This window comes from Phascolarctos cinereus, unplaced genomic scaffold (assembly GCF_003287225.1).
Source record: "Phascolarctos cinereus isolate Bilbo 61053 unplaced genomic scaffold, phaCin_HiC Scaffold_726;HRSCAF=1367, whole genome shotgun sequence".
NCBI classification, from domain to species: domain Eukaryota; kingdom Metazoa; phylum Chordata; class Mammalia; order Diprotodontia; family Phascolarctidae; genus Phascolarctos; species Phascolarctos cinereus.
Window position 1 is genome coordinate 388,911,367 of NW_027556098.1, and position 144,179 is coordinate 389,055,545.

Consider the following 144,179-nt stretch of genomic DNA (forward strand, 5'->3'; position numbering starts at 1 on the left):
TGTTACCTGGTCCAACTTCCTTATCTTACAAATGATGAAACTGAGGCTCACAGAGGTGATATGACTTGTCCAAGGTCACACAAGTAGTAAGTGACAAAGCCAGGATCCAAACCCTAGCGTCTCTATTCCAGATCCAGGATTCTTTCCATGACACCAAGCTGCCCTTTTGAGTCTCAGTTTCTTTATCTATAAAATGGTGAAAATAATGCCAGTACACCGTATATCATGGGGTCACTTTGATGAAGGGATTCCAATGAGCATGATATAAATACAAGTCATTATTATGTGCCATGGTATCACGGAAATACCCCTGGCTCTGAAGTCAGTAGAACTGGGCTCAAGTCCTACCTTACTTTTTTTTTCCTTAATAGTATTTTGTGTCCCCCCATCAATTACATGTAAAGATAGTTTTCAATATTCATATCTGTAAAATTTTGAGTTCCAAATTTTTCTCCCTCCCTCCTTCCCTTTCCTTCCCCAAGACACCAAGCAATCTGATATAGATGACACATGTACAATCATGTTAAACGTATTTCCACATGAGTCACGTTGTGAAAGAAGAATCAGAACAAAAGGGAAAAACCATGAAGAAGAAAAAACCAGAAAAGAGCAAATAGTATGCTTCAAACTGCATTCGGACTCCGTAGTTCTTTCTCTGGATATGGTCAGCATTTCCCATCATGAATCTTTTGGAATTGTCTTGGATCATTGTATTGCTGAGAAGAGCTAAGTCAGTTATAGTTAATCATCACACAATGTTGCTGTTACTGTGTACAATGTTCTCCTGGTTCCACTCACTTCACTCAGCATTGGTTCATGTAAGTCTTTCCTGGTTTTTTCTAAAATCTGCCTGCTCATCATTTCTTATTGCTATAATGGTAATAGTACATTGATAAACCACAACTTGCTCGGCCATTCCCCAACTGATGAGCATCCCCTCAATTTCCAGTTCTTTGCCACCACAAAAAGAGCTGCTATACATATTTTTGTACATGTAGGTTCTTTTCCCTTTTTTATGATCTCTTTGGGATACAGACCTAGTAGTGGTATTGCTGGATTAAAGGATGTGCACAGTTTGATTGCCCTTTGGACATAGTTACAAATCGCTCTCCAGAATGGTTGGATCAGTTCACAACTCCAACAATGCATTAATGTTTCAATTTCCCCACATCTCCAACATTTATTGTTTTCCTTTTCTGTCACATTAGCCAATCTGATGGGTTCGCACCCATTAAAGTTGTTTTAATTTGCATTTCTCTAATCAATAGTGATTTAGAGCATTTTTTTCATATGATCACAGATAGCTTTGATTTCTTCCTCTAAAAACTGCCTGTTCACATCCTTTGACCATTTGTCAATTGGGGAGTATCAAGCCCCACCTTTAACATTACCTGTGTGACTCTGGGCCTCAGTTTCCTCAACTGTAAAATGAAAGAGTGGCCTGCCTAGGATCTGAGGTCTCTTCCAGCTATGACCCCAGAATCCCATATAACCATATTTATTCCTGAAATGATTCAAACCTGAGTCTTCCTGTTTGGTTTCCAGAGAAGCTGAGAAACACTTGGTTCTTATCCTCTGTGGAAGAATTCTTCAGGCACGCACTTATAATAATTAGCTAGGTTTCCTGACTTTGTTCAGAGAGAATTTTTTTACTATAGATCCATTTCCGAGCCTGACCCTCTCTCCTCTCCTAAAAGCATCTAGGTAGTTCCATAGTGCATATAGCACTGGGCCTGGGGTCAGTGGGGCTCGAGTTCAAATCCAGCCTGATACTTAGCTGTGTGACCCTGGCTGTCACTTAACCCTTGTCTGCCTCAGTTTTCTTCAACTGTAAAATGGGGGTAATAATAGCACCAACCTTTCAGGGTTGTTGTGAGGATCAAATGAGATATTTGTAAAGCATTTATAAACTTTAAAGCGCTATATAAATGCTAGATATTGTTACTGTTGTTACCCTCTGGCCCCTTATTCCTTCCATTGTGCACAGAAGCACAGAATCTGAGTTGGTAGAGAGCTTGGAGTGTTTCTCCCAAGGCTTATCATATTGCCTCAACTCCAAAAAACTCTTGGATGGTTCCCCAATGTCGTTAAGATAAACAGAAAACTCTCTGCCTGAGAATGGCATCAAAGGCCCTGACTCCCTGGACTCCCACCTAATATCTCCCCTTCCCATACTCTCCCTTACAAGCATATTACCCTGGTAGGTATTCCCCATACATGATGGCCTCTGAGGTCCTTTCCTAATCTGCAGCCATCATCCTATGGAAAACAAAGGGATCCTGTAATATTCCACTTCCCTCCTCAGCTCCTATTCACCAGCACTAAACCCCCACCAGCCCATAGTTGCAATATGTACCCTTACTTCCAAATCCTAGCTTCCTTAGTTTCTTTCAAAGCACAGCTCAGGGGCCCCCTCCTATGTAAGGCTTTTCCACAATCCTACCCCCTCCCCAAATTATTAATGCTTTGTCCCTTTTGAAATGACTTTGTATTTGTAAGGAACATTGGCACAGGCCCATGTAGCTCCCTATGTAAAGAGTCTAGGGAGCCCGTTTCTGGGCGAATCACAGTGATGTGTGAAAGGGCCTTAGTGAGACCTTGGTGCACCATTCGACAGAGACACTCAGTAGCCGGTTCTGGTCAGTTGACCACACAGGGAAGAGGGGAGTCTTTAAGACTGCGGAGACATTCATCAAGGACTGGAAACCAGAGTGTCAGCCATCTTTCCGTTTGACTGGTTTCTTGGTGGATTTCTTGGACTCCACTGATGGAGTTCAGTGAGACAGCGTACTTGAAGGAGAGAGGTTCTGGGCAATTTCAGCTAAAGCCAGCTTGTGACCTGTCGGAGCATTTGCTTTTTTTTCGTTCTAGGTGAAGGCATTGGAGGCTGGACCATGTGAGTTTCAGAAGAGCAGGAGAACAACATTCCACCATCTAAGCCTTGCAGCCATGCCAGCATTGAATAGCAAGGAGTGACCTTCTGGAGTGACCTTTGGGACCCAGTCCAGCAGCAGCTGAGACAAGACTCATCCAATAGTCATGCGACTTCTGGAAGTGAGCTTGGTGGAACCCACCTGCTATTCCATTCTGCCTCTCCATCTGGCTCTTAAAAAAACAAAAAGGGAACAATACCTGCCCTCAAGGAGACCACATTTTCCAGAAAAGGAATCCTTTCAACCACATTCCCAACAATGGGCATCTGGCCCCCAACTCAACAACATCCAGTGAGGAGAGATAAGAAGGCGACCTCCTTCTACACAAAGGCGGGCACCTATGTCAGACTTTTTTATTACGTTGGTTAGTTTGGATGCACTACTGTGAAGCACTTGGCACAGCGCCTGGCACGTAAGTGCTGTAGAAACATTAGCCATTACTATTGTTATCACCCTTCTTTTGAATTCTTTGTCAATAATGTCAAAATTTGTCAATAAAAGAAGATATCATCTTCTTGGGAGAGGAAGGAGGAGTGAGGAAGGACACGTGGGCAACATAGGTCATGTAAAACTAAAGTTATCAATAAATTTTTTAAGGGAGGATACAAAGAAAAGTGAAGCAAATACCTGCCCTCAAGAAGCTTACATTCTATCAGTAGAGACATAGTGGCACCATAGTGCACAGAGTGCTGGTGCCACACTCATCTTCCTGAGTTCAAATCTGGCCTCAGAAACTTAATAGCTATGTGACCCTGGGCGAGTCACTTTGCCTTGTTTGCCTCGGTTTCCTCACCTGTAAAATGAGCTGGAGAAGGAAATGGCAAACCACTCCAGTATCTCTGCCAAGAAAATACCAGATGGGGTCAGGAAGAGTCATACACAACTGAAAATGATTGAACAACAAGAAACAAAATATGCATACATAGGCATAAACAAGAATAGATGTAAGATGTTCGGGATAGAAGGTAGAGAGCAATGGTGCTTTAAGGCTCACAGACTACTTTGTATAACTAAGATGCTTCCCCAAATTTTAAAACACCATATGAATATCATTTGAGAAGTAGCAAGATGTAGTGGATAGAGACTGCCTGGAAACCAGAGAGCTCTGGATTCAAGTACTACCTCAGACTGTGTATCTCTGAAAATAACTTCTCAGTGTTCTGAGCAACTCTCTAAGATTATAAATTGCAGAGAAGGTGGCACTCTGCATTGGTAGAGTTTTCCCACCTGGGAGTTCCTTATATCAATAAAATTACAGGTCCGGTTTCTCTCCCTATCCTTCTATAAATAATCACATTTGATCCTCACAAAGAGTCATACAGGCTTTGTTTGAAGACCTCCAGCAAGGGGGATCCCTACTGACACTGTCCCAGATTCGCACAAAAATATATACATACCCACAGAGACACATACCTTGAAATGCATACTAAGAAAAAACCAAGGTGGAGAGAAACAAACCTTCTGAGGTTCTCACAGCCAGCATTCTTCCCATGGCTCCCACTGTCTCCAAGGAGGATGGTACAATGGAGAGTACTGGATTGGGAGTGAGAGAACCTGGGTTTTAATCCACTGCCTTCTGTAAGCTATCTGTGTGGCCTTGGGTATGTCACCAAGCCTCTCAGCCTCATTTTCCTCATCTGTAACATAGTGGGGTTGGACTTCTAAACTTCCCTCCAGCTTCAGATCTATGACTCTCTGCTCTCTGAGGTGGCCCATTCCACTCTGGAATAGCATTCATTGTTAGGAAGTTCTTCCTGCCATTAAGACAATTCCACTCATTCCTCAGAGGTCCACCTGCTGGGGTTTTGAATCTAGATCACCAGGATGATGGTGTTGCCATTCCCAGAAAGCAGGAAAATCAGGAGGAGCTGCTTCCATAGGGGAAGGGGATCCCTTTTACCCTTCTTCCACATGACTTAAAAATAACAAATACCCTCCCCTTCTTCCTGCCTCTTGCACAGCAGGCCTCCTCTCAAGAACTCGAGAGCAGAGGCTTCCTCTCCTAGGGGTACAGCTCAAAAGTGCTTAGAGATCATCTAGTCTAACCTTTTCCTTTCAGAGGAAGTAAGTGAGACACGAAAAGGTCATAATTTGCCCAACATCACATGGGTGGCAAATAATTAAGCTGCTAGAATTTAAGCCCAGGCTTACCTAAAGGGTTGGCATTGGGAAATCACTGGGGTACTAGGAAGGGAAGTGACATGACAGAGGATGGATATAAATCAGCTTCTCTCTTCAATCTACATATGATAGAATTTGACCTATACCATACTCCTCTGCGTTTCCTAGGGCCAGGGAATGTTATTCGCATCTCAGAAATGAGGAAACTGAGGCACAGAAAAGTTATGTGACTTGGAGTCAGCCAGGATGGGTTAAATTGAAATGACTCTAAATATTATTTCAGTGATATAGTCTGCCTGGGGACCTAAGTGGGATAGGAGAAACCAGTTTCTTTTTCCCCTCTCACCCCTCCCCTTTAGGTGCTAATGACTAGCTGTTAACTTCCACTGGACCACCTAAATAGAAGACGGAGGAAGAACAGGAGTATAAACATTTCTTCCCAGAATCTTGGAGGACACACTCTCCCCTCTCCCACTTAGGTCTCTGGGGAGAGTGGGGGATGTAGGACGGTGAGACAGTCTCTGAAACAAAGAGACTGCCAATTCTGGCCAAGGGCTACTCAACTCAAGCAATGTTGTATCTGGTCAATTTTTCTGTCTTATAGATGGGGAGGAAACTGAGGCCAATAGCAAAGCTAACATTTAATTACATGGTACTTTAAAATTTGCAAAGTGCTTTATCTATTATCTCATTTTATCTTTACAACAACCCTAGGAAGAAGGTGTGATTATTGTCCACACTTTACAGATGAGGAAACTGAGGCTGAGAAAAGCTAAATGACTAGCTCAGAGTTACTCAGCTAGGAAGTATGTGAGGGAGGTTTCAAACTCAGGACAAACAACATACTGTCAAACATGTTCAGTGCATTGGCTAGCTCATCCTTCATTTTCAAACAGGACCAACGAGATCACAGGATGATGTCTTGACTCGTGAATGAATTGGATTTAAGTGAGGCAGAGTTGTACAAAGCCATCAGCCTCACTCTCTCTTTCAGAGTCATTGAAGTCCAGCAGCAAGATAAAAGTTAAGATGACTGGTGATGGCCTGCCAGTGGACGTCGTTGGCATCTTCCATGTCTGACCAAGCTCTAAGCGCCCGCTTCTATGACCTTCACAGACATTGGAACAAATTGTTCTCATTTCCCCATTCCGCTGGGGAAGTCTTCACACACTTGGGGTAGACACTCCCTTAACTTACCAACGGCTTGTCAGTTACCCTCACCCTGGTTTACCAGTCTGCCCGCATAGTTTTATAGGGCAGTTTATATATGGCCACTGCACATGCTACATTCTTGGAGCCACAGGTGAAAATTGGGTGGCAGGTGGACACCAAAGGTGGATGAGCAGCCCTGAAAAAGGCTCAGCAAGCCCTCGCGCCAGAGGGGATAGTCCCTCTTGTACACCCCATACACCCCATACTGGAAGTGAAAACCAAAGCTTTTCAGGTTTGGATTTTATTTTCACTTAATGAAAAATCTGTTTTCTCTCCTGTCCACTCACCTCGGAAAAAGAAGAGCCCTTGTGAAAATATGAAGAGTCAGGCAAAAAAATTTCCTTCATCGCCCATGTCCAAAAAGACTTGTTTCATTGTGCACGTTAGTCCATCCTAATGATCTCTCAGTCAGAAGATGGTCCATCTGCCATGATCAATCGTCTGGAACCATGGTTGATCATTGCATTGCTCAGGATTCTTAAGTTTTCCAAAATTATTCATTTTTACAGTGGGGTTGTAGTAAAAAATTGTTCCCCTGTTTCTGCTCACTTTACTCCGCATCATTTCAAATCTTCCCAGATTTCTCTGAAACCATCTCATCATTTCTTATGGCACAAATGTATCCCTATACATTAGTACCCCATAATTTGTTCAGCCATTCTCCAATGGATAAGTATTCCCTTAAGAGTTGCTATAAATATTATGGTGTGTATTGTTTTGTTCTTTTTGATCTCTTTGGGGTATGGGCCCAGTTGTCCTGCTGTGTAAGACCCTCCATCTCCTGACGCCACGCATTTTCCCTGGCTGTCCCACATGCTTGCAATACTCTTTGACTTCATTTCAGCCTCCTGGCTTCCCTGGCTTCCTTCAAATCTCAGCTAAATTCTATCATTTTACAAGAAGCCTTTCTTTCAACTCTGGTGCCTTCCTTCTGTTGATTATTTCCTATATATCCTGTCTATAACTTATTTCTACATATTTGTTTGCTTGAGGTGTCCCCCATTAGATGGTGAACTCCTTGAGAGTAAGAATTACCTTTTTCCCTTCTCTATATCTTAGCAAAATGCCTGGAACATAGAAGACATTTAATAAATGTTTATTGACTGACTAGTAAATGCTTGTTTGCCTGATTGCTTGGAGATACAAAGACTTGTGAAGGCATTTCCTCAGAGACCATCTCACTGAACCCCTTTATTTCACCGTCACAGAACCAAGACGTAGAAATGGAAAAATCACACCTTGCCCAAGGTGACAGAGTAAGTTCATAGCAGAGCTCAGTCATGATTCGTATCTCTGAGGCCCAGCCCAAACCTGTGGCCTCTACATCACCCCGAAGGGGCAATCGATGTTATCTTATGTCACGGGGAGGTCAGTGAAGAGTCATCAATTGAGTTACCTACGAGATCTTTGGAAGAAAGGTCTCCGTGGAGAGGTGTGTCAGAAGTCAGAATAAAAGAGCTTGAAGAGTGAATGGGTGGTGAGGAAGTAGAAAAAGAATGTAGACTTCTTTCAAAAACTTTGATGGTAAAAAGGAACGTAAGAGCATAGCAGTTCAAGAGTGTAGCAAGTCTGGAGAAGCTTTCTTTAGGATGGTGAATATCGTGGGATTAATCAGTATAGGATCACAGAGTTAGAGCTAGAAAGGACCTTAAAGGCCATCTAGTCCAAACCCTTCATCTTATAGAAAAGGAAACTGAGGTACAGAGAAGTTAAGTTACTTGTCCAGAGTCACACAAGTGTCTGGGGAAGGATTTGAACAGGGTATTCTTGACAGAAGTTCAACGCTCTACGTACTGTTCCGCATGAGTTATTGCTACTAAGTAACATTGGACAGCATGTAATAGATCTTATTCAGAGCCTTAAGCCTTGTTGAATCTTGTCAGTTTTTCAGGGCACAAAGTACTTTTTGAAACTGGTCCAAGGGAGTCTTGAGCCTCTCCTTGACTTCTAAATTGACTTTCTTCACTTCCAGGCCTCCTTGGCTACCACCTACTTAGGTGGTTTTGGAACTGGTTGAATAGCTAGAACCAAAGAATTGTCAGTAATGGTTCAAAATCAACAGAAAAGGTCTTGCTCCAGAGATCTATGCATATAGTTATGATGATAAATATTTTTGTGGGTGATCTGGAAAAATGCACAGAAAGCAAGCTTGTCAGATTTCTAGATGACAAAGTTTAGAAGGATAGTCAACACATTGGATGGCAGAATCAGGATAAACATGGTGTTGAATTCAGGAGTATTCTAGTAAATGTTTAACAACCATCTCCCCCCCCCAAAAGTACACATAACACATTTTAAAGTTTAATCTGTATTATTAACATTTTCTCCATCACTTCTTAAATCTGGAGAATCAAAAGACAATAAATCAAGTCCTGATTTTTAGCCTTTGCCAATGTCTGAGAAGTAAAAGTTCCCACTGAAAATTTAACAATCAGCTCTCCAAGCAGGTATGAGATGGTTACAACACTGGTTGAATCTAACATGATGGAATTTAACATATACTTGAGTTAAAGAACACATTTCACAGGTAGAAGAGAGAAGAGGCATAGAAAAAGGTTTGGGGGGTTTAATTGACTGTAAGTTCAATACGAGTCAACATTAGGATAAGGGAACCCAGAATACTGATATCGTCTTACACTGCATTAAAAGAGATGTGATGTCTAAGCCCAGGGAAGTAAGACGTCTCCTGTTCTCTGGCTCGTCCCACATTTGGAGATTTGAGTTCAGTTCTGGGATCCACAAGCTATCTGACATACTGGAAAGTAGCCAGAGGAGGGCCCCCAGGATGGTGGAGGAGAGCCTTGAGCTCACGCCATACAAAGATCAGCTGAGGTATCTTTGGATGTTCGATCTGGGGAAGAGAAGTCTTAGAGGGAACAAGAAAGCTGTCTTCAAAGATCTGAAGGGCAGCCATGTGCAGGAAGGAATAAATTCATTCTACTAAGCCCCAGAAAGCAGAACTAGAAGAAAGGTGTAGAAGAAGTACAGAGGCCGGTTTAGGCTGGAGGTCAGCAAAGTCTTCTTAACAATTGTAACTACCCAATTATGTCATTGCTGGTCTTGAAAGGTAGTGAGTGTCCAGTTCCTAGAGGTATTCATGAAAAAGGTCGATGACCCCTTTTCAAAGACAGTACCTAGGTGATTCTTATCAGGTGTAATTTTGGCTAGCTGGTCTCTGAGGTGTCTTCCAACTCTGCAACTACGCACAGATCTCTTCCTACGTGCCATATCATCTCTTTCCCCTGACAGTCCCTGGATGACAATAAGCACAACTCACATTTCTAACATTTTTTTCTCTCTAAAAATTACTTGGTCTTAAGATCAAGGGGTCATAGACCCAGAGGGGAAAGGAACTTCAGAAGCATCTGATCCAACCCCCTCATTTTACAGATAATGAAACCGAGACACAGAGAAATGAGATGACTTGCCCAAGGTGTGCATTGCATCACGAGGTCTTTATTCATATACACATCACGTCTCCCCAGGAACATATAAACTCCTCAAGGTCAGGGATTATTTCATTTTTCCTGTAGTACCTGACACATAGTAACAATTATTATTATTTTTGTTGTTGTCCAGTTGTTTCAGTTGTGTTCAACTCTAGATGACCCCTTTTGGGATTTTCTTGGCAGAAATATTAGAGTGGTTTGCCATTTCCTTCTCCAGCTCATTTTACAGATGGAGAAACTGAGGCAAACGGGGAAGTGACTTGCCCAGGGTCACCCAGCCAGTAAGTGTCTGAGGCCACATTTGAACTCAGACTCCAAACCCAGAAATCTATCCACTGTGCCACCTAGCTGTTCCAATAATGGGGAAGGAGATGATTATTTTCTTATTATATCAATAACCAATTTTATATATGGGACTCACTTCTCTTCATTCAAAGCCTAGCCTCTTAAGGACATTTTTGACCTTACCCAAAGAATTCACCCCACCCAGACCATCTTATCTAGGTGGAATTCTTATCCACCATTGTTCATTGCTCATTGTCTGGGTGGAAAACAGATTCTTTTATATAGATTGCTGGAGGCTGAATGATCTAAGAGTACTGACATGATCAGAGTCATGGTCCCCAGCTCCTCATTAGGATAAGCTCAACTCTCATTATAATATTCATTCTCTCATTAATTGTTAACTACCCACAGTTGATTTCTACCCATCAGAGATAACCGTTTTTCCAAAGGTATTTAACCATTTGATGGTCTTCAAGGTTCATCTTTGGTTTTCAAGAGAACCACGGACCTCAATTTATTGATTATTTGCCAGCCATAATTAATAACTTGATTATTAATTATCTAGAAACTCTGTCTCAGACTTTCCTTCCTCTCAATAGCTAACTTTATGTAGAACTTACTATGTGCCAGGCAATGTGCTAAGTAAGCACTTTATAATTGTTATCTCTGTGTGACCTGGGCAAGTCACTTAACCCCAATTGCCTAAAAAAAAAAAATTATCTCATTAAATCCTCACAAGAAGCCTGGGAGGTAGCTGCTGTTATTAACCCCATTTTACACATAAGGAAACTGAGGCAAACAGTGATTAAGCGGCCTGCCCAGAGTCACACAGCCAGTAAGTATCTGAGTAGGTACTTGATAAATGCCTGTCATTTATAGTACTCCTCTCCCAACCACCCAGTGAGCCAAGGTTTGCATAATTATCTGCATTTTACTGCTGAGAAAACTGAGGCACAGAGAGGTTAAAAAACTTCTCTGTCATAAATCAATAAGTCAATCAATCAGCAAACATTTACTAAGGGTCTATGAGGTATGGCTCTCCAGGAGTGACAAGGGGATGCTCTGATGATGTAAAAACCAGAAAATATCAATAATAAAAAAAAAAAAAGGTTAAGCTTCTATGCTGTCGCAGATACTTTGGAGCTTATGAGGACAAAAAGGAAACAATTTTCAAGTTGCTCCTCCCAGTTCCTGCTCCCCTCCCCCCAGCCACCCCAGTAGAATGTGAGCTACTTGAGGGCAGGGACTGAGTCATTTTCATCTCTAGATCCCTAGGTGCCCAGCACATAGCACTATATGGTAGACACTTAATAAAAGCTTATCAAATGGAGGAAATAGGCTAATAAAGCAGGCCCTGCCGGAAGAAGCAGCCAGCATTGCCGAGAAGCCAGCAGCCCTTCCTCTTCCTTTCCTCAGCTCAAGAATGTGCATAGGGCAGGCTCCTTTGGACTCGCTGAAAGTATGGGTGTTTCCTGAGCAACAGATGTGATCATTTTCACAGAAAAATAGGGTACTCAGGGTGACAGGCCTATCCTGCCCACAGCCTCCATGTGGCTAGCTTGATACTCACGCTACTTCCTGACCACAATCCTTCACAAGGCGGAGAAAGCTCCCCTGCCTGGGGAAGCTGCCCCAACAAGGCCAGAGCAATTCTGCCTTCTCCTCCTTGTTAATATGAATTATCTTGTAGAGGAGTTTCTTTTTTCAGGATGGGTTGGGCCACATGACCATAGAATCAGAGCTGGAAAAGACCCCAGAGGTCATCGAGTCCAATCCCTCATTTTACAGATTGGGAAACTGAGGCCCAGAGATGTTAAAGTGACTTGCCCAAGGTCACACAGCCAATATGTATCAGAAGCAGGATTCAAACTCCAGTCCCCTGACTCTGAACCCAGGGTCCCTTCCATTGTATCATTGAGTCCCTTCCAACTCTGAAAGTGTGGGATTCTGGGATCCAGCATGTAGCAAACCCATTATACCTTTAAAACAACAACAACCTCGGGTTAAGATGGGAAAAAAAAAATACCAGTTAATATCCTTCCTTGCCCACCTGGTATAAACAATTACCTGAGATGAGTTGATGGGCAGCTCTGGGAAGATCTGCATTCTAGTTCTGATTCCACTTCTCCAGATGGATAACCTTGGGGAAGTCCTCTCTCACATACTGGGACTCAGTTTTGCTACCTGCAAATAAGGAGAATAATTCCTCCCCTGACCTCTTCCATCATGAGGATAAGATGGTCCCCATTGTCAGAGTAAAAGTATTTTGGAATTTCAGGGCTGGGGAAAGAACCAAAGTGACCATATAGCCCAGCCCACTCCTTCTGTACCATATGGGTCAAGCGGTCAGCCAACATCCAATGATGGGAAAGGCAAGCCCTCTTGAGGTAGCCCAGCCCACACCTGGACAGCCCTGATTGTTAGGAATGTGAGGGCAAGAAGCCATCTTCATTTTTGTCTTGGTATCGCCAAACCTGCACACACTAAGTGCATAATAAATGCTTCTTTTTTCTCTTGATTCATTACGGCAAGCCTAGATCAGCTTTTTTTTGCTCCTTCTAGGCATTATTCCATGTTCTAATCCTTCTTCCAAGAACTACCCTATAAATACCAGAAGAAAGATCTCATCTCCCCCTGAATCATCTCCTTTCCAAGGTCAACATGCCCACTTCTTCAACTCATCTACATAGGTGTTAGACTCAAGGCCACTTACCAGCCCAGTTGCTTTCCTCTGGACAATGACCAGCCCCTCAATGTCCTTCTAAGCTATGGGATTCTAGAATGAACACGAGACAAGGCCGGCAAAGTAAATGCAAGGTAAATACTGTAGTAAATACCTGAATTATGGGCAAAGTACAGAAGTTTCAGTAAAAATTAGAACATGTATATTCCTTCCCCCAGTAATGAGGCTTAGTGTGGAATCTAGGCTCAAGACCTGACTTCTTAGTTCTAGTCTTAAAGGGAGGTGAGCCTGGGCCCAGTGGCCAGTATCCTGTAGTAATAATAATAACAATAATACCAACAACCAGAAACAGCAACAATAGCTATCATTTATATAGAATTTTAAAGTTTGCAAAGTGCTTTACAAATATCTTATTTTGTCCTCACAGAAATCCTGAGAGGTAAGTATTATTATTATTATCTCCATTTTATAGATGAGGAAACTGAGGCAGACAGAGGTTAAGTGAAAAGTCCAGTGTCATACAGCTAGCAAGTCTCTATAGCGGGAAGAAGTAAAAGTGGATGGTTAGGAGACTGTATACTGTTTCTGAGTCTGCCCTTAAGCTTGAAGTTGGAAGTGAAGGTAGGAAAGTTATTTGACTTTACTTGGGTACAATTCTCTCCTTGAGTAAATACATTGTTACTGTTGTTCAGTTGTTTTTCAATTGTATAACTCTTTATGACCCCATTTGGGGTTTTTTTGGCAAAGATCCTAGAGTGGTTTGCCATTTCCTCCTCCAGCTCATTTTACAGATGAGGAAACTGAGGCAAACAGGGTTAAGTGACTTGCCCAGGGTCACATAGCTAGTAAGTATCTGAGGCCAAATTTGAACTCACTCCAGGTCTGGCGCTCTATCCACTATGGCGCCACCTAGCTGCTCCAGAGTCAACACATTCAATCGTACAAACATTGATTAAGCAGCTGTTACATGCAAAGCAATCTTCTAGGTGTCAAGGATACAAAGATGAAGGCCTGCTCTCAGGAAACTTATATTCTAATGTCAAGCATGGAAAAGAATCTCTTTTGCTTCTTCCCCATCAGAGGGGGAATGACTCAAGGAATTGGAAGAATTAATTAAGAATATTGTAACAATGTGGAAGAATTAAGGAATTGAAAAAAAGATCAACAAACACAACCTCTCTGGGCCTCAGTTTCCTAATCTGAAAAATGAGGGAGCTGCATTGGTTGACTTCCAAAGTACCTTCCAATTTTAGAAGTATGATCTTATGTTACTGTTGGCTTGCCCTTATAGAGACTGTAGGCTTGCCAAGGAGAACTCCTACCCTCTCATGTATGCATAGCATCCTCTGAACCCGGTGGAGGAGATGCTGGATCCTATAGATGAAAGTGGGTGGTGGTGCAAAAGAACAGCAGGTGAGATAAGGTAAAAAGCAGACATCATCACTCATAAAACTTATGAGCTAAAAGGGACTGTGGCCATCCGTGTTGTTGGGGAAAGAGAGCCTGCTTGAATCTGAAGACTTGGCTTGAATTCTTGGTGTAGCATATGCAAGCTAGGAAAGTCACGTGATCTCTCTGAGTCTTGGGTTCCTCCTCCCAATTGGATAGCTCATTGAGAGCTGCCCAAAAGAACAGAAGGGGCTGTTTGGGGAGGTAGTGAGTTACCTGTTACTGGAGGTCTCCAATCAAAGGCTGGGTGAACCCTTGTTAGGGAAGTTGTAGAGAGGACAGTTGTTTGGGTTCTGGCAGCAAGGGATAGCATCTGAAGTCCCAACTCTGAGATTCCATGGGTCTGATTCTAGGAGCTAGAGAAGGAAGTGGCAAATCATTCCAGTATCTCTGCCAAGAAAATCCCAAATGGGGTCACGAAGAGTCAGACACAACTGAAAAACATTTAAAATGCTATGAAAATGTCAACTATTAATGTTGAATGTTAGAGCTGATGGGGCACTTAGAACCCAGAAGGTCAGAGTGGGGAGGAACCTTAGAACACAGAATGTCAGACCTGGGAGGGATCTTGGAACACAAAATGTCAGGGACCATTTGGAACTGGAAGGACTCTCAAAGTCAAAAGGATTAGCTTTGCTAGTTCAGCCCTCTTAATTGACAGATGAGGAAACTGAGGACCAGAGAAAGTGACTTTTTTTTGTTGTTGCTGTTGTTTTTTGGTTTGTTTTTTTGGCTAGGCAATGGGGTTAAGTGACTTGCCCAAGGTCACACAGCTAGTAAGGGTTATGTGTCTGAGGCTGGATTTGAACTCAGGTCCTCTTGAATCCAGGGCTGGTGCTCTATCCACTGTGCCACCTAGCTGCCTGGTGAAGTGACTTTTTAAAAAATTATGAACTTGACAAATATCAACAAAAATGTGATTATTTCCACATATATGGAACAGAAAGAGGATTGCATGTGAAACTGTGAATTTCTATTATGTATAGACTTTTTTTTGGGCATATATTAAACAAGCCATTAGTGCCAACAATGGTCTGTGTTCCTTTCTGCTCTCTTTTGTATAAATATGTGTGTAAACACATATATAATGCTTCTCTTTTGTTTTTATGTTTCATATATATGCATATATATATATATATATATAGTTTCATTGACTTTCTTTGCTTTCTTTTCTTCTTTTTTTTGCATCTCTATCACTCCTCAACCACTTCCTTCCACAATTCTTGCCCCACCTCTACCCCCAATCACGACCAAATAAAAGCACTTTTTTAATATATAACAAATAAGTCTGATCAAGCAAAAAAAAAAATTCACACATTGGTCCCCTCTGAAAAGGAGAGAAGCTTGAGTCAGCCTCATTCTTCCGGAGTGCAGTTCCATCCTTGGTTCCTAGGTTTTTAAATCTTTCCAAGTTGCCGAAGTGACTGTTCTAGTATCACAGAGTGGGGTGTCAGAGGCAGACCCCAGGTTTTGTCACTCCAGAGGCTGTGCTCCTTCCCTGGTTCAGAGGGAAATTGTCAGGATGCCTTCCACTCTCAGCATCCTCCTTGGTAAAAGGATGGGGTTGAACTAGATGTTCGCTAACCCTATGAGCTATGATGTTTCAGGAAAAAGAGAATTGGCCGACTGCCTCCCATGACCAGCTGCTGGGTGACATTTGGCTCCAGTCTGGTCCGTTACCTTGTTAAAAATGAACTTTCTCTTAGCGGTATAACCTTTATAGGAACAATAAAGCCCTCTGGTTCCCGGAGGCCAGTAACAATGAGCTCTCTCTCCTCCCACTTCCCCCCTTCTCTTGCAATAGATTAAATTGTCATTTCTCATTCCTCCTACTTTGAGCCCAAAGCTTGGATAATGCCAGATGCTACTGTTCTAGCACTTGAGCTGGCCAAATGAACTAGAACCATCTTTGATTTTTTTGTTAGAAAGCTTATACTGATTAGTAAAAGTTTACAGGTCTGAAATGATAAATAATTCTCTCCACTTTCTACCTCTTAAATGCCTTTGTTTTCTTTAAAACTCTGCTCTGTCCAAGTCCATGGTCATATATTTGTGTATTAACTAAAAATTTTAGCCATTAAATGGTCAAATAGAGAGGACATGTAATAGAAAGCTTTTCATATCAAGTATTGATCACCCATTTGCCATGTTAATATAGATTCTCTTTAAAGTACTTCTCATTCTGAAAAAATACAATTTGTGGCTACATGCTAATAGGTTTTAATTTGTATAATGTACTGCTTCTAGCCCAGCTTCCAAAGTCACCATCAGAAGAGGCAATTCCTGTGGAGGAGGGGTGAGCCATGCCCAGCAACTGGAGCATCTAAGCCATCCTAGATGAAGCAACAAGATACGGTGGGGGTGAGAGGAGACAGAAAAAGCTTGTACCAGCACAGTCAGACCAGCACCATCATCTCCCCTCAGCCCCTGATAGAGATAGCTCAGGATCCAGAATATAAGCACTTTGGGAGTAGCAGTACCCTTCAGACCACCAGTCCTGCCATCACTAAGGAAAGAAAGATGGTACAAGGATGGTTATCACCAGTGTTGCACAGGAGATTCTTGTGGAGAGCTGGCTCACATTCCTCAAACCACCAACATCAACTGTTGACCAAATGCCATCTGAGGACCAGATAAACCCAAGAGCCTTGGGGCAGCACACCCTAGACAACAGGCCCTGCTTCCTGCCCAGCCCCCACAGCCATCATTCCAGTAAACAACCTCTGTAAAGATGCAGCCTGGCAATTGCTGCTGCAATTGTGGGTACTGCAGCCACAGCTAATGAAGACCTAAAAAAGAAAGTTCTTGCCACCAAAATCCTTGGCCCTGTGAAATGATTCAACCTCAGAAACATATGATTTTATCAGTGGAAATGACATTAGAGACAATACATTGCCTTCTGCTTTGATGCCACTTCTTAAGGATCACTGGCTTTCCATCTGACTTGCACTGAAACCTAGTGGTGTTGTCTCCCTGATTAGGATGTTAGCTCCTAAGACAGTCCTGGGACTATCTTACTTTCCTATTTGTATCTTCAGCTCTTAGCAAAGTGCCTGGTACATAGTAGGCATTTAATAAATGTTTGTTATTTGGTTCCCTATAAGTCACCTTGTATTCATTTTTTAATATAATTTTATCTTCCCTCATAGAATGCCAACTCTTTGGAATTGGGACTGTGCTTTTTCCTTTCTTTTTTATCCTTAGCATAAGTGCCTGGTATGCAGTAAGTGTTGAATAAATGCTTGTTAATTGATTGATATGACAATGTACAGTTTATGAAGCTTTTTTTCATTCCAATAACACTGTGAGATAGAGAGTACAAGAATGGTAATCACCATTTGACAGACGTGAAAGCTGAGGTCCAGAAAGATAAAAGTGACATCTCTCTCCCTTCCCCACCTTTCCAATTCAAATTGAGCCCTGGCTTCTTGACTTTAAGCCCAGTATTCTGTCTAGAATGCCTCTCAGGCTGACTCTGAGGGGTGTCTTCAAGTATCTTCCTTTCTCTGAACCTGCTTTTTCCACCAGTAGAATGGAATGCATTGCAGAGGAGATTCTTATTCAGGTAAGGACTGGACTAAGTGGCCTCTGAGATCCTTTCCAGCTCTGAGATTGTATGATCCTGATCAATATGTGGGACCAGCTTTGTCTAATTTTATGGACTGTTGCCTGGGTTCAAGGCTCTGAGGGGTTTATATCCCAACAATACCCCAATAATTTATAGCCAAAGAAACTCGTTGAAAAGCCACAATTCTCTGGGGCAGCTAGGGGCGCAGTGGATATAGCTCCGACCTTGGAGTCAGGAGGACCTGAGTTCAAATCCCACCTCAGACCAAACAGTTGACAACTTACTAGCTGTGTGACCCTGGGTAAGTCACTTAACCCCAATTGCCAAAGAAAGAAAGAAAGAAAGAAAGAAAGAAAGAAAGAAAGAAAGAAAGAAAGAAAGAAAGAAAGAAAGAAAGAAAGAAGGAAAAAAGGAAAACCACAATTCTCCAAGCCAAATGGCTCCAATAATTGATGTCTGGCCCTATCTCATATTCCCAGCACTTGACTGCTAAATGTTAGGAAAAGAGAAAAAGATGGTTCCCGTGGAGAAGATTTCTAGTCTAGGGCTTACCTTCCTGAGCTACTGCTTCAGAAAGGAGACTATTGACACTCGCCTTTATGAACATTAGATTTGGAGTCAGTATGTTTCACTCTTGTCTCTGACATTTAAAGCCTGTAGCACTTCGGGCAAATCACTTCCCCTCTTTAGGTTTTCACAATTGTAAAAACCCCAGATCAGGGGTTCTTATTCTGTAGTTTCTAAACTTTCCTTTTTCAAATAGTTTTAAAAGTGTATTTCAATATCATTAGTTTCCTTTGTAATCTCATGAATGTTATGCATTGGGAAACATGATTCTAAAAAGTCATCACCAGACTGCCAAAGGGTTCCAGACACAGAGGTTAAGAACTTCTACATTAGATGGTTTCTCAGGTCTTGAGACTAGAAGGTTTCGGTTCTCAACTTAAGTCAAGAGGCATTTATTAAGTCCCTGCTATGTGCCAGGCACTGTGCTAAGTGCTAGAGATACACAAAAAAGGCAAAACAAAACAAAACCAACAGTCCCTGCCCTCAAGGAGCTTACAATCTAATGGAGGAGATAATATGCAAATGACTACGTACAAACAAGATAGATAAATAGATATAAATCTGTCTGTCTGTCTGTCTGTCTGTGATTCTCCGGAGATAATCAACAGAGGGAAGGCACTAGCATTGAGGAGGATCTGCACTTCTTACAGAGGGTGAGATTTTTAACTGGCACTTGAAGGAAGCCAGGGAAGCCAGCAGGTAGAGATGAGGAGGAGGAGTGCCTTCCAGGCTTGGAGGATAGCCACTGAAAATGCAGGGAGTCAGGAGATAGAATATCTTGTTTAAAGAAGAGCGAGGAGGTCAGTGTCACTGTATCACAGTATACCTAGAAGGGAATAAGATATAAGAAGACTGGAAGGATAGGAAAGGGTCAGGTTATGAAGATCTTCAAAAGTCAAAGGAGTTTTTATTTGATCCAGAGGCAATAGGGAGCCATTGGAGTTTATTGAATGGAGGGGTAGGGTGGGATATGATGTGGTTCTACCAACTTGTACCATGATTATGTCAAAGACCAATTTGATTACTGAGTAGAGGATGGACTGGAGGGGGGAGAGTTTTGATCAACCAAAAGTCTATTGCAATAAGCCAGGTATGAGATGGTAAAGGCCTACACCAGTATGTTGGCAGTGTCAGAGTGAAGGAACTAGAAGATTAGGGTGTTTGAGGGAGCATCAGTATGCATGCTGAAGTCCCCTAGAATGCGAGGTTGGTGGGGAGACAAAGACTGTGAGCCAGGCACTGAACTCAAGAAAGAAGGAAAGAGAGTGTCCTGGAAATCAGTAGACAACAGCTACTAGAATCTCGATTGGGTGATATAGATTGAATAAACCTCAAAGCAGTAGAGGTTATTGAGTGATGATGGTAGAGGGTGATCTTGAAAGTGGATTGGGAAGCAAGAAGGCTTTCAATTTCCCTACCATGACCAAGTGATCAAGGATAGGAGTGCAAGTACAGAAGCCAGGCCTCAGTGAGTGCCCAAAGGAGGTAGGAGTAAGAAAAGAAAAGATTTGAGATGAAAGTAGGTTTGTTATTGTCTTACTGCATACTTAGGAAGCTTCAGAATACCAAGGTCTAAGAAGAAAGCAAGATAGTAAAGCAAGCCAGCTCTAGTGAGGAGACAAAGGGCAGTCAGGAAAGAAGGTAGAAAGAGGTCAGGTCTGCTGGAACTGGTGTGGAATTGGGTGTATCCCACTGGAGTCCTGGAAGTAATGGGGCACCCTTTCACCCTAGACAAATACAATCTGATGGGTTTTTAATGGGTTCTTATCTAGGTCTAATAGGACCAGGCACTGGGGGAAAGGAGTAAGGAGCTTAGACCCAGACACTGGTGATGATTCATGCTATGGGGAGGGGGGAGGAAGACTTGGGAGAACTGGAAACTAGTTCATATTCAAACTCCCCACTGGTGGAAAAAGGGGTGTGGGCCATTCCTGCTGGTTTTCCTCTGAACAGGGTGACTCGGAGGTTTTGAGCTTCTCTGGAGTGGGGAGGCTATTTGTATCATTATAGCTATCTATGGAACAAGCCTTCCAAAGTTCAGTGGAAGCAGGGGGTAACTTCAGTGTTTGGGGTTGAGGGGATGGGAATAAGGGAACAGTCAGAAGGATAGACAATGGAATTTAAACAAAGACATTCTGTGTTCTAAGGCTTCATACCAGCTCTGACATTCTGTGCTCTAAAGATGCTCCCAGCTCTGACATTCTGTGTTCTGAGGACCCTCCCAGCTTTGATATTCCATGTTCTAGGGCCCCTGCCAGCTCTGTAATTCTGTGTTCTAAAGTTCCTCCCAGCTCCAATATTCTGTGGGCCTGTGAAGATATGCTTAGAAACCAATTTCTAGATGACTGAAGTACAAGAAGCCTGGGTAATTACCTGCCTCCACATCCACAGAGGGTTTGACCTTTTTGTGAGGAAGAGGTTCTTTTTGCTTCCCAAAAGCTTCCAGAACTGGGTGGGCTGAGAGGGAGAACAAGCAGTGAAGTCACCAAGCAGAATCAGAACTATTAAGAATCCTCCAAACATCAGAATGGAGACTTAGCTACTCAGCAGGCACTGTTTCATGACCTTATCAGTGGTGGAGAACTGACGCTGGAGTCAGAGGACCCAAGTTCAGATCCTGCCTCTGCTGGTTACCTCCTGTATGACCTTGGGCAATTCATTTGACCTCCCTGGATCTCAATTTTTCCACATACATACATATACACATGTATATGTGTGTACATGTGTACGTATGTGTGTGGCAGCTGTTGGGACAGTGCACAGAGTGCTGGGCTTGGACTCAAAAAGATCTTATTTCAAATTCAGCCTTAAACACTTCCTATCCATGTGACCCTAAGAAAGTCATTTAGCGTCTATCTGCCTCAGTTTCCTCAACTGTAAAATGAGGATAATAATAACACCTACCTCCCAGGGTTGTTATGAAGGCAAAATATTTGTTTATCTTTAAATTCCCATTTATTTATTTGTTTGTTTGTTTGTTTGTTTGTTTATTTGCTTGTTTATTTATTTATTTTTTAGGCAATTGGGGTTAAGTGACTTGCCCAGGGTCACACAGCTAGTAATTGTGAAGTGGACTTCAGGACCAGTACTCTATCCACTGCACCACCTAGCTGCCCCTGAAGGTAAAATATTTGTAAAAATCTATTAACACAGTGGCCGACATACACTAGGTGCTTAATAAATGTTAGCTGTTATACCAGTGATGATGATGTGAAGTGTTGATTGGAATGGGATTGGCCTCATTCTGCTTGGCTCCAGAGGGTAGAAGTAGAGTAGAAGGGGCAGAGAGATGGATATAGACTCAAGGAAAAACTTCCTAACAATGAGAGTGGTCCTAAACTGGAAAGCGGGTGGCCCTAGGGAGGTGAATTCCTCGTCAATGGAAGCCACCACACAAAAATCGGGATGTCCATTGGTTGGCTTGGATCTCTATTAAGAGGAGTCATTCTTGCACAGTTATGGGCTGCCCTGCATGGGATCTCATGTAGCTTCTTTCTCTGAGATTCTGTATGTATTGAATGAATGTATTCTAAAGACAGAACCTTAGAACTGCAAGAGAACCTTAGAGATCACATAGTCCAATCCCCTGGTTTTACAGTTCTAGAATCTGAGGCAGGGAGGGGGAGGCTCTTCCAGCTAAGTAGAACCTAGATTCAAACCCAGACCATCTGACTCCATTTTCCAGTAGTTAAATAGTCAAAGGATATGAAGAAGCAGCTTTCAAAAGAACAAACTGCAAAGTATTCACAACCATATGAAAAAAATGCTCTGAATTGCTAATAAGAAGAGAAATCCAAATCCAAAAATCCCTGGAGCTTCACCTCATACTCTGTATATTCGCAATGGCAATGACCAGATCTTCTTGGAGTCTGGGCCTATCTTTCTTTGTTATTTATTATATCCCCAGCACTTAGCCCAATGTCTGCACATAGTAGGTGCTTAATAAATGCTTATTGGATTGGATTGGAGGCAAAACAAACAAGTCTCAGCAAAAGGAAAATGGTATTTCAAATTTACACCAGTCTGGGACAGAGTTCTCAGCTTTAATGTTACCAGGTCTTCCAGTGTATCATTCTCTCAGAATTTCCAATTTGGGCAAAACATTGTGAGTGATTTCAAAAGAGTACTCGTGATCCAGACCCCAAGTTCCTCTAAAGAATGTGGTCTGATGAGTAAACAGGGTTTTTTTTTTTTAACAGCCTGAGACCTACCAGGGGTAGATCCAAACACCTCAAACTTGCCCATGACGAATGCGGGCTCCCAGCAACACTAAGGAAGGACAGCCGACACCATGACTTATTTCCGTAGGTTCTTTTATTCTCAAGGCTAATTATCTGTCGGAAGGAAAGCTCAGGGCTTTGAGTTTTAGTCTTATGGACTATCAGAGCAAGAGGGGACTTTCAGGATCCTTGTACCCAAGAGTTCGTAAACTTCTCTGTTTCTCGGACCCCTTGCAGAGGCAATCGGTTGGCTGTTGTCCTTGGTGCTGGAAGAGGACCAGAATGACAGCACTGTGTTGGAGTCAAGGAACAGTGCATCCAACTATGGCTGATCAGACCATTATGAGCTTGGAAGGCTCTACCACAGGTTGGGCACAAGTAGTCCACGTGAACATTTGGGGTGGAGACGTCATTAAATTTGCCCACCTCACATTTCTTTTGGGTAGGCAATATGGTGAAACTGATGGACCACTTCTCAGAATCATTATTTTAAATGGAAAAAAAAAGTACAGGCCTCACGTTAAGAATTCCCACGGAGTCCAATCCAGTCTTCTTATGTGGCAGAGGAGAAGGCTGAGAGGTTAACTGACTTGTTCAAAGATCACAAAAGTTCATGAATGAAAGAACCAGGCCTTGAATCTAGACCACAACTTGGTATTTTAGAGTAGGGCTTCCTTTTCGTTTATGAGTTGAATGAACTAGATGGTAGATGAGACCCCTCCAACTTATAGTCAATAAACACTTATTAAGTACCTACTATGCTCTAGGCACTATGTTAAATGCTGGGGATATAAAGAAAGGCTCAAGAAAATGTGAGGGAAATTTTTTTGTATCAAATTTCTCTTATAAGGGGTTAGTAATCTCTCTCTCTCTCTACATATATATATATATATATATGTATATATACATATACATATGTATATATACATATACATACACACACATACAATTCATAAATGTATAAGAATAATAGTCATTCTCCAGTAGCTAAATGGTCAGAGAATACAAACAAGCAGTTCCCAAAAGAACAATTGCAAAGTATTCACTACAACATGAAGAAATGCTCCAAATCCCTAGCAACAAGAACAAATCAAAACAACTCTGAAGTTTCACCTCATACTCTGCATATTGGTAAAAATGACCAAAAATGGCAATAGTCAATATTAGAGGGGTTGTGGAAAGATAGACCCACTAATACATTGTTGGAGGAGCTGAGAATTGGTAGAACCCATTTTGGAAAGCAATTTAGAATCATGCAAATAAGGCTACTAAAATGTTTATACCCTTTGAACCAGAGACTCAATTACTGGGCTTATATGCCAAGGAGGCCATTGACAAGAAAAAATGTTTCCATAGACTCCAAAATGTTTACAGTAGCATTTTTTTTTTGATAACTAAGAATTGGAAACAAAGTAGATTCCCATCAGTTGGGAAATGGTTAAATAAACTGTGGTCCATGAGTGTAACGGAAGATGATTGTGTTGTAAGAAATGATGTGTGTGATGAGTATAGAGGAGTATGGAAAAACTCCTATGAATTGATACAGAAGGAAGGAAGCGAAGCCAAGAAAACAAGATACATAGTAACTACAGTGAAAGAATGGTGATGTGCCAAAAACTAAAAATTAAATGCAACAAAACTATTAAAAGCAGGACTCAAATAAAGAGATAGGAGGAGACATTCCTCCAATCTACCTCTTTGTGGAGGTGGAAGGTCCACATATGTTATACATTGCACATGTTTTCAGAATTTTTCAATGTATCGAATAGTTGGGTTGCCTATTTTTCCCTCTAAAAATACTATTTGTCTTATGGGATCTGGGAAGTGGAGGAGGAGGAATACATGGGATACTATGATAATGCAAGAATAGAAAATATCAATAAAAACTTATTTTTAAAAAGTTAAAAAAAAAGACAATTCTTCTCCTCGAAGATCTCACAATCTGAAGGAAGCTACAACACCTGCGAATGGTGGGGGTGGGGTGGAGGGAAGGTTATGCAGAGCAGGCGTACATGACAAAGTCCTATGGATGGTGGGAACAGTTCTGAGGAGGTATGAGTTTATAAATTGGTTCCATCTTGTAGAATGATGAGTTTCTGGAGATGATGAAGTCCAGGAAAGTAGCTGGGTGGGAATTCTCTAGTCTGTGATTCTGCTACCAGTCTTCAATTCTATGATTCTGCTGTTATGGAAATATCCATGGAATCCCTGACAGCTACTGCTGCCAATCAAAATGACTGACATGCAGACAACTAGGAGGCTAAACCAAGGTTTATTAGAGATGCTTCAGCATTGATCCAGAGTTCATAATTAACTCTGAGCAAGGAAAAGAATCAGAAATGTTTACAATAACTGATGCCAATCTCTCCAGTTCTGTGATGTAGGGGGAAAGAGTTCCGGATTTGGATCCTGGATTTGCCACTTATTGCTTCTGTGATTTGGACACAATATGGGGCTTACCTTGTTGATCTGCAAAATGGGGAAGTTTTCATCAATTTGGAGCTTACAGGTCCTCAGAAGTCACCTAATCCATTGGTGTCAAATTCAAATAGAAATAGACCCTTGCCTGGGCATATGGACTTAGAAAACTACAAATGAACATTATTTGTGTTGTTTTGTATTTTTATTTATTTTCTTAAACATTTCTAAATTGCATTTTAATCTGGTTTGGGACTAGGGAGTCTTGCTGGTGACTTACAGCTGCTGACCTAGTTTGACACCTCAGACATAGTCCAACCTTTTCATTTTACAGATGAGGAAACTGAGGCCAGCAAAATTAAGTGACCTGTCCAAAGTCACATAAGTAGTGATCATCAGAACTGGGGCCTGAACCCCAAACTGAGGTTGGATTAGATGACCTCCGAGGTTCCTTCCAGCCATACATGTATGAAATGATATATTCAGTTTTCTCTTTGCTATGTACGCTAAACTAGAAATGTTATCAGCTCATGTGTATTGATTGGGCTCCAGTCCTAAAGGTGAAATGCAAATATGGAGAAATGCAAAGAAACCTGTGGAAATGCAAACACAAGGTGATTCATGGAGCAAGCAGTCCAAGCAGCATTTCCTCAGTCCACTGGATTTGGAAACAGAGATCTAGGCCCACACAAATGACAGATCACTTGCCATCTTTCTCTCCCTGTATACAGAGGTTCAAGATAAGCGCAGATCAAACACTAAAATTACAGTGCAAAGGTCCAAAGTCTCCCACTATGCCCGGGGCTTGCTGAGCCACTGGCCCCCAAGAGCGCGCCAGACCATTCTTCAAGCTCAGCAGTCCTTAGAAAAAGTTACTTCTCTATCATTCTGGGAGGGGCAATCAACCCTCTCAAAGAGAGGGGGGAGGCCGCATAAGGAAGAAGCAAAGACTCCAGGCAGGCCTAGCTCAATGTCTTTTATGGTTTTCCTGTTTTCTTTTTCCTACACTGCTTCCCTCCACTTCTCTAGGTGCAGAGTTAGAGATGATCACCTCTTATCTTACAAATGAGGAAGCTGAGGAAAACAGAAGTTAAGTGACTTTCCCAGGGTCATGCAGCTAAGTATCGGGTGAGACTTGAACCTGGATTTCCCTTACTCCAAGGTTCTCCTTCATGGTCTCTAGTTTAAGCCAGGGGAGAAGGAAGGTAGGGGGCTCAGGGTCTAGGAGGCCTCTACTCTAGATGACAGGTGAGCCCTGCCTGCTAGAAAATCTCATGTCCTAATTGGTGTTCTTATAGGGCAATACCAGGGAGATTGAGGAAGCAGTAGGTATGAAGGAAGATGTCACTCGACATGAGCACCTGTAACCACCCAGACCTCACTGGGGCTGGTGGGTAAGTGGGGCTCCATCAGTGGGAGTGGTCAGCAGCAGCTGCTTGCCAGGCAGGAGTGCCCCTGAACCTACAACCCACTGGTCTTTGCCCAGGGCTCACAAGATCTGAAGAGCAGGCACCATACTGGGAACACAAATCCCAGTTCAACTTCCCTTTTGAGTCAAGTCGTATAACCACAGGGGACTGGCTGAGAGCCTACTTCTGAGGCACCCACATTCTCCGAGGGGTATGTTTACAGTAAGGCATATGCCAGTTTGGCCCCAGGAAACATTTCAGGAAGGGGACTCCGGGGTGTTGGGTATCAGGAAAAGTAAGCAATGGCCTAGGGCCAAAGCTAGCCGCTTGGCTTCTGCCACTCTGGACAGAATGGATTCCAAGCTCCCTGATGGAGGCAGCCAAGTGTGCCTGGGTGGTCTAGGAATGGACTCCAGGGAAGCAACAGAGAGATGATGGGGAAGGAGAAACCTTTGTGTCTCCCCGAGCCAACTAAACCTCCTGTCCGACTCTTCAGCATCCCTCTTATCCCTAAGTCTCTTCTTTCTTTAAAAGGTAGGTCTGTGACAGGGTATCAGCATCTAGCCAAAACCAGAATGCCCTCAGGAACATTCCAGGGTAATCCATAAAGCAATTCAGGAAGGTCAGCTCAGGCTCGGGTCCTGAGACCCCTGAGCTGCAGAGATGGCCCCCAGCTCTGCCCAGCTTGTTATCTCAGCTTTCCCAGCTCACTCTCAGAGATGCCTGGCCTCCTTCCTCTGGCCCTCACTTGGCAGACACAGCTGTTGGCCAGTGGTACTCCTTCCCTTCCTCCTCCACGGAGAACATGACTTCGATGTGGCCCCCAGGGGACAACTCTGTCTCCTGCTCTGGATAATGGGTAGACTGGTCAGTCTCCAGGGCCGTCTCCTCAAGTCCCAAGGTCACAACGGGGTTCCTGCCCTCGGACACTCTAGTGACAGACCCAACAATCACTGTGTCGGCTTTCATGATATAGATATTCTCTGCAAGGCAAGAGGATAGGGTGAAGCTGGATTTGGACAAACACCATAATGATCACAGGTATCATTTCTATAGCATTTTTAGGGTTGCAAAGCATTTTATAAACATGACCTTCCTGGGGCCTCACCCTGGGAGATAGGTGTTATTATTAACCCCATTTTCCAGATGAAGGAACTGAGACTCAGACACTCTTCCACCACATGCTGCCTCTCCTTCATTTTGTTTTATTTTTTGGAGGCAATGACTTGGCCAGGGTCATACAGCTAGTGTCTAAGGCTGGATTTGATCTCAGGTCCTCCTGACTCCAGGGCTAGTGTTCTATCCACTACACCACCTGGCTGACCCTTCTTCATTTTTGAAAAATAGGGACAGATTCTGGACCTGTGATTTTACTGGCATAGGAAACTCTTGGGCAAGAAAACTCCCCCTACTCTCTGTCTTAACAGTTGCCTGGAATCAGTGACATGACCTTTGGTCGGAGTTACACAACCAGGGTACATTAGAGGCAGGGTATATAAGCCCATTAAAAACTGTTTTGGCAGGTAACAAGTTAAGGTGGCCTCAGGCCCACTGCAGAGGCTGCCCACCTCTTCCCACTTCCCTCCTTCCCTTGCTCCAGCAGCAGCTTGCTCCAGAGGCTGCCTGCTGAATTTAGGGAAGTTTCTTTCTGTCAGGGACTGCGGTTTCTCGTGTGGCTGGGCCACTGGGCACTGATGTGGGGTGGGTGGAGCACCAGGGTGAAACGCTCCTCAATGGCTGGGACGATCTGGGGAGACCCCCCCTAGGGCTCAAGGAGGAAATGGCTCTCCCCTGGGAAACACCAGAGCTGCCACTCAGACTCTCCCTGAGATCCCAGCTCTGCTTTATGGTAAACAGCATCCTGGTTCTCTAAGATGAAGTGCAGTTTTGGAATCAGAAGTCCTGGGTCCAACCCCCCCCCCAGACATTTAGCATCTATATGTCCTTGGGCATGTCACCTAACCTCTGGCTGACATTTCTCATCTGTAAAGTGGAATGGTCATAGATCATCTCCATGCTCCCTTCTAGCTCTAAAGCCATGATCCTAAGCTTCAAAGCCATTTTATCTTCCTGGGCCTCAGTTTCTTCATCTGTAAAATGGGGGGTTGGATTAGATCAGTAGCTCCCAAAGTATGATCTGAAGACCTGTTAGAGTCCCTGAGTACCATACAGAGAACACCAGCTCAGAGCCTTGGAATCAGGGCATCGTGGGACCGCAGATCCAGAGCTAGAAGGGACCTCATCTAGTCCCATCCTTTCATTTTACAGATGAAGAAACTGAGGCCCAGGGAGGGAAAGTGGCCTAGAATCACAGGATCGGAAACTTAGAGCTGGATGGGACCGCAGAGGGCAAAGCTAGTTTCTTTTTGTTTTTGTTTTTGTTTTTGGGCAATGGGGTTAAGTGACTTGCCCAGGATGACACAGCTAGTAAGTATTTTTATGTGTCTGAGGGCGGATTTGAACTCAGGTCCTCTTGAATCCAGGGCCGATGCTCTATCCACTGTGCCACCTAGCCGCCCTCAAAACTATTTTCATAATAATGCTATGATGTTATTTGCCTATTAAAATGCTCCTCCCCTTTCCAACTACATATCTGTGTGAGGCTGGATTTTTTTTTTACAAACTTTTTCTATCAGTCTCTAGTCTTCATTGTACCCCTCAAATGTAACCATCCCTGTGTTGTCAGCACAGTTCCTGGTACAAAGGAGGAGTTCAATAAATCCTTCCTTCCCTCCTTCCTTCTTCCCTCCTTCCCTCCCTTCTTTCTCTCCCTCTCTCCTTCCTTCCTTCCTTCCTTCTTTCCTTCCTTCCTTCCTTCCTTCCTTCCTTCCTTCCTTCCTTCCTTCCTTCCTTCCTTCCTTCCTTCCTTCCTTCCTTCCTTCCTTCCTTCCTTCCTTCTTCCTTCCTTCCTTCCTTCCTTCTCATATCTACTGCCTCCTTCAAGATCCAGGCCAGAGCTAACCTTCTAGTCTAGGGAGCCTTCTGAGATTAACCCCAGCTCACTTTGAGTGCTTCCTTGGCAACATTCCACGTCAGCTCATGTATTCCATTCTGTATCCTGTCCCTTTGCATCTGCCCATGCCCACAGTGGTCATTTCCATATTCTTCACCAATTTATTCATTTAGCAACCACTGACTGAGCACTTACTCCATGTGAAGCCTCATCTCTGTACTTCCTTGGGGTGTTCTCCCCTCCCCCTCACCCCAACTAAAGTGAGAAAACACAAATCAGGTGTTCTCTCTCAATGCTCTTACATCTACTTGGTGCTTGAATGGGTGCTTTTAAAAAGGGGGTGCTAGGAATTGCCATAAATCATTGACATTTCTATAACTCTTCAGATGTTAACTAAGAGATTTTCTTACCCCTGCCCTGGGAAGTAGGCAGTGCAAGTGAGATTGTCCCCATTTTGTAGATAAGGAACCAGAGATTGAAATGATTTGCCCAAGGTCACACAGCCGATAAATCTGCAAGATCTTAGATTAGGAGCCGGAGGAAAAGTCTTATAGGATGTTGGCTATACAGAGGGTTTGGCTGCAAACTGCACCTCTGCCTGGGACCTGGGAAGCCTTGGACAATTCAACCTCTCTGAACTTCAGTTACTTTATGAAGGGATAAAATGAAATGCCCTCCAGCCTTCCTTCCAGCTCTCAAACTCTCATCCAGTCTAATACTCTTGTTTTGTGAAGGAAGAAACTGAGGCCTGAGAGATTAAGTGATTTGCCTAACACAGAAATAAGCTTTGGAGCTGGGTCTGAAGTAACGTAACCCCCAAGCTTTCTAGGGTGAACAATCTTTGTGCCACACTGGCCTTTTCACTTGCTAATGAAGTTTTCTGGTGTCAAGGTCTCGACTCCTCCCGACCAGACAGCTGCACATACCAGACCCCAGTGACTCACCAATCTGGTTATTAGTGTGTTCCGTGGTCGCCCGGGGCTCAGGAATGTCCCCAGGGCCAAGATTCTCAGTAGCATTCAGATTCAGGCCAAGGGGCTCCTTGGAGAATGGGGTCAAGTGGTCGTTTGTCTCCACAGCAGGGCGACCACTCATTAACCCTTGCTTTTCAGAGATCTCGGCATTCCTTGGAAGACTCCTAGACTGCTGACATAGAGGATGTGGGCTTGAAAAATGAGGGACCCCAATATGACCCTTGGGATAGGAGAGACCCAAACGAGGGCTACAAATATCAACAGGAAGCCTTACTCCTGATGCTGAGAACTTTGGTCTAAGGAGGATGGGGCAGGGCTCTACCCACCTCTGTCAAAGCCAAGCTTCTGGCTTGATAATATATATATAAACGTACATATGCATGTATATGTGTGTATGCATATATATGCTATACATGTAGTATGCATGTGTGATGCATATAGATGTATGTATATATGTGTATATATATATGTATGTATATATATGTATATGTATGTGTGTGTGTATATATACATACATACATATATATATATATATATATATATATATATATGTATATATATATATATATATATATATATATATATAAACACGTATATATGATGTTGTTGAGTCATTTTTCAGTTCTGTTGGACTTTCCATGACTCTGGGGTTTTCTTGGCAGAGATACTGAAATGGTTTGCCATTCCCCTCTCTAACTCATTTTTTTTAAGGCAGTTGGGGTTAAGTGACTTGTCCAGGGTTACACACCTAGTAAGTGTCTGAGACCAAATTTGAACTTAAGTCTTCTTGACTCCAGGTCCAGAGGTCTATCTACTGAATCACCTAGCTCCCCAGAGTATGTATGTATGTATGTATGTATGTATGTATGTATATGTGTATATATGTATGTATGTATGTGTGTGTGTACACATACTGTATATAGGTATAAATTGCATGTAGATATATATGTATACTGTATATATGTATATACTATATATGTGTGTGTGTAGATATACACATGTATATGTAAACATATGTGAATATTAGCCATTATTATTAATAATATTATTCAGAGATCAGTGTGGTCTGGAGTAACTAGCCATATATATACTGTATGCACATATATTGAATATAATCTATATACATATATATTTTTACATATATACATTTTTTATCTCATTTGAATTTTACAGCAACCCAGTGAGGTAGGTGCTATTAGTATTCCCATTTTCAGCTGAATAAACTGAGACAGAGAGAGGTTAATTGACGTGCCCTAGCCCAGAGTCAAAAAGCTCTAAATCTAGAGATGGAAAGGGACCTAAAAGGCCATTGAGTCCAATCCCTTTCATTTTACAGATGAGGAAAGTGAGGCTAGGAAAGGTTAAGTGGCTTGCCCAGGGTCACACAAGTAGCCAGTATCTGGGCCAGGAAATGAACTCTGGTCTTCCTGACTCCAAGCTGAGCTCTCTAGACACTGTACTGCACTACTTCTGCAAAGGAACTCTTGTAGCCCTTGGGGACGCAATGCACCGTTGTTGAGCCCTTGATCACATGGTATCTTATGGAATCCAATCTTTTCATGTGCACATCTGAGTGTCCTGTCATTCCTACTTGAATAGAAGCTCCCCAAGGGCAGGGATGATATTGCACACTTCTGTGCTCCCTGGTATAGCACAACACAGGGATGGGCACAGAGCAGGGGTACAATGAAGACTGGAGTTTGAGAGAAAGGATTTGGATGAGAAACTATGGGAACCAGCTCTGACATTCTGGGTTCTAAGGGCCCTCCCAGCTCTGGCATTCTGGGTTCTAAGGGCCCTCCCAGCTCTGGCATTCAGGGTTCTAAGGGCCCTCCCGGCTCTAGCATTTTATTAATCAAAGATTAATTCCTACTCCTCCAGAGAGCCCTAGATGAAGCTAGACTTTGTCCAGACAACTTCCACTCTATCCCAGGTAGGGCTTGGCTGGGAAATTAATTTCATAAGCCTTAATCTTCTTGTCTGGGGGGAAGGGGGAAGTAGGGGACTGATTGTCATCATAATGGGCTATGACACCCTTACCCTCCCCCATTCTCGGTATTAAATCTTCAAATTAGAGAAAAAAAAGTAATGCTAAGGTCCTGGCACTGGAGGTCACGGCAGTTCTTGCTAGCACCCCTATGGTGGGGCAGGCAAGAGGGGAAGGGAAGGAGAGAAGAGCCAAGAGAACAGAGCCTCAGGGCAGGAAGTTCAAAGCTGTAGCTACAATCCAGTTTCCTTCCCTGCACTCTGCCCTGTCCCCAAGTCTTCCCCCAAGCTTGCTTGGTTTAAGAGTATGAACTCCCTACCTCAAACCCTGACCTCCCAGGTCACCATCACTCTGCTCTACCACGCTGCTCTGGCCCTGAGGAGGGAGGAACGCCCCCTTTCCCAATCCTCAGTCCAATTCAGGGCAGCCCAAAGCTCAGGCTGGTGGCAGGCTGGGATACACCAGGAGAGGAGGATGCTCTAGGTTCCTAGGACTGACTACTCCCTAGGCTGGTGCAGTGGATAGACCGCTGGGCCTGGAGTCTAGAAAACTTGAGTTCAAATCTGGCCTCAGATACTTACTTGCTAGCTGTGTGACCCTGGACAAGTTACCTAACCTCTGCTTGTCTCAGTCTCTCAACTGTAAAATGGGGAATAGTAGTAGCACCTATTTCCCAGGGTTGTTATGAGTATATAATGAGATTTTCTTTCTAAAGCACCTGGCACACAGTAGGCACTTTATAAGTGCTCTTTTTTTTTTCCTTCCTTCTTTTCACCAGCCAAAAAGGTCCCTGGGCCAGATGTGAAGGAAGGGAGACAAGGAAATGGTGTCTTTGTCCTGGGTCACCAGGACTCTACCTAGGTCCCTCCCCATAAAAGCTTCATCCATGAGCTGAAAAAATCAGGAGTGAGACAGTATCAGCAGATGGCTGGTTGCCACTCCAACCTGGAAAACCCCAGTGGGATAAGCCAGCACTTGTGGCTTGGGTTCCTGGCATCAGTTCCATCCCTTCAGGAGAAAGCCCTCCCCAGATTCAGCCCCTCCTAGCTCAGGGGCAAAGACAAAGGGGTCTCAGGCCAGGGCCAGGCACACTGGGTGGGTGGGTAAAAGGCTGGACAGCTCCCAGCTCAGCAGCGAAACACAGACGCCCTTACTTTGGGGAAGTCTATTAACCCTCAGCAGAAAGCCAAGGGGATCTGGTGGAAGCTGTTTGAGGAAGGGAAAGATTTAGGGGATTCTTGCTCAGGGAGAGGGCTGACTTACTTGGCAATTATTCCCGGGGCTGTAACCTAGAACACAAACAAAAGAATTATCGTCAGTTAGTTCCCACAGGGATCCTGATGGACCACAGGTTTAGAGGTTGGCCCACTAGTCAGACATCATTTTACAAAAGAAGAAACTTAGAGGAGCATAGAAGCATAGGCCTAGAACAAGAGGGAACCTCATAGGTCACCAAATCCAACCCCCTCATTTACAGATGAGGAAAATGAGGCCTATAAAAGTAAAGAAACTTGCCCAAGGTCACAAAGACAGTAAACATCAACAGTGGGATTTGAACTCAGGATCTCTGATTACAATTCCTGCTCAACTTTCAGCAGCACTATTAGTAAGGACCTCAATTGATACCATGGAGGAAACTGGCCAAGGGAGGTGAAAGGGAGAGAAAATGAACGCTTATTGGTCAAGGAAAAAAAAAGATTTAATTAAATTAATTTAATTTAATATCATATATAATATGTTACATAATATTTAAATTATATTTAATTATTATTATATTATAATATAACAGATAAAATACTATACTATAATATTTATATCACAATAAAATCTATATAATAAATATAATATTGTGTTGTATAATATATAATTATTATATTTATTACATTATATGGTATATAGTTATAATATAATATTAATACAATATAATATAAATAATAATAATTTAAATTTAACTTAAATAATTTAAATAAAAGAAAATTTAATTTAAAAAAAGTGGAAGCAGCATCTTTGAAGCACAAGAATCTGTCTTTGATGGAACCAGCAAAGGACCAGGGAAGTCCCAACTGATACTGATCTTAATCTCTAAGATTAGTGATGAATCTAGCCCAAATCTTCCTTTACATTACCTCAATGTCCCCTAAACGATCTCTCCTCCAAATACTCAGCTAAGCCCTTTCTGAACTTCTAAGATGTGATTAAAATGATTACATTCTGACATCACAATTAAGATGTGAAGTAGGTTAACAAATAAGTTGAGAACTTAAAATACAGGAAATGAGTATTAACCTTTTCCAAGCAGTCCCCTTGGACTTCACATGCGTATTCTACCAAAAACCTAGATAACAAAGGTCTTGCCACCACAACCCTTGGCATTGTCAGATGATTCAACATAAGAAACTGATATGATTTTACCAGTAAAGATGGCACTAAAGAAGAGCCATCTGCTTCTGCTTTATTGCCGCTGCATCCCAAGGACCGTGGGACCTTGCTATGTCACCTGCAGCCAAAATCTTCTCTAAGAGTTGTCCCTTCCTTGAGAGAAGGAACCGTCTCACTTTTCTATTTGTATCCCCAAAGCTTAGCGCATCACTGTGCATACAGTAAGAGTTTAATAAATGCCTTATTCCTTCACTCATTTGTTATTCCCATACTATTACTATTATTGGAAACATGGTAGCAATTCCCCTTCCAGAAAAGTCCGTGATGTACTCCTCATCATCGCCACCATCACCATCCTTAGTTACCGACAGTAGGAGGAAAGGGACATGTGATGTCATTGCCAGAGGGAAGTTCAAAGTGAGGACACTTCCTCTACAATGATACAGACTGACACCTCCTCTTCTAACTCCTCTTGAAGGTTTCCTGGACTCCTGCGAGGCTGAGGGACGTGTCTTGGGTCACACAGCTAGAATGTGTCACAGGTCTTCCTAACTTTCAGGTCACCCACTTACTACTCCATGTTGCTTCCCCGAAGATAGTGAAAGGTTGGAAATCACTTTACTGGCATCATTTTCATCTGAGCCTTACACAATCTTGTAAGTTGGGCACTAGGGGTATCACCATCCTTGTTTTTTCAGACGAGGAAACCAAGGCAAACAGAGCTTTCTTTGGTGACTTACTCAAAGACATAAAGGTTTTAGGCAGGATTTGAACCCAGGTCTTCCTGGGCCCAAGTCCAGCACTCTGTGCATGAATGATGGGAAATATTCATATTTTAAGGGTAGATATAACTTATGGACTTTTACAAAGCATTTTAAAAGTTTGTGAAATGATTTACATACAATATCTCATTTGAAGATGGTGAATAGGTAAGAGTCCTGGGCCTGGAGTTAGGAAAACCTGAGTTCAAATCTCGCCTTTGATGCTTACTAGCTATGTGACACTGGGGCAAGTCACTTAATATGTTTCTGCCTCAATTTCCTCAGCTGTAAAATGGGATAGTAACAATGCCCACCTCATGGAGTTTTAGTCCAACTCCCTCAGTCGACACTCTCTGAGAGGCAGCCTGGCATAGTAGATGGAATACTGGGCTTATAATCAGGGAGAACTGGGTTCATGTCCCACTTGTGACACTTACTGCCCACGTCACCTCGGGCAAGTCACTTTACCTCTGAGACTCAGTTTCCTCATCTACAAAATGTGCCAGTTGGATTAGTGACCTAGCCTATTCTATCATTAAGCCAGGTGAAGAATCCTGACTCTAGTACTGACTTCACAGGGTTGATATATAGTTCAAATGGGAAAAATGATAATGAATAATAGCATTTACATAGCACTTTTAAGGTTTGCAAAGTTCTTTAAAAATGGGATCTCCTTTATGCACACGACAACAGAATGTGATAATGCATTGAAGGTGCTATGTAATTATCCGTTACAACTATGCACTCTCATGGGGGCAGTCAAGTAGGCAGTCTCTTACTTATCCGAAATTTTACCTCTCTCAGATTGTTTTTTTGTTTTGTTTTGTTTTTGTTTTTTTCAGCTAGGCAATGGGGTCAAGTGACTTGCCCGGGGTCACACAGCTAGGGGGTGTTATGTGTCTGAGGCTGGATTTGAACTCAGGTCTTCCTGACTCCAGGGACGGTGTTCTATCCACTGCACCTCCTAGCTGCCCCTGCCTCTTTCAGATTTAAAAGGATTTCTGAATTAGAAATCGGTGTGAAATTTGAAGAATAAGTTCCCCTCTCCCTCTCCCCTCTGTCTCTGTCTCTTCATTCATCAACAAACATTTATTAATCATCTACTACAAAGAACCACAGGAGGAGCCAGGGACATAGACCCCAAAACCCCCCAAATACAGTCCCTGCCCTCGAGGAACTTACATTTTAAGGGGGGGTATACAATGTACACCTATGCTGGTATGTACAAAAGTAGATACAAAGTAACTTGGAAGGAGAAGTACTGGCAGCTTGGGAGAAGGGGAATGAGATGGCCTTGAACAGAAACCAAGGAGCTGAGGAGGGAGTGCATTCCAGGCACACAGGATACCCAGGGCTATGGTAATATCCCTGGAGATGGTAAATGCAAGAAGCAAAGAGGTGAATTTGGCTGGATGGAATGTGTGCCTACTAACAATGGGAGATGCCCAAGGCTCTAGCCGGGACCCTTTTCCCTACACTTTCTATACTATTTCACTTGGTGATCTCATCAACTCCCATGGATTCCTTTATCATCTCAATGCTGGTGATTCTTCAGTCTATCAATCCAGCCCTAACCTCTCTCCCAACCTCCAGTCTTGCCAATCTCCAACTGCCTATTAGACATGTCTAACTGAATGTCCCATAGATATCTTAAACTCAACATGTCCAAAACTGAACTCGTTAACTTCCCCCCCCCCAATGCTTCCTTCTTCCTAACTTCTTTACTACTGTTGAAGGCGCCATCATTCTTCAATCACCCAGGCTTACAAATTAAGTGACGTTCTCAATCCTCACCTATATCCAGTCTGTTACGAAGTCCTATCGATTCTACTTTGGCATCCTCTCTCACATATACCTTCTCTCTTCTCTGACACTACCACCAGCCTTCTGGTTGTTCTCCCTGCCCCAAGTCTCCCCCCATTCCAGTCCATCCTCCACTCAGCTGTCAAAGTGGTTTTCCTAAAGTGCAGGTCTGACCACATTACTCCCCTGTTCAATAAACGCCAGTAGTTCCTTATCACCTCCAGCATCAGATAAAAAATTCGGTTTCACTTTTAAAGACTTGGCCCCATTCTACCTTCCCAGTCTTCACACACTTTACTCCCTTCCCCGTACTCCACAATCCAGTGACACTGGCTTATGTGCTGTTCCTCCATGGCTTGACTCGATATATTTCACCATGCCCTCTTTCCTCATTTCTGCCTCCTGGCTTCCCTGGCTTTCTTTAAGGCTCAGCTCAGATGCCACCTTTTGCGAGAGACCTTTCCCAATCCTTATGCTAGTGCCTTCAAATACTAGTGCCTTCCTTCTGAGATTATCTAGAATTCATCCGATATTTATTTTATTCGCATGTTTTACTCCTCTTTAGACTGTGAGTTCCCTGAAAACAGGAACTGCTTTTGCCTTTTTTTTTTTAAATCCCCATCACTTAGCACAGTGTCTGGCATATAACAGGTGCTTAATAAATGTTGATTGATAGCTGGTACTTCATAAATGTTTATTGATTTGACTTGACTTTGAAGGGAATTCTATGTCATAAGACTAGAAAAGATAGGATGGTGCTGGGTCATAAAGTGTTTTAAAGCCACACAGAGGAGTTTATATTTGACCCTACAGGGAGTTACAGAAGTATATTGAACAAAAGAGTGACATGGTCAGATCTGCACTATGGGAAAACAAAAATTTACCAGCTGGTCGGAGAGAGGAGAGATTAGAGAAAAGGAGACCACTTAGGGGGCCATTGCCCCCTAACAATCCAGGGCTGAAGAGGGCTCGTCTCGTTAGTCTGAGCTCCCAAGACAGCTTCCTTGTGCTAAGGTGCATGGAAGCTGCCCTGCTCTGTACCTGAAGATCAGGGAATCATAAATTTCGAGGTGGGAGGCACTACAGGGATAATCTCCCTTATTTGACTGAGTGAACGGCAGCCTGGCATGATGTAGAGAACACTGGGCTTGGAGTAACGGAGAACTGGGCTTACTTCCTACCTGTGACACTTCCTAGCTATGTGACCCTGGTCAAGTCACTTCATTAATTAGCTTCAGTTTCCTCATCTACAAAATGTGGAGGTCAGCCTAGAAGGCTTGGCCTTTTCTACTTCTACGTCTATTATCCTGTGACATGAGGAAGTTTTTGCTCCAAAAAGTAAAGAAACTAGGTGGCTTCTGAAGTCTCTTTCTCTGTTGAATCTCCCATGACATGAAGAAACTGAGGTCTGGAGAGGTAGTGACTTGCCCAAACCTACATAGGTAGGTTTTAAATGCAGGCCCTCTGCCTCTAGAGTCAGGGTTGCTTCTACTGCACCATGTAAGCACATGCCAAGTTGTGATGTCCTGCTCATTTCCCAGCTTTGTGGGTCTACGATCCACAAGGACTTGGACAAGGCCAACAGGAGCTGAACTAAGCAACATTTCACTTATGATGTCCAAGTATTTAGTGGTGTCACATGTTCAGCTTTATGTAAAAAAATAAAAGGTTATTCTGCAACAACACTGTAAATGAGAGAGAAAAATAAAACTGCAGCGGAAATTCTAATTTCAATAAGAACTGAAGAAAGAAAACAATTGTTTCAAGGAGATTCTCAGCCTGCCAGTTCATGGGAAAAAAAAAAAAGCTAGGGCCCATCAAAAGCCCCAAATCCCCCTTTTTAACCAAACAGAACTATCTGATTGTGAAACTGAGTAACGTCAGATTCAAAGTACGTGAATGGGAAATATGACATGTTTTGATTCTATGTCAAAAGCCTGGACAAGGGTAAACGGATCTAAAATAGTCCAGATCCCAGAAGCTCTGATTGGTTAAGTGATGCCCCCTGTCCCTAGAATGGCACTGAAGGCTGAAAATATCGGGGACTTCAGAGACTACTTAATCTTACCTGTACCAGCCTCTGCTCATAGATCCCTAGTGAGAGGAAATCTACCCCCTCTCCAGGTCACCCAGGCCACATTAGGCCAGCTCTGATTGTTTGGAAGCTTGTCCTGACCTCCAACCCAAATCAGCCCCTTCACAACTTTTACTCTTGGCTCCCAGGTCTCCCCTCTGGGTCAGAAAAGGATGATAATAACAGCAAGCATTCCATGGAACTTCACCTATGGTACCCCATTTGATCCTCATAACATTCCTGAGATATAGGTACTATTATTTTTCCATTTTATAGATGAAGAAATGATGGCAGAGAGAGGTTAAGTGACTTGTGCGGGGTCATGCACCCAGTATGTATGTGAGGCAGGATTTGAACTCAGATCTGTCCTGATGCCAAGTCCAGTACTCTACACTATCAAGCTGCCTAATTTAAGCCATCCTTTTCTAAGTGGCAGCCCTTCCAACCCTTGAGAAAGGGCATTCCCTATAAGTTTTCTCCAAGCCAAACATGCTCAGTAACTTCTATTGATCCATATATGGTGTGGACTCAAGGGCGTGGATTACCCACTCTGGGATGATCTCCAGCTTCTCGAAGCCCATCCTAAACCATGGTGCCCAGGGCTGAATACACCACCTGTGGTGTCACCAGGGCAGGATGCATTGGGAGCAACATATCACCTGCTTGTGCCTAGGAGGTAGGCCTCTTGATACAGTCCAAGACCTCGCTAGCTTCCTCAATTCCCTACCACAGCTAGCAGGTTGGGAGCCGAAGGCCTTTGGCTGTGCCTTTGGTCAGGACAAACTAATAGACACTTCCCAGGGAGCTCTGGCCTGGATAAACTATAATCTGAACCGACATCTGGGTCAGTCCTGTTGCTGTTCCAGAAACATCCCTCAAATTCCCACCTCTGGGCCTTTGCCCAGTCCCTCCTCATCTTTAATTCTCATGATCCCTTCAAGGAGGAATCTCTTTTTTTTCAAAGCATAGCTCAGATGCCACCTCCTAGAAAAGATCTTTTCTGATCCCTCCAGTTACTAACTTTCTGTCTTGAAATTACTTGTATATAATGTTTGTTTCCCTGTCTGGGTACCTGCAGTAGTAACCAAATTGGACAGAAGCTTGTTGAGGGCTGGGACGACGGTGGTTTTGTCTCTGTATCCCCAGCACCTAGCACGGTGCCTGGCACATAATAGGACTTTTAAAAATGCTTGTCAAATTTAAATGAATTGAATTAATAAAAATTTGTTGAGCAAATGAACAAATGAAAGAAAATGAATGAATTCAAGAGTTATCTGTGATGGAGATAAGTGTAAAAAGAGAATAAATACTGAGATGGGTTTTAAAAAAATTTAACCCCCAGAAAAATGATTCTCAAGGAAGGGTGTTGGCAGGCTGAGAATCTCCTTGAAACAATTGCTTTCTTTCTTCAGTTCTTATTGAAATTAGAATTTCTGCTGCAGTTTTATTTTTCTCTCTCATTTGCCATGTTGTTGCAGAATAACCTTTTTTTTTTTAAATAAAGCTGAACATGTGACATCCAGGCAAGGCAGGACCATAGGAGTTCATGGGCTCCAACCAGTCAATCATTTCCTCCTCCCCTTGCTGCATTATTTTATTTTATAGCAGGGACAGTTGAGTCTCAGAGACAGGAAGGATTCTGTTCTTTTTTTTTCTTTTTTGCTACGCAATTGGGGTTAAGTGACTTGCCCAGGGTCACACAGCTAGTAAGTGTCATGTGTTGTGTGTCTGAGACCAGATTTAAACTCAGGTCCTCCTGACTCCAAGGCCGGAGCTCTATCCACCTAAAGGATGATGTTCAAGGTCTCCTCCTATTCAGCCAATGCTCTCTCCCTCCACCTGCCCACATACCTCCTTCCTCTACTTACCCGTAGGCATGACCTTGGGTTGGAAGGCTTGGCCAGAATGGAGGTGAAGCTCTGAAAGAGAAGACAGGGAACCTGCAGGGGCCAGTTCTTTGGTCCTTCTAGAACAGGGGTAGGGAACCTTCAGCCTCGAGGCCACATATGGCCCTCTAGGTCCTGGTCTTAGGGGCAGGAGCAGGGATAAGGAATAATAATAATAACAATAATTAACAATACCCATTTCTTAAAGGGCTCTAGGGTTACAAAGTGCTTTCCTTCCAACAAGTCCGTGAAGGAGGCGGCCAGTGAACAGGAATGAATGACAGGATCTTCCACATGCACCTGGAGGAGCCCTCACAAGGCCATCTGGTCTGCCCTTGTTTTACAGATGAAGAAGCTGAGACCCCAGGCAGTTCGCAGCCAAGGTCACAGAGCTGCTAGCAAGCATCAGAGGTTGGATTTAAAGCCAGGGCCTCTGCAGAGCAAATACTCCTGCCACCCCCATTTTACTGATGAGGAAATGAGGTCCTGGAGAGGTCAAGTGCCTTGACCCCGGGGTACCTATCCAGCAAAGGAAGAGCCCGGGACAGAACTGAGGTCTCCTGGTAGCCTCTAACTCCAGTGGTCATTCCGTATCACCACATTATGAAAACCCGGTGTCCCAAGCTGGGATCCGCGCTCAGTACGGCATCTCCAGCCCATCCCAGTCAGTCCCTGCTGCCCACTCCCCACCAGAAATGGCTCCGTGGGGCAGAACATGAACTCACTCTGCAGAATCCCCTTCCTGCAGGCCTTCTGCTGGCAGATCAGGAAGAGAACGAAGGCAAGCGTCACAGCAAAGACCGTCGCCACCCAGAAAAGAGACTCAGAACCTGCAACACAAGACCACCGCAGGGCTTTCTCTCAGCCGCCGGCTCCATTCCAATTTCCGAGAAGGCTGGGGAAGTAATTCCCGACACGACCACTAGAGGGCGGACCTTGTCAAGCCAACCCTCTCCCTCCCCCTCTCTCTCTGTTTCTCTCCTCTCCTTTCTCTCCTCTCCTTTCTGTCTTTTTCTCTTTTCTAAACTCTTGCTCTCTCTTCTCTGTCTCTGTCTCTCTCTCTTTCTCTCTGTCTGTCTGTCTCTTTTCTCCCTTCTATCCTCTTCTCTCTCTGTTTCTCTCCTCTCTTTTCTCTCTCCTCTCTCCTCTCTGTCTTTTTCCCTCCTCTCTTGCTCTCTCTTCTCTGTCTCTCTCTTCTCCATCTCTGTCTCTGTCTCTCTCTCTGTCTCTTTTCTCCCCTCTCTCTCTCCTCTCTGTCTTTTCCCCTCTTCTCTCTTGCTCTCTCTTCTCTCTCTGTCTTTGTTTCTCCTCTCTCTCTGTCTCTCTCTCTCCCTTTCTCTCTCTGTCTCTTTTCTCCCTTCTCTCCTCTCTGTTTCTCTCCTCTCCTCTCTTCTCTCTCCTTTCTGTCTTTTTCTCTTTTCTAAACTCTTGCTCTCTCTTCTCTGTCTCTGTCTCTCTCTCTTTCTCTCTGTCTGTCTGTCTCTTTTCTCCCTTCTCTCTTCTTCTCTCTCTGTTTCTCTCTTCTCTTTTCTCTCTTCTCTCTCCTCTCTTTGTCTTTTCCCCTCTTCTCTCTTGCTCTCTCTTCTCTGTCTCTTTTCTCCCTTCTCTCCTCTTCTCTCTGTTTCTCTCCTCTCTCTCTCTTCTCTGTCTTTCCCCCTCTTCTCTCTTGCTCTCTCTTCTCTCTCTGTCTTTGTCTCTCCTCTCTGTCTCTGTCTCTCTCTCCCTTTCTCTGTCTGTCTGTGTCTCTCTCTGTCTCTTTTCTCCCTTCTCTCCTCTTCTCTCTGTTTCTTTCTTCTCCTTTCTCTCTTCTCTCTCTTCTCTTTCTGCCTTTTTCCTTCTCTCTTGCTCTTTTCTCTCTCTGTATCTTCTCTCTCTCTCTCTCTCTCTCTCTCTCTCTCTCTCTCTCTCTCTCTCTCTCTCTCTCTCTCTCTCTGTTTTTCTCCTCTCTATGTGTCTCTCCTCTCCTCTGTCTCCTCTCTCTTCTTGCTCTATCTCTATTTCCCTCTTCTCTTCTCTCTCTCTGTCTGTGTGTCTCTGTCTTTCTCTGTCTCTCCTCTCCCCCTCTCTGTCTTCTCTCTGTGTGTCTCTCCCTCCTCTTTTTCTTTTCTCTCTCTCCCTCTCCCCACCTCTCTCTTTCTTTCTTTTTCTCTTCTCTCTTCCCTCTCCCTCCTTCCTTTTCCTTTCTCTCTCTTTTGTTGTATTGACATATTTTATTCTTATATTCAAACTTTTCCAAATTGCCCTTATCTTGTGAGAGCTCTACCAAACGAACAACCCACTGACCTAATTTGAAAGTGTGTACAACACTCCACACCTGTGATCTTCCAACCTTTCCATTTTTAGTGGGTTTTTTTGATGAACAGAAAATTTTTTCTCCCTCCCAACCCCCACCCCACTGAAAAAAGAGAAAAGAAAAACAAATTCCTTGCAATAAATGTGTATAGTTAACAAAATACATTTCCTCATTTGTTATGTTCAAAAAATACATGTCTTGTTCTGTACCCTGAATCCTTCACCTCTCTAGCAGAAGGTAGAGAGCATATTCCATCATTAGTCCTCTGGATTCGTGGATGCTCAGTGCATTGATCATAGTTCTCACAGCTTTAGAGCTGTTTGTCTTTATAATACTGTTGTATAAATTGTTTTCCTGGTTCTGCTCAGTTCATCCTTCATCAGTTTATGAAAGTCTTCAAAACTGTTCATTTTGATGACATTTATACACAGTACAAGTTGTTCTGCTTGCTTCATCCTGCACCAGTTCCTATAAGTCTTCTCAAGTACGTTTGAAATCATTCATTTTCTCATTTCTTACAATACAAGAGTACTCTATCATATTCATACACTACATTTTATTCATCCTCTCCTCAGTTGATGGGCATCCCCTTACTTTCCAGTTTGTTTATTTGTTATAGCCGCCACAAAAAGAGCTGTTATAATATTTTTGTACAAATAGAATCTGTTTGTCTTTCTTTGAATTTTTTTTGAGTATAGGCCTTACAGTGGTCATTGATCAAAGGGTGTACACTGTTTAGTAACTTTTTATGTATAATTCCAGATTGCTTTCCAGAATGCTTGTACCCATTCACAGGTCCACCAACAGTGCATTGTCCATGCTGGATTTTCCTGTGCTAGGATCCCTGGAGGACCACAGATTTGGGAGCCAGGAATCCATGGAGGTCATCTAGTCCAGGATTCCTTAATCTTTGTGTTGTATTACACTCTGGTAAAGCCCATGGATTGCTTCTCAGAATAATTTTTTAAATGAATAAATAAATTCACAAAATTACCCAAGGAAACCAATCATATTGAAATAAGGATTTAATTTTTTTCCTGGCCAGTTTTACAGACTCCCTGAAATCTATCCATAGATGCTTTTGGGAGGGAGCTCTATGGACCCCCGAGTTAAGAAGCTCTGATCTAGGCCAACTCCCACATTTTATAGACAAGAAAACTGAGGCCCAGAGAAGTACAATGACTCCCAAGTTCAGCTAGAACCAGGATTCAATGACAGATCAGACTCCAAGGCTAGACCTTTTCCGTGATACCATGCTGTATCCATTCATAAGCCCCATGAAAAGACAGGGCTGGACCTCCCCTCCTTCTCTGCAGAGGTGGGAAACTATGGATGTAGAACACTGAATATGTGGTCATATTGATCGATGTGTCCATCATGTTTACTGATCTGTTTTCTTTCCCTCTTTCTTTTTCATTTGTCACAAGGGATTTCTCTCTAGGTAGAGAAGGATTAGAAATATACAAAGTGATAAAAAAAGAATATGATACAGAGATTTTTTTTTAAAGAAAGAAGGAAGGAAGGAAAGGAGAGAAGGAGGGAGGGATAGGGTTAGGAATAGAAGAAAGGAAGGAAGGAAGGAAGGAAGGAAGGAAGGAAGGAAGGAAGGAAGGAAGGAAGGAAGGAAGGAAGGAAGGAGGGAAGGAAGGAAGAGGCAGGAGGGAAGGAAGGAAGGAAGGAGGGAAGGAAGGAAGGAGGGAAGGAAGGGGAGGTAAGGAAGGAAGGGAAGGAAGGAAGGAAGGAAGGAAGGAAGGAAGGAAGGAAGGAAGGAAGGGGCAGGAGGGACAGGGTTAGGAATGTACTGATCCCCAAAGTCTGATGAAACCTACCTCCCTGCCTCCCATGATCAATTGCAGCTCCAGGCAGAGGCACCACCCCATCTCCTCCAACTCTGGTTGTTAGAGGTTCCTAAGAGGTCATGTCAGAGTGTCCAAGATCACAGGATCATAGATTTAGATGGAAAGCATCTTACTGACCATCAAGTTGTTGGATCATAGCTCAAGAAGCCATCCAACTCCCCCATTTTACAGATGGGACTTGCCCCAAGTCACATAAGCACCAGAAGTGAGATTTGAGCTCAGGTTCTCTTATCCCAGAACTAGTACTCTCTCCATTGTACCACACTGCCTCTCAACCTCAGGTTTCCCTGGGAAATGTTAGTAAACAAGGAATGATCTCTCCCCACCCCAACTCTGAACTTCCTGGGGGTGAATCCCTTTGCCTTTGGGGTAGGGAGGTCTCTACTGGCCCTAGCCTACTCCATCAGAAACAAAACCTTTGCAAGGAATTACCTGGATTGGGTCTTCCTGTGAGAGATGGTGAGACAGTCCCAATGTCATGGGTTGAACTCCCGTCGGAGGGGTCAGCTGTGGTGTTGGAAGGGTCTGGAATATCAGAGATCCTGGCAGTGGGGGAGATAGTGTAGAGGTTGATGACAAAGGCTGGTGGACCCAGGTCAGAGCAGACATGATCATGGGTGGCGTTCCCCACCTGTCTGATGAGCTTGATACAGATAGGCAGAGATAAGAGACTGCCTCGTTCCCAGACAAGGAAAAAGGGAAGCCAGGCACCTGTTTACTAGAAGCAGAGAAGGTTGGTGCTCAGAGACAATATAGGCGGAAACTGTGCCCCATCGGCCTTTTCCCATGAAGAAAGAAGCCAACGAGTCAAGTCTAGAGTCAAGGCTCCTAGCTCTAGAGGTAAAAGAGACTTCAAAGGCCATTAAGTCCAACCCCCTCATTTTACAGGTGAGGAAAATGAGGCCCAGAAAGGTTCAGTGATGTGTCCAAGGTCATACAAGTAGTAATACATGACATAGGTTAGAGACAGGTGTGCCAGTCCGGAGAGGGCATCCACCCTCTGTGGTCCGCTATGACCAACCAGCCAAAAAAGCCTCCCTTCTTGAGGTCACCCTGTATGCCAAATGGTAAGGCCAAGGATTGGTCATGCCCTCAGCCATTTTGAAGATCTCTCCTGGCAGAAGGACAATATTCTAGCCTCTAGAAGAAGGTACCAGGCCCCTAGTTCCTGGTGAACCTGGCAGCATTTGGGACAGCTGTGCCATTGGCTTTGGGATGACAGGAAAATAATTCTGTCCACTCAGTCTTCCAAAACCCACCTCCTCCAGGAAGCCTTCCCTATTGAATGCATGTATTCTAGCCTATATCACTCTCTTCCCCGAACTCCTGTGTCCATACCATCCAATTTAACAACTGATTCTATTCTGCCTTATCTCTAACTCAATCATAGGATCCCAGCTCTTCAAGCAGAAAGGGACCCCGAGAGGTCATGTGGTCCATCCCCCTGCCCTCAGAGAGCTCCTTCCCAGCTCACTCTGAGACTGCCCAGGGGAACTCTGGGGTTACCTGGTGTGAGGCTGACAATCCTGGGCACTGGAGCTGTGGTTGGAAAAGGTCCCAGGGAGGCAGGGCTCACAAACAGTATCCTCCTCCAAGGTGCCTGTGGATGGAAGCAACTCCCCCCCATCAGCATTACCCTGAGCAGTCCCAGTGTTTCTGGAAAGAGGGGTGGAGGGGCAGCTGGGTGGTGCAGTGGATAGAGCATAGGCCCTGGATCAGGAGGACCTGAGTTCAATTCCAGCCTCAGAAACATAACACTTACTAGCTGTGTGACCTTGGCTTTGAAACATTTTTTTTTCCTTTTTTAAGGCCATTGGGGTTAAGTGACTTTGCCCAGGGTCATACAGCTAGTAAGTGTCATGTGTTTAGCCTGAGGCCAGATTTGAACTGAGGTCCTCCTGACCTCAGGGCTGGTGCTGTATCCATTGCACCATCTAGCTGCCCCACTGTGTGACCTTGGGTAAGTCACTTAACCCCATTGCCTAGCCAAAAAAAAAAAAAAGAAAAGAAAAGAAAAAGAAAGAAAGAAATAAATAGGAGGTGGAGTTGTTCTTTGGATGCTGGGGAGCTCAGGAAGAGGTGCTCCAAAATACACATTGTCTAACCTAGAGATTTCCATCCCAGAGAACAGATTGATAACCATGAACCGCTTCACACAGAGGGTCAGATGAGTCAAATTCCTTTTCAAGCCCTTCACAGAACCACAGGATATCAAATGTCGAAGAGACATTGGAAGGTCACCTAGTACCTTGTTCTCCCAATAAGGAAACAAAGATACAAGCAAGAGAGGGGACATGCTCAAAAATGGCAGCTTATTGGCAACTCTCCCATTAGAATGTAAGCTCTTGAAGGCAGGCTTTGGGCTTTTTTCCACTTTGTTTTGGACCTCTCAGCAGTTAGCATAGTGCCTGGCACACAATAAACAATCAGTAAAGGTTTGTTGACTGACTGACTTCACCTTGTCTTTGTTAAGTCATCATTAAGTCAATAAACATTTATTACGTGCCTACTATGTTCCAGACACTATGGTAAGTGCTTAAGCAGATTGTAGGCGAGCAAGATCCTAGCGTCCTACATTGAGAGCTGAAAGGACCTCTGAGGCCATCTAGTTCAGCCCCCGCTCTTCTCATGATGAGCAAGTCCTGATTCCAAATCTTCTCTTCCTTCTACCATACCACTCTGCCTGCAAAAGTGTCTTTTCAAAGAAACAAAACAAAAAACAAAACAAAACAAAAAAACCCCCGAAGTGTCTTCCAGGGTTAAACAACAAGTCAATGGTGGAATTCAAACTAGGACCCAGGACTCCTGGCTTCCAGTCCACGGCTCTTTGACCACTACTTATCAAAGGAGGGCTCACAGATCGAAAGGTGGAAAGGCCATCGGAGGCTATCTTGTTTAACCCTCTCATTTTGCAGATGAGGAAACTGAGGCCTGGGGGAGGTCAAGCAACTTGACCAAGGTCACAGAGGTAGTAAGCATTGAAAGGAAGATTTGAACCCAAGTTCCCTACTTCAGAGCCACCAGCTTCTACTACCTTATTCTATCTCCATCAGGGAAGGGAAGGAATCAGCATTTATTATGTGCCTACTATAAGCCAGGCACTGGGATAAGCGCTTTACCAATATGATCTCATTTAATTAGATGGATGGCCAGCAGCTTGGAGGACAGGGAAAAGCCTTCCTGGAAGTTATCTAGGGGGATTAGATAGATGGGTTAGAAAACTCTCAACTCCCTGAGACAGCCTGGTATGTACTTCATTTTTTAATTTTTATTTATTTTTTTGGTGAGGCAATTGGCGGTAAGTGACTTGCTCAGAATCACACAGATAGTAAGTGTCACATGTCTGGGGTCAGATTTGAACTCAGGTCCTCTTGGCTCCAGGGCCAGTGCTCTATCCACTGTGCCACCTAGCTGCCCCTGGTATGGACTTCGAGTCCAGAGGTAGCAGGTTTATCCTTGGACACTTACCAGCAGCATGAGCAAGGGGAGGTCTTAACTCCCGGGCCTTGATTTTCCCTTATCCATATAAATACACCCAGTGCTGTTATGAGGCTCAAGTCAGACACTCTTTGCAAAGCATATTCAAACCTTCAAACACTGCAGAAATGTCAGTTGTTACTATGAAAGCTTCATCCAGGCCAGCCCTAATAATCAGGGGTATCCCCCATGGCTCTGCACTGTAGCTTCTTCTTCAGCAAGGCTATTGGGGTAAAGTGGCTTACTTAGGATCACACAGCTAGTGTCAAGCAGCTGAGGCTGGATTTGAACTCGGGTCCTCTTGACTCCAGGGCCAGAGGTCTATCCACTGCACCACCTAGCTGCCCCTGGGGCCTTTTCTCCCTCTGCTCTATCTCTTCAGCTGCCTGGGATTCAATCATCACGTCTATACAGATGATTCTCAGATCCACTCTCCCTTCTCTCCTCTGATACTGCCACCGCCCTGGTGTAGACTCCCATCTCCTCACATCTCCTCCCCCTTCTGTTACTTGTTTGTAGACACGTATACCCTTATCTTTCCCTCCACTTTAACATGCTTATGTATTCACATTCTATATAAGGGTGCTCACATTGATGCTTTGGGCGCTTGGATTTTTCACACAGATGAGCCGAATTCCATGCATAAATAGCATCTACAGATAACTATCTCTGTGTGTTGATTTGGTGACTATCGCACTAACCTGCCACTGGGTCTGTTGCCTCAAGTTTCTCCCCACTCCAGCCCAACCTCCATCTAGTTATCAAGGGCACAAGTCTGAGCTCATCACTCCCCTATTCAATAAATTCCAGTGGCTCCCTATTGCCTCCAGGATCAATTTCTTTAAGTCGTCTGTCTGGCTTTTAAAGCCTTCCTAACCTTCCTCTTCCCGCATCTTTCCAGTCTTACACCTTCCTCCCTGGCACATACTCTACGATCCAGTAACACTGGCCTCCTCACATTTCCTCATACAAGACCCTCCTCTTGACTCTGGGCATTTCCATTGTCCTCACGCCTGGAATTCTCTCCCTCCTTGTCTCCACTTCCTCCCACCTTTGGTGAGAAGTATTTCCCAGTCCTTCTTAGTCATGTGATTGTCATCAATTCTTCCCTATAGCTTGCTTGTACGTAGTTCTTTGCTTATTGTCTCCCCCATAAGACTGTTAACTCCTTGAGGGATGGGTTGTCTTTTACCTTTCTTTGTATCTCTTGCACTTAGCACAATACCTGATACTTATTTACAAGAGAACTTGCCCTCTTGAGAAAGTCTCCCTAATTGGAACATGGCTACCTTTAAGGTAGACAACAGACCTAGCAGAAAGAATGCTAGATTTAGTCAGAAAATCTGGGTTCAAGTCTTGTATATCTTCTTGTGCAGCTTGCCTACCTCCATTAGAATGTAAGCTCCCTGAAGGCAGGGGCTGTTTTGCTTTTTTGTCTTTGTACTTGCAGCATCGTGCCTGGCACGCTTGTGGTCTGTTTGATTGCCACTCAACTATCTTGGGCAAATCTTCTTTCACTCCTAGTGTTCTTAGCTCCAAAACAAGGGTACTGAATTAGTTACTCTCTAAAATCCCTTATAATTTTCATTTTATGATCTTAAAGAAGTGGATATGAGAACAAAAGATCAGTGAATGGGTTTTGGCGCCATCTTGTGGCCTCCCAGGACAGTACAACCAATCAGGCTGAAGCACAATTAACTCAACCCAGGAGGGACTGATTTGAGGGATCATTTAGGGTGCAGAGCTAGAAGGAACCTCATAGTCATTTAATCTAATCCCTTCACCTTGTAGATGACAAAACTGGTCAGTGAGGTCGTCACTGGATCGATCATGACCTTGTCTCTCAGACTTTGCATAGTACTTTCTTTTGAATGTGAATCTTGTAACATATATTATCAAATCATAGAATTAGATCTAAGATCCAGAAAGGTCTTTGTTCGGTTGTAGATATAGAGATGGAAAGGATGTTAGAGGTCACCTAGTCTAACCACCCCTCATTTTGCAGATATGGAAACTGAGGTCCAAGAAGGAGATCGACTTGCCTAATTAAGGGCATACAGGTAGCAAGTGAGAGGACGGAGATTTGAACCCAGGTCCTTTGATTCCATATTCAGTACTCTTTCCCAGCATATACCCAGCAGCTGCCTTTGTGTTAAGAGGTGATTGATAGATGGTGAGCTCCATGAAAATAGGGACAAGACTCTGGGTCCGTCCCTGGACTTCTGTAAAATGAAGGTGTTAAACTAGATTACCTAGGATGTCTCTTCCAGCTTGAAATCTATCATGGCAAGATAGATTCTGACTCAGACCTCCTGCTGTCACTGTGGTAAGAGAAAGATGATGATGGGAAAGACTCAGGCTTCTTGTCACTGTGATAAGAAGGTAACATTGACCCAATCTCTACTTTGAGCTTCCTGGAAGCCAAGAAGGGCACAATATCTGCGAAATCAAGGCTGGGAAAGAAGCCACAACTCCTATTCTGACCAGCTTTCAGAAGTCTGTAGCTCCCCGCTTTGTCACTTGTTTGTAGACACATATGCCCTTATCTTTCCCTCTTACTTTGTATAAAATTCTGCTTTTACACACTGCTTATGTATTCACATTCTATAGAAGGTTGCTAACGTTGATGCTTTGGGCTCTCTGATTTTTCACACAGATAAGCCTGCACTCCATGCATAGATAAAATCTATGGATAACTATCTCTGTGTGTTGATTCCTGACTGTCAGCAGCACCTAATCAATAGACCTCCAGAGAATTTTTATCACATTGTTAATGCTGAATTTATTTTGGACACCTATACCTCATAAAACTGTTGCAAGGATCAGATGAAATCACATATGTAAAATCTGAATTTCTCCTGTCCTTCTTCCTGGACTTCAAAATCATGCCATGTGTCACCTTGGAGTTTCCCTCAGCATTTTGGCCTCCTCATCCTTGAACTCCCTAACAGAGGTTGGGAACTTGTAGACTCGAGGCCACATGGGGCCTTCTAGGTCCTTAGGTGTGGCCTTTTGACTGGGTCTAAGTTTTACAGAACAAATCCTTTTATAAAGGATTGTGGCCTCAAAGCTGGTGGTCTAACCTCCAGATTTTAGGGATAAAGAATTAAGACTAATGAGGATCAAAAAGGGCATACCTATGTGTAGCTTGGCGTCTCTCATAGGATCACAGGTCTGTAGCTAAAAGGGAGCTCAGAGGGATCTAGTACTTTCCCCTCCCCACCCAATTTTACAGAGGAAAAAAGGGCCCAAAGGTAAAGTGATTTATCTAAGGTCACACTTTATGAGCTGAGTAACTATGGGCAAGTCCCTGACACGGACAGTTACTGAGGGTAACTCTCTGAGCCTCATTTATCTCATTTGCAAAACATAATACCTGCTACAAGGTTCTAATGAGACAACGTGCATAAAACACTTGGCAAACTTTAACGTCCTACCTAAAACGTGCTACTTCGGCTCTCTGGGCCTCCGTTTCCCCATATGTAGATGAGTCATAGAAGCATGGGATCATTGATCTTGAGCTGAAAGGGACCTCAGAGACCATCTGGTCCAGCCACTTCATTTTACAGCTGAGAAAATTGAGGCCCAGGGAGATTGTGACTTCCTGAAGGTCCTTCTAACAGTAAGATTTGAACAGGTTTCCTGCCTCCAGAACCAATGGGATTGAACATGATGGGCACTCTAGCTCCTTCAGGTTCTAAGAGTCATGTGACTTCCTATGCTGCACTCCAATGTGTGTCAGGAAAGAAATAAAGATGATGAATAAGATAAGGCTCCCTGCTCCCAAAGAGCTTAGGGCTGAAACAAGGCTTCTCCATCACCCTGTCACTTTGCCTATTTCTGGTTTCTCAACCCATTCTTCAGATGCCAGATAAAGCTCATTTGGTTGCCCCTTCCTTCTGGGAAATTCTGAAGGGCTTTCCAGATGTTATTGGTGGGGGGTGGGAAGAAAGAAGAAGTGCCACAGAAAAAGTCAGTGTACTGACCTGATGGTACTTTCACTCATGAAAGACCCCACCCCCATTTTCCTTCCTCAGAAAAGGAAAGCCCGAGCTAGGCCAGTGATTTGCACTGATCACCTAGCACCAATCAGAATTTCAGATTCTGAAGGTGACTCTTAGCCCTTGTAATCTCACCTGATTAAAAATGTCCTCTATACAGTCCTCCATGAGGGACCTTCCAGCCTTAGTTTGAAGACTTCCAAAGAGCTGAAACTCACTGCCTCCTAAAGCCATTCTGCTTTGGGACAGCTCCCATTGTTCGGAAGTTCTTTCCTTATATCTAGCCTAAATATGCTCGTTGAGGATCCTGATTCTGCCCTCTGGGAGCTGAACAGAACAAGTCTGATCTTTCCTTCATATGAAGCTTTTTATGAACATGAAGTTAACTATCATGCCCCATCCACCCCTTTTCCCCTTAGACATCCTGCCCTGAGTCTTTTCCAGGTTGGATATTTTTAATTCTTTCAACCAGTTCTTATATGGTTGAACTCAAGACCATTTACCATTCTGGTTGTTCTGCTCTGAATCTTCTAGAGCTTATTAATGTCCTTCTTAAAATATGACATCCCCAAGAGAACACAATGTTCCTGATGTCTGACCACAGCAGAGAATAGCAGGACTACAAAGTTGCTTAGATTCTTCTCTTAAGGCACCATATGACTGACTGCATTAACATTTTCAGCTGGCATATCACTCTGCAGACCCATATGGAGCTTACAACCAAAGAAAACTCCACATGTGTTTAATACCATTAGTTGTCCAGCTAAGCCTCAGCTGGATCTTATACTTAGGAATTTATTTTTTCAACCCACATATTGGACTTTGCATTTATGCCTATTAAATTTCATTTTATTAGTTGGGTCTGAAGTTTTAGCCTGTCAGGATGGATTTTGGATCTGTCATCCAGTGTGTTAAATGTTCATTGTCTCATCCAGATCTGTGTCATCTACAAATCTGATAAGCATACTATCTAGGCCTTTATATCGAAGTCATTTTTGGTGGGGTCAAAGGGGATCTAGATTTGTGACCCCATCAGTAAAGGAAACTCTCGACTGATGCATATTGCCGACAGTTCTGGTCTAAGATGTCTAGTCTTCGTTACCTGGGGCACTGAGTGGTTAAGCAACTTGCCCTGGGTATGGGTCAGAGATGGGACATGGACCCAGGTTTTCTAACACTTAGGCCAGGGCTTTCTCCACAACTCTGTGCTTAATGTGAATGAAAATGTTAAAGAGCAGAGCTCACTCTCAGCTCTTTGGGGTTGTGTTCTAGAGACTCCTTCCCATGTAACATCATCATTCATGCAGCTCTGTGCCATTGTCTAAGGGACATCTCTTCACCTCATCCCTAAGAATGGAAGGACTCTATCAAAGATTCATTCAACAAATTGAGGAAGAAAACTAGAGCCTCATTCCCCCAAGCCTGGTGCCCATTCCTTTGGCCAAGATATCTTCTTTTTGTCTATCGCCAGTCAGGAAACTAACACAAACTGCATTTTAGTATGATTGTCTTAACATTTCCCATGTGTTTCCTAGGCTTTGGGAGTACCTAACCTTCACATTTGTGGTCCATTTTTCATTCAATGAACATTTAAGCATCTGCTATGTGTCAGGCACTGTCTTAGGCATTGGAGAAACAGACAAAAACAAAAACAGTCCCTATCCTCAAGAAACTTTCGTTTTACTGGGCCCTCTAGCATCATCCCAAGGTCTGTTCTAACAATTCCTGCACTGTACTTCTTCCCCCAATTATACTAATAATATAGTAATATATTACATATGGTAACTATATATTATATATAGTAATCTCTCTGAAATCTAAAGGACTAGGGGAGGTACTTCCTCTCCTCAAGGCTCAGCTGAGGTACTGCCTCCTCCAGGCAGCCTTCCCTGATCCCCCTTCTTATCTCCCTACTTACTCTTTCCTCAATTTCTCATTGAAAAGCAGTTTACATTTCCAGAGATTCACAGATTTAGGGCTTGGAGGTCTAAAAGGCTTTAGAAGTTCACCTTGTCCAAGCCTAACCTGCCTCAGCCTCAGTTTCCCTATAAAATCGGGGTAATAATAGTCCCTTTCTCATAGAGTGGTGAGGATCAAGTGAGATAATGTATGTAACACTCTGCAGACCTTAAAGAGGTATGGAAATGTATTATACATATATTATGTCTATATTATCATAATATATCTGTATTATTATCATATCTCCAAATATACTGTACATATTGTCTCTCTTGTTAGAGTGTAAGACTCTTGAGGGCAATGATGGTGCTCAGTTCTGGGTATAGAGACAAAAGTGAACCTGTTCTTGCCATCAGGGATCTGACATTCTCACAAGAGAGACAGTGCATGGGTAATATATGCTTGTTGATCAATGGATTGATTGATTGAAGAGGAAAGTATGGTGTATTGGTTAGAGAACTAGTCCAGAAATCAGGAAGAACTGAATTCAAGCTCTGTCTGTGTGGCCCTGGGCAAATCACAAAAAGTCTCAGTGATGTAGGGAGCTCTCTAAGGCTACGTACAAGTTGCAAAAGAGTTGCCAATCTACACTGATGAATGATGTTTCCTCAATGGATTTTCTCTACATAGATAGAATCACAATTATTTCTTTACCTGCCTCCTCCTCCTTCAAAAAAAAAAGACCTGGGTTCAAATGTTTGTTTTGTCACATTTTAAATTGTGTGATCTTGGGCAAGTACCTTAACTTTCTGGGCCTCAGTTTCCTCATCTGTAAAATGAGAGGTTGGACTAGATGACCCAGGAGACTGCTTTCAGCTCTAAATCTGTGATTCTCAGCAAGTATCATAATTACCAACCCAACATTCTTAAAGAAAAAAGACCAGATGTCCCACCCTTCTAACCTTGTTTTGAAGGAGTGTCTATTCTATCTCATCCAACCCAAGTGTGCAAAAAGACCCAAGTAACTGACCAAGCAGACTTGGGAGCCAGAAGTCATTCACTCCAAGGGGACTGGGGGGATCTTGAGGCTCTGGGTGGGGAGCAATAGGAAGGCTACAGAGAAAGAGAGAGGTGAAGATTCCCTACCTTGCTCTTTGACTATGGTCCCTGGTGGGCACAGGGAGTGCTTCACACAACGGGCACAGCTGTAGCTGGCTGACGTGGCACAGAACATGCCTTCCTGGCATTCACAAACCCGAGGGGAGTTCCACGTACAAGGAATCTTCTCCACAAGGTCATCTAGAAAGAAGAAACCATTCAACACAATCTGATAGAGCTTGAAGGGAGAGGGTCAGCAGAAGTCTGGAGACATAACAGAGTTTCGGGATGGATACAAAAGGACTATAAGAGTGGGGGAAACCCCAGGGGGCATTAGCCGGTGGCCTGAGGACGGCTTGTATTTTTCAGAGGGGCAGTTTCAGTGGAATATAAGCTCCATGTGGGTAAGCATGGTTTTTCATTTTATTTTTGTATATCCAGATCTTCACACAGTGCCTGGCACCTGGTAGGCATTGAATCAATGCTTGTTGGATTGGATTGGATTGGACCGGATTGGCTTAGTTTGGAGGAGAGTCTGACAAGTGAGAGCCATTTTCTCTATAAGCTGTGTGGCATAGTTGATAGAAAGCTATACTTGGAATTAGGAAGACCTTGGTCCAAATCCTGATTCTGACACTGTCTGTATGGCCCCAAGCAAGATACTTCTCCTTCTTTGGTCTTCAGTTTTCTCTCCTGTAAAGTAAGAGGCTTGAACTACATGGGCGCTAAGGTCCCTTCCAGTTCTAAATTTATGACCCTATAAATTATCTTATCCTTTCCAAGGTGCTCTCACACACATTATTTTGTTCGTTCAAAGACAAGTTCATGTACTTCCACTGAGGCCCACACTGTGCCCTGCAAGCCCGCTCTTCCTGCTGAGTTCCTATTTCCTTTAACATTCTACTACTCTCCCAAAACTTTGGGGGCTATCACAACTCCTCCCTCTCCCTTGTCCTTCACACCCACACAGTTGCCAAGTCTTATCCATTCTACTTCCACAAAATCTCTCCCCTCTGTCCCCTTCTCCCTGATCCCACTGTCACCAGCCCAGTTGAAATCCTCAGTGCCTCTTAGTAGGCCTACTTGAATAACTTCCTAACTGATCCCATTCTTCTAGTCTCTCCCCAATCTGGCCCATCCCTTGCCTGATGTCCAAATCATCTTCTTAAGGCGAAGTCTGATCCTGACACTCCTCAAACATTCTTGATGGCTCCCAACTACCTACTAGATAAAAATCTTAATTCTCCAGCCTATTTGAAAGGTCCTCCATTCTATCTCTCCAGCCTTATTTCCCAATAATTTATTGATAATAATAATCAACATCATGTATATTAATATTATTATTAACTAATATTTGGTTATTGTATAATGTATTAACTTATATTCATTAATTATGTTAATAATAATGAATAATAATATTCCCTAATCCCCTTCACAAAGTTAATGCCCCAGTCAAGCAATGCCACTTGTAGCGCCATAGTTTTCCTTGTCCTGGATACTATTTCTCTCTTAATGCAGCCTAAGATCACATTACCTAAAAAGCTAAGTTGAAAACAATTGCCACATCACACCATCAACCAAATATGGAATCACTTGACATATTCCTTACTTTCCGACCTCTGCACATTTGCTCACAAAGCTTCCTCCATCTAAAAAGTTCTCCTGATACACCACGGCACGCAAAATCGTACCCATGCTTCATGTCCAATTCAAATGTTACTTCCTCTATGAAACCTCCTCTGATTCCTTCCCTCTCCCCCCTGAGCAGGGGGTGGACTTCTCCCTTTGTAAGATCTTACAAGCACTCTGTACTTCCCATGTGAACTCATCCTATTTTGCCTTGTGCTATAATGATTGGGCTCTCATATCTGATTTCCTATTAGACTATAACCTCTTTGAGGGTAGGGAAGATGTTTTATTCAAATACATATCTTCCCAAGAAGCTGTCAGACATAGAGCCTTGCACATAGTAGACCACTGGCAGGTTTGTTAAATGAATTTAGATGAACAGATGGATGGATGGACAGATGGATGAATTGAATGTGTTCTGAAATATACCAATCTAAGAGGTTATTGTTGCTATTATAACAAATATTTCTTCGATATTTCCAAAGACCCATAATTTCATCCGCATGGGTGCTACTATTACTTCCCCTGATTCACAAATCACAGCTCCTCCACTTTTTTAGTAGTCAGTTATCCTTATGAGCTACCATGCAACCCCCTCCCGAAAAGAAAACAGAAACCACCACCTGGTGGCTAGACTTCAGACAATGAGCCTCTCTGGGTTTATCTGGGCTGGTCCTCCACTGACAGCCATGCAGTCCATTGTACAGATAGGATCACAGAACAAAACTCAGTATGAGTCAGGAGAGTGATACGGAGGCTGAAAAAGAGGAAGTACTCTTCAGATGTATTCAGAGAGGAAAAGCATCCTGTAGTTGGAAAGTGAGAATATCTCTGCCCATGGGGTCAGACCTCACCTAGAGCACTGGGTTCAGTTCCAGGTGCCATATTTTAGAAAGGACACGGGTCCACTGAATAGTGTCCAGTGGGAAGTAGCCAGGGTGGCAAAGGACTGGGGATGTTTAACTTGGTAGAGATAAGTCTTGGGTGGGATGGGGGTGGGGGGAACTAATTATATTACTCAAAGGTACTGAATGAGGTAACACATGTAAAGTGCTTGGCCAAAAATCTTAAAGGTCTCTTTAAATGACAGCTTTGATTATTTAGTGTCTTAAGGGCTGTCCATTGGAAGAGGGATTAGATGTATGTGGCTTGGCCTCACAGAGGAAAACCAGGATCAGGGACTACAAGTGGCAGTGATAACACATTTAGGCTTGACGTAGAGAAAAAATTCCCCACAATTAGAGTTATGCCAAGGGGACATGGGTTTTCTCTTTAGGGCACTTCTGGGGCCACCTCAGACTGGAAAGGCTTTGGGCAGAGACTGGTTGATCACTTATTGGGAACGTAGAAAAGAGGTTTCTCCTTCAGGGAGCTGGTCTCTGAGATCCCTTCCTGAGATTCTGTACTTCTGCTGGGTCCATACTCAAAGCCTCTTCATCCAGATTCATTCATTCACTCAACAAATATTTTTTCAACACCTACTACATACAACACCTACAAGGCACGAGCAGCTAGCTGGCATAGTGGCTAGAGTGCCAGTCCTGGAGCCAGGAAGACTCATCTTTCTGAGTTCAAATCTGGCTTCAGACACTTACTAGCTGTGTGATCCTGGCAAGTCACTCAACCCTGTTTGCCTCAGTTTCCTCATTTGTAAAATGAGATGGAGAAGGAAATGGCAAACCACTTCAGTATCTCTGCCAAGAAAACCCTAAATGGGGTCATGAAGAGTCAGACATGACTGAAATGACTCAAAAACAGTGTATGCAAGACACCGTGCCTTTCCAGTGTTGTTTTTTTCCCTTGTGGCATGGGCTTTGTGATCCCAGGATCGTGTTCATGCCACAATGCAGTACCAGAGGAGGACCTTAGGAGAAACATGACTGGATGCCTAATTAATGCTAATGAAGAAAGCAGAACTGGGAAAATAATGTACATACAGAAACTACAAAGAGGAGGGGAAGGGAATAAACAATAATATAACACCTACTACATTGCAGGCACCGTGCTAAGCATTCTATCTTATTTGATCTTTACAACAACCCTGAGAGGTGGGTGCTGTTATTATTCTGTTTTGCAGTTGACAAAACTGAGGCCAACAGAGATTAAATGACTTGCCTGGGGTCACACAGCTAGTGACTGAGGCTGGATTTGAGCTCAGGTCTTCCTGACTCCAGGCTCATCTCTCTCTCCCCTCTATCACCTAACTTACTATGTAATAGTGTAAATGAAAAGAGCATGTCTGAATTCATATTCGACACAATGTCTAATCTTGGTTCCAAATGATTACTGATGAAATACACTTCCCTGCTCTCAGTCAGGAGGTGGGGAAGTGGAGGAAGACGGACTACAGATACAGAAGTTTGCCCAAGTCATCAGTGGCAGCTGCTTTGTTAGTCTGATTTGCTGTCTGTATTGATGAAAGGACACTCTGGGCATTATGGGTTATTGAAAAGTCACAGTGGGTTTTTTTTTAAAGCAAAAAAAAATATCAATAAAACATTAAAAAAAAAGACTAGGCTCTTTCTGGACTATAATGATAAGGATGTAAGGGCTGGCTTGGGGAAACTGACCAGGTAGCTCCCAACCAGCAAGTGCTAGAGAATTCTCTCCCTTGGTCATCTGTATTCCCTTCCTTATGTGGCCTCATGGGTACACACACACACACACACACACACACACACACACACTCACAAACATTCACTCATGCACATATTCATACACACACACTCACGTATGCCCAGTCTCTTTATAGGTAAGGAAGGACTGAGTAGGGAAGAGACAAACTCGCGGCTAGCAGCAAGGACAGTACCTCTAGTGCAGTTAACACAGGCCTGGCAGCGGGATTCCTCCTCAATTTCCAAGTAATAGTCTGGATCACACTTCTCTCTGCAGTCTTCAAGCCCTTGGGGACATGGCTTCTGAGGCACCAGATCTAGAGGAGAGAACACAGTTGCTCAATCTAGGTCTTTGCAGACAGCATAGTAGGGGTGGGTTTGGAGAAAAGAGACCTAAGTTCCCCAGCCTGAATCTGTCTTTGGCCATGGGACCCTGGACAAGTCATTTGATCTCCCTAAGTCTTAAGTTTCCTTAGCTGTAAAAAAGGAACATTGATTTAGAGGTAGAAGAGACATCAGAGGTCATTTCTAGTCTTCAGGACACTACGCTGTCTTGGTTCTCCTCCTACCCACTTGACCATTCCTTTCCTGGATCCTCTTCCAGACAATACCCTCTGATCATAGATGCCTCACAGGGCTCTGTCCTAGGCCCTTTTCTCTTCTCCCTCTGTAATACCTCACTTGGTGATCTCATCAGTTCCCATGGATTTAATTACCATCTCTGTGCTGATGATTCTCAAATCTTCCTATTCTGCCACAATCTCTCTGCTGACCTCCAATCTCACATCTCCAACTGCCTTTCAGACACCTTGCCCTGAATGTCCAGAAGACATCTTAAACTCAACATGTCCAAAATGGAAAGCATTATCTTTCCACCTAAACACTTCCTACCTCCCACCCTCCCTATTACTATAGAGGGTAACACCATCCTCCCACTTCCTCAGGCTCACGAGTCTTCATGATTTTTTTAGTAAATTATTAAATTATTATTGAATAAATTAATTGAATAATTCTGAATACTCCATATTCAATCTGTTGCCAAGACCTGTCAATTAGGAACTGATTGAATGTCAGGACTCAGAAAGTAATCGTGAATAGATTGATGTTAACTTAAAGGGATATCTCTAGAGGGATGACCCAGGGATCTGTGTTTACATGGGTCAACCCTGTTCGTCATTTTCGTCAGTGCCTTGGATGAAGACACACTTGGAGTGCTTAGCAAATATGCAGATGAAGCTGGAAGGGACAGATAGACTGTTTGACAACAGTCAGGATCCCAAAAAATCTCAATAGACTAGAATAGGGGTCAGTAAACTATGGCCTGAGGGCCAAAGGTAGCCCATCCAAAGAACCATATTAAGCCCACTGCCTGTTTTTGTATGATTTATGATCTAATGTTTTTATTACATTTTTAGATACAAGAAAACTTCATTTTAAAAAATAGAAAAATATATTTTTAGCCTGCTAAGTGGTAAGAAAACAGGCAAACCAAATTTGGCCCTTGAGGTGGGCTAGATTTGGTCTATAGGCAATATTTTGCTGATCCTCGAACTAGAAAAATGGATCAAATCTAATAAGATAAAATGTAATTGGAATAAATGTAAAGTTTGACATTTGGGTTCAAAAATCACCTCCACTTAACTCCTGGGAGTTTTAGGGGTCTGAATGCTCAATATGAGATGACAGTGTGAGATGGCAGGCAGAAAACTGCAGCTACCCTAGGATGAGTTTAGAAAAACATAATGTCTAGAACACCAGAAATGCTAGTCCTATTGGACTCTGTCTTGGTCAGACCCCATATAGACTGCTAGATGCTCTATTTTAAGAAGGATTCTAGCAACCTGGAGCATATGTGGAAAGGAGGGAAAACAGAATGGTGACACTTGAAACCAAGTCAGTTGAGGATCAGTGAGGTTTAGCCAGGAAAAAAAGATGTAGGGGGAACACAATAGCTATTGTGAAATATTTGAAGGGCTGTCAAGTAGAAGGGGTATTAAACTTGTTCTTCTTGGCTCCAGAGGGAGGACAAAAGTAGAAGCAAAGGTGGGAAGGTATAAAAAGGCAGGTTTCATTTTGATGTCAGGAAATCCTTCCTGACAATTTGAGGCTACCCTGATCAGCCTTGGGAAGGGTTGGTTTCCTGCTCCTTGGAGGTCTTTAAGCAAAGGGAAAAAGAATGCTTTCTGAAGATGTGGAAGGGGATGTCATTGTTCAGTGGCCTCTGAGGTCCTTTTCAGCTCTGAAATTCATTGATTTCATAAGAATACAGCATCTTACCCTTTTTAGAATTTTGTCAAACGTTTTGGTCTCAGGACCCTTTTACACTAAAAAATTACTGCTAACTCCCTAAAGAACTTTGGTTTATGTGGGCTATGTCTGTGGATGTTTACCATATTAGAAATTAACATGTCTTAGCATTATTGTAAAGAATTTTCTATTTTCTTTTTATTTTTATTATTCAGGGCTCACGACCATTCCTCCTGTAACTTTTGGTTAGCTAAAAGCCCATCTTCTGTTAATATTAACCTCACCTGACCAAAATGTATCCCATAGGATGCGAATATTTACTTGAAGCCTTAAATGTTCCTTAAATAAGAAGCCAGAGGAAGAATCTCAACTATCCCTGACTCCTTGGCAACATATAAATATCTCCCTCCTCAATCAGCCTATTTGTGAACCCCCTAAATGTAGTTTAATTTGTAACCTGACTTAGTTTACCTATAAAGTTGTTTAACTAGGTTTATGTATGAGATTGTGAAATTATGACTGTTTATTCAACTTTTATGACTTTGAAGAAAGCATGAGATTTTCTTTAACTTTTATGACCTAAGAGATTGCAACATGTAAAATAATTATTTTTGTCACTCTGACATAATTTCATCTTGTTAGAATCCTAATGATTGTTTGAATTTTTTTTGTCTGAGAACTGAACCTATGTTTAAGCATAATAATAAAACTAGATTTTTCTTACCTCTGTAATTTCTGCACTGTGATCTACTCACATATTTCAGCAGTAGTTACCTCCCTCATAAACTCAAAAAGAAGATATTTCTCCCATAACCTTGTTTTGACTTTGCAGACCTTCTGAAAGGGTCTTGGGGATCTCCAGTTCTCTCGACCACTGAGGACTACTACTTTACATCTATGTGATTTTCACAAAAAATCCTATAAGGCAGGCAGTGCCCCTCCACCCCTGATAAACAAATTAACTGATTTAGAGTTGGAAGGGCTCTCAGAGGCCATCAAGTCAAATCCCTTCCCCCACCACTTTTTTTTTGTAGGCAAGGGAACTGAGTCAGAGAAGAGGAAATGACTAGCCGGAGGTAAAACAATTAGGACCATGGGTGCATAGATTTGGAACTGGAAAAAGCCTCAGAAACTCTCTAGTCCAACTCTTCATTTTACAGAATAGGAAACCGAGGCTCAGAGAGAGGAGATGACTTGCCCTAGGTCACACAGGTAGTAAGCAGCAGAGACAGAATTTGAACCCAGATTGTTTGACTCCAAAACCAGTACTCTTTCTATGATGATGAGCTGAGGTCATGTAGCTAGTAAATAGTAGAGTCAAGAGTCAAACCCAGATCTTCATCCAGGGCTCTCTCCCTAGCACCACTGGGAAGACTAATTTATAAAATCTGGACATGATCTACCTCACAAGCATATTTCTCAAGTTGCAAGTGAGATTAAGTAATTATAAATTACTTTATAATCACAGGAGATATAGACTTGAGTATTGGGAACTCCAAGGTGAGGAAACTCCCTTTTCCAGTACAGATCAGCACCTTCTCTCAAATCAGTAGTCTTAGTTCCCTGGGACACTGACACGTCCAGTATCAAACAAGCAGGATGTGTCAAAAGCAGGACTTGAATCCAGGTCTTCCTGGCACTCAGACCAACTCTCTATGAACTCTTCCAAATTGCTTCTCTTTGTGATCATAAAGCCAAAAAAAAAAAGTAAATTATTATGACTTCTAAACTCAGGTGATTTCTAACCTCCCAAGAGAAGCTGCCTCCAGAAGTAGGTTCAGCCAAGACCTTAAAATGCTGTTCTGTCAGAGGTAGAAGGTCTAACTACCAAAGAATCAGTCTTGACAAGAGAACCCCAATGGCCAAATGTGCTCCTCTTCCTGCCTAGAGACAGAGGCCTACCTTGGCTTTAAAAGCACAAGCAAGCAGGCCACATGAGCAGGACAGTAAGGATATTCGACTGACTACAGTAGGGGATTCCTGGTGTGAAAAGGTTTCACCAAACTACTCAAGGGGTCCAAAACACACAAAAAGAAGAAGACCCCTAGGTGAGATGACCTATAAGGTCCCTTCCAACTCAAAATCCTATGATTCCTTGCCCCATTTTTCTGGGGAATGGAGTGCAGGTATGGAGAGGGAGACCTGGAATTTTCAGCCTTTCTTTTCTCCTTCTACCTTGATCTGGCCTGGGTGGGGGGAAGGGAGAGGAAGGGTCTCTACCACGGGCTTCCTGCCCTGGAGCTCTCCAGCTCCAGCTTTACCCCTTCCCTATATTTTCCTCAAATCTACCATCCCAGGAAGCCCCATGCAAATTCTGCCACTGAAAGCCAAGTGTTTAAGACAGGCAATAAATGTCAGAAATTTCCTTCCCAGAGTGAGAGGGGTTTCTCTCTCTCTCTCTCTCTCTCTCTCTCTCTCTCTCTCTCTCTCTCTCTCTCTCTCTCTCTCTCTCTCTCCCTCTCTCTTTTTCTCTCTGTCTCTCTCTCTCTCTCTCTCTCTGTCTTCTCTCTGTCTCTCTCTGTCTCTCTCTTTCTCTCTCTCTCTCTCTCTTCTCTCTCTGTCTCTCTCTGTCTCTCTCTCTCTCTCTCTCTCTCTCTCTCTTCCTCCTCTCTCTTTTTCTCTCTGTCTCTCTCTCTCTCTCTCTCTGTCTCTCTCTCTGTCTCTCTCTCTCTCTCTCTCTCTCTCTCTCTCTCTCTCTCTGTCTCTCTCTGTCTCTCTCTGTCTCTCTCTCTCTCTGTCTCTCTCTCTCTCTCTTCTCTCTCTCTGTCCTCTCTCTCTCTCTTGTCTCTCTCTTCTCTCTCTGTCTCTCTCTCTCTCTCTCTCTCTCTCTCTCTCTCTCTCTCTCTCTCTCTCTCTCTCTCTCTCTCTCTCTCTCTCTCTCTCTCTCTCTGTGTCTGTCTGGTTTGGGTTTTTTTTTCCTTTCTTCTGTCCGGAAGCAACCCCACTAGGTAAAACACCAGCAAAATGCCTCGCCCACTTCTCTTCTCTTCCCCATGCATCTGGCTGACTTCCAGGCCGACTTCTAGTTACTGTCCGCATGAGGGGAGCGAGGGAGGAGTGCTCCCCCCATGAGTCACTGCAGCTGAGGGAGAGGGGAGGGGAACCCCATTCACAACACCCTGCTGCCCTGAACTTCTCCTGCTCCCCAATCCCTGTGCCTGAGTCTGTTAACAGCACCCACCCATCCCCATGGTCCCCCACCAGGTTAGTGATGGAGGGACCAGGGAATTGAAAGCAAGTCAATTTCTTTCTGATGCTGGGTGTGGTTAATGACCTAGCTGAGATAATACAGAAACCCAAGAGTCAAATCATAGTGGAGACAGGGCTCAGAGCCCTCTCCTGCTTTGGGATCTGGAAAAGTTTATTAGTAGAAGTTTTGGAGGATGGGATGGAGGAGAGGAGGAGCATGTTGGGAATTAGAAGATGAAATATCATAAGAATTCCGAGGAGGAAGAGATTGCTTCTGGCCAGGGCAATCAGGGAGGACTTCTTAGAAGAAGTGGCAATCTGAGTTGGGACTTGAAATCCATGCAAGATTTCAACAAGAACAATTTTTTTTTGGGGGGGGGGAAGGCAGGTGCATTCGAGGGAAAGAAATTATCTGTATGCAAAGGCAGGAAAGTACAGAAGCCTATGCACAGAAAAGCTCAATTTGTTTGTAGAGGACAAGCAAGAAATCCAGCTGTAGGGATTGGCATCGTGGCAGGATGTGACAGACCATTTTCCATTCTGTCACTTCAGTCTCTGTCACCCTTCTCAGAGAAGCGTGATGGCTAGAGAGCTAGTCTTGGATCCAGGAAGTCCTGAGTTCTGACATATACCGGCGGTGTGACGCTGGGCAAGTCACTTAAACACTCAAGGCCCCCAAGCAACCCTCTAGGTCTGTAACTTGCAGAGAAGATGCCAACTAGCATAGGTAGAGGGACTTCCCAGCTTCATGCCAATGAAATCAACAGATCTAGTCCCCATTCCAGTACTTAGCTCAGTGTCCTGGATGTCGTAAGCACTTAATAGGTTCAGGATGAATTTGATGGTATACGGATCCCTAAAGGCAGACTGACTTTCTTTTTTTCTACCAGAACTATGATTTCATTGGTGTAAGGAATTTCCAGTAAGGAAATCTCTTCTGCCAATCAATCAATTATCAGACATATATTAAGTACCTATTATACTAGACATTAGGGTAGAGAAGCAAGGCATTAACTAGCCCAGGGGATACAGAGACTAAAACAAAACACACACACACACACACAACACACACACACACAGACACATACATATACATATATATGTATTATATATAGTTGGATAAATGATTGTTAATTGGATGATTTTTAATTCATTCACTTATTAGAGGCAGCTAGGTGGGCAGTGGATAGAGCTCTGGGTCTAGAGTCAGGAAGACCTGAATTCAAACCTAGCCTCATACAGTTCTTAGCTATGTAATCCTGAGCAAACCACTTAACTTGTGTGCCTCAGTTTCCCTCACTGTAAAATGAGGATAATAACAACACCTATCTGACAAGGTTGTTCGAGGATCAAACAAGACAATATTTGTAAAACACTCAGCCTAGTGCCTGGCACATAGTAGGTGCTTAATAAATATTTGTTTCTTTTCTTCCTTCTACAATTTAGCCTCAGAGCACCGAGAAGTAAGGTGACTTGACCAGAGTCATGTAGCCAGGATGTGTTAGAGGCAGAATGTGAACCCAGGTCTTCTTGATACCAAGGTTAGTCACTATGCTCCCCTGTCTCTCTACCTAGCAAATTAAAACTAGCAATAGATACTCATTAAATGAATGAATGAGGCCTGGGATCTCTCCTTAGTTTTGTCAATGCTAAACCCTCCCTCCATCACTTCAAGACTCACCCCCTACAAGAGCCTCGAGTAGCTAGATTTCTAATCTTTGCATCTACCTCATAGTTTGCACATAGTAGGAGCTTAGAATTGGTGAATCAGCAGAGTCCTCCTTGGTAAACCCCACCCTACCCACTCACAGGACAGTATCGTTGTCAGGACAGTATAAGATACTATGTGAAAACACTTACAGTTTATACAGCTACTCAAATACAAGGTATCATTGATACAACCTGGATCAATTGAACAAACATTTATTAAGCACTTACTGTAGTAGACCATTTGCTATCCTGAGGGAGATAAAATTAGTTAAAACTCAATCCCTACTTTTGCAGAATTTACAGCCCAGCAGACAGATAAGCTACCAATACAGATAATTGAATAACATGATAAAGGTGGTGGTGTTCATTTGCGTACAACTCTTTGTGACTCCCATGGACCATCCTTGTCCATGGGGTTTTCTTGGCAAAGATACTGGAGTGGTTTGCCATTTCCTTCTCCAGTGTATCAAGGCAAACAGAGGTTAAGTGATTTGCCCAGGGTCACACAGCTAGTGAAGCTGGATTTGAACTCAGATCTTCCTGACTCCAGGCCTAGCACTCTAATCCACTGAGCCATCTAATAAGCATGTTAGGGAAGTGCAAAACAATGTGCCATGAGAGGTCTAAGAAGAAATCAGTTCATCAACAAACATTTATTAAGCTCCTACTGCATGCCAGGCATGGTGCCAGATGCTAGGCACATAAAAAAAAGTAAAATTACTGACCTTGGGGGAATCAGGGAAGGTGGTACTTGCATCCAACTTTAAAGTTAATCAGTTAGTCAACAAACGTTTATTATTACAACACAAGAAAGGGAGAGAGAACATTCCAAGCATATTCACTTCCTATGGGAGTCTTGCTAGATTCTAGAGCAGGGGTGAAGTTTGGATTTAGTCAAAGGGCTGCACTTGAGGACTAGAGCGTCATATGTGGCCTCAAGGCTGCAGGTTCTCCCACCTCTGTTCTAGAGGCAGCTAGGTGGTTCTGAGGACCAGATAGTGAACTGCCCCTCAGGTGAGTGTGCTGAGATGCCCTTGTCCAAAGACAGAGCAATGACTGATGTAACCACAGCTGCCAAGCATTGTGGTCCATCAACTCATCGACATGTGACTGTTTTTGGATTTTTAAAGTTTGTAACTTGATGAAAATATGAGTTAAATCAAATAACTATTTGGAAACCATGGGGAAATTTTATAAGGGACTGTTAGGCTAATTTTTGATAGAAAGATGGATTTCTTGAGTTCTACCTTATAATGATCATTGTTAGCAGCAGCAGCTGACATTTGTTAAGTCCTTATTGTGTGTTTGGTACTGTGCTAAATGCTGGGAATACAGAGAAAGGTAAAAACAGTCCCTGCTCTCAAGGAACTCACAGTGTAATGAAGGAGACAACATGCAAACAATTAAATACAAACTGATACATACAGGGAAAATTGAATATAATCTCAGAGGGAAGGAGCAAACATTGAGGGAGACCAGGAAAGGCCTCTTGAAGAAGGTGGGGTTTGAATGCAGTCTTGAAGGAGGCCAAAGGGTTATAGATAAATCACTAACCACCAGGAGGTTCTGATTGGGGGCATAAGAGGCTAATATGCCAGCAGAAGAAAAGTTAAGAAGCCAAGGAATGAGAGATAAACAGAGGATAAAAGATATGGGAGACTTCAGCATAGACAGCTGACTCTAGTGGCTTTGTTGGGAACCTGCTGATTGGGGGAGAGCCATTGCTTTGCTGGTTAGGTGAAAAAAGACTGGAAGTTCATTGGCTGAGAGCTGAATCCTACTCCTGTGTGAAACCTATGGGCAATTGCTTTTCAGCTACCATCTATAGCTGAGAAAAAGGAAATCTCTCAAGGGCACCTGTGTTGCCTTTTGCTTTCTCTGGTTTTAGAGAGAGAAACAGAGGGGGAAAATAGGTTTGCTTTGGCTGAGAGAAGACTCTTGGAGCTGATTGGACAAAGTGGAATCCCCTGTTATTTGCAGATCAGGGGAGCTTGGCAGTTCTTTACCTTAAGGAGAACTTTTGGCTTTTCAATGAGAGTGTAACACTTTTAGCAGCATCTTGTTAAGAGAAGCTGCAAGCAAAAAGAGCTAAAAGAGCTCATCACTGATTCATTAGCTTGATGACAATCAGAAGGGAAGCGGCTTTGGGTGGTGTAGATTGTTCCTGAAGGGAACAAGGACATCAAGGCCTGAAGTTCAGAGCTGTAGGTTGCCCTAAGAACACAGGTTTCTCTTCTCATGTGCCTTCCTGCAAAGTTTCTGAAAGTTTCTCTCCCCAACACGCTTCAAGAATTTGTAGGAGAATGTTACTCAGGTTCTCCAGAGTAATTGTTATGTTTGGTTATTCCTACTTTTGCCTTATCATTAAGTAAATGCTATATTTTTAATAGTTAATGCTCATCTTATTTGATTAACAAATGTTAAGTTCAGAATTTTTTAAAAAATTTTTTAAAGAAAAATTGCCAAAAAAATAATTAATGTTGTCAATAGTGACTGATTTTGTAGAAGTGGGAAACACCTAGTGGGTGCTCAGAAGCTAAAATAGTGAGTAATAGAACTGTCACCTCCCCACCCCCCCCACACACACCAGGGTTACCCCTAGTATTCTAAAAGACAGTTTTGAGTCATAAATACATGGTCGTGGCCCCTCTCTGGAAACACCAGATCTGTCAGCATGAATAAAGGCTCAATTAGCAAATTAACCTAGAGATTAAGGGTGAGGAGTGGATTGGGGGAAGGGCACACCACACCCAAAGTTATACATGTATTTACTTCCTGTCTATATATGTATATATGTGTGTGTGTATATCTATATGCCTATACCTATCTATAGCTATCTATCTTTTTTTTTTTGTGAGGCAATTGGGTGACTCACGAGAGTCACACAGCTAGTGAGTGTTATTTGAACTCAGGTCCTCCTGACTCCAGGGTCGGTGCTCTATCCACTGCGCCACCCAGCTGCCCCTATAGCTATCTATCTATAGCTATATCTATAAACTTATATGGTGTTTTCTCAGATTGAATGTAAGTTCTGAAGATAGGTATTGTTTAACTTTTGCCTTTATATTCTTAGCATCCAAAAAATGCCTTTCACATGGTAGCCACTTAATATGTGCTTACTTATTGACTGATTGATGTAAGTATTGGTGGATGAATTCTAAATGGTTAACTGCATATCATTATCTGAATAGCAGTTGATTGGCTTGGCTTTTCCTGTGTGAATCCTTAGGCTGAACTCTTTTGAGGAATTTAAGGATCTCACTTAGGAAGTTCTGCCTACAACATACTGGGGTTTGAAGTAATCAGCAGAATCACCTGCAAACAGGACTCTCTGAAGGACCTGATGATGCTTCTATCATTCAGACTTTGCTGGACAATTTCCACATAAATATATCTGGCATTTACTACATATGTCATGTACTGTATTTACTTTTTTTTATATTTACTATATACTCCATATACTATAAATGTGTATATAAATGCATATATGTGTATATACGGATATGTTTTTATATACTATGTGTATATGTGAAAGTATATATATACACATATATATACAAACACATATATACTTTACATGTGTATACATCCATACATTTATATATACATATATCCTTTATATACACTCACTCTATCTCACTTAGAATATTGCAAAATTGGTCTTCCTGGCCCAAGTTTCTCTCTACTCAAATCCATCTTCCGCATAGCTGACAAAGTGATTTTTCCTGAGGCCCAGGGAGCCCATAGAGTGTCAGAGCTGGGAGGGACCTCGGCTTGGGCAGTTACAGAATAGAATCAACTACAGAATGGAATCAAATAGAAAATAGAAAATCAATATTTGATTTTCTCAAATAGAAAGATAAGAAGTAACAGTCTATATCCCTGATAAGCTTATGATCTATCAATACTAATAGTTCACACATCAATCCATGATTTCATTTGAACTCCTAATAATCTTTTAAAATAGTAGGAAAAGGAAACGGGGGAGGGGGCGGGGCAGAGCCAAGATGGCGGCGTGAAAGCAGTGACTTGCTTGAGCTCTCCCCCAAATCCCTCCAAATACCTGTAAAAAAAAATGGCTCTAAACAAATTCTAAGGCAGCAGAACTCACAGAAAGACAGAGTAAAACAAATTTCCAGCCCAAGACAGTCTGGATGGTTGATCAGAAAGGTATATCATGCCGGAAGGGAAGAGGAGCGCAGTTCGGCATGGGCACACAGGCTGCAATGAACCTGGAGCAGGCCTCAGAGGACTGAATCACAGGCAGCTGTGGTGGTTTCCAGACTCCTCAATCCACAAACGCTGAAGACAACTTAGAAGGTCAGTGGGAAAAGTCTGTTTCTGTGGTGCTGAGAGAGGAGCTAGGTCAGAGCCAGCTCCAAAGCACAGAGTACATAGCACAGGCGCTGGCCCACAGACTGAGGGGGAATCCAGTGGCTGATCAGAGGGGGACTGCAGGGATCTCTTTGCCAGTGCTAAGGCAGGAATCTCTTGCTTTGCCCGTGTTTGGATCTGGGTCACAGTTCTAGGTGGTGGTCCTGGGGTGAGGAGGAGCGCTGGTGAGGTAGAGCTTGTAGTGGCTGTAGAGAAGAAACCCTCCTCACAGGTCCAAGAGAGAAAAGACTGCTTGTGTGTGGCCGGTTACTCAAAGACCAGAGCACAGGCCAGGAAAAGAGTAAACACCTCGACCCTTATCATACCACCTTGGAAGAACTGAAAATTTACAGGTCCCTAGAAGTATCTCTGTAAATAGCTGTACAACCCCCCGAAGCTTGGGACAGTACATTCTCCACATTGGAAGCAGACTCTTACCTTAACAAAGAGATTAAAACTCAAGTAGTTAGCTGGGATCATGAGCAAACCTCGAAAAAAAGTCAGACTATTTATCTCACTTTGGTGACAAAGAAGATCAAAACATACAACCAGAAGAAGACAACAAAGTCAAAGCTCCCACATCCAAAGCCTCCAAGAAAAATATCAAATCCATTCCAGGCCTTGGAAGAGCTCAAAAGGGATTTTGAGAAGCAAGTAAGAGAAGCAGAGGAAAAACTGGGAAGAGAAATGAAAGTGATGCAAGAAAATCATGAAAAACAAGTCAACAGCTTGCTAAAGGAGACCCAAAAAATACTGAAGAAAATAACACCTTAAAAAATAGCCTAACCCAAATGGCAAAAGAGGTCCAAAAAGCCAATGAGGAGAAGAATGCCCTAAAAAGCAAAATTGGCCAAATGGAAAAGGAAGTCCAAAAGCTTACTGAAGAAAATACTTCCTTAAAAATTAGAATAGAGCAATTGGAAGATAGTGACTTTATGAGAAATCAAGACACAGTAGAACAAATCCAAAAGAATGAAAAATTAGAAAACAATGTGAAATATCTCATTGGAAAAACAACTGACCTGGAAAATAGATCCAGGAGAGAGAATTTAAAAATTATTGGACTATCTGAAAGCCATGATCAAAAAAAGAGCCTAGACATCATCTTTCAAGAAATTATCAAGGAAAACTGCCCTGATATTTTAGAACCAGAGGGCAAAATAGAAATTGAAAGAATCCACCGATCTCCTGAAAGAGATCCCAAAGGAAAACTCCTAGGAATACTGTAGCCAAATTCCAGAGTTCCCAGGTCAAGGAGAAAATATTACAAGCAGCCAGAAAGAAACAATTCAAGTATGTGGAAACACAATCAGGATAACACAAGATTTAGCAGCTTCTACATTAAGGGACTGCAGGGCATGGAATATAATATTCTGGAGGGCAAAGGAGATAGGATTACAACCAAGAATCACCTACCCAGCAAAACTGAGTATAATCCTTCAGGGGAAAAAATGGTCATTCAGTGAAATAGAGGACTTTCAAGCATTCTTGATGAAAAGACCAGAGCTGAATAGAAAATTTGACTTTCAAATACAAGACTCAAGTGGAACATGAAGAGGTAAACAGGAAAGAGAAATCATAAGAGACTTATTAAGGCTGAACTGTTTACATTCCTGCATGGAAAGATGATATTTATAACTCATGAGACCTTTGTCAGTATTAGGGTAGTGGAGGGGAAAAAATTATATGTATGTATGTATGAGATAGATAGATAGATAGATAGATAGATAGATAGATAGAGATAGATAGATAGATAGAGGCACAGGGTGAGTTGAAGATGAAGGGGTGATATCTGGAGAATAAAATTAAGGGGTGAGAGAGGATTATACTAGGAGAAGGGAAAGGGAGAGGTAGAATGGGGTACATTATCTTGCACAAAACAAGAAAAGGTTCTTACAGTGGAGGGGAAACAGGGGAAGGTGAGAGGAAATGAGGGAATCTTATTCTCATAGGATTTAGCTTAAGGAGGGAATACCATACACTCAATTGGGTATGGAAATCTGTCTTACCCTACAGGAAAAGGGGAGGAAGGGGACAAGGGAGCAGGGGGATGATAGAGAGAAGGGCAGATTGGGAAAGAGGGTAATCAGAAGGAAGTACTTCTGAGGAGGGACAGGGTCAAAAGAAAGAATAGAAAAGATGGGGGTGGGGCAGGATAGGATTAAGGGAAATAGAGTTAGTTTTTCACAACATGTCTACTATGGAAGTGTTTTGCATAACTGCACCTGTATAGCCTGTATTGAGTTGCTTGACTTTTCAATGAGGGTGGGGGGGGGGGCGCGGGACGAAGGGAGAAAGTTTGGAACCTGGAGTTTTAGAAACACATGTTTAAAAAAAATGTTTCTACATGCAGCTGGGAAATAAGAAATACAGGAAATGAGGTACAGAAATCTATCCTGCCCTACAGGAAAATGAAGGGGAAGGGGATAAGAGAAGGGGGGGGAGAAGAAGGGAGGGCAGACTGGGGGAAAGGGTACTCAGAATGAATGCCATCTTGGGGTGGGAGGAGGGGCAAGATGGGGAGAAAACTTGGAATTCAAAATCTTGTGGAAGTAAATGTTGAAAACTAAAAATAAATAAATTTATATAGAAAAAAAGAGATTAAGGAAACAGTAAAAAATAAAATAAAATAAAATAGTAGGAAAAGTATAACTACTACCACTACTACCACCACCACTACCACTACTACTACCACCACCATCACCACCACCACTGCTACTACTAAGTAACTACTACTACTACTTATTACTGTTCAGGAAAGTGAAGATCAGAGAGCCTCTAGTAGAACATATCAGGGACTGGCACATGTATAGAGTATCTCTGCTGAAATTTCTCACATGGAACAGGCTGGGAAGCCTGTGTCCAGGACAGTCATGATGACCTGAATGGGAATGCCTTTGATAGATTTTTGAGCATGTGTAGATATTCTGTAACTGGTTAGAGTCACCTAGTCACATGGTGAGGAGAAACCTTTTCAATTGGCTAAGCAGCCACAACATTAGGGGTCTTCAAAAGGCTCTAGCTGTCTAGCTGACCAGAGTCTTGGCCATTCTCTTTGGCTGCTCTCTTGGTCATTCTCTGCTTTGGTTTATCTTCATTAATGGCATGTCATGAGAGACAATGTTATAAGAGGAGAAACCTTGGACTGACTCTCTCTCTGTCTCTGTCTCTCTCTCTCCTGTCTCTGTGTCTCTGTCTCTGTTTCTCTCTCTTCTCTCTCTTTGTCTTTCTCTCAGTCTCTATCTCTCCATCTCTGTGTCTCTCTCCCTCTGGCTCACATACAGCCCTGTGAAAATAGGACTAGGCACTTTGTCTTGACATTGATTCTTTCATTTTAAGGGAAGGAGAGTAATCAGGAGACTCTAAGCTTGTATGTTTCCAAAGGTGAGGAAAGCAATCCTCCAGGAGTCCAGGACTCCCAGTGGTCCAGGTCACAGCCAGCTCAGAACTGATGTCCTGAGGATGGAGAAATTTCACTGAGCCCAGGAGGCTGCAGGAGGCATTTGGATAGTAACTTGATGGGACCAAGGCAACCTGGAAAGTGTGCTTAAGAGTGAATCTACTCTTCCTAGAGATGGAGATAGTATAGGGGAAAGTGTGCCCTGAAATGTTATAGAGAAATGTTTATATTTCTGTTCTTGTGATATCTGAAGTAAATTTCCCTGTATAAACGTTACTGGAATGCTAGTTAGGCACCTAACAGTGGGGACATAACTGGCATGGACTTAAGCAGATAGTCCACCCCTAAGGGGGAGATGCACCCAGTCAGTCAAACATTTATTAAGCACCTACTGTGTGCCTGGCACTGTGCTGAGTGCTAGGCAGATAAAGAAAGGCAAAACAAACAAATGAAAAATAGTCCCTGCTCTCAAAGAGCTCACAGTCAAATTCAGAAAATGACCAGCAGACAGCTATGTACAAACTAGCTAGACAAGATAAACTGGAGATAATCCACAGAGAAAAGGCACTGGCATCTTGCAGAAGGTAGGATTTTAGCTGAGACTTGAAGGAAGCCAGGAGGCAGAGATGCATAGGGAGAGAGCTCCCACCAGTGAAAAGGCCCGAGGTCAGGAAATGGAGTATTATCTGTGAGAAACAGCAAGGAAGCCGGTGGATCAAAGATTATGTTTGTGGGGGTAGGGATGGGTAAGGAATACCAGAAAGGTAGGAAGCAGTCAGGTTATGGATGGCTTGGATTTCATATTTGATCCTGGAGGCAAAAGGAGTCATTGGAACATATTAAATAGGGGGTGGCATGGTCAAATCTGTACTTTAGGAATGAATTAACAATGAAAACCTACCTGAATGGCTTCAGATAGGTTATTATTGTTCATCAATTTGACAGATTAATAGAGGATGGACTGGAGTGAGTAGAAACTTGCGGCAGGAAGACCAGCCAGCAGGCTATTGCAATAGTCCAGGCATGAGGGGATGGGGACCTGTAGGAAAGCAGTGGCAGTGGCAGTGGTAGGGGAGAGAAGGAGCGGTATGGGAGATATGTTATGAAGGTAAAATCAACAGGACTTGGCAACTGGTTGCATATTGGAGGGTAAGAGAGTAAGGAGCTGAGAATGACACTTAGGTTGCAAGTCTCGTTATTGGGGAAATGGTGGTACCTTCCACCAAAAGAGGGGAATTAGGAAAAGGGAAGAGCTTAGGGGGAAAGAAAAATGAGTTCCGTTTTGGACACATTGAGTTTGAGATGTCTCCAGGATGTCTGATTCAAGACGCTCAATAGGAGGTCATTTTTTGTTGTTTGTCCTTCATTTTCTAAGAGGATCATGACATCAGGGGGCAATGTCTTGACTCATGCATGAATTGGATTTAAGTGAAGCAGAGTCGCACAAAGTTGTCAACTTCACTATCTCTTCTAGAGTCATTAGAGTAGTAGGACAAAAATCAAGACAACTGGAAATGGCCTGGTATGCAGTGGATGACCTTGGCATCTTTGATATCTGACCAAGCTCTAAACACTCCATAGTTCTTGCTTCAGTCACTTTCATGGCTGTTGGAACAAATTGTTCTCATCCCCCCATTCCACCAGGGAAAGTCTTCACATTCTTAGGGTAAACATCCCCCTACCTCACCAGCAGGTTTGAGGCTGTTGCCTACCTCTCAATCTGGTTTAGCCTGTCTGCCAAGATGGTTTACTAGGGTGTCGCCACTGAGCATGCTTCACCTTCTTGGAGCCACAGGTGAGAGTTGGGTAACATGTGGACAGCAAAGATGGATGAGCAGCCTTGAGAAGGGCTTGGCAACCCCTCACACCAGAGGTGTTACTCCTCCCTGAACACCCCATCTACCTCGTATCGGAGGGCAGTAGAGAAGTTAGAGCTGTATATGTAGATTTGAGAATTATCAGCATAGAGAAGGTCATCTAATCCATGCAAGCTGCTGAGATCACCAAGTGAAATAGCAAAGAGGGAGAAAGGAAGAGGAACTGGGAAGGGGCTTTGGGGGATATCCACATTTAGCAGGTATGACTTGGATAAAGATCCAGTCAAGGACCCCGAGGGGCAGTCACATAGATAGGAGGAGAGCTAGGAGAGAGTGCTGTCATAAAAACCTAGAGAGAAGAGAATATCAAGGAGAAGAGGGTAATTGATAGTATCAAAGGCTACAGAGACCTCAAGAAGGATGAAGATTGAGAAAAGACCATTGGATTTGGCAACTAAGAGAGTTGTAACTTTGGAGAGAGTAGTTCCAGTTGAGTGATCAATGTTTAGAAACCATACTGTAGAGAGTTAAGAAGACAGTGAGAGGAAAGGAAGTAGAGACACTAAATGTAGATGGTCTTCTCAAAGAGTTTAGCCACAGAAAGGAAGAGAAATATGGAATGACAGCAGGACAGATTAAGTGAAGGCTTCTTTTTTGAGGACAGAGAAGACATAGGCATGTTTATAGGCAGTAGGGAAGCAATCAGTAGACAGGGAGAGATTGAACTGAGAGAGTGAGGATGACAGAGGTGGGATATCTACTGGAGAAAAAAGGGTAGATCATGATCCTTGGAAAGGGGAAGGACCACCTGTTATGTGAGACAGCAGTGGAGGAAACAGTAGCATCTGAGTGATGTGAGATGAGGAGGAGGGAAGAAGAGGGATCTTACGTCAAATGGCCTCAATTTTTTTTTTCTCTAGCAAGATTCTCAGCTGAAAGAATGGATGGAGGGAGAGCCATGGGAGATTTGAAAAGAGATGAAAAGGTTAGAAAGAGCTGCCATGGTGAATGGAATAGTTAGTCAATTAAGGAGGTAGAAAAAGGCTAAAAGGTTAGTGAGGGCCATTTGAGTTATGTAAAAAATTAGTAGTGTACTCAATCAGAATGATTTCATTTTTTTCTCTACTTTCTTTTAGCAGCACATGTGTAGAAACAAAGACAGTGAATAGTGAAAGTAATCCAGGACTGAAACTTGGTAGGGTACCATTTTTGGTAGAATAAAGGGTCAAGGGAATTTAGAAAGATGATATAGTAGAATTGAACTAGTTCACCAAGGGATCAAGATGGGGAAAGGAGGGGGGTGTATCCAGTTCAAGGGTAACAGCATGGGAAAGAAATGAAGGGTATAGGGTTTGAAAGTCATGGTGAGGACAAAGAACAGATTTGGGAATTAAATGGAAAAGAGAGAGATAGAATGACAACAGATTGTGATCAGATAAAGAAATTTCAGAGTTCACGAACACAGAAATGGTGCATTTGTAAATGATGGGGAGATGAAGGGTATGACCATCTCTGTGTGGGGTATCTGGGGTATCATGGGCAATGAGTAAGTAAACGAGGACATTCGAGGGAGTATAATTATGTATTAATTGAGGAAGGAAAGAGAGTGTCCTAGACATCCAATAGACAACAGCCATAAGAATCTAGATTGGTAGATCCGGATTAAATGAAACTCACAGGAAGAGAATTTACTAGAATGACAATGGAAGAGGGGGAGCCTGAAAATGGCAATGGGGCACAAGGAATGTTCCAACTCCCCCACCACTGCTGGTGAACTGGGGGCTATGAGTGAAAGTGCATCAAGTGATGGAAAGGGAGGCCAGCGAGACTGTCATCAGAAGGGAACCAGGTCTCAGTGAGGGCAAGAATATGGATGGAGTGAAAAAGGAAAAGATGTAAGAGGAGAGCAAGTTTGTTACCTGGGATGGACAGCCTTAGAGTGGGGGCATTGGAGAGCTTGGGTAAAGAGGGAAAGAAATAAGGAAATAGCCAGTGGAGTCCTAAGAATGGGATTTGAATGATGGCAGATGGGGGTCCAGAATCACTGGGATAGGGGAAGAGGTATGTCAATCATTGAGGAATGAGTTCAGATAGGTTATCATTGTTCATAGAGCGTCAGCCTGGGGGTAATGTTGTTCTAGGGTGTCAGGCAGCAGGGGGTAGCTGGAAGGTGTGGGGAGTGGGTGCTGAGGGTCAGGCAAGCCAACTGCTATGTAGTCTGAGTGATGGAAGAAAGTAACTATAGGCCAGCTAGGTGGCACAGTGGATGGAACACTGGGCTTGGAGTCATGAAGACATGAGTTCAAATCCAGCCTCAGACACTTACCAGCTGTGTTACCCTGGGCAAATCACCTGATCACTCCCTGCCTCAGTTTCCTTATCTGTAAAACAGGGGTAATAATAGCACCTCCCTCCTAGGGATGTTCTGAGGATAAAATGAGACAATAATTATAAAGTGCTTGGCACAGTGCCTGGCACTTGGTAAGCACTATGTAAATGTTAGCTATTGTCATCATCATCATCATCATCATCATCACCATCATCCTCCTCCTCCAAGAGCCGCCTTGAGAGGCCAGGAAACCCTCCATGGCAGGTGTAAGCAAACCCATTGCTTTGGAAGACTGTGGTGAGAGTGCTAGAAAGTCTTCCTGACCAGCAGGCTGCTGTGGAGAGAGTGCAGAAGCACCCACAGTCAGCTTGACTCTGGAATGGTGATCCCAGAGTACACTGGCTACCCCGGGAATAAGAGGCTGTCTAGTCAGACTCCCTTAACTTTACAGATGACAGGCCCAGAGGAGTTCGAGGAACTTACTTGCCTAAGATCTCACAGGCAACAAGTGGCATAAGCATGATTTGAACTCAGACCCTTTGCTTCTAGCTCCAATGATCTTTCCACGGTACCAGAAACTCTCTAGAGAATTTCCAGGAGGACCTGAATATCCATGATACACCTTCACCTTGAATGAATACCAATAAATAAATAATTAAATAATTAAATAAATAAATGACTGGAGGGGAAAAAAACCCCCCAAAACATTAAGTATCTACTATGTTTCAGGCACTGTACTAAATACTGAAGAGAAAAAAAAAACAATCCCTGCCCTCAAGGAGCTTCAACTTTAATAGGGGGAAACAGCCTATATGGGGAGTGGCGTAGAAAGGAGGGAGCAGCGTTTGGGTCAGGGAAGCTCCAGGGAAGTGAGGAGAGCCCCAGGAGAGCTGACTAACACCCTTTTTCGAGCTAGGTATGGCAGCATTGCATGGTTTGTGGTTCTAGCACAGGGAAAGCAGGAGCAGTGACAGACAACATGCAGAAATTAACCGAAATTACAACCTGAAAGCCTTCAGACCAAGATGAGCTGGTGTTCTTCTATCGTCACACACACAATGATTGCCCAGCTCAGGACCCTAACCCCCAGTGGGTGCTCCGTGGATACTGGTTGAACTGAATTGAATTGCATTTAAAAGTCATGCAGAATACAAACTGTGAGAGGGCCTCTCAAACTGGAAGGACTTCTAGAGAGAGCCTATAATCGACCTTGTTAAGTGCCTTGGGGTTCCTTACAAGGAGACTAGACAGTGAATGAATTTTTTCAAAGACTCATAGAAGCAGACATTGGGAGGGCCCTGAAGGCAATCAATCAGTTAATAAATATTTATTAAATTCCTACTATGTTCCAAGTGCATAAAAAGAGGGAAAAGACAATCCCTGCCCTCAAGGAGCTTACAATCCAACATCTTAATATGCACCTAAATAGTGACAGCTCGCATTTACATAGAGTTTTAAAGTTTACACATTATTTTACAACTTTGTGAGGGTGGGGTTGTTATTAATAATAATAAAAACAATAATAAGTAGGATCTTTAGCTAAGATTTGCAAAGAGCTTTACATATGTCCTCTCATACAATCCTCATAACAACCCTGGGAAGTAGTGCTATTATTATCCCCCATTTTGCAAATAAGGAAACTGAGTCTGAGAGAGGTTTGCATGTTGTCTTCCCTGTTGGCTCCTCGAGAGCAGAGATTATCTTTTGCTTTTCTTTGTATACCCAGAGTTTAGCACAATGCCTGGCCCACAGTACACACTTAATAAATGCTAGTTGACTGACTGACTAATACATTTAGCAAACTGACCTCAGGTCTTCCTGTCTGCCCATCTCATGTCCTAGACACAACACCACCTTCAGAATCCCCACTTACATCACCCTTTAACGTGGTTATTCTGCCCACCTCCACTTGAAGCCCACGCCTAGAAGAGGTGAGGAAGAACCCGATATCTCTCCAGGTAGCCTTTCTACTTTGGGAGAGCCTGCATCGTTAGGAAGTTTTTTTCCCTGACATCTGGCCTAAATGGGCCTTTCCATGACTTTCATTCACTGCTCCAAGTTTTGCACTCTGAGACCAAAGAGAAGTCTAACGCCGCCCCCTTCCAGTCCTTTAAAGACTTGAGGCTAGGGGCAGCTAGGTGGTGCAGTGGATAGAGCACCGGCCCTGAAGTCAGGAGGACCTGAGTTCAAATCTGGCCTCAGACACATAACACTTACTAGCTGTGTGACCCTGGGCAAGTCACTTAACCCCAATTGCCAAAAAAACAAAGACGTGAGGTTAGCACTCATCTCTCTCTGCCCTACTCTTACCCTGCCTTCTCTTTTCCAGGCTAAACACTGACATTTTCTTCAGCTGTCCCTTAAATGGCATGAACTCAAGGCTTTGCACCATTTTGCAAGTCCTCCTTTGGATACCCTCCTGTTTCTCAGTCATTCCTAAACTAGGGTTCCCAGAACTGAGCACAACTTTGAGGCCTTGGCTACTCGGGGAGACCCTCGAGTGAGGCATGGTGTATGCTGGTGACCTGTGATCTGCATCACTGGAGGGAAAGCCCACAATGAAACCAGAGATCTTTTGAAATACTGACGTGTGTTGATACGATCTGTCTTATCTCCAAGGATCACATTGTCTGTCCTTAGAGGGCAGAGACCATTGGAGGGTTGGTTGGAGGGGTTTTTTCTCTACTCCACAGAAGATAACCCTAAGTACCTAGAGTCCTAGAACATCCCATAAATGCTTGTTTACTAAAATACAGGGTACACTACTACTTTGTACTTCCACTGTGTCCACTGTCTTGCCATCTAGAAAATGGGCCAATGACCATCACACACTCATTAAATTGGCATTGACGTTATGATAGGGTTTTGAATAGCAAGAGACACTCATGAAGTCCAAGTTCCCCAGTTTACACAGGAGGAAACAGAAGCACAGCCCAAAAAGGGGAAGTGACTTGCCCAGACTTACATAGTTAGCAGGCACCAGAGCTGGGATTTGAACCCAGGGCCTCTGACTCCACATGGGTATTCTTTCCATTCTGCAACACAGCCTCTCATTGAATGGCTGCCATGCCCAATGCACTAGGCAGGAGGAGGGAGATACGGAGCCTTAAAACTGACAGCAATTACACAGCTCTTCAGGATTTGCAAAGTACTTTGCAAATACTAGCACTTTTTATCATCACAACAACCCTAGGAGGTAGGTGCTACTATTATCCTAATTTTACAGATGGGGAAACTGAGGCAGACAGTTGTTAAGTGAATTACCCGGGTCACACAGCTAGTCTAAGAGGTAGGGGTTATTATTATCACCTACCTAAGGTCATATCTGACCTTCAGGTCTTCCAGATTCATTGGACCACCCAGCTGCCTCTATACAGGTACAGAACACATCACTTCCCCCTCTCCCATCAACCCAAACCTGCCTCTCCTCTTAAGTCACCTATCTAATTGAAGGAAATGAGGATGGTTAATCTGGAGAAGAGAAGGTTGAAGGCATGAGTTGGCTTCAAGTATCTGAAGTGCTCTCCCATAGGGATTAGACTGCTTCTGCTTGGCCTCAAAAAGAGGAAATAGGAGATCAAATTTAGGCTTGGTGTCAGGAAAAAGTTTCTAATCCCTAGAGCTTTCTGAAAGTGGAAAGCACTGCCTCAAGAGGGAGTGAGTTCCCTGTCACTGGGTTTTAAGCAGAGTCTGAATGACCACTTGCCAGCTGTCTCTACTCCTACCTCATCCTAGCAGGCCCCACAAAGCCATAATGGGGATATGTTTAACAAAATAAATAAAAATACAATGCAACGTAATGTTAATTTGTGGTTTTCTGACTCTTATCTATGGCCCTCATTTCTATTTGAGTTTGACATCACTGGTCTATAGGAAATCTACACTTGCTGATCCTATCCTTCTGGCTCCAAAACACTTGTCCAGAGTTATCTGCATCATGCTTCCCATTCGAGTGTCTCTGTATTAGCCAGTCTGGACTGCTCACCATTCCTGGTAGCTCCCCCTGACTCATGCATTTGTGTGATCTCGTCGCCATTGGTGGAACTGATTCCAGCCTCCTGAGACCCTCAAAGGCCACTTCTCTCTTGAAGTTTCGTTCAGTTTAAAGCCACTGCCCCATCCTCACCTTGTTTGGAAGGCCCTGCCAGCTCCAGAAGTCTAGGACTAGACGTAGGATTGGAGAAGTTTTTGAGTTCAGAGAAAGGAGGACATACAAAGCTTCCCTCTGGACATCAGTGGGATGAACTCAATATGCTCCTGCCCCATCTGGTCAGGCCTTCTCAGTGCATCCTGCATCTCCCAGACACTCAGGGGCTAGGGACCAGGACTCCCCAGGGAAGGCATCTTCCTGGCTGCTCCCACCTGTGTGGTGTTCCTTCCTTACCTGAGAGGCAGAGGTAGCAGCAACTCCCAGAAGACTCATTGTAGTAGAAGCCGGGTTCACACAGGTCTTGTTTCTGGGGGGACGGACATAGGGAGAGAGGGTTAGGCAGAGCAGGCCAATGGAGTTTGAGAACTGCCAAATCAAGTCAAGTCAAAGAGCACGTATCAAGTGCTTCCTGTGTGCCCAGCATTGTGCTAAGTGCTGGGGACACAAAGAACACAGTCCCTGCCCCCAAGCTCACAGTCTGATGGGGGAAACACCATGCAGACAACTGTGTAGGAAGAGATATATACAGTAAGACAGGAAGACAATCTTAGAGGGAAAGAACTGGAGGGGGGGTTGGGGTTGGGGTTAGGGTTAGGGGCCTCAGGGCCCCAGGTTCCCCACCCCTGCCATATCTCATTTTTATCTCACAACAATTGAGTTATTGCTCTCATTTTACACATGGAAAATCAGAGAGATTAGTTGAATTGCCCAGAGTCACAGAACTGGTGAATGTCTATGGCAGGATTTGGGCCCAGGTCTTACTGACTCTGAGTCCAGTATTCAATCCACTTGGCCCCATGATGAGGATGGTGGAGTGCAGCGGATGGCTCAGGGTATACTGGGAGGAGACCTCTTCTGTTGGTCCTTTCCTAGATCCCCAGCCATTTGGTCCTTTGGCATGTCTCGTAAGTACAAGTCAGCCAGATGAGGGGAAGAGGCATCTCCCCTGCTGAGAGAAAGAAGTGAGTCTAAAAGAGTATCTGAAAGGCAGGGGGAACTTTGGAGCTCAAGGCTGGCACTTCATCTCCTTGCGTCAGCCACAATCACTGTCCAAATGAGTTCTGGTTTCCTTTTCAGCTAGTATGGGGGAACCATCTTAAGCTAACCCAGCACACAAAAAGACCCCAGGTCATCCTGTACTTCACCCACCCTGCACTGGGATTTTCCACCCCAATATTAAGTTTATCAAGGAGCTTGGACTCTGAGAACTCAGGTCAGCTTTAAGAGAGGACCAGCAAACATGACCTCAGCCCCAGGCAACCCCACTGCCTTGATATATGAAGCCTGAAATGAATATGGGGAAAATTTGCTCTCCCCTGAGAACCTAATGCTGGGTTTCCCCTCCTAGCCTGTCTGCTTACATATAGATTATTCTTATCTCACTCAGCAAAATCTCCCAAGGAGTAGACCAGCAAAAGGACCAACCCAGGGGGCTATCTCACAGACTTGTAGATAACCACTTTCCCAAAAAATTATCACTGGGTTCCACTCCCCAAAAGCCAGGCTCTGTACACCACTAGCTTCCCTTCCTTACTCTATCTGCCTCTCCTTCTAGGGGAGGGTATGGATACCTCCCTCAATAATTCAATTTAATAAATATATACTAATTGCCTACCATGTCCAAGGTACCTTCCCTGGGTGGTCCTTAGCCATTCCTTTCTTGGTATGGTGTGGGGGGAGGGAGAGGAAGGCACTGGATTTGGGATCAAAGGGCCTCAGACACTAACTCTATAACCCTGGTTATAGCCTCTCTGAATCTCAGGTTCCTCCTTTGCAAAATGAAGAGGGTAGAATCAATACTATCCAAGGCTGGTTCCAGCTCTCAATCTGTGATCCTACCCAGACCAAACCACTTCATTTTAAAGATATTTCAGAAAGTGGATTGACGTGTTCAAAGACATTGATGTGTTCAGGAGGCTAGCTAGTAAGGAAGGGAGGCAGGTCCTCTGATGGCACAGACAATGCTCTTTCCATTATGGCCCACTGTCTCTAAAGCCCCTACAACTCTACAATTGTGAGGCTAATTCACTACATCCTGAGTCAGTCCACTCCACTTTGGAATAGTTAGGAAGCTTTTCCTGACGTCAAGCCTTAATGCACCTCCGTGAAACTTCCACTCATTGATTTTAATTCTGCCTTGTGTGGCCAGCCAGAACAAAGCTATTCCCTCTTCTAAGTCACAGCTCTCATCTCTTCCCCAAGCTAAACATTCTTCAGATGATTTTCATATGGCATGACCTTGAGAGTTGTCTTGGGCACTGAAAGACTAAGGGCCACACACACAGCCAGGATGTGTCAGAGGCAGGATTTGAACCCATGGCTTCCTGGCTCTGAGGTCAACTCTTGATACACTAGAGCACAAATCTACAGACCCTGAACTATCATAGTTGTTGTCTGGATACCCTCATGCTTCTCAATGTCTTTCCTAAAATATGGTGTCCAGAGTGGAACACACTACTCAAAGTGTTGTCAGAGGTACAAGAGATATAGGTGAGGGGAAAGAAAGAAAGAAAGAAAGAAAGAAAGAAAGAAAGAAAGAAAGAAAGAAGAAGAAAGAAAGAAAGAAGAAAGAAGAAAGAAAGAAAGAAAGAAAGAAAGAAAGAAAGAAAGAAAGAAAGAAAGAAAAGAAAGAAGGAAAGAAAGGAAGAAAGAAAGAAGAAAGAAAGAAAGAAAGAAAGAAAGAAAGAAAGAAAGAAAGAAAGAAAGAAAGAAAAAAGGAAGGAAGGAAGGAAGGAAGAAGGAAGGAAGGAAGGAAGAAAGAAAGAAAGAAAGAAGAAAGAAAGAAAGAAAGAAAGAAAGAAAGAAAGAAAGAAAGAAAGAGAAAGAACAAGGCATACTCATGTAAAACTAGTTAACTGATGATATATGGGTGCATCCATGGTCCAAAGCTAAGGATGCTAAAGAATGGGAAACCATGGAAAGGCCCCTGCAAGCACTCTGCATCCCACTAGAGGGAGCTCATCTGCCAACTTTAAGGCGGCTGCCCTGGACCACTGAAAGACCCTTGGAAACCCTGGTGACCATGAATTCAGTGAAAAGAGGGCCTCCACGGACTTGCAGGTTTAGAACTGAGATCAGATCCTCTAGTCCAACCTTCTCGATTTACAGAAGAGGAGACTGGCCCAGAGAAGGGAAGCAACTCAGCCAAGGCCACACAGCAAATTAGTAGCAGGCTCAGGACTAGAATCCAGGTCTCCTGACTCCCTTGTCCCATTGCACCTCCCCTTTCCCAGCCTGCAATGGTTTCTGCAAATAACCCAACCCCAGCTTCCAGCAGGCAGGATCTCCTGGCCGCAGCATGCCTACTGTTGCACCCCTTCCCTCTCCAACCTGGCTAGCTCTGTCTGTCCAGATGAACCTCAGATCGCTGGCCTGAGAAGAAGTTGAGCCTCAAGCCCTAGGGAGGGAAGGGAAAGCTCTCAGAGAAGCGAAATCCTTCAAGAAGGCCTGCTTTGGTCTGCACTCCTGCCTACCCTCTCTTCCTCTTCAAATCCCAGGGTTCTGGAGTCTCTGAAGCATTTCAATCTACCAGAAGTTGATGCCTAATCTCTTGGCTTTAGGCAACATTACAGAAAAGGTGCTGACCTACATTGGTGGAGGGAATCCTCTCATCCGGGAGTTCTAGATACCAATGGAATCATGGATCTAGTCTCTTTCCAGCATTTTGTTTCTCTTCATTTATGTACACTAGAGGGCAGGGACCATTTTCATTTTAATTTTTGTGTGCCCAGAACAGGCACTTAAATTCCTACTCATTGATTTCTTTAAAGCCTCTGTAATAGAATCAAATCTTTTAAGCCTTAGCTGGAAGCTGCTTTGCATCACAGCTGGGGACTCCTCCTTCCCTCCCCTCCCCCACACCGCCATTGAATGGAAACTCCTTGAAAGAAGGCAGGTAACATAGCTCTTTGAACTTCCAGCGCTCAACACCGTGTCTGGCCCCATAATTCCATGGACCTACAGATGTGGACACTAACACCCTCCCTTCAATGACCCAGATCACAATTCATCCACATCTCCTAATCTTATGTGCCTCTTGTCCATACCTAACACATTAATCAGGAGCTGGAAGGAACCTCAGAGGTCATCAAGCCCAACTCCCTCATTTTTACAGATGAGGAAACTAAGGCAAACAGAGGTGAAGTGGCTCACCCAAAGTCACATAGCTGGTAAGTGTCAGAGGCAGCATTTGAACCCAGGTCTCTTTGGCTCCAGGCCCAGAGCTCTATTCACTGCACCAATTTTCTCTTTGTTTGGACTTCTCCTCTGTCCCCATCACACTATACTTTGCATTATACTTACTTGTTTAAGAAACCAAACAGCTGGAGACAGCATGGACACATTGTCCATTCCATGGTCCTCCCAGCAGTAGACTATAAGCTCCTCGGGGGTAGGCACTGTGTTGGTTTTTTACCTTTGTAGGTATGGTACCTCACACAGCACTTTGAAGCTTCTAATAAATGTCTATTGAATGAGTAGGTATGAGCAAGACTCTGTAAATAGCTGCTGTTCTCAGGACTAACATTCCAATTCAAGAAATACCTAAACATAGACTTAGGGCTCAAAGAAACCTTAGAAGTCATTGAGTCCAACCCCCTCATTTTACAGAATAGACGACTGAGGCTCAGAGAGGTCAAATGATTTTCTCAGAGTCATATTGCTAGTAAGAGTCTGAAATGAACCTCAGGGACTCCCTGAAGCCAAGTCCAGTGCTCCATTCACTATACCACACTTCCTCTGGTCACCTGACCTTCCTTGAGAGTTATCTCATTTGGATACCAGTGGAACATGCCAGCTGTCCAGTGATCACCCCTTGCTCTCCTGCTCTGCCCCTTATCTGAAGCCATCCTTTCAACCACTTCTCCTACACAGTGCTTCATGGGTGATTTGCTGTGGTCTAGGCTCACACTGTCCACCATTCCCTTGCATTGCCCTGAAGATGATTCCCAACTTTAATTTTTCAGAGCTTGGTATTCTATGATTCACATCCATATGGCATAAGAACATGATTATCAGCATAAATACTCCTAGAAGTTGTTGAAATGTTGAAGTACATGGCTGTACCTCATGGGATGACATCCTAGAACTCTGAGGCTCTGGGGCTTCCTCCATTGGAGTGTTATTTTCAGGAGCCTGAGCATGGACAGTTCCCCTTGATGGCACTCAAAGCCTCAAAGAAGAATACTTCCTCTCTCCCAAAAGATCTGAGTTTGATTTAGCGGGGTGGAAGGTAGCCTAGAGTTACCCTCAGAGCTTGTAGGGGTTCCAGGAAGAATTTGATACAGGGGCTCCCAGCTACTTCTCTGCTCCTATTTTGTTTTCACACTCTCTCTTTTCCAGTTAAATTGGTCTGATGCCCACAACGTTCCATCCTTTGTCCAAGTACCTCTCCTTCCTCACCTTTGCCTCTCAGAATTCCTGACTTCCTTCAAAGAATAGCTCAAGGTCTTTCTTCTAATGAAGTTTTTCCTCATTTCCCTATGTGTTAGTGCTTTCTCCCTCCTTAAATTATTTTGTTATTACTTATCTTGTACATGTTGAAATTGCTTTGGATATACTACTTTGGGTTTCCTTAATCACACCTGTTGTTTTCCCCCAGTAGAATGTAAGCTTCTTGAGGGCAGGCACTTCCATTTTTGTCTTTGTATCTCCAATGCCTAGCATGATGCCTGGCACATAGTAGGTGCTTACTAAATGCTTGTTAACTGATAGTTGCTTGTTATACTTGCTGAAATGGTTTCTGAACATTTGTGTGTGTGTGTGTGTGTGTGTGTGTGTGTGCTTTCATGCAAATGTGTGCCTACATGTGGGTGCATGGGCATTCCTCTGTGTGTGTGTGTGTTAGAGAGAGAGAGAGAGAGAGAGAGAGAGAGAGAGAGAGAGAGAGAGAGAGAGAGAGAGAGAGAGAGAGAGAGATTGATTGGTCCAGACCTGCAATTTCAATGGTGAAAGGAACTCCTGGTAAGGAAGCCACTCTACCAATGCAGATGGACACCTGCCCTTCAACTTACAGTCTTACAGAGTTGCCTAGGACATTGAGAGGTATAACAACAATACTAATAATAATTTCCATTTATATAATGCCTATTATGTGCCCAGCGCTTTATAAATATCATCTCCCACAACCCTGGGAGGTAGGTGTTCCCATTATCCTCACTTTCCAGCTGAGGACACTGAAGGAAACTGAGTGACTTGTCTGGAGTCACACAGCTAGTGCATGTCAGAGGCAGGGCCTGAATCCAGATCTTGCTGAACCTGAGGCCAGCTTACTATCCATCCCACCAAGCTACCTGTCATCTACATGCTACTGGTGTCAAGGTTTTTAAAAAGCTAGCAGGGCACCAGGGAAAGAAACTCTGGTCAAGCTGTCCTGGAGAGAACAGTCATGATGCTATATCTTACATCATCTTACTTCCAGGGGCAGTCAACCCACTGGCAAATGCAGTCAACTGTACTGGGGGGAGGCATAAAGATGAATTCAAGAATGTGTCCCCAGGACCTAGAACTTAGAAAATGCAACCAGATCAGGCTACTGCACTTAATTTACAGAATTGAATTTCAAGGGTTTAATGGGCTGAAAATTCCCCCAGTTCCCTTAACTCTGTGCTTTGACTTAATCATCATTCTCTGTGGCCATTTTCCCATGGCCAAGAAAATGCTGGACTAGCCATTTTCTTCTAAGCAACCTTCCATGCACACCCACCCCCTCCACCGAAGAACAGGAGTTCAGAGAACCAAACCCTGTTCCCCGGCAAGCAGCCTCCAGTCCCAATCTGATCTTTTGGCCAATTTACACAATTCATGGATTCAGGGACTGTCAGTCAGAACAGGGAGAGGCCTGAGGATGGGGCGCACCTGTGGTTTCATTATTGTAGGCAACTCTCAATAAGAAAACTCCTTCTATTAAAGAAGATTAGCAATTTAGTGTATTTCTTGGATCTCCAAGAGGTTAAGTGATTGGTCCTGGGTCACCCAGCCAATAGGTATCAGGAGCAAGATGTACCCAAGAGATTCTCAATCTGCTGCACCATCTTTCTTCTCATCGGTGATTCCTGAAGTCCCTGCATACAGTCCCTACTATTCACCCTTTCTTCTAGTCAAGGAACGAAGATGGTAAATTTCTCTGCCGCCAGTCCCTGTGGGCGTCTCTCAGAGAATGGAATTTTGTAATTGTGCTTTCCTCCCCTATTTTTCAACGATTTGTTTGTGAGTTCAAATGAAGGACAACTGAGCTGTAGATAATCCTTCCAAGGAGTGTCAGCCACTACCAAGAATGCCCAAATGTGTGGGCTGCTGATTTAGGAGTCTAAGAGTTCTCCAAGTCCAGCTCCCTGAACTGCCAGACAAGTAACTTGTTCCAGCCCATTCTAAAAGGAGATTGAGCTCCTTTTAGAGCTCCCAAGGTGGCTACCTTGGGAGGTGATGGAGTTCCACCAAATTGCAAGCCCTCAAGCAGGACCATTTGTCAAGGAATCTGTTGCAAACATGGGTTGACCTAGACGCCTTCCAGATCTGACATTCTGGGACCCAGAGAAGTGCAGGGATTTGCTCAGCAGAACTGGGATGGGACCCCAGGTCCTGTGACTCCAAATTGCTCAATATTAGAATGATCTCTCTTTCAGGTGTAGAAAGGGGATGGACCAAAGAACTATATTGGGGGGGGGGAAGACAGGCACTTTCATTTTTGTCTTTGTATCCCCGATGCCTAGCATGATGCCTGCCACATAGTAGGTGCTTACTAAATGCTTGTTAACTGATAGTTGTTTCTTATACTTGCTGAAGTGGTTTCTGAACACGTGTGTATCTGTGTGCCTGCCTGTGAGTATGTGGGGCAGGGGGTGGGCAAAGGATCTAGGTCTTACCCTAGATTTCACCTAAGACTTGCTATGTCTGTCACATTGGGGAGATTTTTGGATTATAGGACACAGGGCTAGAAGTCAAAGGTACTACAGTCAACTCATACTGGAGAGATGAGAGCTAATTGCTAAATTTTCAGTGCGAGTAGCTATGCCTCAGAAATCAATAAACAGGGGCAGCTAGGTAGCACAGTGGATAGAACACTGGCCCTGGAGTCAGGAGAACCTGAGTTCAAATCCAGCCTCAGATACTTTTACTAGCTGTGTGACCCCGGGCAAGTCACTTAACCCCAATTGCCAGCACAAACAAGCCCCTCCCCCCAAAAAAGAAATCAGCAAACACTACAAACCAGGGCTTGATTTGTTGTTCAGCTGGTTATCTAGATTAAAGAAAGTCATAGATTGAAAAAATAATAATAATTCAGGTTGAACTTAAAAGTGTGCCCCAAGTACATTTGGGGGGGCTGATTGTTAAACATTTATCACCATACCCCTGGCTAGACAGGACCTTCAAGGCCATGTAAGGAACTCCGCCCTAAAGATTTGCCTGAGCTCATGTAAGTGGAAAGGCTAAGATTCAAGACTAGGTCTTCTTGATTCCAAACCCAGAATGCTTTCTACCACACCACATTGCTTTTCTGGTCCCTAGTTTTCCCTCTTGTCAACAAATGGAATCAACACATATTTATTAAGCACCAATGAATGTACAACATTAGAGGATGTACAAAGCTCAAGACATAAGGCAGATATAAGCGCTCTCAAGTAACTTAAAGTCTAGTAAGGATATGAGACACTGACCCAGTTGAGTGAGGTCCCCATCTTCTCTCTGGGAGGGCCCTGTCCAAGCCAGGGGGAATTTTGGCAGGGTTTGGGATCCCCTAAGGCAGTGCTGTCACACCATTGCTGGGACAGTGCTGGGAAATTAAATCATCATTTATTACTAAGAAAGTACAGTTATTCCCTCCCACAGGCACCGAGCCTGTGCGGTCCCACCCCAGGGTCGTGGAGGAGAAGGGGGTGAAGACAGCCAGCAGATCGGGCTCCTTCCCTGACCTAGCCAGCGGAGACTCTAAGACAGCGGTCTTTCTGCCATCTTGTCTACTCGCCCTCTGTAATCCATACAATTGGAGCCAGCTGCGGTTTGATCTGAGAAGCCTCAAGGCTCCTTCAAACCACTTCAATGCCTTGACATTCAAAGACAACGGTGGTGAAAAGGAAAGAAGAGATGAGAATGTTTGTGTCTGTAACCAAGGAGTCTATAAAAGATATTACTATAAAAGTAAATAGTATTAAAATGATAAAGGTAAAGTATATGAAAGGTAAAGTGAACTAAAGCCTTCCACTTGAGGCAGCTTTTAAAACTGAGCAGTGGGGGTCCCCAACCCGACAGGCTCCTACCTCCTTCCCTCCCTCTCTAGCTCCTGCCAGCAGGAAGCCAGCACTGCCTGCCAGGCTCAGGTGGCATACTCAGACCTGGTCAGGGATTAAGGTAGACTGTGTTTGCCAGACCATGGACGCTCAGAGCTGGAAGAAACCTTGGAGAGCGTTTCATCAAACCTGTACCAGAGAAGGAATCCCTGACACACCATCCCCTTCCACCAAAGCTCAAAGACACCTCCCAGTGGAGGAGAGGCCACTGCCTCCAAGGCAGCCCCTTCCCACCCTTACACAATTCTCACCTTCGAAAGTTTCTCTTACATTGCCAGTCCTGAGAACAGAGCCCCAGACCGAGGAGGCACGTGATCAATTCTTGATTGACAGATTGATTAGTTAATTGATTGACGTCGGGGCCAAAGAGGCAGTGTGATCTAGCCCAGAGGTGAGAAATACAATACTCCTAAGTGAGGGCTGACCAGATTCAAATGTAATTGGGAAATGTTTAACAAAGTAAATAAAAATACCATAAAACATAGCTATTGTTCAGATGGGACTTTCTAAGTTAACAAGTAGCCCTCAGGGATCCTCAGGTACAGTTTAGTGGCCTGCATTTCTCTTCAAGTTTGATCCCTCTGCTCTAGAGAACCAGATGGGGCATCTGGTCAGACCAAGTGAGTCTAACTGCTCTTGCACATGACAATCTTGCAAGCCCATGAGCTTCTGCAATTCTCTCTTCTCCAGGCTGACCCTCCTTAGTTCCTTTAACCGATCCTCATTGGGCATGGACTTGGGGCCCTTTGCCATCTGGCTTGCCCTTCTCTGGATGCTCTCCAGTTTATCCAGGCCCCTCCTACACTGTGCCAGAACTGAACATAACACTCAAGACACTGTCTGATATGGGATGAATCCATGTGGCCCCAATTCCTGGAAGCTAGGTCTTTCTCAATGTAACCCAAGATTATAATAGCTTTTTTTTTTTTGCCGCTATCACTTTTTACCCACCCCTAGAAGACTGTAAGTTGTTACTTGAAAATCCAGGAAGACCTGGATTCAAATTTAGCCTCTGGTACTAACTAGCTATATGACCTGTGGGCAAGTCATTTAACCTGTCTGAGCCTCAGTTTCTCTATCTGTAAGATGGGAATAGCACTTATCTCACAGCGTGAGTTGTAAGAGCTCAAATGTGATAACGTATGGAAAGTATTTTCCAAGCTTTAAGGGATAATGTGAATGTCTACTATTATGGGGACATTCATCTCTGAGTCACCTGACTTTTTTTCCCCAAGGTCACTTTTGGCATACTGAAACCTAACCCTTCACCACCACAATGACTGCCTAGTCATAGTAGGATTGTCAATCTAAAATTGTAAGGGATTTAAGAGACCATCTCTTCCAACGCCTTCATTTTACAGATGGAGATACTGACGTGTGCAGCAGATATGTGACTTGCCCCAGGTCATTCAGGTAGTAAATAGTGGAGCCAGGATTTGAACCCAGGTCTACAAATTCTAAAGCCAGTGTTCTTTCTACCGTTACCATGCTGCCCACGTGTTCCGTTTCCGTTATAACAAGATGATTGAGAGCAGACACTCCTCCTTTCCTTCCTACTCTTTGTCCGGGGCTCTCCTTTGACCTGGATGTCTTTCTGGGGAAGACAGTACATTGTCTGGGTCACATTCTAAAGAAGACAGCACAGTAGGATGGTACTGGAATCAAATCCTCCTTCTTCCACTCACCTGTGTGATGTTGGACAAGTCACTTACCTCCCTGGACCTCGGTTTCCTTGTCTGAAGAATAAAGAGGTTGAGCCCAGAGATCTTTGGAGCCCCTTCTAATTCTAAATCTTGAAGCTTAGTGTATTGATCTGGGTAACTCAGATAAAATCCCAGGATCAGAGAATTTCAGAGATGAAGGCCGGAAGCCCTCCTTGAACACACTCCAGTATAGGTCATCTAGTTTTGGTTTGAATACTAAAGTGGACAAGGGGAGGACCTCACCTCCTCTCAAAACGACCCATCCCACTTTTGCTCACCTCTCAAGTGTCTGAGGCCAGATCTGAACTCAGGTCCTCTTGACTCCAAGGCAGGAGCTCTATCTACTATGCCACCTAGCTGCCCCTATTAAGTTCTTCCTGATGTGGAGCCTAAATCTGTCTCTCTGTAACTTCTTCTATTACCCCCCTGTATCTGCCCTCTAGAGTAGAAGCCAGTAAGTCTAACTGTTCTTGAACGTGACAGTCTTGCAAGCACATGAAAACAACTGCCATGTCCTTCTGGAGTTCTTTCTTCTCCAGGCTGACTCTCCCCAGTTCCTTTAATGGATCCTCATAAGGCACAGACTGGAGGCCCCTTGCCATCTGGCTTGTCCTTCTCTGGACACTCTCCAGTTTATCCAGGCCCCTCCTACACTGTGCCATAACTGAACATAACATTCAAGACACTGTCTGATCTGGGTTGAATCCATGTGGTCCCAAATTCCTGGAAGCTAAGTCTTTCTCAATGTAACCCAATAGTAAAATAGCTTTTTAAGGCCACTGTCACTTTTGATCTACCCCTAGAAGGCTGTAAATTACTTGAGAGCAGGGATCATTATCTTTTCCCCATCATTTTGTGTTTTCCCATGCCTTATATAGAGAAAGCAAAATTTTGCTAAAATCAACCTGCAGTTCTTGGCTGTGGGGAATCACAGAGCTGTGGGAAGCCAGCCCCTATCCAAGGCATACATAACATGAGGCAACAGTTCAGCAAACCCCAACTCTGCATGCCTTGCTCATATGCTATCTCAGAACTAGGTGGTGGAGGAGTGGGGGTAGGGGGTGCTGTTAAAAGCCCTAATCGGTAATGGGATGGGCTAAGCAATTACTTACTGGAAGGCAGAGGGTCCCATCTCTAGAAGAGCTCAGGACCACATGGTTTTGTCTGCTGGGTTCATAGTTGGTCATCCTTAGAGTTTATCTTTAAAGATACCCCTGGCCCTTTTTTGCCTTCACCTCCCACCTCACCTACTCGTCCTCCACTCAAGAGCCACCCCTCAACTCTCTGGGGCTCCTAGTTTGAGATCTAGGATTGTCCTAGGGAATTAAGGAATGAAGAAAGTGGAGAGAAACTCAGAGGTAGAGGTAAAATGCCCTCAGGTGGGCTCCTGCCTGAATCCAAATGCTTCTCTGAAAACAATCCTGAGAACCAATCTAGTTGGAAAGAATGACCTTGGGGATCATCTAGTCCAACCCTGGAAGGCAGCTGTCATATTAGACAAAGCTGGGACTTGGGTTCAAGTGCTGTCTATGTGACCTTGGACAAGTCACTTAATCTGTCTAGGTCTCAGTTTCCTCATCTGTAAAATGAGATGACCTGTAAGGTCCTTTGGTCCTAATCCATGAAACCAGGGCTCTGAGCCTCCATCTCACACTCACACATGTGTTCATACATATACAATTGACACTAGGTCCTTGTGTATCTGTTACAGGAATAGGAAAATCTCTCGGCCACATGTCTTTCTCAAGGTTCTCTGCCAGTACAGTGTGATGGAGATTAGGAGTGGGGGGGTGGGTTCAAGCCTCAGGTCTGGAAGATTGTGGGTACTTTGTACATTAGCAGGCAGAACCTTGTGGCTATTACTGGAATTCCAGAAAGGAAACTGAAGCCCAGAGATATTAAGCAACGTGTCCATAGTCACATACTAAGGCACAGGGCAGATATTTGAACTCAGGTCCTCTGTCTCTAAATTCCCTGCTTTCAGCCAAGGAAGCTATGTGTGCCTGTGCCAGCTAGCCTTAAGCTATGTCACATGTCTTTACAACAGGCCTGTCAGGGAGGCAGTGCCAAGTAATGTTATCCCCATTTTAAAGAAAAGGGTAAGATGAGACTTGACCAAAGCCGAAAGATCACAGATTCAGAGTTGGAAGATTATTTGGTTCAATCAACCCTTCCCTATTTTTCAGATCGGGAAACTGAGACCCAGAGAAAGATTCAGGGACTTGTCCAAGATCACACCAGTCGTAAATGGAAAAGGCAGGATTCAAATTCTGTTCCTGTGAATTCAAGTTTAGGACTTCTTACACTCCGCTATGATGAAGAGTAGAGCCAGAATTCAGAGTTGGCCAGGCTCACAGAGAGATTAAGTGATCTGGCCAAAAAATTCGAACTCGGGTCCCTAAGTCTCTTTTCCGACTAACCCCACTCTTATCGGTCCCGTAACGAAGGCAGGCAGGGATTATTAACCCCATCTTATGGATCAGGAGACTGAGGTAAGTCTTGCGGAACTGAAGTCCAGAGTGCTGTGGCCCTTGAGCATAGACCAGTAACCTTGAGGACCCAGGGTCAATGTCGGGCAGCTCAGCTGTCTCGTGCTCTCCAGTACCTAGGCTTCTTCCCTATCCAGGGTCCCTCACTCTCTGCTACTGCTGCCTCACAGGGTAGGAGAAAATTGAGATACGCAAAATCCACGCACACGTTCGGGTAAATTCCTGCAACCAGATTCGAGCCCCAGTCTCCCGACTCCCTGTTAAGCACACTTTCCACCACACCACGCTGTCTCAGTCCACACTAGCACTCTGGAGCCAGAGTAAGGGGCCGGGGAAGGAAGCCTGGCCAGTGTGGTCCAGTCCCAACCCATCCCGTTCTGTCTGTCCCACGTCCCCCAGGGAGAATCAGCACTGACTTACCTGTGGGAGGGCCCCGACCGCCCCAAGGAGCAGCAGCCCCAGCGCAACGCACCGGGTGACCATGGTCTGTCAGGCTAGAGCGCCACGAAGAAGGAAAAGAAGTTAGGGTGGCCGAGCTCTCCCTCCCTGGACTCCCCGACAGCTTGACGCGTCCTAGAGCGAGCCCACGGAGCCCTTTCAGCCACCTGCCTGAGGGCCCGGAGTTCATAGATAGACTGAATGAAGGTAGGGGGCAGGCTGGCTGGCACACAAGCGCAGCCCAAGGCAAGGCCAGGTGCTGTGCGCGCTGCAGCCCTAACACGCTCTGCTGAGCTCTGCTCCGCTCTGCTCTGTTCCGCTCCACTCCGCCCCTCCAAGGGTATCCGCCTGCGGCTCCGACCCGCTACTCCCTGCCTGCTGGCCAGTGTAGCCGCAGCATCGACCCCAGCGACAGCTCGGAGACAGGCAGCCACCAGGCGGGAAACCTCAGCCGCGGGACGTGCAAACCAAGGCACGGTTTCCCGCCACTGCGTGGGGCCCAGCGCCGGGCTTGTTTAGTAACTTCGAAAGCGCCTTCCCCTCATCTGGGCGCGGATTGTCCCTCCCCTCCCTTCTCCCCCCACCGCCACCCCCTCCCCCCATCCTTCGCACCTTTGGGACCAAAAGAGATTGGGGAATGATAAAATTTCGTCGGGTTTCCAGGAACTGGGAGACTTGGAGAGAAGCAAGAAAGAGAGATACTCTACATGAAGGAGTGATTCTGTTCATCCATTCGCCCGTCATTCTGAGGGACGTGAGCCTCAGGGCTGCTTTCAGTCTGATTAATAGGATCATAGCATCTTAGTGTTTGAGCTGGAAAAGCTGGTGTTATTAAAAATCACGTTATTACTATAGTTGACCTATGTCTGCTGGGAAGATAACAGTGCCCAACCCGACCTCATTTAACTCAGGAGTGAACGCCGGGTTTCTGTTGAGTTTTATTTCTGCAAAGGAACTTAGAGGTCACCTAGTCCAATTTCCTCATTTTATAACTAGGGCAAACTCAACTGACCTGGTTCAAATTCCCTCTATGCCACCCACTTCTTTGTAACCTTGGACAAGCCATCTCAACTTGTTCAGTCATCTAAAGAATGGAAGGGCTTGGATTTGCTGGTCTCTGAGGTCCATGGTTACCTTAAAATCTATGATCCCCCGGCATTAAGTTACAAAGCCCCAATCCAGACTCAGGTCCTCTGACTCTAGAATAGCAAGGGCTGTTCCTTCTCTTTCTTCGTATCCTCAGTCCTTAGCACAGTGCCTGGCACATTGGCAGTATGTTCTATTCAGAACACTGAAAGCTGCTTTTCTAGGTTTACTCTGAGCCAGCCACATTGTCTAGCCAGGTCTCTTTGGGACAAGAGATCTGCCTAGGGGTTAGGGTAGTGACCAACCAGGCAAAGGAAGTGGTCCAAGCACTCCTATTGCAAGAGGGAGGACACAGAGAGTTGGAAGAGCTCAAGGGAGCAGCCCAGATGATCCTGCCAGGCAGGGTCTGCGCAAGGGAAAAAAATACTTGCTGTCTCAGTTGTCCCCAAGCTCTATTCCTCAAGGCACTGACGATGGCTAAAGCATAGAAGACCAGTATAGCACAAATAGCATGAGAGCTTTTCATCAATAACATTAAGGTAGTATACAAGAGTGAGCTATTACTAGCAACAACTCACATTTATATAGGCTTCTCCCATGCCAGTCCTATAAGGTAGGTGATTATAGGTATTATGATCTCTGTTTTACAGATGAAGAAACTGAGGCTCAGATATGAGAAACAACTCTCATATTCACATAGATAGTGAGTAACAGAGGATTTGAATTTGGGTCTCCTGCTCCTTAGAGAGAGAATTTTGCAATGGAAAAAGCTCAGTGTGGAGTCAGAGAACCGTGTTCAAATCTTGGCTCTGCTATTTACTGTGTGACCTTGGGCAAGTCATTTAACTTCTCTGGGCCTCAGTCTCTTCATCTGTAAAATGAGGAGAGGTGACTAAATGGCTCCTAAAGTCCCTTCCGTTTCTCAACTTATGACCCTATGACTCAAAGTCTGGAGAGTCAACATAGTGTAGTTAAGTGGATAACAAGAAAGGCCTGGGTTTAAGTTCTATCACCTACTTGTGTGATCAGAGGAAAATCATTTAACTTATGTGAGCCCTAGTTTCTTCATCTGTAAAATGGAAATAATAATACTTATCATAGCTACCTACTTAACATGGTTGTCATGAGGCTCAGATAATACATCATACATGTCAAAATGGCTCTGGCATAAGGGCATTTTTTTTCAAAACCTGCCTCTAAAACTTATTAGATTTAGAAGCTTGGATGAGTCACTTAATTTCTTTGGACTGCAATTTCCAAAATAAGGGAATTGTACTAGATGGGCTCTGTGGTCCCTTTCAGCTGTAAATCTATGTTTTCATGAAAGTACTATGTGAATATCATCTAGTAATAGTGGTGGTGATGGTTGTGGTGGTAATGGTAGTGGTGGTAGTGGTGAAGGTAGAGATAGTAGTAGTAAAGGTGGTGAAGGTAGCAATGGTAATGGTGGTAGTGGTGATGGTAGTGAAGGTGGTGATGGTGATGACGGTGGTGGTGGTGGTGGTGGTGATGATTATGGTAGTAGTGAAGGTGGAGATGGTGGTAGTAAAGGAGGTAATGGTGGTGATGATGGTGGTGGTGGCGGTGATAGTGATAATGGTTGTAGTAATGGTGATGATAGTGGTGGTTATGGTATTATAGTAGTGGTGAATGTGGTGGTGGTGGTGGTGGTGATGATTATGGTAGTAGTGAAGGTGGAGATGGTGGTAGTAAAGGAGGTAATGGTGGTGGTGGTGGTGGTGGTGGTGGTGGTGATGATTATGGCAGTAGTGAAGGTGGAGATGGTGGTAGTAAAGGAGGTAATGGTGGTGATGATGGTGGTGGTGGCGGTGATAGTGATAGTGGTTGTAGTAATGGTGATGATAGTGGTGGTTATGGTATTATAGTAGTGGTGAATGTGGTGGTGGTGGTGGTGGTGATGATTATGGTAGTAGTGAAGGTGGAGATGGTGGTAGTAAAGGAGGTAATGGTGGTGGTGGTGGTGGTGGTGGCGGTGATGATTATGGTAGTAGTGAAGGTGGAGATGGTGGTAGTAAAGGAGGTAATGGTGGTGGTGGTGGTGGTGGTGGCGGTGATGATTATGGCAGTAGTGAAGGTGGAGATGGTGGTAGTAAAGGAGGTAATGGTGGTGATGGTGGTGGTGGTGGCGGTTTTGATGGCACTTAGTCATCTGGAGGTCTGGAGTTGAACGTGACAAAATATTTGACAATCAATCAAACAGCATCTACCCAGAGTTGGGTGCTAATTACCTGGATATATAATATATAATAATGTAATAGTCATACATACATACTTCTGTTGACACTAGACTGACTCAGGGGAAACTGGATTGAGTGGTTTCCCCATCTTAAGGTGGTGTTGCGACAAAAACATGTGTTTCATTGCTTTCTTTTGTTGTTCTGATTCTCTGGTTTTAAAGAATGGATATTACTCCAAGGAAATGTAGCTCTAAAAGAGAACACTTCAATAACCGTCAGACGTATTGCAGTTGTTCGTCCTCCATTCTCAAAGAAGACCAATGACATCAGGAGGGTGATGTCTTGACTTGCAAGTAATTTCGATTTAAGGGAAGCAGAGCTGTGCAAAGTCATCAGCCTCACTCTCTCCTCCAGAGTCAGAACACTTGGCCTTTTTAAGCTAAGCTCTTTCCCAGGTCTCAGTTTGTCTGAGACAACACCCATTCAGCAATTAAAGGCTAGGTAAGAACTGAGGCAAAGGATGGACTAGTTTGCCTTCACAAAACAATCAGTCTGGGAGGGACCCTCAGAGTTTCTGGCCCGAACAGAAATGATTGCTACTTATACTCACTCTGAGCCATCAAAACCCAAACAATGAGCAAATGAGGCCTGATATACAGAGAAGTAGGGTTCTAGAATTACAAAAATTCCCAAATGGAGACGGAATTCTGCCATTTTACACCATGTCACACACAGCCCAAGGTTAAGAAAAGTATCCAATACTTCAGTGGCCTGGGAACTTGATATAAGCAAAGTTAGACTTGGAAAAATGAATGCTCATCAAAAGTACATGTAAGAGGGGCAGTTAGGTGGATAGAACTCCAGCCTTGGAGCCAGAAACGTGCTTTGGCAGCCATGGTGGCATAGCAGTCAATGCTCATTCAGAAAACTGAGGAAAAGAGGAATCTGGGGTAGGTCACCAGTGTATGTCAAGGACTGAAAAAGGGGGAGACTGGCCTCCAGACATGTCCAGTTCTGTCCCCTTAAAAGTCACTTGGAGGCCAGTGAAATATGAATTGCCCAATATGAAAAAAAATTGAGACAGCTTTAAGGTCCCCAGGGAAGCAATCATCAAAGGAGAAGTCAGAAAGTGAGCAATAATGGAATATAAGGAAAAAGGATTTAAATTACCAAATATCTCAGAAGGAAGGAAATTTATTAAAGACCTTGAGCACATTCAGGAAAAATATTAATAAGAGAAGAGAATATGGACTCTATATCATCTAAATGAGTCCAGGCATCTATTAATAAATGTTCCAAAACAAAGGAAAATAAATCAACATCTGATGACCCTGTGGATTTCTAGAGAACATGGAACCGCAATAGGGTATTCCCAAATAACTTAAGATAAAAATGAGAATTGTGAATGCAGAATTTATGGCTTGCTCATCAGAAATAATTGGCAGAATAGAAAAATATGAATGCCAAATCTCACCAAAGAACAAAAGAAGAAACAACTGATTGGGAATCCAAACACACACAAGTAAAGGACTCTGGAAAGAAGAGAGGCAAAAAGCAAGAATGTTAAAAGAAAACAATGTTTAGTGAATAGAGTGCCTGCCTTGGAATCAGGAAGGCCTGAGCTCTAATCTGGCCTCAGACACTTGACATTTACTAGCTGTGTGACCCTGGGCAAGTCACTTAACCCCTATTGCCTCACCAAAAAAAAAAAACGAAAGAAAAAGAAAGAAAGAAAACAATGTCTATATAAGCAAAACATATTGATTTCAAGGATAAAATACATACACACCATTTAAGGATTATAGGTTTCCCAAAAGAATGACTAGTTAAAAAAAAACTGAGCATAATAATTCAAAAAATAATACAAGAAAACTGGCCAGAACTTTTGAGTACAAAAAACAAAGTATCAGTTGAAAGAATCCACAGATCACCTCCAGGAAACAAAAAAAAATAACCCTATGCTACAAACTCCATGATGCATAATAGCAAAAGTTTAAGAATGCCAATGACAAAAAAAAAATTCTGCAAGTGACCGGGAGAAAGACCTTCAAATATGAAGGAAAGAAAATTAAAATAATATAAGACTATCCTGTATCCACTAGAAACCACAGGACAGAATGGAATAATGTATTCCAAAAAGCAAAAGGCGCTTTGCAACCCAAAGTGACATACTTTGCAAACCTGAGCCTAACGTCAATGAAAAAAGGACGGAAATATAATTTTGAAAGAGGTATTTGAACCATTCCTACAAAACAAACAAAAACAGACCTGAAGAGATTATTTGCATTGCAAACACCCAACCGAGACAACAGAAATACACGAAAGGTAAATAAACACAGCAATTAAAGAAAGGAAAAGGATATGCTTTTATATAGTATCTACTACGTGCCAGGCAGTGTACTGTGATTTTTAAAAATGCCAACTCATTTTATGCTGGTAGGTGGGCTCTATTATTAACCACATTTTGCAACTGAGGAAACTGAGGCAAACAGAGGTTAAGTTACTTGCCAGTAAGAGGCTGAGGCTAGATTTAGACTCAGGTCTTCCTGACTCCAAGCCTAGCACTCTACCTACTGTACCACCAATTACCTCTAAAGAAGGCACAGGGAAGAGAAGGGAATAAGCCTATACTATGTGTCAGGCATGGTGTCCAGCATTTTACAAATATTATTTCATTTGACCTTCATGACAACCCAATGAGATAGGTATAATTGCCCCAGGGTGAAAAAAGGGGGGGGGAAAACTAAAGAGAGAAAGCTGTCTATGAGATCAACAACAAGAAAAATAGAGGTAATTTAGAGATTCTTTCTAAAAGTACACAAGGAGACAAGAGTGAAGGCCAAGGTTAAAAAGAAGTGATGGTGAAGGAACAGGCCTAGAATGTCATGGACACAACACCTCACTACAGGTGAATCAATGTTTTTTGTTGCACTAAATGGAGGGCACATAAAAGGGTGAATGGAAGAAAGAAGATAGAGGGCAATGTGTGATAGATAGCAATCTAGTCAAAGATTAACAGTGAAGGGAAAACACCTGTCTGTAGTCTTTCAGGAAGGAGAAGGTCTATAAAAGGCTTGGTGAAGAAGCAAAGAGTGAGATTGAAATAGGGGGAAAAGGAAAGATCTCATTTCAGTGGTGGGAAGGTTTCCCACTGAAGAATGCTCCCACAGTGAAAAAGATATGTTCTATAATGGGAGATGGGGATCTTAAAATGGGTGTAATCTGTAGGGATTTGGTACTTAGGGAGATCACTCATCTTGCCTCAGGAGAAGGGGAATCAGAGCTCTTGGGGGCAACAGACATTGAGAAGAGTGGAAGGACATGGAGCCAGAGAGGAGATTTCATGGCAAATGGAAAAAAAGAGCTTAACTTCTAGTTGGAGAAATAAAACTGGTCTACCAAGGGACCCGTGGATAGCTTCTCATATTTTAATAATCTCAAAAGAGAGTGGGTGACCTTCCGTGCGGTAAAAGCCAAGTGGATGAATGCTGCATGTTCTCCACATCAGGACATGAAATGAGATGGGCAGTTCATTGAGTTAATGCATCAGCGCAATCCACTTCAATTCCACAAGTATTTGTCAAGCGTGTGTCAGGCATTGTGCTAAGGGAACAACAACTGAAATTAAAAGAAGCAAAATATCCCTCGCCCTAAGATAACGATTCTAGATTGGTGGTACCCCAGAATCACAGAAACCACAGAATTTGAGAACTGAAAAGGACCGCACCAATTAGTCCAACCCATACAGGAGAGGGATCCCCCATACAGGAGAGGGATCCCCACTACAACATGCCTGACTAATGCATGTCTAGCCCCTGCTTAAAGCTCTCTGAGGACAGAGAACCCATCACCTCAGGAAGACCCTCATTCTACTTGGGAACTATTCTCATTGTTAAAATGTTTTTCCTTCCTTGAAGCCAAAACTGGCTACAACTTTCATTCTTGCTAGCTTTGCTCTGTGAGGTCAAATCTAGTCCCTTCTTAATGGTACAGCCCTTTAGATACTTTAAGACCACTACCATGTAGTCACTGAATCTTCTCTTCTCCAGGCTAAATAGATCTAGTTCCTTCAGTTGAGCCTTATGCAACATGGACTCAAGACCCTCCGCCATCTTGGTTCCCTTCCTCTGATTTACAATGGTGCCCAGAACTGAAAACAATACTCCAGATGATGTCCTAGAGAGGTAACAGAGCTATTAAACATCAGAAGTGTGATTTGAACCTATATCTTTTAACTCCAGAGCCTATACCACATGGCCTCAAGGAGATAACATTTTATCAGGGATAGGCACCAAAGTGTAATGCCAAGTACAGCCCAGAATTGAAGAGGAGGAAGAGATGAGGCTGGTATGCACTTAGGAAAAGTGCTTTCTATGAGTACAAGCCCCTCCCCTACTCCCAAAGGCATCTTCTTAAGACTAATATTTTCCAGGTGACTTTGGACGGCTGCACAACATGGAATATATTGATCTCAAGATTTTGAGGACCCCAAAGGCAGTGGAGAGAAGTGTGGCTGAAGTTCCCTGAAGCAGCTTGTGAGCAAGAGGTGACCTTAAAGATATTATTAAGGAAATGTGAAATCTAAAAAGCAGTGGAGTGAATCATATCACAATCAATTAACCAATCAATAAATCAAAAAGCATTTATTAAACATTTACTGTGTGCTGGATGTTATATTCACAGGGGGAAAAAATGACATAATCCTTGCCCTCAAGAAGCTTACATCATGGAATCATGCGCACTTGTAAGTATATACAGAATAAATGAAAAACCATTTAATAAGCATATGTTATGTGACAAAGCAGAAGGAGCTAGGTAACACAGTGAATAGAGCTCTGGGCCTGGAGTCAGGAAGACTTGAGTTCAAATCCAGCCTTAGCTATAAATTGGGATAATAATATTACCTACCTCCCAGGGTTGTTGTGAGAATCAAATGAGATAAATTTGTAAAACCCTTAATCCCTGGCACAGAGTAAGTGCTATATACATGTTAGCTATTATTATTTTGTTGGAGAGAGTTGGGGAGAGACCATGTACATAAGTGTTCAGTTCAGTCATTTTTCAGTCATGTCCAACTCTTCATGACCCCATTTGGGGTTTACCTGGCAAAGATACTAGAGTGGTTTGCCATTTCCTTCTCCAGCTCATTTTACAGATGAGGAAACTGAGGCAAACAAGGTTTAAGTGACTTGCCCAAGGTCATATAGCTAGTGAGTATCTGAGGCCATATTTGAACTCACATACATGAGTCTTCTTGACTGTAGGCCCAGCACTCTATCCACTGGGCCACTTAGCATGTACATAAGTATAGATTAAATAATAGGTAAATTTTTTGAGGGGAAGACCTCAGCAGTTGAGGGATCAGAAAGGCTTCATGTAGAAGGTGGCATCTGAAACCAGGCATGATGGCACCTGCCTATAGTCCCTGCAGCTGGGGAGACTGAGGCTGGTAGACAGCTTGAATTCAGGAACTCTGAGCTGCTGTAGGGAAGTTATAGTCTATGGGTGTCTTTGCTAAATTCAGTACCAATGGTGACACTCCATTCCAGGAGTGGAGGGGAGGTACTGGGTTGCCTTAAAGCATTAAATAGGCTTAGGTCAGAAATGGGGCAAACGGTTCAAAGCTTCCAGGTGATTCTAGACGGCTATACATCATGGAACATCTTGATCTCAAGATTTTGGGCACCCAAAGGGCAGTGGAAAGAAGCATAGGCCAAAACTTCCATGCCAATCAGTATGGAGATTGAGCCATGAGTGGCCATTGCATTTCCATTTCTGGTGAGATAGGGAGATCCCACTTAAAAAAATAGAAAAAAAAAGTGACACATGAAGTGAATTTTTAGGGAAATGGGATTATACAAAGTAGAGGTGAGGACAGAGTGCATCCCAGGCATAGGAGTCAGCCAGGTCAAAGGCACAGAAATGGGAGGTGGAGCATCATGTATGAGGAACAAGAAGATATTAGAATACATGGAGATCGATACATAATGAGCCTGGAAAAGTCAATTGGAACCAGGTTATGAAGGGCTATAAATACCAAACAAAAGAGTTTGTATTTGATCTTAGAGGCAAAATTACAAGGGTGAGAGAGAAGGGAACCAAAGATGGCTTGACCATCTCATCCAAAAGTGTGCGAAGGAACAGAGCCCAGTCCTGTCAAAAAGTCTCAAATAAAAATCTAATGCTGGAGATATGACTAAATAGAAACCACTATGAAGAAATATTAGGAGTCAAGAGATTTCAAAGAGATCTGCCTAAAAGAATAGAGTAACTCCACGACAACCACAGATAGAACCTCAGAGGAAAAAATAGCATGGCTGTGTGGCCATGTACTATAAGAGAATCTGGAAAAAACTAAGCAAGAGATAAAAAAAAAAAAGGATTTATAAGTGAAATCAGACCTCTGGTAGAAAGAATTGGAAAGAAACTAAATAACTTAGAACAGGAGGTGAAAATCTTACCCAACTAACATACTACCTGAAAATGAGAATGGAGCAAACAGAACTCAATGATACCATGAGACAAAAAGAAATAATAGAACAAAATGAAGAGACTGGGAAAATAGAAGAAAACATTAGGAATGTACAATCAATAACAACTAACCTGGAAAATGAGTGAAAGGGAGATAACTTAAGAACTATTAAACTCTGTGAAAAATATGACCAAATAAAAAATCCAGATACTATATTTCAAGAAATCATAGCTGAAAATTGCCTAGCTCTATTAGAACTAGAAAGTAAAGTGAAAATATGAAGAATCCATGTCACCTTCTGAATGCAGATCCAAAATAAAAACTCTCCTGAATATCACGGTCAAAATCCAGAGTGTCTACAACAAAGAAAAAATACTCCAAGAAGCCAGGAGGAAAGAAGGGTTTAAATACAAAGGAACCAGCCAGGATCATACAAGACTTGTCAGATACTACTTTCTTTTTTTAAATTTTTATTTATTTTGTATTACATTTTGAGTTCTGAATTGTCTCCCTCCCTTCCCTCCTCCCCCCCAACCTGACATTAGAGAAGGCCAATATTTGATTTAGATGTATACATGTAGAACCATAGAATATATACTTCCATATATCAGTTTTCTTTTCTTGGAAGTGGATAGCATTTTCCTTCATAAGTCTTTCATAGTTACTTTGAATGATCATATTGCTCAGAATAGTTTAGTCATTCACAATCATTCTTTGAACAATGTTGCTGTTACTGCATACAACATTCTCTTGGTTCTGTTCATTTTACTGTGCATTATTTCATGCAAGTCTTTCCATGGTTTTCTAAAACCAACCTGCTCATTTCTTACAGCAAATTAACACTCCATCGCAATCATATACCACAACTTATTCAGTCATTCCTTAATTGATGGGCATCTCCTCACTTTCAGTTCTTTGCCACTACAAAGAGAGCTACTATAAATATTTTCCTTTTTCCCTGATCAGCTTGGGAAACAGACTTAATAACTATATTGCTGAGTCAAAGGGTATGCCCAGTTTTACAGCCCTTTGGGCATAATTCCAAATTGCTCTCCAAAATGGTTGGATCAGTTCACAACTCTACCAACGGTGTTTCAGTGTCCCAAGTTTTCCACATCTTCTCCAACATTTGTCATTCCTTTTCTGACATAATAGCATAGATGTGAGATGGTACCTCAGAGTTGTTTTAATTTGCATTTCTCTAATCAATTATGATTTAGAACATTTTTATATGACGATATATAGCTTTGATATATTCTTCCAAAAACTGTCTGTTCATATCCTTTGATCATTCATTAATTAAGGAATATCTACTACTTGTAAGAAGAGAAAATCTTGGAATACAAAATACCAAAAGGTTAACACCCAATCATAACTTGCCCTGAAAAACTGAGTATAATCTTACGGGGAAGAAAATATTTCTTTAATGGAACAAAGGACTTTTAAAGATTCCTAATGAAAATAAGAATGTATAAGAATGTACTTTAAAATGCAAACACAGTAATAAACAGAAACCATGAAAGTTAAATAGATTTAAGCAATAAGAAAGTGTTTACACTCTAACAGGAGAAGAGATAAGTACCTCTTGAGAACTCTAATGTCAAAGGTCACAAAAGGAATTAAACAATACTAGCAGAGGGTTTGGGATGGTTTTGTTTATGTTAAAAATACAAAGAAGCATAGGAGTCAATGGACCTTTCTTCAATACAGTAAATAGTATATATCTAAAACCAAGAGCCAGCATTTTATATAATGGAGAAATGATAGAGTTTTCCAATAAGATAAAGTGTAAAGCTAAGATGTCTATTATTATTTTATATAGTTCTAGAAATCCTAGCTGTAGCAATAGAACAAGAAAAATAAATTAAGAGAGTAAGCACAAGCAAAGAGGAATCAAAATGATATATATTTTTTACAGATAGATGACGATCTACTTAAAGAAAACTAGAGAGTTTACTAAAAATTAATTAAAGCAATAATCATAGCAAAGCAGCAGAATCTAAAGTAAATTCACATAAATCATCAGCTTTTCTATGTTTTGCCAAGAAGACACAGCATGAAGAGATACTCAACATAACTACAAAATGTATAAAAAATTTTGGAGTTCACCTACCAACACACAAATAGGAACTGTATAAACACAATTACAAAACATTCTTTTCAGAAATAAAAAGACTTCAATAATTGGAGAGATAGTAATTGCTTATGGTTAGGTCATGACAATATAATACTATTATGTGGCAATAGTGGTTAAATTAATTTACTTATTCAGAGCCATACCATTCAAATTACCAAGGAGTTACATTGCAAAACTAGAAAAAATAACACAATTCATTTAAAGAAACAAATGATTAAGAATTTCTAAAGGAAAAAGGTGGCAAGGAAGGGAGTCTATCGGTATGAGGTCTTAAATGGCACTGCAGAGCAATAATCATCAAAACTATTGGTTACTTGTTAAATACAAAGGTTAATCAATTTAAAAATTAGGTGTACATCATATTGAAGCAAACAAACACAGTAGCAAAAGGTGGTAGACTAGAGGTGCAGAGTAAGGCATATGCTTTCAGACATGGACAATTTGTGCTTTTGTTTACTTAACTATGATCATTTGCTTCAAGGGAATTTTTTAAATTAAAATCTTTCTCAGTTATTAAGCATTCCTCCCCCCACAATCTCCTCTGCTGGGGGAAAAACTAGAAAGTAAAACAGTCAAATGGAAACAGAGGTCTTTAAATTGTACACAATGATCCTTGGCCTCATATTGACTTAGAAAACCACATATTAACATTATTATGGCCTATTGTATTTTTGTTTTTATTTACTTTGTTAAATGTTTGCCAATTACATTTTAATATGGTTCAGTCCATGTTTGACACTATTTCTCCAAAATAATAGCTTTATCAGAGCTCTTACATTGTCCAAAATTGTTCTTTTTACAATGTTAAAGTCATAGTATAACCTATTCTCTTAGTTCTCACTTCACTATGCATCTGTTGATACAAATCTTGCCAGGTTTCTTTGAAACCATCTTTCTTCATTTCTTATGACACAATAAGATTCCATTAATTCACATTCCATAATGTGATCAGCCATTCCCCAATTGATGGGTAACCTTAGTTTTCAGTTCTTTGCCACTACAAAAAGAGCTACTATAAATATATCTTCCATATTGAACCTTTTCCTTTTTCTTTGTTCTCTTACTATCCTCCAAGTATTCTGTAATATGTTAACACTGGCCTCCTTGCTATTCCTCTTACAAGACCCTCCATCTCTCTCACTTTCACTGGTTTCCCCCCATATCAAGCAAGAATTCTCTCTTTCCTTATCTCCAAATCTCAGTTTCCTTTAAGTCTCAGCTAGAGTCTCATCTTTTCCCATTTCCCCTTAATGCCTTCCCTCTGTAGATTATCTCCAATTTGTCCTGTATGTATCTTGTATGCACATAGTTGTTTGCCTTATTAGACTGTAAGTTCCTTGAGGGCAGGGACTTTTTATGTCTTTCTTTGTATCCCCAGTGCTTAAGCTCAGTGCCTGGTACCTACAGGCACTTAATTAATGCTTATTGACTTGACTTGACTATTGGCCTGGGAGTGATCTTGCTGGGTCAAGAGAGTATGCACAGTTTAGTAACTTTAGGCAAAGCCCCAAATCGCTTTCCAGAAAGACTGAACTAATTGACAATTCTACCAACAAGATATCATTGCACCTATTTTCACATAAGCCCTCTGAATTTTGTCATTTTTGTTTTTTGTCAACTTTGCCAATCTGATGAATGTAAGGTACAACTTCAGAGTTGTTATAAATTGCATTTCTCTAATTATTAGTGATTTTTTTGGTGTTTTTTTTCATATTACTATAGATAGCTTGAATTGTACAGGAATTTTTTTTTAAGTGGGGGGAGATTTGGTGGGAAGAGGGGAGGATAGTGAAGAAGAAGTAGAAGAAGAGTGTTATGAAGCATTTTTTAAATAAAATTAACAGCAGTGAACAGAAAAAAGCTCAGAGGGAACTACACATAAGCAAGATAGCTTTGAAATGAATGTGTTAAATCTATTATCTACTTTGTAAAAATACAAGGTGGACACCATAGAAATTCGAGATTTTGTATAATCCTCTTTTTCTATTTCTTTTTGTATATGGAAGGGCTCATTTTTTTTTTTTAGTGTATATCAAGTTCAAATTTTTTTTAAAAAATGAAATAGAAAGCAGAAGGTCACTGGTAATGGAAAGGATTAGTCTCTCTGTTTTCATTCGGTCACTCTCTTCTCCAATCAATCCTCCACACAACTGCCTGTTAACAATGAAATAAAGAAACTGAGTTTCATCCAGACAAGCAATTTGTTTTGCAAGGCTGCAAAAACAAATTAGGTCCAAGGCTCTCAGTAGCACAAGAAACCTTGAACCCTGGTTTCCATACAGTTAATATAGAGTTTGGAGGGAGCGATAAAGAGAATTTATGGATTAAGCCACCCGATTTCTTATTGGTATAGGGGATGTGGAGACACTCAGGGGAGAGGGAGGGGGATATTCTTGTAGTAGGGTGATGGTAAGGAGGAGGAGGAGTCTTGTGAAATGACCAAAATGACATGACTAGGGAGTTGAAACTTAACTTCACAAAATGGTAGACAAAGGCAAAATGGAGGCACTAATGTTATTTTTAATGTAACATTCCTCTCTTTGATCCTGCAGCCCTCAGCCCCCAGGATCACTTATTTAAACACTTTATCTGTTAGGGGTTTCTGGATAGAATGATAGTCTACTTTAAGGGACATCAAAGGAATGGGGTAAGAGGTACAAAAAGCACAAGCACATCATAATCTCATGTATCACCTAAAGAGACAAACCTTGTTAAATAGACTTTATAAGTAAAATAAATCAGGCCACAAATGAAATTACGAGTTTGAGAGGGGAAACTTACATGTCACCAAGATGACAAAGAAAACTCAGTAAACATGAATACCATGAAACAAAAAATTAAAGTAATACAATCCACATGCAGTCGCACTCAATACCTGGAAAACCCAGGTAAAATTTTTTGACTCTTCCTTCATATCCAGGGAAGAAGTCTGAATTTTTTTTCTTTATCTTTTATGGGGGTGATAACAGCTCCTTCTTGTAAACTTTGAGTTAAGTATTTGGTCATAAGCTACATTATACAATACTATAAATATATTTGGTGCATTTCTGAGTTTCTAAACTTTTTCTGTATCATCTGCTGGCCTTCATGTATCATCTGTGGCTTCCACAAAACTCCCCCAAAATTCTCATTTAATTTCTTATGCTGACCCACAATATATCAAAACCTCAATGGGAATACTGTGATGTGGAGGGGATAACTGTAATGATCATCAACATTAAATAACGTCAAAGTCTCCTTGTAACCTGGTAACCCACTCCCAATGTCCATTTAATCAGCACATTTCATTTTGAATCTCAGATGTCCCAGGGAATTGTCTGGTCCCTGGAAACATCTTCCCTTTGACATTCTGGAATAGGTATCATTCTCAGAATGACTCTGAAGGGAGCTCCTCCTAGTAGATCTACTCCTCTGGTTCCAAGTCACAAAGATTCCTAGGTAATTCTGCTAGAATCTACCAGTAACAAAACTCAATGCAATTTAGTCCAACCTCCTAAATAATTAGTTTATGTAGCAAAAGCCAGTGAAAGCCTTGTTCTTCTGAACCTACTAACAACAGGGCTATAAGAAGAACATCAAATTAGGAGCCCATAATTCACCTGAAGATTAAAAAGACTTTCAGTTTTTCCATACCATTTGCCATTTCTATCTTTACCTAAACCCTGTATCTGATACAGACACTGCCATCAACAGGCTGAAGGAAGAATCTTTTTAAAAAAAAACAACAACCGTGAGTCTCTGACTTAGAAAATTAGCCCTCTCTTAAAATTATCAGACTGGGACTTAAACACAGGAAAATAATTTCACTTTCTTTACAACTACCAATGTAAAATTCTAAATCCAGCTGTGAGTGCTTGTTACTAAAACATCCTCAAGGCCTGCATATCCCATTAGAAACATTTAAAAACCAAATACACACGCATATATACACACACACATACACACACATAAATACACACACATATATATACACATATATACATATATGTAAGGGGGTATGCTCCTAGCTCTTAGAGAAGAGAGTCTGATCCTGTTGCTCTCTCAAGATTTATTACTCTATTTAATTAGAAAAACGTTCACATCTTTGTCTTATTCCCCTATTTGAGGATATTATCCCCATATCACTTTGAAAGAATGAGACCTAATCTTATGCACAAATATATATTAGCAAGTGGATAGCAAGTCCAAAATCTCATTTACTTAGTTGCTTAGGATATGGAATTGACCACAGAGTAACAACAGCAAGATCTTTCATATTTATATCCTATTATAACAACTCAGAAGTTTAGTATTAATCAATTAATAGATTCAGTATTGCAACAACAAAAACTTCCACTGTTCACCTATCCTGATTATAGAAATTTGCTATGATAGTAAAAGGGGGGAACCTGGTGATGGCAGCATCAAGACTGTCCCCTTAATGCCACAGATTGACTGGACATAAGCCATAGCTGGGGAAAAACTCCCTTGGCTTTGTTTGATTCCAAGCAGAAGTCATAGTTAACAGACAATCGTGAAGCAAATTCCCACATTTATTCACAGAATATCAAAAGCCAGGTTCAGAATTATCCAGGTGGGGAAATTTTCTATTCAGAAAGGAAATAACAAAATGGGGAAACTAAGTCAAGAGTATTCTACGCCAAGGTTATCCTCTCAACTTTTACGAGACACAAACATCCATCTAGAGCAGTTCTCAGACTGCACTCCCTTTGCGCAGCATATGGCATTTCCCTTGGATGGTGGACTATTGACATTATGACAATTCAGACAATCATACTTGAAATCAAAACTTGGAATAATAACAAATTACAGTTCGTGAAATTTTATCTCAAATAACAAAATTTCATTAATTACAGCTTAGGGCTAGGTTGTTATTACTATCTTCATGTCACAACAACAGTTAACAATGAGCAATAAAAGGATGTATCACTTATCCTTCTTTTATAAATTAAGAATAACCACATTCTGGTGTTTTTACACATACAATGAATTCCAGAGAGTTGATTCAAAACTCTCAGGAAATTCTGACTATAGTAAGCCTCCAATCTGTATTGCCAATTTACTCCTAAGGCAAGACTGAAATTTCTGAATCTAAGGTCTACTGTTACTAAGTTGGCTCAAAGATATAACTTCAACACAGACTGCTTTTTAACTGGTACAATTTCATAATTTTCATAAGTGATAGCCAAATAATCTATCAGATAAAACCCGCTCTTCTCTACAAGCAAACTTGTAAATTTCCCCACTCTGGCTGGGAGAGGTCCTAGTTTCTCAAACTTTAGTACTTGAGAATTTTATCACACACTTTCTTCAGGATTGATAAGATCTTATGACTCTGCCCAGATAGAAAGTTCCAAGGAACTTCACTGATAAGGATAACTTAAGGGGTCTGTGCTACTTTCCTTCTCAACAATAAGTTATTATTCTCATCCACTTTAAAGAAAAATATATTCCATTAAATATCTAAAAGTTTTTAAACATTTTTGCAACATTCTTTTAACAGCTCAATTGATAATTTAACAGCATCCGGAAGAAAAGAGAAGTTACTTTTCTAATAGTGTTGCTGATACAATAGTTTCCCAACTTTTCACAATATAAGAAAAATTTTAGAAGCACAATAATATACATGATATCATGGATTTAAAACATGAAATAAAACTTATTACAAGTCAGGCAACTTAAATTCAATAGAATGCATTTTCAAATTATCCTACATACAAATTAAATAATTTTTATCACTTTTGGCATTTTATATTGACTGCATTCAAGACAAATTTATCATGTGCCAGGCACTTTACAATGAAGTGATCCTCATAACAAGCATGACAGGTAGATGCTATGTTTTATTTGTCTCCCTTACAGATTAGGAAACTGAAGTAAAGTAACTTGCTTAAGATCATAAAGCTAATAAATTTCTGAGACCAGATTTTTTAAAATAATATTTTACTTTCCCCCAATTACATGTAAAAACAATTTTTAACATTCATTGGGTTTTTTTTTGATGTTTTGAGTTCCAAATTCTATCCCTTCCCTCCTCCCTGAGTTGGTAAGCAATCTGATATAGTTTACACATATACAATGATGCAAAACATTTCCGTGTTAGCAATTTTGTACAAGAAGACTGGAAAAGAAAGAAATAGAGAGAGGGAGGGAGGGAAAGAAGAGAGGGAGGGAGGGAGGAAGGAAGGAAGGAAGGAAGAAGGAAGGAAGGAAGGAAGGAAGGAAGGAAGGAAGGAAGGAAGGAAAGAAGGGGAAAATAGTATGCTTCAGTCTGTGTTCATATAACATCAGTTCTTTCTCTGGAGGCAGAGAGCATTTTTCATCATATGTCCTTTGGGATTGTCTTGGATCATCATATTGTTGAGAATAGCCAAGTCATTCACAGTTCTTCATTGTACAATGTTGCTGTAACTATGTACAGTGTTCTCCTCATTCTGCTCACTTCACTCTGCATAAGTTCATATAAGTCTATTTTTAAATGAAATGAAGATCCTGCTTATCCTGCTAATCATTTCTTATAGCACAAAAATATTCCATTACGATCATGTACAGCTTGTTCAGCTGTTCTCCAATTGATGGGCATCCTCTCAATTTCTAATTCTTAGCTACCACAGAAGGAGCTGCTATAAATATTTTTGTACAAATAGGTCCTTTTAAGGGATGAAGAAAAGGGGAAAAAAGAAATTTACATGATAACTTTACTATATACTTAATAGGAATAGCAAGATGTACATAATAGATTTGCAGTTTCACATGTAATCATCTTTTTATTACACTATGTTATGGAAGGAAACCCCCCCAAAACCCCAAATAGTTCCTTTTGTCTTTTAAAAAAAACTCTTTAGGATACAGACCTAGCAGTGGTATTGTTGGGTCAGAGGCTATGCATAGTTTTTATAGCCCTTTGGGCATAATTTCATATTGCTCCCAGAATGGTTGGATCAGTTCACAACTCCACTAACAATGCATGAATGTCACAGTTTTCCCACATCCCCTCCAACACTTCTCATTTTCCCTTTTTGTCATATTAGCCAATCTGATAGGTGTGAGATGGTACCTCAGAGTTGTTTTAATTTGCATTTCTCTACTCCATAGTGATTTAGAGCATTTTTTCATATGACTATAGATAGCTTCAATTTCTTTGTGAGACCAGATTTTTAACTCAAGTCTTCCTGATCCATGCATTACTGCCTTAAAATAGCAAATGCATGTTGCATTAAGTTCTGATTTACCATAATTATCCTATAAGAGAATTCATCTCACTATAAAAGATGCCACATAAAGACTTAGTTTCCAGATAGATTTTGACCAAATCAAATCTGGATTTTCAATCATGAAGAGTAACCACAGGAAGTTTCTCATACCCTTCTTATTTCAAAGAGACCAAAGCCTCCCTCAAACTTCTCTTTCCAAAACTCCAAAACCCTTTACTTTCAAACCCTCCAGTGACGCTGTCAGTGCAAATAGACTCCAATTCTCTTTAACTTTCTACCCATTCTCTTCTCATCCCTACTTGTGTAAACTTTCTTCCTAAGAGGTACAGTGGATAGAGCGCTGGGCCTGCAGTCGGGAAGACCTGAGTTCAAATCCAGCCTCAGACACTTACTAACTGTGCGACCCTGAGCAATTCACTTATCCCTGCTTGCCCCAGTTTCCTCATCTGTAAAATGAGCTGGAAAAGAAAATGTCAAACCACTCCAGTATCTTTGCCAAGAAAATCTCAAATGGGGTCACAACTGCACAACAACAACCACCAGTGGACTTTGATTAAAGCCTATCAAAACTGGATCTTTCTTGTTTCCTTTTCGTATTTAGATCCAACACTTCTCTTATTTTCTTCTACTTGCTTAATTTCTCTAGTCTTTATTTGCCAATCATGTACCAGGCTATCTGTAGAACTAATCTTCCCTCTGCTGTTTTTTCCTTAAAACAAATTCCACAGAATGTCAGGAATCCCTCACACAGAGAGTGAGGTCTTGGTTTCCTGGACTGGTTCTGAAGAGTGGCCCAAGAGGAGAGAGAGGAGAGGTACAGAGTGGTCAGGGATTTCCAAACTAAAGGATCCATTTGAGGAGCGCTTAATAGTGGCCCCAAACTTGCATAGCAAATCTCTACCCAGGAGGTTCCCAGGAGAAGATGGGATCAGAAGAAAAAGATACTCCAAGGACAGGGGTCCCCACAATAACACACCAAGGACAAATTTGGTGACTTTTAGGGGCACCCCACTTGCCCCAACCATGTCCAAGGTGCCCTGAATTTTAAAGTTTGTGTGGTGGATGAATCGGAACAGAGATGGAGGGGCCAGCATCAACGAAGCAGTCATAATATTCTTCTCCTACCACAATGATGCTGTGAGGCTCAGGTGTGTGGGGCTTATGCAAGAACAGAAGGATCGGGCTGGTTGGTCAGGCCCAAAGAACCCATCCCCCACTGCCACTCACCCTTCTCTCCCCCACACCCTGATGCTGATTGAAACTATGCAGCCTTCTGCTTCAAATCCCATTTCTTTTTTCTACAATTTCAAGCGATGTGTCCTTTCCTTCTATAGAAAAAGCACTCTTCTGCTTCCCTTCCTGATTCTTGAGTGTAGACAAGAGCCTATATGGTGGGTATGGATTTGTTAGCTTTTCCACATCCCTCACAAGCATCTTTAATTCACAGAGTCTGATTTGGACCACTCTCTTTGATAGCATTTGGAATAAGTCTTTCTTGCAAAGGAAGAAAGGCCACAGAAGTGGGTCAGAAGCCAGAGGTATATTAGTAATGAGATAAGGTATAAGAGAGCATGGGGGTGCAGTAACAGGGTCTGCAGGCAAGAGAGAGAAGGGCAGACAGGCCAGTCAGGGAGAATAGCCCAGCAAAACCCATATTCCACTTTCCTACGCACACAATTTTCTAAAAAAAGGCTTTAATGCTTTTAATTTACAATAATCAAAGGCCCCTTCTTTGGGTCAGATCACAGACCCATCTGTATTTTTATATATTTTAGACCAATTTTTACACAGTTTGAGAGCTCTATTTTCAGTCATTCCCTTAAAAATGGAAATTTCTGCTGTCCTCAGGCCAATAAGAACTTCTCTAAGGGGGTATCTATCAGCTCACTAGGGCCAGCCCCCATGATCCTCTCATCAGGGACCGCTTGCCACATCTGGATGTGAATTGAGAGGGGGATGTTGAGGTCCAAGGACCGGCACTCCTTCCTTCACAGAGAAAGTCCCTTGGCAGAAAATTTCATGTGAGTACTCTTGGGGGTTTTCTGCAGTGAAGGTCTGGCTGTCCCACGGCTGTTTGCATCATCTCCTCCTGGCTGTAGGCTCACCAATGCTGTTAACAGTGAAATAAAGAAACCAAGTATCATCCAGACAAGTGGTTTATTTTGCAAGGCATGTAGATGTAGAAATAAATCAGGCCCAAGGCTCTCAGTAGAACAAGACATCTCCAACCCTGGTTTCTATACAGTTAATATACAGTTTGGAGGGCATGATAAATAGGATATAAGGATTATGCCACCTGGTTTCTTATTGGTATAGAGGATCAGGAAACACTCAGATGATAGAGAGAGGGGTGTTGTGGTAGTTGGGTGATAGAGAGGACGTGGAGATTGTCTTATGAAATCACCGAAATGAGGTGACTCACATGGAGTTGAAACTTAACTTCAGAAAATGGTGGATAAAGGCAAAGTGGAGTCACTAATGTCATTTTTAACATAACATGGCTTGCTGATATCATAGGTATGACCAAAAAACTCAAGAAACTCCACTGACTCCCTCAAATACAAGCTCCTCCATTTGGCATTTAAAGCCCTTCACAGTCTAGCACCAGTCTACCTTTCCACCTTAGTATATTATATGTAATTTCCCTTTACTCTCTCTGTACTCCAGCCAAACCAACATTCTTGCTGTCCTGCACATAGAACCCTTCCTCTCCTGACTCCTTTGCCATTACACTAGCTGTCCCTTATGCCTAGAATTCTCTCCCTCCTCACTGCATCTCCTAGAATCCCTAACTTAGTTAAAATGTTTAAGACAAGGGAGATGGCAAGATGTTGGAGTGTCTGCCCCACGTACAGAGCACTTTCTGATTTTAGGATCAGAGGACCAGAACTGGAAGGGACCTAACTACAGATTCTGTGTCCTAAGACTCCTCCCAGCTTTGACATTCTGTGTTCTAAGAGCCCTCCCAGATTTGCCCTCCTGTGTTCTAAGGGCCCTCCCAGTTCTGACATTCTATATTTCTGCTTTCTCTGCGCTGCTGTCAGAGCAAATAGCCACTCTGCAGATATTCCTCAAACCTCCTTCGTCCAGACACAGGATGGGCACAGAGACACTTAGTTCTGCTGGCAGGTCATTCTGCATTTTTGTCAACAAGAATCTCAAGCTGACAGCATTGTACTCCCCTTGAGACAATGAGTCAGCCCTCTCCATTGACCAGCAGCACTTCTGGCCTCTGGTTGAAACTTTTGGCTGTGCAATGGATGTTCTGTCTGGCTCTCTGTCACACGTCTGCTTGGCCCACCTCACAAACGCAAGATGCCCAGATCTATAGTTCTAAGAGAAACCCCTCATGATGCTAACCCATCTACTACACTCTGATACACATTTTCAAGTTTGGATACCAGCTTGGGAGAGTCAATAGCTGTCATATACTTAGGCCATGGACTGACTTAATGGTATCTTTTGAGGATTTGAGTTTTTGTTTGTTTGTTTTTGCTATTTACTCCTTTGTATTCCTGAACTGAAAGAGTCTTTCATGCCTAGGCTTCCTCAATCCCAAAAGTGTTATAGGTATGGAATTGTATGATCCACCTGTAAGGTCAGCTGTGGACTGGCTGATCTGGATCCTTCCCCATTCCTTTTTTTTTCTTTTCACCTTCCTAACAAGTTGTAATCCTCAAAGATGCCCAAGAAGTGTGTTTGGAAACTTAAACAACACATAACACCCCATGTCCTCAAAAATTGAAATGATAGAAAGTCCAAAGTATAATATCTAAAAGCAGGGATGTCGAACATAACTCTCAACATCAGATATCCCTGGTTATAATCACCTAGAAGATAGATTATCGTGTGTGAAGCCTGTCTTCCATAGTCAAAACATTGTTGTAGAGTTAGAAGCCAAGGAAGAATGTCAGAGGCAGTCGTGTTTCAGCTACCATCCCAATCATCTTGGTTTGTGGCCTGATTCATCTCCCAGTAAATCTCTTGAATACGTAAGTTGAACGCTAGACTTTTCTTTCACTTTCCTAGTGATGACTCAGGGGCAGGTAGGTGATGCAGTGAAGAGAGGACCAGATCTGGAGTCAGAAAGACCTGGATTTTAATAAGTCAGAATCCTCAAAGATCTTGAGGCACTAGGGGCATTGATGTGGTTTTGCTGTATAGTTGTTGAGTGGCATCCAACTCTTCAGGACCACTTAGGATTTTCTTGCAAAGATACTGGAGTGGTTTGCCATTTTCTTCTCCAGCGGATTAATGAGCAGACGTTAAGGGACTTGCCCAAGACAACACAGCTAGTGAGTGTCTGAGGCCAGATTTTAACTCAGGTCTTGCTGACTCCAAGCCTAGCACTCTATCCACTATGGTGCCACCTACTTACTTCCGTTGTTTCGGTTACTGTCCAGGAGGTAGAAATCAAGGTGGCAGGGAGCAGTGCCCTATGAGCCAAGCAGATGGCAAGAGAGCCAGGTAGACCCTGATTTCCTGGTGATGTCTGGATGGCATATGAAACATGGTCCAGGGGTGTAGGGAACCAGGGAGATAGCTCTGCTTAGGTGAGTTTGGAGTCCATCATTCAGTCATCAGGATGGCTCAGCCCAAGAACAGAGTTCCAAAGCTGAGAGAATGAACTTCCCCAAGGAGAGGGAAATGTGGTCTCTGTTGAAGTCCTACCCAGCCTGTAAACCCCAACTCAAATGTCACCTCTTCCATGAAGCTTCCCTGATTCCCCTGGCTTCCATGTCCTCTGACCTAACAGTATTGTGACCATCTTTTTTACTTGGAATTAGGCTACCCAGACATTGTGCTAAGTAAGCACTTGGAACACAAATGCAAGCAGGAAGACAGACAGTCCCTGCCCTCAAGGAGCTTACATTCTAATGGGGAAAGACAATACATAAAAAGGAAAATGAAAGGAAGGGAGGGGGATAGTACCCACTCAGAGCCATGGTAGAAAAAAATCAAGAGATTCAGAAGTACAGTCTGGAGAGGAATGAAGACAAGGATGGCGCGGGCATCCTCCTTAAAATGTTAGCTAGTGTCCATTTTGCACCTATGTGTATGTATGTGTTGTCTCACCCATTGGAATATAAGCTCCTTGAGGTCAAAGGCAATTTTTGCCTTTCTTTGTACCCTCAGAGTTTAGCACAGTGCCTGGAACATAGTAAATGTTTAATTTACTTTGTGGCTGGATGGAAGGTTGGATGGGTGGATGGGTGGATGGGTGGATGGACAGATAGATTGGTATTGATCTGCACAGTACTTACTCTATCAATATTTACAAATCCATTGACAGTCTCTAAAAGAGGAGTTGTTGATACAGAAGAAAGAGAGGAGGGGACTAGGGTCTACTTGCAAACAACCAAATGACTGGTCTCACTAAAGAAATGTTACGAGGGACTGTAGGTCCTGACTCGATTTGGAAAATTTGGGGACTTCCCCAGCATCTGGTAACCCAAATATCCCCAAAACACTCCCCCCCCACACAAGATAAAGGAATTATTTTTTGTCACAAGGCAGGGAGGCAACATCAAAAGAGAGGGGGAACGTGTCATTTTTTCCTTTCCCCAGGGCCTCGTGTTGGCCTCTGATTCCTTTCTGAGTCATTGCTTGTGCCACCTTTGGTTACCTCCTGCATGGGGCAGGGAAGGCTAGGGAAAATGGGAACATGTAGGGGCACTGGAGGAAATGTGTCCTCCAGCCTCTGGAGGCCTGCAGCAGCTGCCAGCTCAGCAGAGACCTGGGGGCCAGCTCACCAGCTTCTGAGTTGCCTTTGCCACAAAAGGCGGCTAGCTGAAAGTGATACCCGGCTTATTTCACAACCTGCCACATTTTCAAAGCGCCCCTCGGCCAGGCTGACTCAGTTCAGACTAGTGTGGGGAGAGGCCCCGCTGATCTTATCTCCCTTTTTACTGGTGAGGAGAGAAGTTCTGCATGCAGCGGGTCTGGTAGCCCACAATGGGGGCACATGGTGGAAGTGCCTCATGCCAGGAGCTGAACCAGGCCATTCTGCTACTCCCTCATTCTCTCCTGATTCCCAAAATAAACAAAGGGGCAAAAGAGAAACCACCTTGCAAAGCCTCTGTCTAAAAAAGCACACACATGTCCCCTCCTGGATGCTGGAATTGTGTTGGGGAGTGAAGGCTGTGAACTGGAAGCCGCTTGTTTTCAGCACCCCCAGCCCAGCCTCCACTCTCTTCTCCCTTCCAGTAGAGTGGGAGGACCAAGGGAGACCAAGGTTCTGGTCCCAGCAAGTGACTGTGTGACTTGTAGCAAGGTATCTCTCTGGGCCTCCATTTTCTCATCTGTTTTGGGAGGCATCTTTCTGCTTGCATTGTGCTTAGCACAATGTCTGGGTAGCCCAATTCCAGGTGAAAAAGATGGTCACGATACTACGTTAGGTCAGATGACATTGATGCCAGGAGAATCAGGGAAGCTTCATGGAAGAGGTGGCAAGACATAAAATGGAAAGTTTGAATAAAACCAGGAGCTCTTAACCCGGGGGGGGTCTATGAACTTGTTTTGAAAAAAAAAATTTATAAATATATTCCAACATGATTGGTTTCCTTTGTATTCCTCTATATTTTCTTTTATGTACTTAAAAACATTCTTCTGAGAAGGGCTCCATAAGCTTCACCAGACTGATTGCTAAAGGGGTCCATGACCCAAAGTTGAGAAACCTTGGACTAAAAAAATTTTAAAAAGAAATCCCTAGACAAAGGATGGGGAAGCTGCGGCCTCGAGGCCACATGTGGCCTTCTAGGTCCTCAAGTGCAGTCCTCTGACTTGGATTTGGTCAAAGGGCCACACTTGAGGACCTAGAGGGCCACATGTGGCCTGGAGGCCTCAGGTCCCCCCCCACCCCCCGCCCTGCCCTAGACTAAATGACCTCTTCCATCTGTGACAGTCTCAGATGTCAAAGTGATTTTCCTAAAGGACAGGTGAGGTCACATCTTCCTTCCACATAACAAACTCTAGTGGTTCCCTATGACCTTTAGAATCAAATATAAACCCTTCTTATTGGCATTCAAAGCCCTTCATAAGCTGGCCCATTACCACCACCACCTTCTCAGTCTTCTTACCCCTTACACCTCCATCACAAACTCTTCAATACAGTGACACCCGCCTCCTCTATCTCGCCCCTCTGGGCTTTTTCTCTGACACTCCTGCATGCCTGGAACGTTCTCCTTCCTCATACCTGACTCCTGGCTCCCCTGGCTTCCTTCAAGTCCCCGCTAAGATCCCACCTTCTTCAGCAGAGGTGTGAAACATAGCATGTGGCCCAACTCCCAAGTGCAGCCCAAACCAGATTAAAATAAAATTGTAAATAGTCAATAAATAAAAAATACAACAAAACATGGAAAATGTTAATAGGTTGTTTTCTAAGTCAGCATATGACCACCAGAGATCCATAGGCATGGTTTAGGGCCCAGTTACCGTGGTAAGTTCAACACCACTGTCCTAAAGGAAGCCTTTCCCCATCCTCATTCTAGTGGCCTTCCTCTGTTAATCATCTCCAGTTTATCCTGCATATAACTTGTTTCTACATAGCTGTTTCCATACTGTCTCCCTCATTAGACTGTGAGCTGCTTGAAAGCAGGGACTGATTTTTGTCTTTCCCTGAATCCCCAGTGCTTAGCATAGTGCCAGGCACATAACAAATATTCAGTGCAGGCATTCTTCAGTCACGTCTGATTCTTTGTGACCCCATTTGGGGTTTTCTTGGAAAAGATCCTGGAGTGGTTTGTCATTTCCATCTTCAGCTTATTTTACACATGAGGAAACTGAGGCAAAAAGGTTAAGTGACTTGCTCAGAATCACACAGCTAATAAGTATCCTAGGTCAAATTTGAATTCAGGAAGATGAATCTTCTCGACTCCAGGCCCAGCACTCTATCCACTGTGCTACCTAGCTGTCCTTAAGAAATGCTTTCCACTAAGTTTTAAGATCTTTTCTGATTCTGGTATTCTATGTTCTAAGGGCCCTCCCAGTCCTGACATTCTGTGTTCTAAGGGCCCTCCCAGCTCTGACATTCGGTGTTCTAAGGACCCTCCCAGCTCTGACATTCTGTGTTCTAAGGTCCCTCCCAGTCCTGACATTCTGTGTTCTAAGGTCCCTCCCAGCTCTGACATTCTGTGTTCTAAGGTCCCTCCCAGTCCTGACATTCTGTGTTCTAAGGTCCCTCCCAGCTCTGACATTCTGTGTTCTAAGGTCCCTCCCAGCTCTGACATTCTGTGTTCTAAGGTCCTCCCAGCCTGACATTCTGTGTTCTAAGGCCCTCCCAGCTCTGACATCCTGTGTTCTAAGGGCCCTCCCAGCTCTGACATTCTGTGTTCTAAGGGCCCTCCCAGCTCTGACATCCTGTGTTCTAAGGTCCCTCCCAGCCCTGACATCCTGTGTTCTAAGGGCCCTCCCAGCTCTGACATCCTGTGTTCTAAGGGCCCTCCCAGCTCTGACATCTGTGTTCTAAGGGCCCTCCCAGCCTGACATCCTGTGTTCTAAGGCCCTCCCAGCCCTGACATCCTGTGTTCTAAGGGCCCTCCCAGCTCTGACATCTGTGTTCTAAGGTCCCTCCCAGCTCTGACATTCTGTGTTCTAAGGGCCCTCCCAGCTCTGACATCCTGTGTTCTAAGGTCCCTCCCAGCTCTGACATCCTGTGTTCTAAGGTCCCTCCCAGCTCTGACATTCTGTGTTCTAAGGGCCCTCCCAGCTCTGACATTCTATGTTCTAAGGCCCCTCCCAACTCTGACATACTGGGATCCTTTAATTAGTAATCATATGGGATCAGTAAATTGAATAGAGAATGCTGAAGTCATTTCTTCAGAGTTTCCCAGTTATGCCAGTTTAACTTGGTTACTTTCGCTAGTCAGTGAAACAAATGAGCCCCTTGCCCAGTTCACTCAGCCTGGGTGGAGGCCCAGGCTGCTGCCTGTCCACTTCCTACTCAGACACCTCCTTGTATTCTGCCTGGCTCTCCTGCCCTGTCCATGCCCAATCAGCCCACAAAGGGTCTGTAGGGACTGCACTGGCTGCTGCCTCAAGGATTTATGTTTCTTCCTGCCTCTGATCTCAAAAGGGGAAAGTGGGAGGATGATCGTTTCCTGGAAGCTTGGGCATTATAAATCTAAGCTTCTTTGACCATCTACACAGCCACGAGTTAGGCACCCTCAGCATCCGGCAGAGCAGAAAAAGTGAGTATCACAGGTTAAAGAAAAGAAGTAAGGTCATCAGCCTCCCTCACGCAGGATGAGGAGCCCCTGCAGAGCTGGCAGCGGGGCAGAGCTCGGGGCTGGGGCTTCAGGCCGCAGTGCTCCCTTCCCCTGAGGACTGCTGACTCTGAACAGAAGCAAGGAATACGTAGTGACAGAGAAAAGAAATTGGAGGCTATGTCCAAATTCAACAAGCATTTATTAAAGTGTACCTACTATCAATCCATCAATCAACATTCATTAAATACCTACTGTGTGCTAAGTGCTGGGGACAATCAATGAGAAGCAAAAATTGTACCCTGCCCTCAAGGAGCTTACAATCTCCTGGGGAAGACAACAGGCAAACAAATATATACCAAGCAAGCTATATGCAGGATAAATGGGAGATAATACAGTGAAGGTTCTGGAATTAAGAGGGATTCCTGTAGAACGTGAGATTTTAGTTGGCACTTAAAGGAAGCCAGGGAGGTCAGTTGTCTGGGTGGAGGAGGGAGAAGGCATAGGGGAGAGTGAGAGAAGATGCCTGGAGCTGAGAGGACCTGCCAGGAGGCCAGTGTCACTGGGTATAAGGTGCAAAGTGTAAGAAGACTGGAAAGGTAGGAGGGGCGAGGCTAGGAGGGACTTGGAGTGCCAGAGCATTTTTCACTGATCCTGGAGGTAACAGGGAACCACTGGGATTTATTGAGGGGAGGGGGGTGACATGATCAGACCTGCTCTTTAGGAAAATCACTTTGGCAGTTGAGTTGAGGGTGGATTGGAGCGGGGAGAGATTTGAGGCAGGCATTACACCCCCCCCGCCACCTGCCGCAGCAGGCTATTGTAATAACCAAGGCACGAGGTGATGAGGGTCTGCACCAGGGTGGGGATGTGGAGGGTATGACAGTGTCAGAGGAGAGGTGGAAGGCATATTTGAGAGATGTCAAAGGTGAAATCTACAGGCCTTGGCAACAGCTTGGATATGAGGGACAGGGGTGTGTGAGAGAGAGTGTGAGGTGTCCAAGGTGATTCCCAGGTTGTGAGGCTGAGGAACTGGGAGGATGGTGTTGCCCTCTGCATACAGTAATCCTATGGTGCCAACCCTGGGGTGTAAATAGTATTGTTGCTGTGCCATAGATAAAGAAACTGAGGCTCAGAGAGTCTGAGTGATCTGTCCCTGGTCCAACAGCTGATGGAGTGTTGGAGAGAGGCCATGAACCCTGGTCCTCTGATTCTGGACTCAATGCTTTGACCCATCGCAGAACAGAGCCTCAGAATGAATGTGCAGATGGATATCTGCAGGCTTCATCGAGGTTCTGTACGGATCACAGAAGCCATCACTCAATCAATCAACAAACATTGATGAAGCACCTAATAGTTTCAGGCACAGTACTAGGTGCTGGGCATACAAATTTGATAAATAAAATAATCCCTCAGACCAGACACTTGACACTTACTAGCTGTGTGACCTGGGCAAGTCACTTAACCCCAATTGCCTCACCAAAAAGAAAAAAAAAAAGGAAATCCTGCTTACAAGGAATTTACATTCTAATGGAAGAGACAACAAGGGGGAAGGGAAGGGAACAAGCAATTATTAAGTGCCAACTATGGACTAAGCACTTTATAATTATTACTCAATCTGGTTCTCACATCAACCCTAAGAAGTAGGTGCTATTATTATGCTCATTTTACAGTTGAGGAAACTGAGGCAAATAGGGTTAAGTGACTTTTCCAGAATCACCTACATAGTAAGCGTCTGAGGCTGGATTTGAACTCAGATCTTCCTGACTCTAGGCCCAGCACTCTATCCATTATGCAAGCCGGCTGCCTCTATGGACATATGCAAGTGTATGCAAACATATACAAAGTAGTTTAATACAAGACAGCGTGGGAGAGAGGGCAGTAGCAGTTGAGGGGATCAGGATGTAGAAAGTGGTACCTGAGCTGAATTTCAAAGGAAGAAAGAGATTCCATGTCCAGAGTGAATAGCCTGCCTCTGACTCTCACGGGCAAGTGTCTTTCCTTTTCCGAGCCTCAGTTTCTTCCTCTGTAAAATGGGGGCCAAACCTGCCTCACAAAGCTATTATGAGGTTCACACAGCATGATATATATAAAACACTTTGTAAATGTTACACCTCTATAGAAATTATTAATAATAATTATTAATTATTAATAATTTTGAATTTTGCTCATTGTAGATTATTAATAATTTTTATTATTAATTATGGTTATTATTAACAATAATATGCAAGAATCCCTTCTTTAATATGGAGAATTTATGTCTTTCCCAACCCCCAGTGCATAGGGAATTGTTTTCTACCCATTTTCCATCTCCTACCCGCCATTCTCCCACTGGGGTATCCATTTGAGACTGCTTGTCATCCGTGTCAGAACTCCCCCAGATGTGGTCTCCATGAGCTCTCTTCCCAGAGGAAAGGCACAGCTGCGGCTTCACGCCTCAGCAGTTGGTCTTGCCTCACAGCCTCAGCTGGGCCACTCAGGCTGCGTAGGGGGAGCTCTTTGACCTTGCCTCTCATGTTCTGTAATCCAAGTTACTCACATGGTCCTTCCTGGAGCAAGCTGTTTAAGGATGCATCAGAGTTGGTGGATGCAGAAAAACTTGGAGATTTGGTTTATACCTGCTGAGCTTCCAAGAAACAAAAGTTCCTGGAGGTTGGCCCCCTCCCCACACATTTTATTGTGTGACCATCTGAGCCCGAGCAGGGATGAACCGGCAGACGTCTTCAAATGCTCTCTCTGTTAGACTCGAGGAGGCCTTGTCTCTGCCTCCCCAACATGCCCAAAGTCTTCCTGCCCTCTTGATCTCAGCAGGCAGTGAGAATGAGTCAAACCCAGTTCCAAGAAATCTGTCTTGCTGTTGTCCATTATTCATTGCAGTCCCAAGTCTGAATCACTGAACTGGGTGTTTTTGTGAAACCTCATATTGAGGGTATCTGAAATAAATCAGCCTAGGAATGCCATTAAACACAGACAGATGAGAATAAACAGAATGGCCACGGGCTATAAATTATTGACCAAATAAATTCTTACCATAAATGACTTACCTAAAGTCATGGAGAGAGTAAGTGAAGCCGTGTCGGAATTTGAATTCACATCCTCTGCCTCCAAATCCAGGGCTCTTTCCACTCTTTGCCACCTGTTCTACAGTGGGAGGAACAGAATGGCCAGGCAAATGACTTATTCTTACACATGGTGAGTTGGGAACCTTTTCCCCCTTACTTCTCTTGACTTAGCAGAGATACCCACAGGTCCTAATGATGAGACATATTTGGCAAGAAATGAAAAAAAAAAGAGATAAGAATGAGAACAATGATAGAAGGTGAGTGTTCACTTTGGATGAGACAACCTCTAAGGTCCCTTTGGCTCCAAATCGATGATTCTAAATAATATAAGGAAATTACTCCATCCCTATCCCTAACCCGGGGACCTTGTGGTGGTCACTTGAAGGACAGCTCTGTGATGCTCCTTCCATTAAGGCAGACGTGGCTTCTGATTAATGGAGAGACTTCTAGGAGGAAGAGGAGGAGAGAGAGGAGAGACAGAGACAGAGAGACAGAATGACAGAGAGAAAGAGAAACAGAGAGAGAGAGAGAGAGAGAGAGAGAGAGAGAGAGAGAGAGAGAGAGAGAGAGAGAAGGAGAGAAAGAGACAGAGAGAAGGGGCAAGAAGAGGCACAAACTTTGCTTGGCAAAGGAAAGACCTCCCAGAACTACAGGCATGTGGAAAAAAAGCCAGCACCTCAACGTGACTGTTAATTCTTAGTACCTGCACTTGTAGAAACTAAGCATGAATTCATTGAGTGAAATCATTTGCTTCCTGGTTGATCTGAGATTTCATTTTACTCTTGGTTCCCAAGGCACCTCACTGACTGTGTATTCTATTGCTTATGTGAACCTGGAGTCAGGAAAACCTGAGTTCAAATCCAGCCTCAGACACTTCCTAGCTGTGTGTGACCCTGGACAAGTCACTTCACTCTGTTTATCTCAGTTTCCTCATCTGTAAAAGGAGCTGGAGAAGGAATTGGCAAACCACTCCAGGATCTTTGTGAAGAAAACCCCAAATGGGGTCACAGAGAGTCAGACACGACTGAAACAGCTCAACAGCAACCATGTGAACCAGCATGACTTCCCCATACTTTATTGCTTTGTGTTGTTCTCACTATCCAGATTGTCTTTTGTGTACTAAGCATATGGCATCCTGTTCGCACAAGGATATTTAAAGCAGCTCTTTGCGTAGGGGCAAAGACCTGAAAACTGGGGCGTGGCTAATTAAGTTATGATTTATGAATATCTTTAGCATACTGTTGCTCTGTAAGAAGTGATGAAGGGAAGGGGGCAGCTAGGTGGCACAGCAGATAGAGCACCGGCCCTGGATCCAGGAGGACCTGAGTTCAAATCTGGCCTCAGACACATAACACTTACTAGCTGTGTGACCCTGGGCAAGTCACTTAACCCCATTGCTTAGCCCAAAGAAAAAAGAAAAAGAAATGATGAAGAGAATGATCACAAAAAAATCTGGGAAGATTTGTATGAACTGATGCGAAGTAAAGTGAGTAGAACCAGAAGAACAATTTATACAATAACAACCTTACAAAGATGAACAATTTCAAAAGACTTAAGAACTCTGTTCAGTGCAGCATTCAGCCAGGACTCCAGAGGGCCAGTGATGAAGACCTCATTACTCACCTAGCTGCACTGCTTTGGAACTTCTCTAACCAACCATGCCCCTGCCTTGGGTACCTTCTTCTTTCTTCCCCATCTTTCCAGCTTCTTTCTGGGTATTGTCTTCCCTTGTTAGATTGTAAGCTCCTTGAGGGCAGCTACTGTGTTTCTCTTTTGAATTTGTAGCCCTAGCACTTAGCACAGTACCTGGCCGTAGTGGGCCCTTACTAAATGTTTATTGACTTATCGATTGGTGAAGCATGCTACCCACACCCTGGCCAGGAGATGATGGACTAACAGAATGAGACACACGGTTTTGGATATGGTCAAAATGGGGATTTATTTTACTTGACTAGGCTTATTCGTTACAGCAGTTTTCTTTTTCTTTCCCTCTTTGGGGGTAGGGGGAGGATTTTTTTAAAATTAATACTGGTTCTAGAGTCAGAGGTTCTGGACCTTGAAAACGCCACTTTAATCTCCATAGGCCTCAGTTTCCCCATATGTAAAATAGCTGATCTCTGGGTTTTTCTCTAGATGTATGATTGTACGATTAAATAGGAATCAGTGAGGCCGTTTCCAGCCATTGAGACCTTAAGGGGCCTTTCTTCAGATTAGGTCGATCTTGGTCAAGGAAGGAACAGTTTCTTTCTAAATGGGCTTATTAACTCTAGCAAGGAAGAGGGAAACCAGAGCACTTTGCTTCCTCCTTCACATTATGGAACAAACATTGAGGGGAAGCATGGCTTAACCTTCCTTCCAGTGTCCCCACTCTTAACTTTAACCCTACCAGACCACCTGTCTCCATCCCCATGGGAGGGAACCTGGCATGTTCGTTCCACTCTGACCCTCAGGCCCACTCTCCTTTTCCCCTAGGGTCTAGGGTCTAGAGCCTAGCCCCATGGCTTAGAGATGGACATGACTATCCCACTACTTCTATAAGCAATGAATCACCACCTACAATTCTAGTAAGATGGGCCTTTCCAACCACCCTACAGCTGAACCTCCTACACATGCCCAGGGGCTTGTCTTGCTTTTCTGTTTGTATTCCTGTAGCTAAGCTAGTGCTTGACACAGTTAGTGCTTAATAAATACTTGCTCATTCATTCACTCATTCATTCTTTAACGGAGAGAGGGCTGGCTGCAGAGAAGACCTGGGTTCAAGGCCTGCCCTGCACCTAATGGCTGAGAGATCCTTTACCAGTCCCTAAACCTTTCAGAGTCCCTGGGCAACTCTCTGTGACCCTAAGCAGCAGAGCTCATCTGCATTGGTAGAGGGGATTTCCTCACTGGGAGTTTCCTATGCTGATGATTTCAAAGGTCCAGTCAAAACAACAAGAGAACAACATAAACTATCATTGACTGAGTGGGTGCTAGGAACATCAATTGTTGGTGTCTTCTTCCAATCCATTTTCCTTCTCCCCAGGGCCAAGATATGGAGAAATGAGGAGGTGACTTTTAAATTAGGTGGGACTTTCCTGGTTCTCAATTACCAGAAGCTTGCAGAGGAGAGTCAAGGGAGAAAGATGTGGTTGCTGAAACGCTGGTAGAGATCTTAGAAATTCAATTCAATTCAACAAACAGATCAACACCTACTATGTGCGAGGTCTAGGTAAGGTGGGGAAATTGTAGAGAATGCAGATAGTCAAGGTAGAAAAGACAACAAAACTCTAACCAATTTCAGCAGCCCATGTTAGGGCCCCATTGTCAAAGCAAAAGAATTCATCCCTCCTTTTCATTAATATTCCAAACAGCTGATTAACTGGTTTGGGGGCAATGTATCCAATGAGAGGTTTACTTTAGATGTTTATGGTGTCAAAACAAAATGGATTGAAAATCATTTTTAAAGTACACTCATTGATCTAGAGCTGAAAGCCATCTACTCCAACTTTCCAGCTTCACAGATGAGGAAACTGAGACCTGGGGAGATTATGTGACTTGGACCAGGTTACAGGCAAAAAAAAAATAGAGGAGCCAAGACTTGAACTCAGTTCCTTTGACTTCAAATACAGTATGTTTTCCATAGAATCAGACTGCCTCTTAGCACAGTATATGTCTATGTCTATGTCTATATGTCTCTGTCTTTGTCTGACTGTCTGTGGCTGTGTCTATGACTTTGTCTATTACTGGGTCAGTGTCTATGTCTATATCTATGTCTATGTCTTTGTCTATGACCACATCTATGTCTATGTCTTTATCTATGATAGTGTTTATGTCTATGTCTACATCTATGTCTATATCTATATCTATGTCTATGACTATGTCTATGTCTATGTCCATGTCTATATCTATGTCTATGTTTGTGTCTTTGTCTATACAGAGTACTAGAACTGGAATAAGAAAGACCTGAGTTCAAACTGGGCCTCAGGTAGCTACCTGAGGCTATGTGACCATGAGCAAGTCAAAACCTCTCTTAGCTTATTTTCTCATCCATAAAATAGATAATACTATACCTATCTCCCAGACTTGTTGTAAGATTAAGATGAGATAATATTTGTAAAGTGCTTCACCAACCTTAAAGCACTATATAAATGCTAGCTATTGTTGTTGTTTTCATTTATTGCTACAAAATCACCTTGGATGGGAAGGCCCATGTAGCTAGGAGATTAGGAAAGGCTTCGTGCAGAAGATGGCTCTTGAGCTGAGTCAGGGAAGAAATCAGAGACCCCAAGATGCATAAGAATGCATTCCTGGCATAGGGTAGAGTTAGGGATGACACCAAGGTTTCCAACATGGACAACTAGACGGAGAATTAATTTTGAATGACAGAGTTGGAAATCCAAAAAGATTTGACAATGTCAAATATTGGGCAAAATCTTAGACAATTAACAAATGTATCTTCACTTTCCAAAAATGATATTCAACAGCCATAAACAAAAAGACTTGGGATCAACACTTGGAATCAAAAAACCAACTTCACAAGTACAAGACAGAGAAAGCAAGGCTAGGCAGCATTTCACCTGAAAAAGACCTAGGAGTCTTAAGCGGCCTTAAAGCCAAGAACACAGTAGGATATGTTAGACAAAAGAGCTAAATCCAATCTTCAGCTACCTTGAAAGGCAGAGGGCTGGGGAGATACCAGTTCGCTGTATTGTGCCTTGATCAGACTGCACATGAAGAAGTGATTTCAATTCCAGGGGGCAAGGACATTGGCAATCCGAAGAGTATCCAGGGAAGAGTTTCCATGTTAGTAAAGGGCCCCAAGATCATGCCATGAGTGGATTGGTTGAAGGAACTAGGAATGTTTCATCTGAAGAAGAAAAGATTTAGCAGGGAGGATTATTCTATGAAGAGAGATTAAACTTGTTTTTCAGGTCCCAGAGCTAGGAACAAGAGTAGAAGTTGCAAAGAGGCAGATTCAAGTTTGATATAGGGAAATACTCCCTATAAATCATTCTAAAAGTAGAATGACTTGCTTCTGGAGATAGTGATTTCTCCTTCACTGGATGTCTTTAAGCCAAGGATAGATGCTTGCTTGTTGGGTATGTTGTGAAGGGGATTCCTACTCATGTGTGGGCTGGATTAAATGGCTGGTGATATTCCTTCCTCCTCCTCCTCCTCCTCCTCCTCTCTCTGAGCCTCAGTTTCCTCATCTGTAAAGTAAGAAGTTTGGACCAGGTGATCCCCAAAGCCCCTTCAAGCTCTTGATCCCCTGGTCATGTGATCTGGGGGGTTATAAGTCCCAGGGTTATCCCTGATTTTTCATTGCATCTTAGCACTTTAGAGTAAAAAAGGGAAATTGCTGGTCCAGACCAAGAATTGATATTGCATTTCAAAGCTAACCAGAAATGATCGGGACATTGGATGATCCACTCCTTTCTAGTAACACAAATCACCAAAAAACTTGATGACAGATACGAACTAAATGGGCACAGATGTCCTTGAAAGAGCAATGGGTTTTGGAGTCAGGGAGGCCATAGGTCTGAATTCCAGTTCTGGACCTATCTAGGTCTCAGTTTCTTCATCTGAAAAATGAAAGGCTTCTAGATCTATTCCTACATCTAGGTTCCTTGATCTCTGAAATTCTGTGGTTTAATGATAAACAGACACTGGGAAGAGATGACCTCAAAACACAATGGGTTACAGAGTTGGAAGGGAGGACATACAGTCCAGCCCCCTCATTCTGTGACCCCCCCCCCAGGCACAAAGGGTCTTGGGCAAGTCTCATGAGCTGGTAAGAGGTGAGTGTCCTCAAAAAACAAACAAACAAAAAATCTGTGGGGCAGCTACGTGGCAAAGTGGATAGAGCTAGAGCAGCGGCCCTGAAATCAGGTGGACCTGAGTTCAAATCCGGCCTCACACCAAGCACTTAACACTTACTAGCTGTGTGATCCTACGCAAGTCACTTAACCCCAATTGCCTAAAAGCAACAACAACAAAAAAAAGAGGAGAGTGTCCTCAACTGATTTTGAGAGTTAGAGGGGACCAAATAGATTGTGTAGAACTCTCCCATCTTGTAGATGGAAAAACTGAATCTTAGCAAGGTGAAGCTGAAAGAACATCAGATTTGGAGTCTGAGGACTGGATTTCAAACCTGAGCCTGCCCCTTGCTCCTTGAGTGACGTTGGACAAAATAATTTCCTTTCTCGGGACCCACAATGAGATAACTGGAGTGGATGTCTTCTGAGGCCCCTCCCAGTGCTGCTGATCTAGCTAGGCCCTGCGATTCCACTGACTGGGACTTGGGTCTCCTGACTTCCCTGGACCCTGAGTCTTTCCAAGTCGCCATCCTGCCCTCTGCAGAGGGCACAGCCCACCAAGGATCCTTCCCACACATGGTAGTTTAACATTTATAAAGTACTTTAAGGTTTACATCTGATCCTATAACAACTCTGGGAGGTAGATGCTATTATTATCCCCATTTTATGGATGAGAAAACTGAAGCTTAGAAAGATCAAGTGATTTACCCAGGGTCACACAGCCAGTAAATGTCCAAGGCCAGATTTGAATGCAGATCTTCCCAACTCCAGGTCCAGCATTCTATGCACTGTCTAGCCATCACACGTCTCAGAAAGACAGACATGTTCAGTAAGCTATTGTTAGGCACTTGTGCCTGGCACACAGTAGGTGCTTAATAACTGCTTAGTGAATGATCTGTCAGTGAGGGCTGGCCACCCCACTGCCTGCCAGTCGTCCTCAGTTCCATTTCCCGGATGGGTCACAAGCAGCCCTGAAAGCCCGTGGTTATCTGAGGCCAGGGGGAAGAGCCAAGCTTCGGGTGACAGTTGCTGAGCCGGGTGAGAGCGGCGTGACTCTCATGCCAAGACTGGGCAGTGCTCAGCAAAATCAGAACATGAAAAACCACAAAAGGAATAAATATCCAGAGGTGAGTCATCTCGGTCCCCACTTCTGAGTCCTTGCTTCTCAGCTCTGATCTCCCGCCTCCTCCCTCCCCCACCGCCTCCTTTGGCTGCATGGGTCGACCCTTTTCAGAATGACCTGGTGAAACAAATAGGAAACCCGGTGTGTGTGTGAAAATGGGCACACACAGGGAATGCATCAGATGTGAAAATAATGTCTCTTCACCCCTACCCCCTTTACTACCACCAACAAATATTGTGAAAGCCATTTCAATAAGAATGATTTTCAAGAAAATCCCAAATGGCTAATGCTGAAGTATATGCTATCAGCCTCCAGAGAAAGGACTGATATTGTTGGAATACAGACTGATGCATGCTATTTTTCAAAAAATAAAATAAAATAAAGAAGAAGAAGAAGAATGATTTTTTTTGGCCACTGGGCTGTGTTTAACAGATACTCTTTGCCCAGAGCCTGACTTTCAAAATTAAAGAAAAAAAAACTTTCAAAATCATTTTTAAAGGCACATGCTAATAAAATGTTTCTAAAGTGAAAAAGCCATCTATAAATAATCAGCTGGAAGGGACCTCAGAGGTTACCGAGTCCTACCTCCTTATTCTACAGTTGGGGAAACACAAATAAAGGAAGTTTAAGTGACTTGTCCAAGGTCACACAGGTAGTAAATAACAGAGGCAGGATGGGAAGCTCGGTTTTCTGACTCAAGAGTCGTTGTACCAATCCTTTGGCACCACCCAGTTTAGACAGCATTTCAGTCTGAGCTTTCCTCATCTAAAGAATGGAGCTGAGGGGGTGGGGATGGATTAGATGGCTTTCCTTCCGGCTCTAAAGCCTATGATCCTATAATGCCAGGAGGACAGCAAATGCACGACTCTCCTCACCACAATAGTCCAGACCACTGATGTCCAGCCTCTGCCTGAGGCCCTACTGAGTCAGAGGTCGTGTTTTTGCCAATCTTCATAACCCCAACACTTAGAAGAGGGTCTGACACACAGCATACCAGACTTATATAACATTATATAAATAATATATAATAAATTCTAATATAACATACTTATTATATGATGCAAATTATATAATATATAATAAATACCGTTTAGTATGCTTATCGGGCAGCTAGGTGGTGCAGCAGATAGAGCAGCACTAGGCTTGGAATCAGGGAGGAAGTCTCATTTTCATGAGTCAAAATCTGACTTCAAATACTTCCCAGCTGTGTGACTCTGGGCATGTCACTTCACCCTGTTTACCTCAGTTTCCTCATCTGTAAACTAAGCTGGAGAAGGAAATGGGCAAACCACTCCAGTGTCTTTGCCAAGAAAACCTCAAATGGGGCCATGAAAGACAACTGAACAGCCAGTATGCTTATTATGCAATGTTAATTCTACAGTATGTAATAAATACTTATGGAGTGATAGCTACAATAATTAACTTTTCTGGGTTTCCTCACCTGGTACATAGTAGGTGCTTAATAAGTGAATTTTGACTAAGTCATTTCTCCTCCAGATAATAATAACTTATTTGAGCAATGCATAATTAATTTTAATTATATAATTAATTAGTTTATTAATGAATTATTGATTTTAATTAAATAATTTGAGAGAGATATAATTAATTCTCATGTCTGACTAATGCATTCAAATTGTTATTAATAATATGACCATAATGGATTTGCATAATTGGGGGGAGTACCTGAATGAATAAGAGCCCAGATCCACTGAGAATCACTGATATGATAAACACAACATTTCCTGCTTTAGACTCTTCAGCCCTTCAAATAATAATGTTGTGTTTATCATATCACAAAAGAGCACAGGCCTGAAGGAGAATGTAAATAACTTGAAGGCAGGAACTGTCTCACTTTGGTAATCACCAGTGCTATGGTAAAGTATGTGGCATACAATAGGTGCTTAATAAATGCTTGTTGAGCAATTAATTTATTCTGGAAATCTGGATTCTAGTTTCAAATCTGCCGTTAATTGACTGTATCACTTTGCACAAGTCACTTCCTCCCTCTGAGCCTCAATTTCTTAATTTGTAAACTGAAAAGGTTGGACTGGGTCAGAGGCAACACTCATTTTGGGAAGGAAGAGCTACTTTTCATTTCCAAGAAGCCCTGAGATCACGGGTGGGTGTAAGACTGACAGTAAAGTCCTTGAATGGGAAAAGGAGGGTTGCACCAGAGAACATGGCTGTGGTGTGTGCCCCACTCCCTGCTGGGAATCTCAGCCTACCTTAGAAATGGCTGTTGAGAGGAACTCTGCTTTGGTAAACTACTAGCAGGTGCACATTGTGCCCTGTGGTCGCTGTGATATGCTCCAAGGCCACCTCTAGCTCTCATAGTCTTTACTCTCAAGTGACAATTCACAAACTGTGGTCGAGGAAATCCTATGGGTCCCCAACGTGCCCTCAAGGGCTCTGAGAGGTCAAAACTATTTTCATAATAATGCTAAGATGCTTTAATTTCTAATATGGTAAATACTGATAGGTGTAACCCACGTAAACAAAAGGTCTCTAACAGACTGTCCTCAATAATTTTTAAGAGTGTAAAAGGATCCTGGGACCCAAAAGTTTGAGAACCACTGCTTTAAGGTCCATCCCAGTTCTGACCAGGTTTTCTGAGGCCCCTTCCAGTGCAGATCTGATAGAAAGACTTTTCTGATATCTTCTGTTTTAAGGTCCCTCCCACCTCCGACATTCTATGCTCTAAGGTCCTTTCTAGCTCTGACATTCTGTGTTCTAAGGGCATTCCGAGCTCTGACATTCTGTGTTCTAAGGGCCCTCCCAGCTCTGACATCCTGTATTCTAAGGCCCTCCTAGCCCTGACATCCTGTGTTCTAAGGCCCTCCTAGCTCTGACATTCTGTGCCCTAAGACCCTCTCTGTCTCTGACTCTCTCTGTTCCTTGCTCACACCATGGCCCTCACTCCCTTCACTCACATGAGCTCCTACTCCTCGAAGGTTCTTGGCCCCGCCCCTCTTGAGTTGAGCTGATGGATGACAAATAGAGAAGTCACGATTTGTGTTCTCCCCCCAACTGAACACCTTTCGAAAGTGAGAAAAAGTGGTCTTGGAAAGCCGCCTGGGGTTGGGGTTGTGGTGGTTGGTTCTGTCAAAACTGAGAGAGAAACAGACAAAAAGTGAGATACCAAGAGAGATAAAGAGAAAGAGCAATTCGACAGAAGCTGGACAGAGACAGAGAAAGAGATAATGAGACGCACAACGCAATGAGTGACAATGATGCAGAGAAAGGGAGAAAGAAAGAAAAAAATCTTTCAAGTCAGACCGAAAACTGAGACTGAGAAAAAGATGATTGAGAAGGTTTAGGCAGAGGAAAAATCAACCTCTGACTTCCATGAAAGAAACCCAGCCCAGCCAACTGCCAAATGACTAAGCCCCGGGCCTGGGCCCTAGAGAGGGGAGAAGGCCCACTCCCTGGGAAACTCCTTCCTTTTATCCTTCTCTCCACTGGTAACCCCTGCTGACTCTCCAGGTGGGGAGGCTAGGACCTGCTCAACATTCATACCCTCCCTGATTATTAGCCCCGACTCTGCTCTCACAATTGTTCCTTTATGGCCCTTCCAGATACCATTTATACTTCTTTCTTGTTCTTCTTTAGTTGTTTCCGTCATGTCTGACTCTTCCTGACCCCATTTGAGTTTTTCTTGGCAAAGATATTGGAGTGCTTTGTTTCCTTCTCCAGCTCATTTTACAGATGAGGAAACTGAGGCAAACAGGGTGAAGTGACTTGCCCAGGATCACAGAGCTAGGAAGTATCTGAGGCTGGATTTGTGCTGCCTGGCCATCTCAGAGGATGAGTCATCTAGGAAAGGCTGCCTTCATGGAGAAGGAAATGACAAACCACTTCAAGGCTGGTAGAAAGGGACGAGAAAGGTTATGTGTGATCTGGGTGACCCAATCAAACCCTGCTTGGAGGTGATGCTCCCCCCTCTGCCTGATCTTAAGGACAACCCATGGAACTTCAGAAAATCCTGGAGAGACTTGCATGAACTGATGCTGAGTGAAGCAAGCAGAACCAGGAGTACATTGTACAACGATCAACTATGAATGACTTGGCTATTATCAGCAGCACAGTGATCCAAGACAATTCCATAAGACTCATGATGGAAAATGCTGTCCACACCCAGAGAAAGAACTATGGAATCTGAATGCAGATGGAAGCACACTATTTTCTCTCTTTTTTTTTTTTCGCTTTGGTTTTTTCTTTCTCATGATTTTTCCCTTTGGTTCTAATTCTTCTTCACAACGTGACTAATGCAGAAATCTGTTTAACATGATTGTGCCTGTATAGCCCATATCAGATTGTGTGCTCTCTTGGGGAGGGGGAAGGGAAGGAAGGGGGAGAAAATTTAGAACTCAAAATCTTATAAAAGTGAATGTTGAAAACTAAAAGTAAATAGATATTTTTTTAGAAGGACAACCCATAGAGAGCCCCCTACTCCCCAAAACTAGCCATCCCTCAGTCCCAACCCTCTCTTACCCCTGGACCTAATCTAGTCCCTTTTCTTCCTGAAACCTCAGTCTGTTCATCTGTGAAATGGGCCTCATGCAGCTACAGCGACATTCCCCCTTCTCCACCCCATTATAACATGTTCCAAAATAGAACATTGTTGTTGAGTTGTGTCTGATTCTTTGTGACCCCATGGACCATAGCACTCCAATGTTGTAAGCGAGGCTTTCTTGGCAAATAACCTGGAGCGGCCTTACTCTCCCCACGCTAGTGAAGTGAAGCCAGGAACACGTGCGTGACCATGCTGTTGTTTCTATTCCTGCTGCCTCAACTCAGCAAGCATTTATTAAGTGCTTACTATGTACCCCAGTGAATAATGTGCCAGACCTAGCATCAGGAAGACTACAGCCTCAGACACTTCCCAGCTGTGTGACCCTGGGCAAGTCACTTCATCCTGTTTGCCTCGGGTGCCTCACCTGTCAAATGAGCCAGAGAAGGAAATGGCAAACCCCTTCTGTATCTTTGCCAAGAAAACTCCCAATGGGGTCACCAAGAGTCAGAGGTGACCAAAATAACTGAACAACCACAAAAATGAACCGGGCGCCCTGCTAAGTGCTGAATATAAATACAACCAAAAAGATGATTCCTGCCTTCAAGACGCTTACATTCTAACAGGAGGGAGAGAGAATAACATATGAAAGGAAGCTAAAAAGCGGGGTCAAGTTTGTTGCAGTGGGATCGTCTCAAAGAATTCAGACTCAGACCACCTCCAGTGTCAGTGAAGGCAATTACAGAGAGTGACACGCCCCAATGGGCTAAGGTTCCGAGAAAGGAGCCAGCATCTTAGTAAGACAAGATAGGCGAATTTATAGGGTAGCATGGTGATTACACAACAGAAATTGTGAATATGACAAAGGCAGAAGGGGTTTGTCAAGGGATTAGGCAATAGGGGAGGGGTGCCAGCCTCAGTGGAACTGCACGTGCATACAGAATCCCACAATGCATATAGAAAAACCCATGGGGGGTGCAGCTAGGTGGCGTGGTGGATAGAGCCCACCAGCCCTGAAATCAGTAGGACTTGAGTTCAGATCTGGCCTCAGACCAAACACTTGACACTTACTAGCTATGTGACCCTGGGCAAGTTACTTAACCCCAATTGCCTAAAAAAAAAAGAGAGAGAAACCCATATATAATGGGATAATGATATTATAATAAACCTCTCTAGATCATAAGTTCACCTAAGGGACAGCTTTTGCTATTACTATACAGGTGTTTACTTAGGGAAAGTCTCTTCTATTGTTTTGGGGTCCACATCCTGCTCGGGCATCCTGGTGGTGTTGCTCTCTGATTGGCTGGCTATTGTGGTCCTGTCTAAGAATAGATGGATGTGGTTGTGGTTGAGTGCATGCATCCACTTGCTATTTCTGTGAGAAATATGAGTTCACGGACGTACCTGTTGTTCTGGTGAAGCAGTGAGAGATATCTGAGGAAGTCAGGATGTTGAGTTGGGGGGGAGGGGCAGTGGCTAGGTAGGGGAAGTGGCTATATTGAGTCTGGGGGCTAATGGCTAGCTAGGGGCAGTGGGCCTGCTGTTTAGTGAGGCCTATGATTGAGTTTGAGAGCCTGTGATGTAGTTAAGGCCAGATGGTGTGGTCAAATCAGGGCATGACTACTGTTCAGTGAGGCCCATAAGGAAGTTAGAATATTGGGGCTGGGGGCAGCTTTACTAGGATTCCATCAGGGTGGCATAGGTAAGAGCATAGCCATGACAGAAGTAAAGATGTGAATATGGCTGATGCTTGAGATGAATGTACTGGAAAGAACTGACCAATCAGAGAAAGGAGCCACAGGCGAAAGTCATCTTTGAGTGTGGGAAGGCTACTGGGATGTGGGAGACAGAAAAATCTGGTGCAGAACCAGAAGAGTGAAGTAGAGATGTGTCCATCCTCTCCCACTGTTAGGGAGTAATATCTCCTCTTTGAGTTCACATGGTAAGTTACTGCTGCTGAATAAATCTACCACAACAGAGAAATTATAGAGGTAAAAATATAGGTCTTATTATGTTTAAGCACAGGTTCAAGAGGTAGAAAAATAACCCTGGACAAAGATTTGGATTCTAATGAGGCATTTTAAAGACAAAATTACTTTAGAGAGACAGAGAAATAATATTTGACATAAAGCAATCTAGTATATCCTTTCAGGCTATAAAAGTTGAACAAACTTAAACACAATCATAATTTCATACATCCCCAAAGGGGAAACAAAAAAACAAGTTAAACAGACTGTATAAGTAAATTAAGTCAGGTTACAGATTAATCTGCATTTAGAGGGTTCACAATGGGCTGATTGAGAAAAGATTTATGTGTCACAAAGATAACTCTTTCAGAGCCATGAGAATCCCTTTGCATATAGCTAAATCACCTTGGGAAGCTCAAAACTCTCTTTGGCTTCTTATCTAGGAATGTCAAAAAGTTTTCCCTTAATATAATCATTCCATGGGTGAGGTATTAGACAGATGAGGTTAATATTAACAGAAAACAGGCTTCAGGTAGACAAATGTTCCAGAAGGCATAATAAAATTGAATAAATGAAAAATTTTAACAATTCCCATCACCCCACTGTCGGCACTGTGGTGGTGGTGGTTTGTCCTTTGTTCTTGAAGAGGGCCTTGACATTGGGAAGGTGATGTGATGACTTGCAAGTGAATTGTATTTAAGTGAGGCAGGGCCGTGCAAAGTCACCAGCCTCACTTTTTCCTCCAGAGCCTTCTGGGTCCAGGATCAGGACTACTGGAAAAGGCCTCAATGCAGTGAGAGGCCTTGGCCTTTTTGAGCTAAGGGCTTTCCCAAGTTTCAGTTTGTCTGAGGCAACACCTACTCAGTGATTAAGGCTAGGTAAGAAATGAGCAGCTAACCCCGGAAAAAGAAATGAGGAGAAGAATATCCTCTTTTACCTATTTAAAAAAACAAAACAAAACACAATGGTCAGTCTGGGAGGGGAAGACTTTCAGGGTTTCTGGCCAAACAGAAGCAATTGCTATTTACACTCACTTTGAGGCAACAGGGCCCAAGCAATGGGGACTCATTGTTGGCCAATCAATGAGAGGCAGAGTGATTTGGGTTTAAGGCATGATCCTTAAAGGAAATCTAGCCCATAAACCCCAAGGTATCTTGCTAGGTTTCAGCGATAAAAATTTACATTTCTTTGGTCAGAGCACCCGCAGGTAAGGAAAAGGAAGGGAGAGGAGGAGGGAAAGAGGGAAGAAGGGAGGGAGAGAAGGAAGGAAGGGAAAAAAAAGTATTAGAGATAATTGCAACCTTATGAGCTTCATAAGATCAGAAGAGCAAGCTCCTAGAGGTCAAGAAACCAGTGTCTGTACCAGAGTTTTCCAGCAACCTAGAATGGGTGAGATGCTTGTACAGCCCTGAGTAGTAACTTCCAGGAGGCTGCCCAGCAGTAGCTGAGATTCTGTATCCAACAACAAGGGAGAAACTTGGGGCAGCTAGGTGGTGCAGTGGATAGAGCACTAGCCTTGGAGTCAGGAAGACCTGAGTTCAAATCCGGCCTCTGATACTTGACACTAGCTGTGTGACCCTAGGCAAGTCACTTAACTCCAATTGCCTCACCAAAAAAAAAAAAATTAATAAAAAAACAACAAGGAAGAAACTTATCCATCAACTATGCCATATTGAGAAATGAACATGGTGGGGCAAATATCATGAAGCATCTCCTTGAAATTTAAGTCTACTTTCCCCAGGCATTGAATATATACAAAAGGTCCCAACAATTCGACCCTGATCTCTCATCTTGGTGAGGAGCAAGGCAAAGACGACCCAGGCACCTAGGTGGTAATGTGCCCTTTGGTGTTGGACAGAGTGATTTTTAACATCTGTACTTACTAGGTCTTCTCAGTAAATATCCCTTTGTAAATGCTAATGGATGTTAATTGGTTAAATGATACTGGAGAAATAATTAGTCAGTCAATACCCACTTATGCTATGTGCCAGGCATAGAGCCAGTGCTAAGCACTGATGATACAAAGATAATCAAAGGACAGTCCCTGCCCTCAGGGAGCTCATAGTTTAATGGGGGACAACATGAAAACAACTAGGTACAAACAAGTCGGAGACAAGGCAAATCAGAAGTAATCCACAGAGGAAAGGCAGTAGCATTTAAGGGAATCAGAATCCCACTGGGTCAATCAATGCTATAGGGAGATAATAACTATAACCAGCAGTGTATACAGGGAGAACACATTGGAATGGAGACTCAATCTGATAACTCCTCCCCTCCCCT

General features: G+C 43.2%; 1 protein-coding gene across 4 annotated transcripts; it reads right to left on the reverse strand.

Annotated features, from left to right (window-relative positions):
- Window positions 1-22,563: 22,563 nt before the first annotated feature.
- Window positions 22,564-97,611, reverse strand: TNFRSF8 (TNF receptor superfamily member 8). 4 transcript variants are annotated; one of them, XM_020973636.2, is made up of 11 exons: window positions 97,115-97,611; window positions 83,453-83,525; window positions 60,197-60,319; window positions 55,807-55,959; window positions 46,790-46,883; window positions 45,716-45,825; window positions 41,857-41,961; window positions 41,114-41,164; window positions 33,492-33,517; window positions 30,212-30,410; window positions 22,564-27,297 (listed from the first exon to the last, which is right to left on the reverse strand). In XM_020973636.2, the coding sequence occupies exons 1-11, from the start codon at window positions 97,175-97,177 to the stop codon at window positions 27,059-27,061; spliced, it is 1,236 nt and encodes a 411-aa protein (XP_020829295.1). In that variant the 5' UTR covers window positions 97,178-97,611; the 3' UTR covers window positions 22,564-27,058. The 4 variants fall into 4 exon arrangements, with proteins under 4 accessions (XP_020829295.1, XP_020829285.1, XP_020829311.1 ...); XM_020973626.2 differs by having other exon boundaries at window positions 30,212-30,413; XM_020973652.2 differs by lacking the exon at window positions 41,114-41,164.
- Between the last annotated feature and the right edge of the window lie 46,568 nt (window positions 97,612-144,179).

Bases quoted from the DNA above. Each gene is read 5' to 3' on its own strand.
- TNFRSF8 (XM_020973626.2), bottom strand. From the start codon at position 97,177: ATGGTCACCCGGTGCGTTGCGCTGGGGCTGCTGCTCCTTGGGGCGGTC. The intron at 45,826-46,789 runs GTAACCCCAGAG...CCCCACTGCCAG, and splicing joins GATTGTCAGCCTCACACCAG to GATCTCTGATATTCCAGACC. The intron at 41,962-45,715 runs GTAATTCCTTGC...CTTGTGTTGCAG, and splicing joins CACAGGAAGACCCAATCCAG to GTTCTGAGTCTCTTTTCTGG.